Source organism: Muscardinus avellanarius (assembly GCF_963383645.1).
Source record: "Muscardinus avellanarius genome assembly, chromosome: 16".
Lineage (NCBI taxonomy): Eukaryota > Metazoa > Chordata > Mammalia > Rodentia > Gliridae > Muscardinus > Muscardinus avellanarius.
The window spans coordinates 4,179,924-4,316,740 of NC_137802.1; the positions used below are offsets into that span (position 1 = coordinate 4,179,924).

A 136,817-nucleotide genomic window follows, 5' to 3' on the forward strand; every position below is an offset into this window, starting at 1 on the left:
TCGAATGCCCCCGGGTTCCATCCCCAGACCCGCAAAAGAAAGAAAAAAAAAAGAAAAATAGGGTTGGGGTGTAGCTGGGAGGTACAATGCCCTGGGTCTATCCCTAGTACAATTAATATAATAATAATAATAATAATAATAATAATAATAATAATAATAATTAACAAGCCATGCACCTGCTCTATCAGCCGGCGAGGCGCGGGGTCCGGCGGGGCCGTGCTGGCGCTGGCCCTGTTACCTCCCATCCCACTCCATCCGAGGACGCGAGGGCGGATCTGCAGGCCGCGGACCGCGGGGAGGCCTGGGCGGGCTCCGGGCGCCCCCTGGCGGCGGCGCGGGGAGCGGCGGGCCGGAGAGCACGGAGAGGACAGAGAGAGAGGACGGAGAGGACGGAGAGGACGGAGAGGACGGAGAGGGAGAGGACGGAGAGGACGGAGAGGACGGAGGGAGAGGACGGAGGGAGAGGACGGAGAGGAGGGAGAGGACGGAGAGGACGGAGAGGAGGGAGAGGACGGAGGGAGAGGACGGAGAGGACGGAGAGGCCGGAGAGGACGGAGGGAGAGGACGGAGGGAGAGGACGGAGAGGACGGAGAGGACGGAGAGGACGGAGAGGACGGAGAGGGAGAGGACGGAGAGGAGGGAGAGGACAGAGAGGACGGAGAGGACGGAGAGGAGGGAGAGGACGGAGAGGACGGAGAGGAGGGAGAGGACGGAGGGAGAGGACGGAGAGGACGGAGAGGCCGGAGAGGACGGAGGGAGAGGACGGAGGGAGAGGACGGAGAGGACGGAGAGGACGGAGAGGACGGAGAGGACGGAGAGGACGGAGAGGGAGAGGACGGAGAGGAGGGAGAGGACAGAGAGGACGGAGAGGACGGAGAGGAGGGAGAGGACGGAGAGGACGGAGAGGAGGGAGAGGACGGAGGGAGAGGACGGAGAGGACGGAGAGGCCGGAGAGGACGGAGGGAGAGGACGGAGGGAGAGGACGGAGAGGACGGAGAGGACGGAGAGGACGGAGAGGACGGAGAGGACGGAGAGGGAGAGGACGGAGAGGACGGAGAGAACGGAGAGGACGGAGAGGACAGAGAGGGAGAGGACGGAGAGGACGGAGGGAGAGGACGGAGGGAGAGGACGGAGAGGACGGAGAGGACGGAGAGGACGGAGAGGACGGAGAGGGAGAGGACGGAGAGGACGGAGAGAACGGAGAGGATGGAGAGGACAGAGAGGGAGAGGACGGAGAGGACGGAGGGAGAGGACGGAGGGAGAGGACGGAGAGGACGGAGAGGATGGAGAGGACGGAGAGGACAGAGAGGGAGAGGACGGAGAGGACGGAGGGAGAGGACGGAGGGAGAGGACGGAGAGGACGGAGAGGACGGAGAGGACGGAGAGGACGGAGAGGGAGAGGACGGAGAGGACGGAGAGGCCGGAGAGGACGGAGGGAGAGGACGGAGGGAGAGGACGGAGAGGACGGAGAGGACGGAGAGGACGGAGAGGACGGAGAGGGAGAGGACGGAGAGGACGGAGAGGACGGAGAGGACGGAGAGGCTGGAGAGGACGGAGAGGACGGAGAGGGAGAGGACGGAGAGGACGGAGAGGACGGAGAGGACGGAGAGGACGGAGAGGGAGAGGACGGAGAGGACGGAGAGGACGGAGAGGACGGAGAGGACGGAGAGGGAGAGGACGGAGAGGACGGAGAGGACGGAGAGGACGGAGAGGACGGAGAGGACGGAGAGGACGGAGAGGGAGAGGACGGAGAGGACGGAGAGAACGGAGAGGATGGAGAGGACAGAGAGGACGGAGAGGACGGAGAGGACGGAGAGGGAGAGGACGGAGAGGACAGAGAGGACGGAGAGGACGGAGAGGACGGAGAGGACGGAGAGGGAGAGGACGGAGAGGACAGAGAGGACGGAGAGGACGGAGAGGCCGGAGAGGACGGAGAGGACGGAGAGGGAGAGGACGGAGAGGACAGAGAGGACGGAGAGGACGGAGAGGCCGGAGAGGACGGAGAGGGAGAGGACGGAGAGGGAGAGGACGGAGAGGACGGAGAGGACGGAGAGGACAGAGAGGACGGAGAGGGAGAGGACGGAGAGGACGGAGAGGACGGAGAGGCCGGAGAGGACGGAGAGGACGGAGAGGACAGAGAGGATGGAGAGGGAGAGGACGGAGAGGGAGAGGACGGAGAGAACGGAGAGGATGGAGAGGACAGAGAGGACGGAGAGGACGGAGAGGACGGAGAGGGAGAGGACGGAGAGGACAGAGAGGACGGAGAGGACGGAGAGGCCGGAGAGGACGGAGAGGCCGGAGAGGCCGGAGAGGACAGAGAGGACGGAGAGGACAGAGAGGGAGAGGCCAGAGAGGATGGAGAGGCCGGAGAGGACAGAGAGGGAGAGGACAGAGAGGATGGAGAGGACGGAGAGAGAGGCCGGAGAGGCCGGAGAGGATGGAGAGGCCGGCGCTGGGGCGGCGGGGTGCCCGCGGGCCGAGGGTGTCCGTCCCAGGGGACGGGCCGGGGCTTGGGGCGCCCCTGGCTGGACCCCCTGGCCGCCGCGGCCCCACTTCCCCCGGAGCTGTCCGGCCCGGCGCTGACGTCGCGGGTGGACACCGCCCGCGGGCCCCTCCTGCAGCCGAGGGCCGGGCCGCGTTCTCCATCTTGCCCCCTGCAGAGGTGACCCCAGGACCTGGGAGGCCGAGGCAGGAGGCCCACGGGCTGGAGGCCAGCCTCGGCACCCCAGCGAGACCCTGCTTCTAAATAAAAACTCCTGGGTTCAATCCCCAGTACCCCCCCCCAAAATCATTTTAGGAGACACTGCTGACGTCAGAAACGACCTCGTCTGGAGGTCGCCCTGGGACCCCGCTCCAGACTCGGCCCCAAGTGCTGGGATTGCAGGTGGCCCCCCAGGCCAGCTCCCGGCCCCCTATTATTATTATTATTATTATTATTATTATTATTATTATTATTATCTGGGAGCAGCTCAGACTGGCCGAGTCTCAGGCCTCTGGCGCCCCCTGCTGGCGGCCCGGGCGGAGCGGGAGAGCGACTTCTGCAAAGGTGGTTTCCTGGGTTCTAGTGGACCCAGAAGGCGGGGCGTGCGTGCGTGTGCGTGTGCGTGTGCGCGTGCGTGCGTGTGCGCGTGTGCGTGTGCATTCTATACTGAGGATTGAACCAGGGTCATTATACCTCTGAGCTACACTGCCAGCCCTTTTGATTATTTATTTATTTATTATATATATTTATATATGCCACCAAAAATATAAATATATAAAAATAAAAATAAAAAAATATATATGAGTGTGTGTGTGTGTGTGTGTGTGTATATATTTTTTTTTTCTTTTTTTTTTTTTTTTTTTGGTACTGGGGTGGAACCCAGGGGCCTTCTACCTCCGGGCTCCACCCCAGACCTATTTTCTATTTTATTTGGAAACAGGGTCTCACTGAGTTGCTGAGAGCCTCACTAAGTAGCTGAGGCTGGCCTCGAACTCGTGCGATCCTCCCGTCTCAGCCTCCCAGGCGCGGGGATGACGAGCGTGCCCACCACGCCCGGCTCCTGGCCCTCTTATTTTGTCTGGAAACAGGGTCTCCCTGGGTTGCTGAGAGCAGCCTCGAAACTGGCAGTCCTTCTGTCTGAGCCTCCCGAGTACTAGAAACAGGCGCGCACCGCCACGCCTGGAGGGGGTTCGCTCTTTTTTTTAATTTTTTTAATTTTTTTTTTTGTGGTACTGGGGTTCCTGGAAGCCCTTCTACCTCCGGGCTACACTCCCAGACCTATTTTTACATTTTTATTTGGAAACAGGGTCTCCTAAGCCAGCGCGCGCGGCTGGCTTCGAACCTGCGCGATCCTCCCGTCTCTGCCTCCCGAGCGCAGGGATGACAAGCGTGCGCCGCCACGCCCGGCGGGGCTCGCTCTTTTAACAGGTGCGTACTATTCCCCGGCAGGACTGCGCCCTGTGGCCTCCACGTCCTGACGCCGCCGAATCCCACTCCCCTGCGGTGAGCTGGATAAGGCCTCCCTTCTAGCAGACACACGTGGCTGGCGTGTCACTGGGAGGCGTGACGAGAAGCGCCATGGTCTCTGTCTTCCTCTCTGCCATGCGGGGGCCGGCAGCGGCTCCTCCAGCCCCAGGTGGCCTGAGCCCGGGCAGCGCTGGCCGACAGCTGACCGTCCTCACGAGGGACCCCGAGCCGCTCCAGGATTAGTGACCCCCAAACAGGTGCAGACCAGACCCTCAGTGTGCGCCGTGTGCAGCTGTTAAATCTGGAGGGGCTCTTTGTTACGCGGCAGCAGCTAACTGATACACGCTGTGCGTCGGGCCTCTTTTCTCGTGGACTCTCATATTGGCCACTGCACGCTGTCCCAGGCGCACACCTGTTCATGTTTCTTCTCCCCCCCCCACAAATTAGTTTTAACCTCTCGGCGTTTCAGGTGCAATCGCCCACGTGAGAGCGACGGGGGGGGGTATTTTCTAGCCCTTTTCACATAAACTCGAGTTTTACGTTCCTCTTTGCAGTAAAACAGGGTCATCACTGTTTCTGAGGTTATTTTTGAGTGGCAATAAAATTTCTTGGTTGGGCCGGGCGTGGCGGCGCACGCTCGTCATCCCCGCGCTTGGGAGGCGGAGACAGGGGGATCGCGCAGGTTCGAAGCCAGCCGCGCGCGCTGGCTTAGGAGACCCTGTTTCCAAAAAAAAAAAAGATGTAAAAATGGGTCTGGGAGTGTAGCCTGGAGGTAGAAGGGCTTCCAGGAACCCCAGCGCCACCAAAATATATATGTATTTTTAATAAATATATATTTATATAAATTTAAATATAAATATATATATATATTTTTGGTTTATATATTGGAGTATATATATATATTCTTGGTTTGTCCCTGGATTTCTTCAATGGCGCTGAGGCTGCCACAACCAGACAGAAGGCACGAGGCGGCTTTTCTCCTGCGTCTAGAGGAGACTGGGAGCCTTCTTCATTCTTACAGAGAAACCCAGGAAGCCTGGCTGTGTACGACGGGCGCACGTCCTTTTGCGTGTGTGCGTGGCGCTGGGGATGGAACCCGGGGGCATTCTACCGCCAAGCGACACCCCCAGCCCTATTTTTTTTTTATTTTGAAACGGGGTCTCACTAGGTCGGCGAGAGTCTCAGTATGGCCGAGGCTGGCCTCGAACCTGCGATCCTCCCGTCTCGGCCTCCCGAGTCCTCCACCCGCTCTTCATCCAGGAGAAAGACCACAAGCCGAGAGCCAGCCCTTTAGCAAGTAAAACTTTTATTAAATAAATTCTCGGTTTTTCTTTTTTTTCCCTCAGACCAAAGAGAGGTGTTTTGGACCTGAACGCGGCGCTGGCCGCTTCTCGTCCAAGCCACGGGACAGGAACGAGGACCCTCTCCAGGCGCAGGAAAATCTGCTTTGACACGAAATTCAAACCAGGTCAACCCAAGACTCTTTGTCCTTTTTTTTCCCTTTTTTCTTTCTTTTCTCTGTATGTGTGTGTGTGTGTTTCTAAAAGTCAGTTTGCAAGTCGAAACGTCATGAAATTACTCGTAGCAGAAATAAAATACGTCGTACAAATCACGCGGGTCTTCGATGTTGCGTATAAAAATGTTATTTACAGCTGGTAAACGTAGACGAGAGAGAAAAAACTCAGAACGGCGCTCCCGGCGGGCCGGGCGGGGGCCCCGGGGGCCCTTGGCACACGTTTGCACACGTTTGCACACGCAGACGGACAGGACGGGGGGCACAGGCACGGATCGGGAGAGTGTCTCAGAACAACCCGAAAACTCCGGAACACGGCAACAAGTTGGCCAGAAGATTTTTTTTTCTTTTCCTTTTTTTTTTTTTTTTTTTTTGCTATTTTTCTTTTTTTAAAACCAGGTCAGTCAACACGTTTCGGTAGAAACAGAAGGGAAGTTGCTTTTCTTTTTTTTGTTGGTTTTTTTTTTTCTTTTTAAATTTTTGTGGGTTTTTTTTTTTCGTGTGTGTGTTTTATTTTCTGTTTGAGCTTATAAAGTTATCTGGAGCCCGGCGGGGACATCCCGACGGGCTTGAGCTGAGTGTGCTTCGACTAGGTGCGGCGGCGGCTGTACAGGACTTGTCCGCGCCCCCCAGGCCCTCCCTCCCCACCCCAGCTAGGAAAGAAACTCCATCAGCATTTGATTAACCCCCCTCCTTTTTTTTTTTCCTTCTCTTTTCTTCTCTGTACCTGCTCAGAAAGACAAAAAACAAATCTCTGTAGAGGTATGAAGGTCACAATCAAGGTCGCGGGCTCTGCAGGGCGCGTCCAACACGTTTGGCGATCTTGAATTCAAGACCTTAAATTGAGGCTGGTGATTCGACGGCAGGAGGAATGGCTGCCTGCCCTTGGGGGGCAGCGGCCGCCCCGACGGGAAGGTAAGGGCTACTGGTCACGCAGATAAGGCTATGACTGAGGGCGCGGGCGGCCGGGTCGGGAGCCGGGGTCTCCTTGCCCCCACCTGGGCGGCCGGCCCTGGGGTGCCGGGAGAGGGCCCGGCCGCGGGGGCCCCAGGGCCTGTGAGCATCGTCCGTGGGGCGTCGGGGAGCGCGGAGTCCTGGAGGTATTTTGTGTCGGCCCTTCCTGGTCTGATGTTCCCACCGGGAGGGGGACGGACACGGGGAGGGGGCAGCCCCTCCTGCCTCGGCCCTCGCCACGGCCCCCGCGGGTGACCCCGATCGGGGCCACCTCCCCCCGATGGGAAGGAGTCGGAAGAGCTTGGCCCCATGATCTATACTCAAAAAATATATATACTGTCTATAGGCTTTCTCTCTATACGCATGTGTATATATATAATATATATATATATCTTATATATATAGGAAAAGTTGTGATTTCCGCTCCGGGAAGCCGCTAAGTTGGGGGGAGAGGGGCGGGGGGCAAGAAAATTTCCCAAAAGTGGGGGCAGTGTGCAAGCCCCTCGGCCCCCAACTCAGGACCTTCCCACACACACACACACACACGCGCGCGCGCGCACGCACACACGCACCCGGGCCAAAGCCCAGACCCCGCTCCCCTCTTCCTCGTTCCGTGTGGCTTTTGGTAGCAATTCACATTTTGGGACAGGGGTGGCGGTGGGCAGGGCGTGGCGCGGGGAGAAAGGGCCGGGGCGGAGGCTCCAAAGGCCGTGGGAATTTAGTCCTGGTTTGTCTGGGAGCAGGAAGCCCTCAGGGGGAGCGATGGCTCGGATGGCTCGCTCGATGGCGGGCACGCCGGGACCTCCTTCCCACATTTTAGTTCCCAGGAGGCCGTCCCCGCCGGCCTGGGATTCCAGTCGCCGTGTCGATGGCGAATCCGCTCCCGGCTCCGACCCGGCACCCGCCTGCCCGCCGCGCACCCCGGCCGAGGCCTCGGATGGCCGGGATGGCCGCGGAGACCACCGCCACCGCCAAAAACATCCAAACGAAGTCTCCGGAGCCGCCGGCCCGGGCCTCCCGACGACGGGGTCAGAGTCGGGGGCCAGCCGTGTGCTCCTCTAGGGGTGCTCAGGTTTCCCGGTCAGTCCCCCACCCCCAGGAGGGTGATGAGGGCGTCTGGGGGCTTTCTGCTGGGGGCGCGCGTGTGTGCGTGTGTGTGTGTGTGTGTGTGTGTGCGTGTGTGTGCGCGTGTGTGTGCGCGCGTGTGTGTGCGTGTGCGTGTGGTATCTTCGGGGATTGGGGGGTAGACACTTTTTCACTAACCACAAGGTATGAATTATGGGGGAGTCGCGGCGGGGCAGGAAGGCCGCGGACTTCACCTCCTCCCGCGCCCGCCCGGCTCCGGCTGAGCTGGGCTGGGGTCTGAGCAGGGGGCTGGGGGCCGGGACGTGCGTTTGGCGCTTTCTCTGGTGTAGGGTTTCCCAGCGGGGGCACAGGTTCACAGGACAGGACAGGAGCCCCTTCCCCTCCCCAGACCAAAGCCGGCTTCTCCGCGAGCGCATCCTCAAAACCTCCTCCAGGAAGGTTCTCCCTAGGTGGCGTCTCCCCGCCGCCCCAGCCCACCCCGCCCTGCCTCCAGCCCCGGCTGGGTCGGTGGGCACGGCGCCGGCCCTGTGCCCGCCGGTCCCCGGGAGGGCCCGGAGCGAGCGAGGGAGGGGGCGAGGGGCTGACAGGACGGGGCCGCCTGGCGGCTCACCTGGGCCAGGCCTCAGCCTCGGGGCGGCCGCGGCGTGGTCAGTAGGGGTGTCCGGGGTCTTTGGGCCGCTTCAACTGCACCTTGAGTCTCTTTGTGCCGATCTGGAAACCGTTCATGGCCTGGATGGCGGTCTGCGCGCTGGCCGGGTGGTCAAAGCTCACGAAGCCTGCGGTGAGGGAGGCGAGGGTGAGACGGGCGGCGGCGGCGCGGGCGGGGGCTGCCCAGGGCACCGGGACGCCCCGGGTGGGGAATGTTGTTATTGTTGTTATTATTATTGTACTGGGGATTATTATTATTATTATTATTATTATTATTATTATTATTATTATACTGGGGATGGAACCCAGGGTCACTTACCTCCGAGCCACACCCCCAGCCCTCTTTTCTTTATTCTTTTTTTCTTTTTTTTTTGTGGTACTGGGGATGGAACCCAGGGGCATGCGACCTCCAAGCTACACCCCCAGCCCTATTTTTTATTCTTTATTTTGAAACCGGGTCTCGCTGAGTTGCCGAGGGCCTCGCTAAGTAGCCGAGGCTGTCCGCGAACCGCGATCCTCCGGCCTCAGCCTCCCGAGTGATGGGATGACGGGTGCGCCCCGCGCCCGGCTCTGGGTGAACTTTTGAAAGGTTGCTTGGAAAGCGTCTGGCACACAGTGGGGGCGCGCTTGGGGTCGCAAACGCGCCTACCTGGGCCCCGACGGCCCGGGCCTCCCCGCGGCTCCACTCACCGAAACACTTGCTCTGGTTGGTAACTCGGTCCATAAACACCTTGGAGGAGAGGATATTGCCGAAGGGGAGAAACATCTGGGTCAGCTCCGAGTCGCCAAACTCCTGGGGGAGGTGGTAGATAAACAGGTTACAGCCTTCGGGACCTGCGGGCGGGGAGAGAAAGACATAAAGCCCCAAAGGCAGGAGACGCCCCGGGGAGGGCCTGGGACCGGGAGCCCTCGAACCCCAACACCAGGAAACTCAGCCGATCTCCCCAGCCGCTCCCGACCCCAGCTGAAGCTTTCCTCCCTCACCCTGGGTAATCCAGAGGCCTCCCCCCCAAAAAAAATCCCCTCAAGACCCGCCATCCTTAAACCTCAACTCCACACCATTTATAAAAGTCAGATGGCCGGGCGTGGCGGCGCACGCTTGTCATCCCAGCACTTGGGAGGCTGAGACAGGAGGGTCGCGGGTTCAAAGCCAGCCTCAGCAGCTTAGTGAGGCTCTCGGCAACTTAGTGAGACCCTGTTTCCAAATAAAATATGAAATAGGGTTGGGGGTGTAGCTCGGAGGTAGAAGGCCCCTGGGTTCCATCCCCGGTACCGCACACACACAAAAAGTCAGAGGAACTATTTGCAGGGACATAGGGCAGTATCTTTGCTATTCTTTAAGTCTAAAAGTGTTGCAAAATGGAACTGTCAACTGTCAGCCAGGCGTGGTGGCTCACGCCTTGTCAGTCCAGTAATTTGGGAGGCTGAGACGGGAGGTTTGCAGGTTCGCGGCCAGCCTCAGCTACGTAGGGGGCCCTCTGTGACTTAGTGAGACTCTGCTTCAAAATAAAGTATAAAAAAATAGGGCTGGGGGTGTAGCTCGGAGGTAGAATGCCCCTGGGTTCCATCCCATCCCCAGTACTGAAAAAAAAAAAAGAAGAAGAAAAGAAAAGAAAGGAAGGAAGGAAGGAAGAAAGAAAGAAAGAAAAAAGAAATGGTCATTTAAGCCAGTAAGCTGGGGGGCATAGCTTGGTGGTAGAGCTTGCATTTAGGATGTGCAAAGGCCCTGTTCCATCCCCAGCACCCTCCTCCAGTACGATAAAAGTCAATCGATCATAAGGTAAAATAAAACAAATACATTCAAGCCGGGCGTGGTGGCGCAGCTCGTCATCCCAGCATGCAGGAGGCTCAGGGTTCGCGGACAGCCCCAGCCTCAGTGAGGCCTCTGCAACTCAGTGAGACCCTGTTTCAAAATAAAGAATAAAAACTAGGGCTGGGGGTGTCGCTTGGAGGTCGAATGCCCCTGGGTTCCATCCCCAGTACCGAAAAAATAAATAAATAAATAAAGTTTCCAGGCCCAAATTCCAGACAGAAATAATCACTCACACCTTGGGTAATTAAAAACAAAAATTTGCAAAAACAAAAACCCAGAGCCGGGCATGGAGGCGCACGCTTGTCATCCCCGCGCTTGGGAGGCTGAGACAGGAGGATCGCGCGGGTTCGAAGCCAGCCTCAGCTACTGAGTGAGGCCCTCGGCAACTCAGTGAGACCCTGTTTCCAAATAAAGTACAAAATAGGTCTGGGAGTGTAGCCTGGAGGGAGAAAAGCCCCTGGGTTCCACCCTTAACACCACATAAAAAAAAAAAAAGAAAAAAAAACCCGGATGGAATAAAAACATAAATTTCCAGTCCCAAATCCCAGACACTCTGAAACCACAGATATTTAAAACAGTGACTTACTAACCGGAAATCATTTTTGTTTAGAAAAATCAGTCTTTCTCAATAGTCCCCCGCCCAAATAATCCCCAATATGTGGCTGGTATAAAACACTATAAATAAAGCCGTAATAGCGCTTTAAAACCCTGAGTATCCCAAGCCGTATAAGCAGCCCCCCGAAACCCGCCACCAACCTAACGCCCTGCGGCGACCACTCTCGGGCTCCCCACATGGCGCTGGCCTCCTCCCGCCCAACACAGAAGGCAAAGCGGGGCGCACGGGGCCCCCCTTACCTGCCTAGTCGGCCTCTGCCTCTGAGAGTAGCGCTTGTTGGGAAAGCGACACCCGCCTCGAAGCAACTCGGGCAACCTCAAGTCTGCGTTGGCTTAAGTATACCTGCCCCTCCCGGCCCCCACCCACCACCGGGCGGAAAATGTCACCCCGCAGGAGGGAACTCGGACACAGTGCACGCACACACACTCACACACACACTCACACACACACACACTCTCACTCACACACACTCACACACACTCACACTCAAACACACTCACTCTCACTCATACACACACACTCCCTCTCACACACAGTCACACCCACTCACGCACACACTCACACACACTCTCACACACTCACACTCTCACACACTCAAACACACACACACCCACACACACACTCTCACACACTCACTCACTCACATACTCACACACGCACACACTCACACACTCCCTCTCACATACACACACTCCCTCTCACACACAGTCACACCCACTCACGCACACTCACACACTCTCACACATACACTCGCTCACACACACGCTTACACGCACACTCACACACTCACATACTCACACACATTCATACACACACTCCCTCTCACACAGTCACACCCACTCACGCACACACGCACACACGCACACACTCACACTCACACCCACACTCACAGTCACACCCACTGACGCACACACTCTCACACTCTCACACTCACATACACTCACTCGCACACTCACGCACACTCTCACACTCACACTCATACACTCTCACACTCACTCACACACACTCACACTTACACTCACACACTCTCTCACACACTCACACACACTCATACACTCACACACACACACACCTCGACATCCACCGCCGTGAGCCGGCAGGCACGCCCGCCCCTCTGGGGTGACCTCTCCCCTCGATTTCGGACACCCCCTTATTTTCCACGATTTCCCGATAACTCACATGCCGCGACCCTGGAAGCTTCAAACCCACGCGCAAAGGACACGTCTTTTCCAAGATACAGCGCGGTGTCTACGTAGCTGCCATTTTTTTCTTTCTTTTAACATGTTGCAATGGTTTGGTGAGATCAAAACCCCCGATTCTCCTCCCCCGCCCCCACAAGCCCCCTAAGTTTAGAGTTTGAGATCCGTGCACGCCCGTGGCCAGTGTCTGGCACACACTGCCGTGGAGGCCCCGCCTGCGAGCGCAGCCCTGGGGACGGCAGGAGGGAGGGTCGCAGGTTCAGAGCCGCTCGGCAACTCAGCAAGACCCTGTTGCAAAATAACAATTATTTTAAAAAGGGGGCTGGGAGTGTCGCTCCGAGGTAGAATGCCCCTGGGTTTAATCGCCAGTGTCAAAAATAAAACAAACAAACAAAAAAAGACAGCGTTCTAACACTAACCGCACCAGCATCCTCAGGGGCTGTGCAGGCCTCCCACGGATCCGGAACTCCGAGGACGCCCACGTGTCTTAGATAATGGTATAGTGTTTGTATAGGACCTACGCGAATCCCAGGGACTTTATTTATTTCCTTTTTTTTTTTTTTTCAGTACTGGGGATTGAACCCAGGGGCATTCTACCTCCGAGCTACACTCCCAGCCAGACTCTTTTTCTTTCTTTCTTTCTTTCTTTCTTTCTTTCTTTCTTTCTTTCTTTCTTTCTTTCTTTCTTTCTTTCTTTCAGTGGTACTGGGGTTCCTGGAAGCCCTTCTACCTCCAGGCTACACTCCCAGACCTATTTTATTCTTTTTTATTTTTGGACACAGGGTCTCTTAAGCCAGCGCGGCTGGCTTCGAACCTGCGCGATCCTCCTGTCTCCGCCTCCCAAGCGCGGGGATGACAAGCGTGCGCCACCGCGCCCGGCCTCTTTTATTCTTTATTTTGAAACTGTCTCATTACATCGTGAAGGGCCTCAGCAGGTGAGGCTGGCCGTGAATCCTGACCCTCCTGTCCCAGCCTCCTAAGTGCCAGGACAGCCAGAGCCGCCACCACCCCGGCTCCCCACACACAGTTTAGAGCAGGTGCCATCATTTCCTTCTATTTCGCATCAGAGGTTGGTCGAGGGATCGATGCAGTAGGATCCTGTATTACAACTGTATTACAATGTAATACAATCCTGTATTGAACATGTCTACCCACCGGCTCGGATCAAGGGTGGAGTTTGAAGATGGGCTGGGAGGGGGGCACCCAGGCCAGAGCCGTCCAAAAAGAGACAGGGGGGGCTCCAGAGACCCCCGTGAGATCCCAAGAAACACTGCCAACATCTACAGCTGCCGGAGCCACTCTGGCAAAACACTTATTTTTTTCTGTCCTGGGGATGGGACCCAGGTGCATTCGACCTCCGAGCTCCACCCCCAGCCCTATTATTTATTCTTTATTTTTTGAAACCGGGTCTCACCGAGTTGCCGAGGGCCTCGCTAAGTGGCTGAGGCTGGCCGCGAACCGCGATCCCCGGTCTCAGCCCCCCCCCCTCCCCGATGCCGGGATGACCAGCGCGCAAACACCTTTCACCGAGGGTGCCCTTCCGCGCGGGCTCGGGCACCCCCAGCCCGGGTGCCCCCGCGGCTCCTGCACCTTCCCGGTGTCTCCCATCCAGGGAGGGGTAAGGGCGAAATTAGAAAGAGCTTCAGAGAACTCAGGGTAGGAGCCCGGGCCACCATGGAGGTCCCTGGCCGGGGGTGGCGAGGGCCCGGGCTTTTCTGGCTGGTCACTCTCCCTAGGACCCACCCCCACCACAGATGGACGACAGGGAGGCCTCCCCAGGGTGCTGTTGGGAACAGCTGTCACCCCGGCTGACCGCCTGACCAGGCGGCCGCTCTCACTGCGGGGAAGGAAACTCAGGCATGTTTCTTTTTTCTTTTTGGGGAGCCGGGGGTGGAACTCGGGGGCATTCTAGCTACGCGCCACGCCCCCAGCTCTATCGCTCCGCTTCGTATTTTCAGACAGGGCCTCCCTAAGTGGCCGAGGCTGGCCGCGAACCCGCGACCCTCCTGCCTCCGCCTCCCAAGGGCTGGATGACGCGCGCCCAGGTCCAGCGCGAGACGCTTCAGGGCGCGGGTCGGGAGCTGCTGGGCGTGGACTCCTCCGGGCGGGCGGCCTCAGTTTACCCCAGGGTCCCCAGCGCGCTGCCCGCTGCCCGTGGCGAGGGGCTCCGCGGGCGGGAGCGTCCGGCCGCCTCACCTTCTCGCTGCTGCTGCTGCAGGAGGGGCGGCGGCTGGGGCACGCTGTGCGCGATGGGCGCGATGGCCGCGGCGGGGTACATGGCTGCGGAGACCGAGCAGACACGGCGGAGGCGGGGCGTGAGCGAGAAGGGGCGGGGCCGCGAGGGGGCGGGGCCGGGCGAGAAAAGGGAGGGGCGGGGCCCAGCCCTCAAGAAAGGTGGGTGGGGCCCCAAACCAAGGGGTGGAGCTCAGGCAACAAGAAAGGTGGGCGGAGCCACAACTCAAGGGGTGGAGCTCAGGCAACAAGGTGGGTGGGGCCACAAACCAAGGGGCGGGGCCCAGCCCAACAAGAAAGGTGGGCGGAGCCACAACTCAAGGGGAGGAGCTCAGGCAACAAGGTGGGTGGGGCCACAAACCAAGGGGCGGGGCCCAGCCCAACAAGAAAGGTGGGCGGAGCCACAACCCAAGGGGAGGAGCTCAGGCAACAAGGTGGGTGGGGCCACAAACCAAGGGGCGGGGCCCAGCCCAACAAGAAAGGTGGGCGGAGCCATAACCCAAAGGGCATAGCTACAACTTAAGGGGTGTGGCCCAGGCAACAAGAAAGGGGGTGGGGCCATAACCCAAGGGGCGGAGCCCAGGCAGGCAGCAAGAAAGGTGGGCGGAGCCACACCCCAAAGAGTGGGCTGAAACGTCCCAGACCACAGGTGGGTGGGGCCATAAACTAAGGGGCGGAGCCCAGCCAACAAGAAAGGTGGGCGGAGCCACAACCCAAGGGGAGGAGCTCAGGCAACAAGGTGGGTGGGGCCACAAACCAAGGGGCGGAGCCCAGCCAACAAGAAAGGTGGGCGGAGCCACACCCCAAAGAGTGGGCTGAAACATCCCAGACCACAGGTGGGTGGGGTCATAACCCAAGGGGCGGAGCCCAGGCAACAAGAAAAGTGGGTGGAGCCACACCCCAAAGGGTAGGTTGGGACGGCCCTGACCACAAGAGGTGGGTGGGGCACAATGCAAGGGGCGGGGCCAAAGGCTATGGGCGGGGCAGGGATGGGGCCAAGGCCCAGTGGACTAGGGAGTGGGCGGGGCTGCAACTCAAGGGTGCACAGGGCAGTGGGGATGGAGCAGGGCAGCCATGACAGTGGGCGGGGCCACGGCTAGGGGCGGGGCCCTAGGGGAAGAGCGGAGGGTCCACAGCTCCAGGGGTGCACCGCAGGGGTGGGGTCACAGCAGAAGGCCAGGTCTGGGGAAGGGGATCCAGAGGTGGGGTCTGGGCTCTGTCAGGACAGCCCTGAGGGGCGGGGCCGGATGCTCCAGGAGGGGGAGGGGCGGGCCAAAAGCTGGGTTTGGGCAGGGCTGGGAGCGGAGAGGGGACCCCACCCCACAAGCCCCGTCCCCAGAAAGGTGGGGTTACGATGAAGGAATGGAGCCGGGCACAGGGCCCGGGTGCCCGAGTGGGCGTGGCCGCCCGGGGCGGGGCCAGCGGTGGGCGTGGCCGGCCGCAGGACCCGCCTCCGAGGGGCGTGGCCGGCCCTCATACCTGTGTACTGCTGGACTCCGGAGAAGGCGGGGTGGAGGGTCTCGGCCACCGTGGGGCTTTGCGCTGCGGACAGACGGACAGACGGAGGTCCTGGGTGGGGCGGGGCGGCGGGAGCCTTCCGCCCGTCCAGCCTGATCCCAGGAGCCAGGGGGCGCCGCCCAACTCCACTTCTGCGCTGGCCCTTCTACAGGTCCGCCCATTTTACAGAAGGGGCCACTGAGGCCGGGGGCGGCAGAGCCCAGGCGAGATCCGCTCGTCCCCACCTGCTCCGCGGCCCCTCGTCCTCCGAGGCGCCCACCCCCGGCCACGTCCCGATGCGTCCCGCGTCCCGCCGGGCCCTTCCAGGAGTAAGGGGAGGGCAGGGGTGGTCCTGGCACCGGGGCGGGCGAGTCTGGGGGGGGTCCTGCCCGAAGAGTCCGCTCCCAGAGGCTGCCGCGGTGAGTTCGTGGTGTGAGGAGCTGGCGGACGCTACTTTGTGGAGATGGAAGGGTTTTGTGAGTTGGCCGTGGTGTTCTTGCACATGACAAATGCACAGAAACGCGCGCGCACACGCTCGCACACGCTCGCCATCAATGTCTTTTTTTTTTTTTTTTTTTTGCGGGTCTGGGGGTGGAACCCACCGGCATTCTACCTCCAAGCGACACCCACCCCCAGCCCTATTTTTTATTCTTTATTTTCAAACAGGGTCTCACTGAGTTGCAAAGGGCCTCGCTAAGAAGCTGAGGCCGGCCTCGAACCGCGAGCCCCCTGTCTCGGCCTCCCAAGTGCTGGGATGACAAGCGTGCGCCACCCCCCCCCCCCAGCTAACAAATATATCTCAAAAGTGGCAAAATGCCAGGCATGGTGGCACACGCTTGTAGACACAGTCTTTGGGAGGCTGAGACAGGGGGATTGCAAGTTTGAAAACAGCCTCTGCAAGTGGTGAGGCGCTCATCAACCTAGCAAGACCCTGTTTCAGAAGTAAAATAAAGCCGGGCGTGGTGGTACTTGCGATCCCAGTACCTGGGAGGCAGAGACAGGAGGATTGCAGGTTTGCAGCGAGCCCCGGGTACTTAGTGAGGCCCTCCACAACTTAGACCCCGTTTCAAAAATCAAAATAAAAAATAAGGCTGGGAGGGAGGCGTGGCGGCGCACGCCAGTCATCCCAGCACTCGGGAGGCTGAGACAGGAGGATCAGGGTTCGCGGACAGCCTCAGCTACTCAGCGAGGCCCTCTGCAACTCAGGGAGACCCTGTTTCAAAATAAAGAATAAAAAATACGAAGCCGGGCGTGGTGGCGCACGCTTGTAATCCCAGCATTCGGGAGGCTGAGACAGGAGGATCGCGGTTCGCGGACAGCCTCAGCTACTTAGCGAGGCCCTCTGCAACTCAGTGAGACCCGGTTTCAAAATAAAGAATAAAAAATAGGGCAGGGGGTGTAGCCCGGAGGTCAAATGCCCCTGGTTCCATCCCCAGACCCGCAAAAAAAAAAAAAAAAATACGGCTGGGTATGCAGCTCGGCGGTAGAACGGCCTCGGGTTCAATCCTGGTACCATCAATAAATGAGGCGGGCACAGAGGCGCACGCCTGTAATCACAGGATTTGGGAGCCTGAGACAGAAGGATCGCAGGTTCTGGGACAATCTCACCAAGCAGCGAGATTCTCAACAACCTAGCAAGACTCTATTTTAAAATAAAAATAAAATTGGCCGGGCGTGGTGGCGCACGCTTGTCATCCCCGCGCTTGGGAGGCGGAGACAGGAGGATCGCGCAGGTTCGAAGCCAGCTGCGCGCGCTGGCTTAGGAGACCCTGTTTCAAATAAAAATGTAAAAATAGGTCTGGGAGTGTAGCCCGGAGGTAGAAGGGCTTCCAGGAACCCCAGTACAATAATAGTAGTAGTAATAATAATAATAATAATAATAATAATAATAAATTTGGATTAGGGGTGTAGCTCAGCTGTAGAATACCCCTGGGTTCAATCCCCAGGATCAAAATAAATAGATAGATAGATAGATAGATAGATAGATAGATAAAGAAATAAATGGCCTGGGGGTGTAGCTCAGAGGTTGAATGCCTCTGGGATCAATTCCCAGTACCACACACACACACACACACACACACACACACACACTCACTCACACTCACACACACACATTGATGAAATCCATAAATAAAATCCATAAATATTCTTGTTTTGACAACACACAATGGTTATGGAAAATGTGGGTTCATACAGATAGATGTTTGTGTCAATATAAAGGGACACAGGACTGCCCTGCACTATATTTATTTGTTTGTTTGTTTGTTTGTTTGTTTTTGTGGTACTGGGGTTGGAATCCAGGGGCTTTCTACCTCCGGGCTATACTCCCAGACCTATTTTAATATTTTATTAGAAACAGGGTCTCACTGAGTTGCCGAGAGCCTCACTAAGTAGCTGAGGCTGGCTTCGAACCTGCGCGATCCTCCTGTCTCAGCCTCCCAAGCGCGGGGATGACAAGCGTGCCCACCACGGCCGGCCTCCCGGCCCTATTTGCACAATTTCCTGAACCTGCAATCATCGTGCCATAGAAAACCAACACAAACGCCTCGAGGGTAAAGCTGACTTAATTTACGGAAGGTTCTGGGAGAGATTTGTCCTAAAATCATGGGTCGAGGGGAGAGAAAAGCGGGACTGACTTGGCTTTGTGGGGGCAGCGTGCGCCCCAAGTCAATGCCTGGTCAGTGTTTACTGAATGAACCCGGCCAGTCGAGGTGTCCAGACCTTCCCAAGCGGTAACAAGTCACAATTAAGATTTGTGTGTCATCCCAGCATGCAGGAGGCTGAGACCTGAGGATCGCGGTTCGCGGACAGCCTCAGCTACTTAGGGAGGCCCTCGGCAACTCAGTGAGACCCTGCTTCCAAATAAAGAATAAAAAATAGGGCTGGGCTGTAGCTCGGAGGTAGAATGGCCCTGGGTTCCGTCCCCAGTACCGCAAACAAACAAACAAACAAAAAAACCCTACAAAACCTCAGGACGTAGAGAAGGCAAATCCGGACCACAGACATGGAATTCGAACCCAGAACCATCGGCTGCACAAGTCCTCTGCTATCCTGGGACCACCGCTCGCATCTGCCCAGCAGCTTCCTCTCTCTTGCCCTCCGTTTTTCTGGGCACCGGGGCGCACGGACCCGCCCCTGGCCCTCAGACCCCGCGCCCGCCTCCGCCACTCTCCTCCCGTCCTGGGGCCCACGCTGAGTTACCTGGGTAGGGCACGAGGCCATTGGCGTACACGGTCTCCAGGGCAGGGTGCGCGCCAGGGAAGGGCATGACACCCGCAAAGCCATTGGCGATGGGGGCCATGAGGCCGGGGACCGCGGCGGTGCCGAGCAGCGGCGGGGAGTGCAGGCCTGCGGAGCGGAGCGAGCGGAGAGGTCACTGGAGCCGGGCCGCGAGCCCGGGCCCGCCCGCCCGTCCTCAGGCCCCCGGCGGGCACTCACCGGAGGCAGGAGCGATGGGGGTGGCCGGCAGCCCGTTCAGGCTGACGGCGCCGATCTGCTGGATATGACAGGGTGAGAAGGCCACGCCGGGGCTCAGGTAGCTGCCGGAGGTGGACAGGACCGTGGTCTGCTGCTGCATGAGCTGGGGGTGGACGGAGGCGTCAGTGGACACGGCCTGCCCTGGGGTCACGGCCAGAGGGGGAGGCCTGGTCTAGCCAAGCGGGGAGGAGGAGGTGTCGTGCCGGGCTGGTCAGAAACCTGGGATCAGCCTGGGATCAGGGGCTCAGTTTAGGTTCAGGGCCGGGCGTGGCGGTGCACGCTTGTCATCCAGCATTCGGGAGGCTGAGACTGGAGGATCGCGGTTCGCGGACAGCCTCAGCTACTTAGTGAGGCCCTCCGCAACTCAGTGAGACCCGGTTTCCAAATAAAGAATAAAAAATAGGACAGGGGGTGTAGCTCGGAGGTCTAATGCCCCTGGGCTCCATCCCTAGACCCACACACAAAAAAAATTGAGACTTAAACTGGGCGTGGTGGTGCACACTTGTAATCCCCGCGCTTGGGAGGCTGAGACAGGAGGATCACGCAGGTTCGAGGCCAGCCTCAGCTACTTAGTGAGGCTCTCAGCAACTCAGTGAGACCCTGTTTCCAAATAAAGTATAAAATAGGTCTGGGAGTATAGCCCGGAGGTAGAAAAGCCTCTGGGTTCCACCACCAGAAAAATAAAATAAAATAAAAAATAGGGCTGGGGGTGGAGCTCGGAGTCAGAATGCCCCTGCGTTCCATGCCCAGTAATTTGTGACTAGGCTCTCACGCAAGGCCAGCACGCAGCCCGGGTGAGGGGCTCAGCCTCATTCTGGTCTCGGGTTGGCCGTGGGGCTTAGCCTGGGATTGTGATCTGGCCCAGCGTTGGGGGTTCATGGGTCAGGGCTCTGCTGGGGTTGAGGCCCCAGGGATGGAGCCCCCAGCCCAGCGTGGTAAGCGGGGTCCTACTGGACGCGACCCTCTGCCGGGGGACTCACAGCCTGGGCATAGGCGCTGTACGGACTGAAGGGCAGGGTGAGGGAGGGCGTCAGGATGCCCAGCTGGCCCACCATCTGCTGCATGCGCCGGAGGGTACGCTCCTTGTCTGTGTCGGCGAACTTGACCACCAGGCTGGACGAGGCACCCTGCGGGGTAGTGGTGAGGAGAGGGGGAAAAAAAAAGAAAGAAAGAAAAGCCAGGCATGGTTGTCATCCCAGCATTCGGGAGGCTGAGACCGGAGGATCGCGGTTTGCCGACAGCCTCAGCTACTTAGTGGGGCCCTTTGCAACTCAGTGAGACCCGGTTTCAAAATAAAGAATAGGGGCCGGGCGTGGTGGCGCACGCTTGTAATCCCCGCGCTTGGGAGGCAGAGACAGGAGGATTGCGCAGGTTCGAAGCCAGCCGTGCTGGCTTAGGAGACCCTGTTTCCAAAAATAAAATAGGTCTGGGAGTGTAGTCCGGAGATAGATGGGCTTCCAGGAACCCCAGTACCACCAAAAAAAAAAAAAAAAAAAGAAAGAAAGAAAAAATAAAGAATAAAAAATAGGGCAGGGGGATTATTTCGGAGGTAGAATGCCCCTGGGTTCCATCCCCAGTGTCACAAAAAAGAATAAAAAAAGAAAGTTAGGTGGCGGGCTCGGCCCCCTGGGTGAGGAGCGCAGCCGGGCCCACACTGGGCACAGTGGGGTCATCGTGTCCTGGCCGGCCTGCCAGGGTGGCACTGGAGCCCGTCTGTGCGAACGGGCAGGCCTGTGTTCACCCTCCCCGTGGCCCCGTGGTGCAGGACGTGGGTGAGGAGGCTGGGGGCCCAGGAGGCAGCTCCCCACCCCTAAAACTCAGCCCACGCCGACTGAATTGAAAACCAAGATCCTTCTGGTTAAACCAGCCCCTGCGCCCTGCAGCCTGTCTCCACTGCCATGGTCTCCTTTGGCGGACAGCTCGCTCCCCGCGATGCCCACCAGCTCCAGCCGCAGGCAGCTGCCCAGAGAGCGAGGCGGGTGGCCCAAGCCCCTGCCCTCGGGTCCGGAGAGCAGCTGGGGCGGGGCGGGGGCGCCCGCAAGACTCTGCACATGGCAGATTTTGACACTTACGTGTGCAATGGTGGCTCCCGGGACCCCTGTGCTGGGGGGCAATGTTGTGGCTAGCCCCTGACCTCTGCCGACCCCCGAGACCTGTTCCCTGCCCCCTCCCCTGGCCAGCAGGTCAACAGGACCCGGTCGCCCTCAGCTTGCGTCCCTGCCCACCCAGCCTTCGTCCTGCCCCCAGCCCCAGCCGAGGCCTCGTCCCTCCCTGCCTGGACCCTGACTCCAGGCTCCCCCTTGCTCAGCCCCAGCTCTGGCTCAAAGGAAACTGACCTGGACACCCCCCCCCTAAATTTCTCTGTGACTCCTTGTTGCCTTAAGAGAAAACCCAGCGGCCTCAACCTCACCCCGCGGGCCCTGCGGCCCCAGCTCCCTATTTTTTTTTTTTTTTTTTTTTTGCGGTCTGGGGATGGAGCCCAGGGGCATTCGACCTCCGAGCTACGCCCCCAGCCCTATTTTTTATTTTTATTTTGAAACAGGCTCTCACTGAGTTGCCAAGGGCCTCACTAAGCAGCTGAGGCTGTCCGCAAACCACGATCCTCCGGCCTCAGCCTCCCGAATGCTGGGATTACAAGCGTGCGCCCCCACACCCGGCTCCTCCTTTCTCCTAAGCTGTCGCTCCAACCTCCCAGCCTTTATTCTGGTCACACCCCCAACCCTGGCGCCCTCTGGGGCACCCCTGTGCACACACAGGCATGCACACGCATGTACACACACACCTGTGCATACACACGCAAGACCACGTGTCCACAACCCCCATTTACACACACACTGACCCATATGAACTCACGGGTGTCTACACACCATCACCCACACCCACACTGGTGTGCACACTCACACGTGTGCACACACATCCACACTCACCCTCGCACACGCCTGCAGAAGTGCCCACAGGCACGGGCCCCGTCACCTGGGCTGCCTGCGTGTGCGTGCACATGGACACATGAGCAGATGTGCATTCACCAGCACACGCGTGTGTGTGGTCTGCACACATTTGCCCACAGGTGCGGACACGCATGCGTCTGCACACGCCCGTTCAGGTTCCCCTTTCTGCACTGCGCCCTCCGCAGAAGGGTCAGGAGCTGCCAGCCAGCGGTGCAGGCCGGACACACTTTGTTCTCGCCCCCAGACCCCCGCCGCGGCCCGGGTGGCTGGCACTCACCGGCATGGTCTGGCTGCCGTGGAGAGCGTGGATGGCCGCCTGCGCCTCCGTGTGCGACGAGAACTTCACGAAGGCGCAGCCTGCCCCAAGAGAAGGAGGAGAGGTGAGGGAGAAGGAGTCAGAGGACCAGGAGGGCGGGGGCCGCAGGAGCCCCAGACACAGCCAGAGAGAAGGCGGCCAGCCATTGTTAGACAGACAGCTAGACGACAGACAGACCCGGGGTCAAGACAGGAGGGCGGTTGTCCAGCCGGCCGGAGAGGAAGACGGTCAAGCCTCGGCCCCCGCACAGCCAGCCGTCAGCAATCCGCCCCAAGGTCAACCAAAAGCCAGCCAGGCAGCCAGAGAGCCAGCGAGACAGACGATCGGGGTTTCTACGCGCTCCGAGGTCCCGTCCCTTACAAGAGGTGACGGGCCGGCCCGGCGCACGACCACAGCCACCGAGCGAGGCCCGCAAGGTCCGCGAGCCGGGATCAGCGCAGAATAGAGCCACGGGCGCAGATGAGTCCTGTGGGCAAAGCCAGGCAGACGCGCACACCCGGGCGGACACGCATGCGGCCGGAAGCGTGCAGACGGGGCTAAGCCACATGCCGAGGCAGGCAGGCAGGCAGCCAGAGACCACCAGACAGGCAGATCCGGCCAGACAGGGACCACCGCCCTGGCTCCAGACGGACGGATGGACGGACGAGGACTGCGGGAGGGCCGGACGGCTTTGGGGCGTGGGGGAAACGCTCTGAAATTACACAGCAGTCAGATTTGCACAGCTTTGTGGCCGCACTAAACAAAAACAACTTTATTGTATGCTTTAAAAGGGTGAATGTAAGCTGGCGTGGTGGTGCACGCCTGTCATCCCAGGACCTGGGAGGCTGAGACAGGAAGATCGCAGGTTCGAGGCCAGCCTCGGCAACTTAGTGACCCTGTTTCCAAACAAAAAGTGAGTTTGGGGTGAGGGGTGTAGCTCAGAGGTAGAATGCCCCCGGGTTCAGTCCCCAGCACCGTGCCCGCAAAAAGGAGGGGTGAATTTTATGAGGTACGGCTTATGGCTCAGTTTCAAAACCTAAGAACCAGGCAAACAGACTAGGGAGAGACCACCAACACAGAAGACCCCGGCAGGCTCTTCATTCGGACACGCAGACAGAAAGACGGAAGACAGGGACAGACTCCTGCAGCTCCTGACCAAGATGGCTGCAGTCGGCCAAGTAGACCCACCACACGGACCAGCCCCCACCCCACCCCGGCCCCCTCGGCCCCCTCGCTGCCCGCCCCGCCCGCCACTGCCCGTCCCCAGGTCTCCCTCTCCTGCCTGCCCAGCCCTCACCTCAGGGCACCCAGGGCCAGCCTCCCCTGGCCCGCCACACTCACAGAGGGACCTCCACCTCAAGAACCCCGCCCTTGAAGCAGCCCCCACAGGCCACGCCCTCGACGTGGGGCTCCCGACCCCGCCCTTCACACCTGCCCCTGGAGCAGCCCGCCTTACCTGCAGGCCCCGCCCACCGCCCTGCCCTCCCCAGCCCTGCCCCACCCCGCAGCCTCCCCAGACAGGCCCACCCAGGCTCCGCCTTGCCACGCCCATGGGAGGCCACGCCCACCACACAGCAGCCTCTCTAGACAGACCCTCTGCCAAGCTCCGCCCTTGCCACGCCCACCACCCTGCAGCCTCTCCAGACAGGCCCAGGGCCAGGCTCCGTCCTTGCCACGCCCACGTGATGCTCCGCCCAGCATTCCAAGCCTCTCCAGAAGGGCCCACTGCCAGGCTCCGCCCACCGGAGGCCCCGCCCTCCATTCCACAGCCTCTTTAGACAGGCCCGCCTGAGGCCCCGCCCGCCTGAGGCCCCCCCAAAACCCCAGAGCCTCTTTAGACAGGCCCGCCTGAGGCCCCGCCCGCCTGAGGCTCCGCCCACCACTCCACAGCCTCTTTAGACAGGCCCGCCTGAGGCCCCGCCCACCTGAGGCCCCGCCCACCACTCCACAGCCTCTTTAGACAGGCCCGCTGAGGCCCCGCCCGCCACACAGCAGCCTCTCCAGACAGGCCTCCCACCAGGCTCCGCCCACCACGCCCCGCCCCGGGCCCCGCCCCCAGGCCCGCCCGTCACCTTTGCTGCTGCCGTCGGGCCCGCGCAGCACGGTGCACTCGTCGATGACCCCGAAGGGCTGGAAGAGCCGCAGCACGTCCTCCTCCGACTGCTGCTTGTTGAGCATCCCCACGAACAGCTTGCGGTCCCCTGCGGGAGGCGCCACCTCAGCCGAGTCCTGGGGGCGGGGGCCTGCTTCGCCCCGCCCCGCCCGCGCTGCCAGGCGCTCGCCTCCTCCCTGCGCCAGCAGAGCAGGCCCTCCACCTCGCGGATGCGAGCTGGGTTACTATGGAAACAGGCCCCCTCCGCAGCTGTCACTCACGGGGCGGAAGGGAGAGGGAGAGGAACGGAAACGGACAAGGGATGGGGAAGAGGGCGAGGAGAGGGCAGGGGGGGCGGGACAGGAGGCCCCCGCGCTGTCTGCACCCGCAGCAGGATGGAGCGTACTACGGCGGCCGCAGGGGTCTCGCCGGGCTCCACACAAGCGCTGACGCCCTGACAGCCCTGACCCGGACTCCTCTCCCCCCAGTCTGGCTTCCATCCAAGACGGAATTGTACGGGAACGGCGAGCTCTGGATCCTGGCCGCGCGCCCGCCCCGCGGCACGCCCCACGCACATGGGCCCCCATGTCGGTCCACACGTGTGCCCAGCTCCAGGGTGTACAGCGTGTGAACACGGACACCCGTGCACGAGCCGGGCACACACAGGCCCAGGCGAAGGAGACACAGCCCAGAGGGGCCAGGCACACGCCCAGACACAGGCGCACGCACACGTGTATACGCAGACACGCGTCCGTCCCTGCCGGCCGCCACCGAGGCCTGAGCAGGCCGGGAACCCAGGGGCCCTCCTCCCGGCCCTGCGGCCACGGGGAGATAACAACTACCTCCGCGGCTCTCGCTGTCTGCCGGCTTCACCTGGATCGGCCGCGCCATCTGTGGAGAGAGGAGACGGCGGTCAAGGCGGGCAGCGTGGGGAACACGGCCGAAGCTTTGGCGGAGATCTGCCAGGGCCCCCCGCCTCCTCCCGTGCCTCAGTGCCCAGCAGCCCTCAGCACCCCGTCAGCACCCCGGGTAAGCCGAGGGACGTGGTCCCATCCGCAGAGTGGGACCTGCCTGGCAAACTTCTACTCAGCCTTCAAAACCCAGCGGTCATCATCCTCCCTTGTTTGCAAAGATGGCCCGATTCCTCTGGCGCCCTGTATGTGATGTCACTGCAAGCCCTAACCTCAACAACTGGGGTCTATTTCTCCGGACCTGAACTTGGCCAGGTGACTTATTCTGACCAATGGGATGGCTTATTCTGACCAACGGCAGGCAGAATGATAGAAGTTCGGATCCTGCAACCCGCAGAATCCCCGACACAGGAAGCGCCTGGGGTCTCCTGTTACTCAGCGGTCGCTGACCGACACATCCAGGCCTGTCTCCTGACGGGGCCGCCCGCCGTCTGGACTCCCGTCCCCTTGTTCGGGGTCCCTCTGACCCCGCCCAGGCGCTGTACACGCTGCTGACGGGAGGCCCCTCTCGCAGCCTGCGTGGTCCCCAGGCCCGGACCTCCTGTGCCTCTCTGTGCTCAGAGGAGGATGGGGTTGCCACGGCAACGCTGACCCGGGGTCAGGCCCTCCTCCCAACTGGAAGCCTTGGCCGGATCCCTGCCCTTGTCCCCAAGCCCAGCCCCGAAGCCCCAGCAGGCACCCCCAGCCCTGCCCTGGGCCCAGGGGCCCAGCACCCGGAGAGACCAGAGGAGCCCACGGCCAGAGGGGGCGGCCATCGCCCGCCGTGGGCGGCACCGAGGCTGGAGCACCCGCCGCTCCCGGGCCAGGCGAGTCAACCCTGGAACAGGTACCTCGTCCCCTCTGCCCTGCGGCTGCGTGCATGCGTGTGTGCACGTGTGTGCGCGTGTGTGCACGTGTGCGTGTGTGTGTTACTGGGGATTGAACCCAGGGTGGGCATTCTACCTCTGAGCCATGCCCCAGCCCTATTTTCTAAGGCTCTTATTTTGTTTTAAATTTATTTTTATTATATTTGTTTATTTATTTATTTTGCAGTACTGGGGATGGGACCCAGGGGCATTCTACCGCCGAGCTACACCCCCAGCCCTATTTTTTATTCTTTATTTGGAAACAGGTTGCAACTCACTGAGTTGCAGAGGGCCTCACTCGGTTGCCGAGGCTGGCCCCGAACCTGCGATCCTCCTGGCTCAGCCTCCCAAGCGCTGGGGTCACAGGCGCGTGCCCCACGCCCCGCTGACCCTCCCCTTTTGAGCACGTGTCCCGGGCACAGGGGGGCTGCCGCAATCTGAACTCGGCGGTAGGCACCCCAGGACCAGAGACGCCTCTGCCCCCCACTAGTTCCCCCAAATCCCAGCACAGCCTCCTGCTCCACGGCCCTCAGAGGGACCCGACCTGCGGAGCGCCCCTCCCTCCCCCAGCACACACGCCCGGCCCCCACCTGGGTACCACACCCAGCTGCCAGGGTGCAGACAGAGGGGAGATCCCGGACACCTGCCGGGCCCAGCTTCTGGGGGGGCAGCCGGGGGAGAATGGGGGGCCGGGAGGGGGCACCCGAGCCTCAGCCCCGCCCCCACCCCCTCCGCTGGCCCTCACCTCCTCCCCCTCCCAGCACCTTGGGCAGATGAGGATGGGGTTGCCAGGGCAACGCTGATTCACCACACGGAAGCTAGCAATTGTTGCCATGGAAACCGCCTCTTAGGGGCGAGCCCGGCTCCTGCCTCGCACAAAAGAAATATTTAAATATAATCTTAAGAGAGATGGATGGGCCCGGGGAGGGAGGGGCGGCCGCCCCCACCACCAGCCCCGCGCCCCCGCCCATCTCAGGGCCCGGGTACCGTTCCCCTCCCCCTCCCGCCATCCGCCCTGCCTGCTCCGGAGCCCCAGGCCCTGCTGGGGGTCCTGGTCCAGCCCCAGCGGCCGGCCGCGGCCCCTTCCCCGACCCCGCCGAGCCCGCCCGCCGAGCCCGCCTTACCCACCAGCCCCAGGCCGCCGGGTTGGCATCGGCGAGCTGCCCCCGCCCGGCCGGCCGCCCCGGGGGGCCCCGGCGCACACTCGCCGCCCCTCCGGGCGCCCCTGCCCGCCCATCTGGATCTGCGCACCTCCTTCCGGCTCCCCGGCTCCATCTGTCCCGCCGCGTCTCTGCAGAGCCGGCCTCCCTCCTCCTCCTCCTCCTCCTCCTCCCTCCTCCCTCCTCCTCCTCCCTCCTCCCGCCTCCCTTCTCCCTCCTCCCCACATTTATTCCACATTTCCGGTGAGCCCCTCCCGCTGTTCTGGCGGGAGGGGGCCCAGGGGCAGACAGGACCCTCCCGCCGGCCAGGGATGGGGTCCGGGGAGCAGTTAGGAGACCCCAAGTCCCCCCAGGGCTGCTCCGAGGAGGGACGCCCGCGGCGGGTTCTGCAGTTGGAGTAGGAGCTCGGTGCCCGGGGCGTCAAGGACGGTGGAGCAGTAGCCCCGGCAGCGGCCCTTTTACCCTCCAAGCAATACTCCAAAATGGAAACGTTCATTTGCATTTCGCGGGGCCGGGACCCCCCTCCCCGGCTCTGTGGTCTGGGGCTGGGGGGGCGTCTTGAGTCTTGGGGGGCGCCAGTGGCTGGGGAGCGGGGCTCTCCTCTGTCCCTAGCTTGCCGCCTTCATGCCTGGCCTGGATATGTTACAGATGGGGAAACTGAGGCTCCGGGACAGAGCCCGGGGCAGCCACGGATCCTACTGCATGTGCCAAGTTATGCTTTCAGGAGATTTGGGGCTGGGGGCGGGGAGACCCTCCCCGGGCAGCACCGGGCCCGCAGCCGGCCTCCACCGACACCGGAGCAAGCGCCCGCCCTGCTCCGGCCGCCATGGCTGCCCCGGGGGCCCTGCGACGGCTCCCACTCCGGGCCGTTGCTCAGTTCAGGGACTTATTCGCGGGCGCCGAGGTTTGATTAAACTGCGATCTCCACGGACGGACGCTGCCACGACCACGGAGAAAACTGGGGGGGGCAGAGGCTCTGAGAGGCTGAGCCCCGCGGCAGTGCTCCCGGGGAGGACGGCCGCTCCCAAAGCCGCCCCATCCTTTGCTAATCAGACAGGTGCCGGCTGCGGATACCCCTCGGGTGCTGGGGCCTGAATCCCTGGGTCCCCAGGGCAGAAACGGACACGCGCCCACCGAACCACCGTCACAGCGTCTCTGTGGCCGAAAACGCCGCAGACGGCGCCAATGTAGGAATGGCTGCCAAACTTTGTACAGTCGTGTCGTGGAGTATTAGGCAGCGATGAAAACAGACAAAGTAAGCCAGGCGTGGAGGCGCAGGCTCGCCACCCCGGCATTCAGGAGGCTGACAGGAGGATTGCGGTTCGCGGCCAGCCTCAGCTACTTAGGCCCTCCGCAACTCAGTGAGACCCCGTTTCCAAATAAAAAATAAAAAACAGGGCAGCAGGGGGTGTAGCTCGGAGGTCGAATGCCCCTGGGTTCCATCCCCAGACCCACACACACAAAAAGGTCCTACTAGGTTGTCGAGGGTCTTGCCAAGTTGCTGAGGCTGGCCTCGAACCTGCAATCCTGTCTCAGTCTCCCAGTCCCTGGGATTACAGGCATGCGTCACCACACCCGGCTAGTGCAGAGTTTTTGTTTTGTTTTGTTTTGTTTTCAGGTCTGGAGATGGAACCCAGGGGCATTCGGCCTCCGAGCTACACCCCCTGCCCTATTTTTTATTCTTTCTTTATTTTTTTTACTTTTTAAATTTTTGGGTGGTACTGGGGTTCCTGGAAGCCCTTCTACATCCGGGCTACACTCCCAGACCTATTTTATATTTGGAAACAGGGTCTCTTAAGCCAGCGCGGCTGGCTCCGAACCTGCGCCATCCTCCTGGGCGTGGGGGATCCTCCCAAGCACGGGGATTACAAGCGTGCGCCACCACGCCCGGCCTTTTTATTCTTTATTTTGAAACTGAGTTGCCGAGGGCCTCACTAAGTGGCTGAGGCTGTCCGTGAACCGCGATCCTCCGGTCTCAGCCTCCCGAGTGCTGGGAGGACAAGCTGCCCAGGCGCCCGCTCACTCTCGCTCCAGCCCGGCTCCTGCACCGCATCCACCGCTCAGTAGATGTTGACTGACCGAAGGGCCCCCCCCCCCGTGCCCCTCGAGGCCGGCGGCGCCCAGGGCTGGGGGGGCTTCGCGACAGGTGAGGCCGCCCAGGGAGCAGGCGGCGCCCGGCGTCCCGGCTGCTTCAGGGCCCGGAACCGCGGGCTTCCAGGAGCCACGATGGCCGGGCACCCACACAAGGGCGCTACCCCGAAAAACAGTGTGTGATCGCTGCTCAGAGTGTCTCCATTGGACCAGACGGGGATGGGTGGGTGGGTGGATAGATGGATAGATAGGTGAATGGATGGGTAGATGGATGGGTGGATGGGTGGATGGGTGGATGGATGGGTGGATGGATGGATGGGTGGATGGTAGGATGGGTGGATGGATAGATGGATGGATGGATGGGTGGATGGATGGGTGGATGGATGGGTGGATGGATGGATGGATGGGTGGATGATGGGTGGATGGATGGATGGACGGGTGGATGGATGGATGGATGGATGGGTGGATGATGGATGGATGGGTGGGTGGATGGATGGGTGGGTGGATGGATGGGTGGATGGGTGGATGGATAGGTGAATGGATGGGTAGATGGATGGGTGGATGGGTGGATGGATGGGTGGATGGATGGATGGGTGGATGGTAGGATGGGTGGATGGATAGATGGATGGGTGAATGGGTGGATGGATGGGTGGATGGATGGATGGATGGGTGGATGGGTGGATGGTTGGACTGGTGGATGGATGGATGGGTGGGTGGGTGGATGGATGGGTGGATGGATAGATGGATGGATGGGTGGGTGGGTGGGTGGATGGATGGATGGGTAGGTGGATGGGTGGATGGATGGGTGGATGGACGGGTGGATGGATAGATGGATGGATGGGTGGGTGGGTGGGTGGGTGGATGGATGGATGGGTAGGTGGGTGGGTGGATGGATGGGTGGATGGATGGATGGATGGATGGGTGGATGGATGGGTGGATGGATGGATGGATGGATGGGTGGATGGGTGGGTGGATGGGTGAGTGGATGGGTGGGTGGATGGGTGGATGGATGGGTGGATGGATGGATGGGTGGATGGATGGGTGGATGGATGGGTGGATGGATGGATGGATGGATGGGTGGATGGGTGAGTGGATGGGTGGGTGGATGGATGGATGGATGGGTGGATGGATGGATGGGTGGATGGATGGGTGGATGGATGGGTGGATGGATGGATGGATGGATGGGTGGATGGGTGAGTGGATGGGTGGGTGGATGGATGGATGGATGGGTGGATGGATGGATGGGTGGATGGATGGGTGGATGGATGGGTGGATGGATGGATGGATGGATGGGTGGATGGGTGGGTGGATGGGTGGATGGATGGATGGCTGGATGGGTGGATGGGTGGATGGTTGGACTGGTGGATGGATGGATAGATGGGTGGGTGGGTGGGTAGGTGGATGGGTGAATGGATGGGTGGATTGATGGATGGATGGATGGATGGATGGGTGGGTGGGTGGATGGATGGGTTGATGGGTGGGTGGATGGGTGGATGGATGGGTGGGTGGATGTATGGACGGGTGAATGGATGGGTGGATGGACGGGTGGGAGGATGGGTGGGTGGGTGGTGGGTTGATGGGTTGGTGGGTGGACAGGCTGATGGAAAGAGTGAACTGGACTATTGACCGCACAGCCTCCAGGTCACGTTCCCAGGTGCCTTCTCTGATGCAGGGCGCCCTCCCTGTCATCTGCTCCGTTCCTGCGCCTCCACGCCCGGCTTCCTTCACCGCTCTGACTGAAGGGTCCCCAAGTCCTTCCGAGGGCAGGGACTCTGGAGGTGGGGTGCCCAGCTCACAGCCTGGGCGCCTGGATCGGTCGGTTCACGGGGACCCCTGTCCTTGGCTGGGGGCAGGGACCTCCCGCCACGCAGAGAGAACAGGACGGCAGGAAGACCTGCAGTGAGGGCGCGCAGGCAGCCTCCCCTGCAAGCGGGCCTCGGCTCCTCCCTGTGACCACGGAGCCCGCTCCTGCCTCCTTTCTCCTCTCTCCCTTCGCTCTCTCCACTTTAAACACACGGGCCTCCTCGCTGAGCCTCCAACACACCGGGCTCATGCCTGCCCAAGGGCCTCTGCGCGAGCGGCCTGCGGATTCTTCCCAGCCTGCAGGTCTCAGCCCCGGTTCACTCGGACGCTGGGCCACGCACACTTACTTGTGTAACAAAGAGCTATTTTACACAACCCACAGAACCCTCCACTGCGACAGAGAACCCAGCATTCAAGAGGCACTCCATCGTGCTCCCCGTCCTGCTAGCCCCGGCCCCAGAGGCACAGGGTCATCACGCCGACCCCGGGGCCTCGCCCGCCAGGCCCAGGCCACGCAGGACTCACCCCGGGTAAGGTCTTCTGTTCGTGCAAGGCCGTCTGCGCTTTGATGGCGGAGTCCCTGGCGCAGTAGGTAAGAAAGGCACAGCCTGGGGAGAGATGAGCGCGGCGTTAGGAGCCCGCGAGGGAACGCGTGGAAACACCCAGCCCCCTCCAGGCGAGCGGGTGCACGCGTCGTGGTCCGGCCGCACGCCGAAATATTACTCGGCCCTGAAAAGGGAGGAAACTCTCACACCTGGTACAATGTGGATGGATGCGTGAAATGAACCCTGCACAAAAGCCTCAATCCTGCGAGAATCCGCGTCTCCCTCTCTGTGCCCTTGGGCCGGACGCTGCCTCTTTCCGGGCCTCAGTTTCCCCCTTTGGAGAGGATGGCCAGGGAGGGCTACAGCGCCGCCCAGCGAGGGACGCGAGCGCAGCCAGACGGCAGAGCCAATCAGGAGGGGCGAGGGGCGGGGCCAGCCCGGGAGTGGGCCAGAGCTTGGCTGTGATTGGGCGACATCCTGGGGGCGTGGGCGGTACAGAGACAAGAGAGGCTGAGAGGGGTGAACGCAGGCCCTTATACATCCTTTTTCTCTTTCTTCTTTCTTTCTTTCTTTCTTTTTTCTTTCTTTTTTATTTTTTTGCAGTCCTGGGGTTAGACACCCACCCTGCCTCCTAGCGACACCCCCAGCCCTATATTTTATTCTTTATTTTGAAACCGGGCCTCGCTGAGTTGCCGAGGGCCTCGCTAAGTGGCTGAGGCTGTCCGCGAACCGCGGTCCTCCGGCCTCAGCCTCCCGATGCTGGGATGACGAGCGCGCCCGCCGCGCCCGGCTCTGATATTTCTATTTTCCAAATCTGATTCCCTAAACCCTTTAGCGGGATCTGCGCGGAGATAACTAGTCTTGAGGCCTGAGAGGAGTCGGCCCGACCGCCATGAGCGGGGCGCAGGCGGAGCCGGCAGAGACCCTCGCTGGTGATAAGTCGGCGAGGCCGCTGTCCGCGGTGCTGAAGCCCTGCCCGGCCCGTCCGTCCGTCCTTCCTTCCCTCCCTCCCTCCCTCCCTCTCTCTTTCCTTTTTTCTCCGGGTCTGGGGATGGAACCCAGGGCATTCTACCTCTGAGCTGCACCCCCTGCCCTATTTTTTATTCTTTGAAACCGGGCCTCGCTGAGTTGCCGAGGGCCTCGCTAAGTGGCTGAGGCCGTCCGCGAACCGCGATCCTCCGGTCTCAGCCTCCGGAATGCCGGGATGACAGGCGTGCGCCGCCACGCCCGGCTTCTTTTTTTATTTTTATTTATTTATTTTTGAGGTACTGGGGACGGAACCCAGGGGCATTCGACCTCCGAGCTCCACCCCCGGCCCTGTTTTTCATTCTTTATTTTGAAGCAGGGTCTCACTGCGTTGCAGAGGGCCTCGCTAGCTGAGGCCGGCCTCCTGGCCTCCAACCTGCCAGAGCCTCCAGCATACCCGTGTCCGGCTCCGGCCCCGGATCTGGACGCCGGTTCTGGGTTTTGTGGGGTCTGTTGTTGCTGCTCTAGACTCGACACCCCAGAGTCTAGAACAGGACCCGGGACGGAGCGAACACCCCGTCTGCGTGTCGGTCCCGAGGGCAGACGGAGTGACAGCCAGCGCGCTCCCTTCCGAGCCCCACAGGGAATTTCCTGCTCTCCAGCGCCCCGTCCGAGCTGGCACGCGGTCCAGCTGACCCGGCAGACGTGGCGCCGTCCACTGACTGACTGACTGACAGATGGCGGCCCCGGGGACCTCCTGCAAGACAGCCGGTGAAACTGAGGCCGGGGAAGAGGCTCGACACCTGCCTGGAAACGCCGCCATCGCAGGGAGGGGCCCTTCCGCGCGGCCCAGCCCCACGGGCCCGGGGGGGTCTCTCCCTGGGGCGAGCCTCGGCCTCCCCCCTCCCCGGCATCTGGGGCTCCACGGACACCGAGGCCCCTGCCCGGCGCCAGCCCCCCTGCGCCCCGCCACCTCGGCCTCAAGACAGATATTGTCATTAACATGCAAATGGCCACGCGATTACCATAAACGGGCTGAGAAAGGAGATGGGAGCCTCCCCGGGCAGGGGCGGCCATGCAGCCGGGCACCTGGCTCCGTCCCGGGGAGGGGCTGGGCCGGCTGCCCCCCTTTGCCCAGGCAGAGCCCCGGGGGGGACGTAGGGACCCAGCCCCAGCCTCCACCTCGCCCTGCCCCCCAAGTCTCCTCGGTCTCCATGTCTGGCATTATTATTATTATTATTATTATTATTATTATTATTATTATTATTTTGTGCTGGGGATCAAACCCAGAGCGTCCCACCTCTGAGCCGCACACCCAGCCCCTTTTATTTTTTATTTTGAAACGGGGTCTGGCTAAGTTGCCGAGGCTGGCCTCAAACCTGCGATCCTCCCGCCTTGGCCTCCTAAATACTGGGGGGCCACCATAGCCCCCGGCGCCCCCGGCCCTGCGCTCTCCCAAGGGGGCGCCGGGGCCTCCGTGGGACCTCCCGCCTCCCTCTCCAGCCTCTGGGACTTGGGGGCACCCCGCCATTCTGGCCTGCTGCTGTTTGACTTTCGGGGGACCCACAGATACCTCTGCCTCCCTCGCCTGGGCCGGAGGCCGGCCGCGACAGCAGAACCTGGCTCCTGCCAGCCTTGGGACCCAGCACGCGCCGCTTTCTGCCTCAGTTTCCCTGAAATGTGCCAGCGCTCTAAGCCTGTCTCCGGGGAGCCCCCCAGAGTGCAGCGACCCTTCCCCGCCCCGGGGTCCGGGTTCGGGGTGTGACCCACCAGGGGCTGCCGGCCGCACCCAGGGGACCCCAGCATCCGGGACCCCAGGGTTTGCCGCCTGGGCAGGGGCTTCTCCCCCCCAGGTCGCCCGCCCCCGGCTCTGAGCCTCCCCCGGCCGGCAGGTGCGCACGGCGGCCCCCCAGGTAAACCCGCGGGCCAGCAGGTGCCGGCCCTCGCTCCCCCCACCCCGCGTCCGCCTCCCACCCTCACCCCACTTGGCCGTGGCCGAGGCCAGAGACGGACAGACACCGGCCAGAGCCACACAGCGGCCCCAGGCGGGCCTGGACGCCAGCCCGCGCCGCCCTGCTGCCCCCCTCTCTGGGTGCCCAGCGGCCGGCCTGGCGGGGGGGGGGGCGGCTGGAGCCATTTTGAGGCTTAACTAAGCCCCTTCCCCACCACCGCCGGCCCAGAGGCGGGACCGACCCGACGCCCCTAAGAAGCGGACGCTGCGGATGATTCTCTATTTTACCTCCCAAGGAGGGACCCCCCATGAGCGCACAGGACCCCGAGATGCCGCCGCCTCCCAGCACCCGCCAACCAGAAAACGGTGACTCCGCTCCCCAGGCCCGGCTGCAGGGGAAACTGAGGCCCCCCCCCCCGCCCTCCCCTGCCAGGATTCGGGGGGGGGGGCAGAAATGGGGGGAAGAGGGCAGGAGGGCCACAGGCGCCCCACCCCAGCGCCCATCTGTCTTCGTGATTCCCGCCCCCTCGCAAGGCAAGGCTGGGGGGCCGTGCACGCCCCCACCCCCATCTGAACTGTCTGGAAATGGGGGCTCCGGACATGCCGGGGTGGGGGGAGCCCTCGAACCGCCGCAGATCCCAGGGAGGGCCCGAGGGGGTTTACCCCCCCTTTCTGGGGGGGGGATGGTTGGTTTGAAAAGAGGTGGGGGATGGGAGGGGCGCCCCTCCCCCTCGCAGCCCAGCGGGGCTGGGGCTGAAGGGGGTCCCCTCCCCCTCCCTTCCCGCCCCCCCATTCACTCCAGGACGTGCCCGCCCCAGTGAGGGGGTCTGGAATGGCTCCGCCCAGGTCCAGCCGGGGTCCTCCCGAGGATGGCCGCCTCCCGAGGATGGGGTCCGCACCTGGCGGGTGGAGGGTGGGGTCCCTCCCGTCCAGGTCCTTTGTGCGGCCGCGCCCACCTTTGTGCACGCCCGTGTGCGGGTCCTTGAGCACCGTCAGCTCGTAGATGCGGCCGAACTGCTCGAACAGCGGCTTCAGGTCCTTCTCGTCCAGGTTGCGCGGGATCTGGCCCACGAACAGCTTGATGGCGTCCAGGTCCTTCATGCCGTCGGGCGCCCCGGGGCGCTCGGGCCCGCTGCCGCCCACGGGCGAGGGCCGCGGCTGCAGGAGCTGCTGGGGCTGCGGCGGGCGCGCCTCGCTCTGGGTCAGGCGGGCCATGGCGGGCGGGATGAGGAGGGAGGGAGGAGGGAGGGGAGGAGGAGGGAGGAGGGCGAGGAGGGGAGGAGGGAGGGGAGGAGGGCGAGGAGGGAGGCGCCCCGCCCGCCGCCTCCGAGTGAGCGCAGCGCCCCCAGCGGCAGGCCCAGGAACTGCAGCCCCGCCCGGGAAACTGAGGCCGGGATGGGGGAACTGAGGCCGGGATGGGGGAAACTGAGGCCGGGATGGGGGGAACTGAGGCCGGGATGGGGGAACTGAGGCCGGGATGGGGGGAAACTGAGGCCGGGATGGGGGGAACTGAGGCCGGGATGGGGGGAACTGAGGCCGGGATGGGGGGAACTGAGGCCGGGATGGGGAAACTGAGGCCGGGATGGGGGAAACTGAGGCCGGGATGGGGGAACTGAGGCCGGGATGGGGGGAAACTGAGGCCGGGATGGAGGAACTGAGGCCGGGATGGGGGGAATTGAGGCCGGGATGGGGGGAAACTGAGGCCGGGATGGGGGAAACTGAGGCCGGGATGGGAGAACTGAGGCCGGGATGGGGGAAACTGAGGCCGGGATGGGGGAACTGAGGCCGGGATGGGGGGAAACTGAGGCCGGGATGGGGGGAACTGAGGCCGGGATGGGGGGAAACTGAGGCCGGGATGGGGGAACTGAGGCCGGGATGGGGGGAAACTGAGGCCGGGATGGGGGAAACTGAGGCCGGGATGGGAGAACTGAGGCCGGGATGGGGGAAACTGAGGCCGGGATGTGGGGAAACTGAGGCCGGGATGGGGGAACTGAGGCCGGGATGGGGGGAAACTGAGGCCGGGATGGGGGAACTGAGGCCGGGATGGGGGGAAACTGAGGCCGGGATGGGGGAACTGAGGCCGGGATGGGGGGAAACTGAGGTCGGGATGGGGGAACTGAGGCCGGGATGGGGAAACTGAGGCTGGGAGGTTGCTGGGGAAACCGAGGCGGAGGCTCAAGGGGGAAAGAGAGGCCAGGCGGTTGGGAGGAACAGGCCCAGGGGCACGTGGGGAAACTGAGGCAGGGTAGGGCGGGGTCAGACCGGCGGGCGCCAGGGAGAGGTGGCAGGATTGGGAGTAGCCGCCTCTGGGAAGGGCCCAGGGGGCCGCCTGCCCAGCGCTCATTGGTAATAACGAGGAGGAGGAGGAGGAGCCAGGCAGGCTGGGGGAGGCTGACAGAGGAGGATCGCGGTTCGCGGCCAGCCTCAGCTACTTAGTGAGGCCCTCTGCAACTCAGTGAGACCCGGTTTCAAAATAAAGAATAAAAAATAGGGCAGGGGGGTAGCTCAGAGGTCTAATGCCTCTGGGTTCCATCCCCAGACCCGCAAAAAAAAAAAAAAAAAAAAAGTACCCCAGAGTTAGAAAGCCCCTGGGTTCCATTTCTAGTACCTCTATCTATAATATTTAATATATCACTTAAATATATACTAAATATATTTAATACAGAAATATATAATTGAGTAATATATAGTAAATCTATAAAATATATATTTATCTCTATTTTTTGCAGCACTGGGATGGAACCCAGGGGCATTCCACCTCTGAGCTACACCCCCTGCCCTTTTTTATTATTATTATTCTTTATTTTGAAACAGGGTCTCACTGAGTTGCAGAGGACCTCACTAAGTAGCTGAGGCTGTCCGCGAACCGCGATCCTCCGGTCTCAGCCTCCCAAACACCTAAGTGTGCGCCACCATGTCCGGCTGTATATACTTTTTTTTTTTTTTTGGTGGTACTGGGGATGGAACCCTTCTACCTCCAGGCTACACTCCAGACCTATTTATATATATATATATATATATATATATATATATATATATATATATATATATATTTTTTTTTTTTTAATTTGGAAACAAGGTCTCCTAAGCCAGCGCGGCTGGCTTCGACCCTGCGCGATCCTGCCGTCTCCGCCAAGCGCCCCCACGCCCTGCTGTATACACCTGCCTTGATGACTGGGTTTGGGGCCCTTTGCTCTCTGCTCCCCAGCCCAGCCCACCCTGCCATTTCTCACGTGGATCTTAAGGGCTGCGTACTAGTCTACGCGTGGTGTAGAGCGGCCCAGAGAGGTTGCGTTGTGGGTTCGAGCCCACTCAGCACACGACGGCTGGGATGGGAACGGGAGCCCGGCCCCTCGACCACATGGCACCTTTATTACCGAGGGGCTCTAAGAGCAGGTGGGTGTGGATTCAACAAGAGGGAATGCAGGCTGAGCATGGCGCCGGGCCCCCCTAGCGCTGGGCTCTGCAGCCCCCCCAGGGCCGGACGCCAAGGTCAGGGGAGCAGAGCGGGGGGGGGGGGGGGGGGGGGGGGGGCAGGAGCCCTCCCAGCCCCGCCCGGCGCCATCGCTCCGGGAGGCAGGACCCGTCTCCATGGAGACCGAGCAGGATGCTGGAGCCGTGGGCCTGGGCGGGGCCTGCCATGGGCTTCAAGGTGGCGTCTCCCCGCGCCCTCTGCCCAGCCGACGCTGACCGCCGGGGTGGGCGCCGAGGAGCTCGGAGCCTGAGCGCAACGTGTGTACGTGTGTGTGTGTGTGCGTGTTACTGGGGCTTGAACCCAGGAGCCTTCTACCTGCAAGCTACACCCCAGCCCTAGTGTGTGTGTGTGTGTGTGTGTGTGTGTGTGTGTGCGCGCGCGTGGTGTTGGGGATGGAAACCAGGGGAGGGGTTCCATCTCTGAGCTACACCTCTAGCCCTATTTTTCAGTCTTTTTATTTTTATTTATTTATTTATTTATTTATTTATTTATTTTTGCGGGTCTGGGGATGGAACCCAGGGGCATTCGACCTCTGAGCTACACCCCCTGCCCTATTTTTTATTCTTTATTTTGAAACAGGGTCTCACTGAGTTGCAGAGGGCCTCGCTAAGTAGCTGAGGCTGTCCGCGAACCGCGATCCTCCAGGTCTCAGCCTCCCGGATGCTGGGATGACAAGTGTGCACCACCACGCCGGGCCCAGTCTTTTTATTTCTGAAAAAAGGTCTCATTGAGCTGCTAAGGGCCTCGCTCCGTAGCTGAGCTTGTCTGAAAACCATGATCCTCCTATGTCAGCCTCCCAAATGCTGGGATTACAAGCATGTGCCACCATGCCTGGGTTTTTTTGGGGTTTTTTGTTTGTTTTTTAACAGTACTGGGGATAAAACCCAGGGGCATTCAACCTCTGAGCTGCACCTCCAGCCCTAGTTTTTATTCTTTATTTTGAAACAGGGTCTCACTGAGTTGCAGAGGCCTCCCTAAGTAGCTGGGGCTGTCCGTGAACCGCGGTCCTCCAGTCTCAGCCTCCCGAATGCTGGGACTACAAGTGTGCGCCCCACGCCCGGCCTTGAGCCCAGCATCCCCATCCTCAACACAGCGCATCCCTGGGGCTTACTTTCTGGCCTCATGATGGCCCTCAGCCATATCAGCTTCAGGGCTAAGAACCGAGGGGCTGGGCGTCTGGCGGCCTTGGGAGTCCAGGAGGCTGATTCTCCAATTGATCTTGGCCGCAAGAGATCTGGGCATTGTTGGTCATGTCCCGGGAAGGAGACCGGCGAGGGCAGGGCCTGCGGGAGCCGGGCACGGAGGCTCCAGTTTGGGCCCTGCTCTCTGGATGGCTCTCTCTCCGTCAACCTGCCCCAGGGCCTTGTCACCTGCTCAGGTCCCCTCTCCTCGGCTGGATTTCTCAGGACACTGGCTGGGTCATCTCTGGGCATTGCAGGTGCTGGGGGTTGCAGCCCCAGCTGTGACCACCCAGATGTCCCGAGACCTCCCACAGGGTCCCCTGGGCACAGCTTTAGAGATGGGGCCAGTGCTGGCCGCCTCCCCCGAGTCCATCTGCCCAGGCCAGCACATGCTCGTGAACGCCGGTGACTGACCAGTGAGGCATCCGTGGCCCGCGCCTGGAAACCCGGCACTCGGGAGGCTGAGGCAGGAGGACCGCAGGTCGGAGGCCAGTCTCAGCAACTTAGTGAGCCCCTCGGCAACCGCGTGAGACCCTGTCTCAAAATACAAATAAAATAGGGCTGAGGGGTGGAGCGCGGAGGGAGAAAAGCCCCGGGCTTCCATCCCTAGCACCGCAAAAACAGACAGAACAGACGAGAGAGACAGAGACGAGCAGAAAGCCACCGTGCTAAGAGGTTGGCATCTGCAGATTACGCGAAGCATGTTGGGAGCTTGTTGTCCTGTTCTTAGGACATTTCTATAAATCTGAAATTATGTCAAAATTAAGATGAGATAGTAAGCGGCTGGTATCCGTGAGGGCCTGGGACGCGCGCTCAGCCCCTTCCTGAAGCCCGCAGGCAGGTGGGTGCCCCGCCGCCCGCTGCGCCCACTGGTCCTCCATGGGTGACGGAGCCGCGTGCCCAGCCCCGCGGACCCGGGCACCCGGAGGTCCTCGCCCACTGCCCACGACCAGTTCTCTCCAGACCTGCGGATGACGAGGGGGCGGTTAAAGTCATTGGGAACGCAGCCGGTTCGCGGACAGCCTCAGCTGCTTAGTGAGGCCCTTCGCAGCTCTTTGAGACCCTGTTTCAAAATAAAGAATAAAAAATAGGGCTGGGGGTGTAGCTGGGAGGTAGATGCCCCTGGGCTCCATCTTCAGTACCACGAAAATACATATATACATACATACATACAGTAAAAAGGGCGATTTTCCTGGAGAGAAGCAAATGGCATTAAGCGACTGCCGTTCACTTCTTACTGACCTAAAAATCCCCCGTAAGGAAGTGAAGCAGCGAGGCCGAGCCGCCCTGGGTCTAGGGCAGCCGCGACAGGCTTGTGGGAGGCCCCAGGGTGGACGGGACACCCAAGGCCCAGGGAGAAGCCGCCCTGCGTGCAGGCGCGGGCGGCCGGCTCGCGTTCGTGCCAGCTCCTCGGGCTGCCCGTGACCTTTCCAGACTCAAAGGAGGCCAGCGCGGCGCCCGCTCCTTCCCGCGGCCGCTCACGGCACCGTGTCACAGACAGACGGTCCCTCCACGCCAGCTCCCGCGTGCCCCAGGGCCTTTGCCTGAGCTGTCTGCGGCCCGAGTCGCTGTGCTCTGATTTCTACTTTACAAATCTCGAGTCCCCTCCTTGTGCCCGAGACCCTCCTTGTGCCCGAGACCCTCCCCCTGCAGAGAGCCATCCCGGCCTGGCACGTGCCTGGAAATGTGCTGTCCACTGATGGCGTCCACCGCCCGTCCCTGCCTGTGGGCGCCTGGGGCAGCCGGCACCTCTCCTGCACGCTGGGTCCTGGGGCCAGCGCTGGGCCCACGCCACAGAGCGCAGAGTGGACTGAATCTTTTTTTTTGTGTGTGTGTGGGGGTCTGGGGATGGAACCCAGGGGCATTCGACCTCCGAGCTCCACCCCTTGCCCTATTTTTTATTCTTTATTTTGAAACCGGGTCTCTCTGAGTCGCAGAGGGCCTCACTAAGTAGCTGAGGCTGGCCACGAACTAAGTAGCTGAGGCTGGCCATGAACCGCGATCCTCCGTCTCAGCCTCCCGAATGCTGGGATTACAAGCGTGCGCCACCACGCCCAGATATATAAATATATCTATTTTAAATTTTGAAACAGGGACTCCCGAGGTGGCTCAAGTTTCGGCAAGGCACTGAGCCTGCCCCGAGCCTGCGATCCTCGTTTCAGCCTCCCAAGACCTGGGATTACAGGGGTGCGCCACCCACCACGCTAGCCGCTCGTTCACCACCCTGAGCCCTGGTGGCGGCCAGCGTACGGGCGTCATTCCACTCGGGGACCCCTTAAAATACTGCCACTTCAGCCAGGCGGGGTGGCACTCGCTCGTAACCCCAGCGCTGGGGAGGCTAAGATAGGAGGATCGCAGGTTCACGGCCAGCCTCAGCTACTTAGGCCCTCGGCAACTTAGACCCCGTTTCAAAATAAAGAATAAAAAACAGGGCAGGGGGTGTAGCTCGGAGGTCAAATGCCCCTGGGTTCCATGCCCAGACCCGGGGAAAAAAAAAAAAAAAGGGCCCTGTTACCAAGTCTTCAGGGTAAGGTCCCACGTATGCGCGCCCTAGAAGACGCAGAGAAATGGCGCACCGGCATGGTGCTCCTGGCCGGCTCGGCTCGCTGACGACCTTCAACGTCTTGGTTACAATTCATAAAAAAAAAAAAATCATTTTTTGCACAAAAAGAATGTGTGAAGAGGAGGCAGGGTCTTTCCTCTAAACACGAGGGGCTTTGGTGGGGTCTGCACTGTGTCCCGACATCTCCCCACCGGCGCTGGGCAGGGCAGGGAGCGAGGCCACCGCCGTCCCCTCGGCCTCCTGGCCGCACGGCTTCACAGCTGTCCTGAGGGCAAGATGGCCGCAGAGCGGGGCAGACCCTACGCCCACGGTGGGTCCCAGGAGATTGCAGCCCGGGGGTGCGGCCCAGGACCCGCGGGGACGCCCCGCTCCTGGTTCTTTGGTGGCTCTAAGAATTAAACACCCCTCAACCTCACCGGGCGGGCCTTTCTTTTGGTGCTGAAAACGGAACCCAGTGGTGTTCTACCCCTGACAGTCGTCATCCCAGCACGCGGGAGGCTGAGGCCGGAGGACCGCGGTTCGCGGACAGCCCCAGCTACTTAGCGAGCCCTCTGCGACTCAGTGAGACCCGGTTTGAAAATAAAGAATAAAAAACAGGGCTGGGGGTGGAGCACGGAGGTCGAATGCCCGTGGGTTCCAGCCTCAGTACAGAAAAAAAATAAGTAAATAAACGTTTCTGGGCCTTTAACCTGCGTCCTCCTGTCTCCGCCTCCACAGCTGGGAGGACAGCTGCGCACACCGCTGCCCACCAAGCCCCGGAGCTGGGAACAGGCTGCGCGGTACACTGCAGACCTGACCCCGGCTCTACTTTCCCGTTTTCAGTACTGGGGATGCGACCCAGGGCATTCTACCTGTGAACGACACCCCCCCCTTTATCTTTTATTCTTTATCTAGAAACAGGGTCTAAGTCGCTGAGAGCCTAAGTCGCTGAGGCTGGCTTCGAACCTGCGCGATCCTCCTGTCTCCGCCTCCCAAACGCGGGGATGACGAGCGTGCGCCACCACGCCCGGCTATTCTTTATGTTAAAACAGGGTCTCACTGAGCTACAAAGGGCGTGTTAGCTGAGGCTGCCCGCGAACCGCGATCCTCCCGTCCCAGCCTCCCGAATGCAGGGATGACAAGCCTGCGCCACCGCGCCCGGCCCTACGTTATTTATTTTGAAACAGGGTCTAAGTCACGGGGCCTCGGAGAGTAGCGGAGGCTGGCCGCCACCCTCTGGTCCTCCCATCTCAGCCTCCCAAATCCTGGGATCAAAGCGGGCGCCACGCACTGCCGACACAGGCTCTCGCGGTGCCCCAGACACCACACAGGTGAACATTCAATATGGCTTTATTTTCTGCCCAGGCGCCTGCGTCCCTCGGCCCACCTGAAGCCCGGCTGGTCAGCGGGGCCCTGCGGCCGGGGTGGGGCAGCTCGGAGGCCCGCGCGGGGGCGCCGGCCTTCCTGACAGCGGCCCGGGCCTCGGGAAGGGTGCCGGGAGGCGGCCCCAGGGAGCTGGCCGCCGGAGCGTATTGCTGATGAATCCACGCGCCGTGGTCTCCCTGAGGTCGCGCCCCGTCCCCGGTGAGGGGCTCCAGCCACGGCGCCTGCCCTGGGTTCAGGACCCGCCAACGGGACCCGGGGGCTGGACCCCACCTGCGGGTCTCAGCGGGGCGGCCCTGGGCCCCCGCCTGCGTGCCCCTCCTGGGCGGGCCTAGTCCCCAGGGCACGGCCCCCTCTTTCCGGATGAGCTAGGCGGGAAGTGACCGGAAGCTTGGGTGCCCCGGGGGACAGATGGGGCCGGGAAAACCAGGGGGCGCAGGAGACTGCGGGGCGGGCGGTGGGGCCGGGGCGCCACTGGCCCCGGCGGTGAGCCCCGCGGGATGCCAACGGAGCCCGCGCCTGGGGAGGGGTCGCTGCGAGAGGGTGGAGGACATAAATAACTGCGCCAGCGTCCGTGGCGCGGGGCCGGGCACGGAGGAGCCGCGCGGGCGCCAGCGCCGGCCTGGCCCGCGAGGTCCCGGTGTCCCCTCCCCGTGGACGTCCAAGCCAAAGGAAGGAAGCCCGTCCGGGGTGCTCACGGCGTCTTGGCCTTCACCAGCAGCCTCTGCACCGTCTTGTAGAGGAGGCGGAAGTGCTGGGGGGCGGGGGGCGGCCGGGGTCAGCGCGGAGGCGCCTCCGGCCGGACCCCACGCCCCGGGCATCTGCTCACCTGGACCGCCGTGTAGGCCATCCCGAGGTAGGCGCCGATGCACACGGCCAGGAGCAGGTCAAATATGGCCGGCTTGACCCTGGAGGAGGAGAGGGCTGCGGCCATGAGCCCGGGCCTCGCCGGAGCCCGGGGTGCCGGCCCCCGCTGCTCACCTGTACGCGTTCATAACCTGCTTGAGCTGGTCGTAGAAGACGAACTCGGGGTCCCTGGGGAGACAGCACGGGCTCTACCTCTGCGCCACGCACCCCAGCACTACTTTAATGTTTGACTTGAAACAGGGTCTTGCTGGGTTGAAGAGACGCTCACTACTCGCTGAGGCCTAGAGTGAGGCCGCCCGCTCCGGCCGCGACTCCCGAGAGGCAGCAGGGAGGGCCTGGCTGGGCTGGGCCGCGGAGGTCACCGCCCGCGCCCGCGTACAGAAGGAGGTCACCGCCCCTGCGTTCCTCAGCCAGCCGGGGAGGAGCTCCGGGCACAAGAGCACGCGTGTATGGAGACTGAGCGCGTCCCAAACTGCAGGACACGCTTACGCTGAAAATGGATTTTAGACTTTTGGTGCTGGGGGCGGGACCCAGGGGCGCTCTACCTTCAAGGTTCACCTGCAACCCACTTTTTTCTCTTTTTATTTTTTTGTGGTCCTGGGGACGGAACCCAGGGGCATTCGACCTCCGAGCTGCACCCCCTGCCCTACTTTTTAGTCTTTATTTTGAAACCGGGTCTCACTGAGTTGCCAAGGGCCTCACTAAGTAGCTGAGGCTGTCCCCGAACCGCGATCCTCCTGCCTCAGCCTCCCGAAAGCTGGGATGACAAGCGCGTGCCCCATGCCTGGCTCCATTATTTCTCTTGAAACAAGGCCTCGCTGCGTTGCTGCGCCCGGCCTCCAACCCGCGGTCCTCCTGCCTTGGCCTCCCCGGCCCCGGCCGCGGCTCACCGCTTGTCGGCCTTGACATGGTGCTGCCGCACGTCCTTCAGGTAGCGGCCCAGGAAGTGCTCGAGCGTGCTCAGGAATGTGCTGTCTTTGCTCAGCAGCTGCGCGGCCCGCGGCTGGTTGGTAAGCCAGTCCATCACCGAGTCCAGCTGCTCCTGCTGCACCTGCTGGGGCCCGGGTCACATGGCCGCCGCGCCAGCCGCTGCCCCCCGCCCGCCCGCCCGCCGGCCCTTACCATCTGCTCGGTGAACACGGGCATGTCCGGGGGCGTCCCCTGCGGAGAGAGGAGGCCGCGGCGCTGAGCCCAGGCCGGCGGGCGGGCGGGCGGGACAGGGGCGCGGCGGGGGCCTCACCTTCTCTGTCAGGTTGTAGATGACCCGGGTCAGCGCCTCCGCGATGATCCTCGTGTTCCGCGTCAGGGTCTTTGAATCCACCCGGGATCTTGGGGAGACAGGGACAGGGCTTTGATCACGGAGGCGCGAGGGGCCGGCTGCCCCGACGGGGTGGAGACGTCTCCCTCTCCCGATGCCGGCGGCCGAGAGTCTGCCAGGCTCCCCCTCCCAAGCCTGGCCCCCGCCTTCCCATCTGGAAAGCGGGGTGGCCCCGGCATCCGCCCTGGGTGCCAAAGGGCGGACCTGGCCTGACCTCTCTGCAGCGGGGCGGACGCAGTCCCCCGCACTCAGGCCCACTTGGGAGCTCGGGGTGGGCTCTGCTGGTGAGCGGGGCTGCTGTGGGTGGACTCAAGTCAGATGAGGTCCCCTGGGAGGGTGGACCCTAAACCCAGTGACTGCCCTCGTGACAAAACGCAGAGGGGCCGGCCCCGCCGTGGAGGCAGAGCTGGGGACGTGGCACAAGCCAAGGGGCGCTGGAGAAGCGAGAAGGATCCCCAGCGCCGTGGAGGAGCGCGGCCCTGCGGAAGCCCGGCCCTCGCGCTAAAACAGAGGGGCAGGTGCCTGCGGCTTGGGGCCTGGGTCTGGCACTCTATCCCCGCGGCCCCAGGAATTAAGCTCATGGCCAGCCGGCCAAGGCTGTGCTTCCGGGCCCTCAGAGCCAGTGGCGGGCCACTGCCCCTGACCGCAGGGGCACCAGGCTGCAGGAGCCAGCGGCTACCTTGATGGCCCCACCACGACGGCCTCACCGCGGGCTATGGAGACAGGGCAGCAGGCACCACTGCTGGGCAGGGCGCACCTGTCCTGAGCCACGTTGTTACGGGCCGCTAACGAGCTGAGGGCTCGTACCAGGGCGGAGCATGTGACCGGTCTCTGAGAGCCGGGGGCCAGGCTGCGGAGGCGGGCGGCTCGGGAGTCATGGGTCCAGCTGTGATGGGCGGGGCCCTGCCCGGGACGAGCCATGGGTGCCGGGAGGCCGCACGGCCACTGTGGCCTGGTGCCTGGGACATCACCTTGACCTCTGCCCCTTGTGCCCCGTGAGCAGCGACGGGGCGGCCCCCCGGGAGTCGAGCCAGCGCTGCGGGGCCCTGGCTGCAGGACGGGTGGAAGTGGAGACCCCACGGGGCCGTCGAAGTGCCCAGCACCAAGGCTTCTCCCCAAGGCCCGGGAGGAGCTGACACCCAACAGCAGGCACCCGCCGCCCTGCGCAAGCGTCAGGCCCTACCTGGCCACGCTGCAGGGTTTGCTGACCGTCAGGGGCGGTGGAGGGGCAGAGGACAGCTCCAACCGTGGCCACCGCCCAGCGGCTGCGGTCAGGACAGTGCCCACTCCGCACCGGGGCGCAGGGCGCTCCAGAGCAGCGGCCATCTGGCTGCACTTGGCCGAGGGCTTGGAGGCCGGAGCCTGGCCTGGACCCCGGCCGCTCCCGCCCGCGCCTCGCCACGCTCACCGCACATCCATGATACTGCTGCGCTGGCCGTCGCGGTGGCTCTCCAGGTGCGACAGGGTGAAGGCAGGCAGCCGGCGGATAGCGAAGCGCTCGTGCTCCCAGGCCAGCACGTCGTCCGCCAGGTTGATCTTCTTGTGGACCATGGAGAAGCGGACCTCGGGGAACTGGTGGGCGGCCACCTGAGTGCGAGGCGGGGTCAGGCGGGCAGCCTCGGGCGGGTGAGCGGGCGGGGCGCGGGGCCACCCGGCCGGCACCCACCGTCTCCAGCTCCCGCAGGAAGGCGTGCTGCGGCGTCCCCTCCCGCGGCGGCTTGGACACATGCAGGTGCAGGCTGCGGCCCCGGCCCACGGTGTCCAGGCACAGCACGAAGGCCACGTTGTCCTGCAGCAGGCTGGAGTCTGCAGGGGGCGGGCGGGGGCGGTGGGTGGGCTGCGGGCGCCGCCTGACCCCAGCCCGCCCGCCCGCCGCTCACCTGTGTGGTCCAGGTTGTCCTCCAGCCAGCGCTTGGTGCCCTGGTAGTTGAACTTGCCTCCTCCAGAAGCGAAGAACAGCAGGTTGTACCTGGGGACGGGAGGCGGCGTTGACCGTGACGCCGGGTGCAGGGCATCAGCTCCCGGGGCTGGGCAGTGGCTGGGCCTTTCCCAGATGGGCTGACCCGGGCACTGCAGGGCGCTCAGCAGTGTCCCTGGGCCCCGCCATCCCCGACTGGGAGCCCCCAGGCCCGAGGGCCCCACATCTCAGACGCTGCAGCGTCTACAGACACGGGGGCCATAGGCCAGGACAGACAGGGCCTGTCCCCATGGCAACCAGGGGCCCAGCTCCGCATCCCGACGCAGGATGGACTCCACACCCCCACACGCCCCGCGGCCCAGCAGCCTGGCGCTCTCCCGGGGAGGCCGAGATGTGCAGGCCCCACGCCGGCCACAGCTGGGTACATGGTCCCCAGCACCCACGCCATCCTGGGCCCTCCAAGGGGAAGTGGCACTTGCTAACGTCGTCCCTGGCAAGCCGGGCCCTAAACCCGGTGACTGGATCCTCGTGAGAGGCAGAGACCCGAGGGGCACAGAGGAGCCCAGGAGCTGCCTCCGCCTGGGCTGCGATCCAGCACCCGGGGACGTCGAGGGCAGCAGCACGAGGCCCCAGCCACCCGGGCGCACGCCGCCCGTCCTCCGCCGTTATCCCCTCGAGGTCTGGCACGCCGTGGACTCACGCAGGAATTAACAGGTCAGGACGCACCATGCTAGATGCGAATCCCTGCCTGTGAGAGGGGCTCTGCAGCCCCCAAGAATACCAGGGCGCCAGCACACCCACGGCACCTGGGACTCAGGCCCCGGGGTCTAGCCCAGCCTCGCACCACTGCCCATCACGGCTGCGGACGCTGCAGCGGGCGGCAAGCATGGCCGCGCCCGCCCCTCTGGCAGCCCACTACCACGGGTGCCGGGCGAGGCGGCCCTTCGGAGGGGCGCCCCCCTCTGTCCTGCCTGAATTCGCACGTGACGGCCAGCGCGCGGCCGTCCCCTTGTAAGCACAAGGTCCGCAGAAATCTCAAGCGCCACGGCCCTGACCGCTCAGTGCTGCTGACCCGGGGCCGTGGCCACCCTGCCCGAGGATGGGACGGCAAACTGGTTAACCCCGGTCTCAGCCAGGCGACCCGGCCCCTGGGGAGCTTCTAGCCCGGAGCGGGTGGAGGACGCGCTCAGCGCCCCGCCCCAGGGCTGCGTCCGGCGGCGGGCACTCACGCGGCGTGTGTGCGCTTGTAGGTGTAGAGCCGGGAGAAGAGGCGCGCCAGCTCCAGCAGCACCGAGACGCCGCTCCCGTTGGAGTCCGCACCGAGCGACAGCCACTGGGGGCGAGAGAGACACGGGGCGGTCAGTCCCGGCCCCCACCAGCCGCAGGAGCCTGCTCTGCTCAGCCCCACTAGCCCGGGGGCGAAAAGCTCTGGCCCCCATGCCAGGAGGCGCTCCGGAGCCCTGGCGGGGCCCCGAAGGCCGCCACTCCCCGCCGAGGGCTCGTGCGCCCTTGTGCCCTGCCACAGGGACAGGTGGAGACCCCACCTTTTTTTTTTTTGTAATACCGGGAACTGAACCCAGGAACGTTCTGATACTCAGCTACACCCCAGTACTTTTTTTTTGGCACTAGAGATGGAACTCGGGCATTCTACATCCAAGCTACACCCTAGCCCTGTTTGTAATTTTTAAATATTTATTTATTTATTTTGTCTTTTGCCAGTCTGGGAATAGAACCCAGGGGAATTCTACCTCCAAGCTACACCCCCTGCCCTATTTTTTTATTATTTTTAATTTGAAACAGGCTCTCACTGAGTTGCAGAGGGCCTAAGTAGCTGAGGCTGGCCGCAAACCGCGATCCTCCCGTCTCAGCCTCCCGAATGCTGGGATGACAGGCGTGCGCCACCGCGCCCGGCCGCCCTTTTAAATTTTACTGTGCCATAGGGTCCCACTAAACACCTGCGACCCTCCTAGCTCAGTCTCCCAAGTACCGGGTGACAGGTGGGCACCGCCACGGCCAGCTGTCCACCGCCTCACGCCCCAGGGCAGCGTCGCCAACAGAGCAAGAACGGCCAGAACACAGGCACGCGATGCTGTTCGCGGCCCGGGGCCTCCTGGGGGCAGTGGAATGTTCTGAGTGCGGCTCTCAGCAACTTAGTGAGACCCTGTTTCCAAATTAAATATAAAAAAGATCTGGGAGTATAGCCCAGAGGTAGAAAGCCTCTGGGTTCCACCCCCAGTACCAAACACACACACAAAAATCATCATGGAGCCGGGCGCACGCTTGTCATCCCAGCATTCGGGAGGCTGAGACGGGAGGATCGTGGTTCGCGGCCAGCCTCAGCTACTTAGGCCCTTTGCAACTCAGTGAGACCCTGATTCAAAATAAAGAACAAAACAGGGCAGGGGGTGCAGCTCGGTGGTAGAACGCCCCTGGGTTCCGTCCCCAGACCCGCACACCAAATGGCGGGAGGTGGGTAAGAGCAACATCTCAATCGCCCCTGCCGCCCAGCGACCGGGAACGGAGGGGACGGTGGCTACTCCGGGCCCGCTGGACGGGTCACCGTGCCGTGCACCTGCCTCCCGGGCACTAGGAGTGATGGGGGGGGCACACGTACCGGGGCCACCCCGAAGGCGTCGTAGTGGGCCACGATGACAATGGTGGGCAGGTCCTCTCCGCCCAGCCCGGTCAGCCGGCCCTGCAGAGAGACCGTGAACTCCTGGAGCAGCCGCCATGGCGCCATCACGGCGCGGGCTGAGGCACCGGGCGGGCCGGCGCCTCACTCACTGCTGCGCCCGGCAGGCCCCTCCTCAGGGGCGGCGGGCGGGGTCTCACCTCCACGCTGGTGATGAGCCAGTCGCTCACGGCCTTGCTCTGGACGCCGCTGGTGACCATCTGGAAGCCGTTGGCGGTGGCCGTGTGCAGCAGCACTGTGGGCAGGAGGGACAGGGCGTGAGCCCACGGCGCCCGCGGGCCCACTGAGGCACGCGCCAGCCCAACACCCCTCGCGCCACCCGGCCCTTCCGCCTGGACGTTATCTTCCTCCCCCTTCTCCTCCAGGTATTTAAGCAAACAAAACAAAAAGAACTCGCTCTTCAGTAGAAAAGCCGAGTGAAAGCGGCCATCGTCCGGGCTGGAGCCGAGACCCAGGGCCAGCTACGCGCAACACGGAACTCCCAACGGCCACATTTCCTTTTTTCTCAGCGCTGGGGATTTTGGGGACTCGGGGGTTCTCTACCCCTGAGCGACATCCAGCCCTTTTTGTTTTACTCTGAGGGGGGCCTCACGAAGTGGCCCAGGCTGGCCGCAAACTCGCAGCCCTCCTGCCCCAGCCCCTGAAGCGGCCGGGACGACAGGCGCGGCCCGGCGTCCGCCGTCTGCTGCGCTCCGGGTCCCATTGGCGCGGCCCGCTCCTCATTTTCCCCTTGGCGGGGCAGGTGACAGGGCCCCGCCATCACTGGATGGGCACGGTGCCTCCCACCCAAGGATGCCAACCGCGCCTCGTCACTGAAGCCAGATGGCCACAGGAGGGATTTGCCGGCCACAGAACAGGGAGGGCGGCACACGGCACCGCCTCACGAACCGCACGAGAAGTGGAGGCCGGGGCTGCGTCCTCTGGACCAGCGGCCCCGCTCTCTGTGCGCCGGCACAGCCAGGATGAGGCCCCGCGCCCCCCACGCCCACCTTCAGCGGCAGAGGCGGAGCCCTGGGACGCGGAGGCCGCCTGGGTCTGCTCGTAGATGGACAGCAGGGCCTCGTCCTCCACGGCAAAGTACACAGGGACGATGGTCTCCATGGCCAGCATCTCCGGCTCGATCTCCATGAACTGCTGCGGAGGAGGCAGGCGGGCAGGGCTCAGGCCCGGGGCTGTCCCTGGAGGCAGCAGACCCCTCAGCTGGGCGCGCCACGGGACCAAGCCCCTCCCCACAACCCTCTCTGCCCGCAGAACGTCCTCATGGGGACCCCTCCGGGGCGCCGCTAGATCCTAGGCGCTGAAGCCAGATCCCCCGCCACCACGGAGACCAGGCCGAGGCGTCCCCTGACGGGTGTCCTGGGCCCTGCAGGACGCCGCCCCCAAGTCTCGCTAGACAGCAGCTGGCGTGTGGGCACAGAAACGCCAGGACACCGAGCCGGGCGCCCCTCTGGGGGAAATCCTGGCCCTGCAGGTGCCGAGCACATCCCTGGATCCCGGGCTCCAGGCCCCTCCGCCCCAACCCCAGCAACCACTGCTCAGCATTTCTTGGGCCCCGGCGGGGTCGGCGTCGGGGGTGGAGGGGCGGCCTCACCCGCACCACGTCCTGGGGCACGGCTGCCATGGCCCGCGGCAGGATGATGACCACGGCGCCCGCCGACTGCCGCAGCGCTTTCTGGTACTGCTCGTAGGAGAAGTCCGCCAGCCGCATGAGCACGCAGCGGCGACTCAGCACGTCCGCGTCGGTGGTGCGCGCCTCCGTGTTGAGCACGGCGTTCCGTGTGCCTGCGGGAGAGAGGCCGTCGGCCGGCGTCCCTGCACGGGCACCGCCGACGTGGAGCCCGCAGGCCGCGCGGCAGCCCCGCCGCCCAGAGCACAGGTGCCAGCAGCCCTGGCCGGTGGCTGAGGGTCCACCCTGAGGTGCAGGCGCTGTAACCCAAGGGTGTGCCTGTGTGCCAATAAAACTTCACCTATGCAGCCGGCGGTGGGCCGGACGTTGCTAAACCCCCCGGGCCCTGAAGGCCTGCGCCGCCCACCGCGCTGGCTCCTTGGGTCTCTGTCTGGTGCCGCTCCCTGGCCGGCCGGGCCTTACAGTCATGTACCTCGGCGCCAGCCCTGACTCTCCATAAACACCAGCCGCCAAGTGAGCAGACGCCAGGGCCCGCTGTTGGCCCCATTAGGGCTCTGCGGGCACCGAGACACCAAGCCGGGCCTTGCCTGGGTGGCTTCTGCCCGCTCCACGCCAGGGGCGCCCCTGCCAACAACAGATGTCCGGGCCTCACTAAGGCCCCGGGGGCGGGTCACCCCCAGGAGGGACTGGGTCGGCGATGCACAGGCCCCTGCAGGCCGGCAGGTGGAGGGGCCTCCGCAGGGCTTCTCTCCAGCACAGGGCGCTGAGCCTGCGCCCCGGCAGACGCGTCTCGGGACAGAGGGAGGGTGCTCGGCCGGCAGGGGAAGGTGTCTGTCCCGAGGACGCGGCAGCATTGAGTGCGGCGAGGCCTGGGGAATAGGGAGAGACCTCAGACAGCCCCGTCCCTCCCCAGCAACATGGGAGTCGGGCTCGCTACCCCGTGATGGGGATTAGAGCTGGCTCAGCCCAGCAACTCTGGCTCTGGAAAGGACAGCCAAGGCCGGGCATGGAGGCGCACGCTTGTAATCCCCGCGCTTGGGAGGCCGAGGCAGGAGGATCGCGCAGGTTCGAAGCCAGCCTCAGCTACTTAGTGAGGCTCTCAGCAACTCAGTGAGACCGTTTCCAAATAAAACATAAACTAGGTCTGGGAGTATAGCCTGGAGGTAGAAAAGTCCCTGGGTTCCATCCCCAGTACCACCAAGAAAATTATAAAAATAAAATAATAAAAAAAAAAGGGAGAGACCCAGAACATGCCTGCACCTGTGTGGCGAGGGCTGCGCCAGGGTTCAAGCCAGGCATCTGCTCCCAGGCTCCCTTCAGGGGCTGACTGGCCCTGCCCCTCAGAAGCCCGCTGTCCTCCTCCCCTTACCCTCCCCGGGACAGGATGGCCCTCCCAGCAGGCACTGGATAAGCTGACTCCATCTGGAGAGACCGACCAAGGCCTGGCCACGCTGGGGACCCTGGAGCGCACAGGGCCCCCAACCAGGCCACCATGTTTGGCTGGGCTGCCAAACGGGAAGCCAGAAACATTAACTCTCATGTGAAGTTGGTCAGTGCCAAAAAGACACAAGTGACGGGTCTAAGGAAGCTCAAACACTGCGGCCTCCAGAGGCCCCGAGCTGGGCCGGGCCACGGGGCCGCGACCCTGCAGGGGCAGCTGGGAAGGAGGGCGCGGAGCTGGCCGGGGGTCACCTGTCCACGAGCCCTGCCACGCCAAGGCTGGGCCGCGCTGCAGGGCGGAGGCAGGCAGGGCCCTCCCCACAGAGCACCCTGCGAGCCGGCCTCGGAAGGGGCCGCCCCTCCACCTTGCCCCTCTCAGGAGGCAGGCGAGGCCACAGGCGGGGAGCGGGTGAACCTGTGGGCACCAGGGCGCACATGCAGGCATGCTGCAGGGGAGAAGGCTTGTCCCCTAGGAGGGACAGAGTCCACCTGGGGGGGCGTGGGCCCCCCTCCTGTACCTGGCACTGGCCTTGGGCACGCCCGGGGCTTCCCCTTCCCGACAGCCCAGCCCCACGTTTCTCAACTGGGCCCAAGGAAGTTGGGCAAGGAGCCCAGCCCGAGGCTGGGGCTGGCGGGGAGCAGCTGGGGCGGGGCGGGGAGCCCGGGGCAGGCAGGGGAGGGGCTGGGGCCAGGCTTCCCCCACCCGTGCCCTGCCCCCAGATCTCTGCAGAGGCAGGCGGCCCCCCAACAGGCCCCTGCGTCCACCCTCCAAACCCAGTCCCTGTGGACGGGCGTGCTGCTGGGGCCGGGGGCGCCCGAGGTCCCTCCCTGTTCCCCATGCCGGTGCTTGTGTTCACAGCGGAGATGGGGAGGCCGGGAAGGAGGTTGGAGTGGACGAGGTCCTGAGTCAGGAAAAAGGACAATCAATCGGGGAAGGGGCCCAGGGCCAGGGCAGAGGACCTGAGGGGTGAGGGGAAGCGGAGAAACGGGGCGCAGGAAGAGCGGGCGAATGCCGTGGGGCTGGGGAGAAAGCGCGGGCGTCTCTGGGGCGGCGAGGAGGGGCAGCGTGATACCCACCAGGGGCACCGGCTCCCCCGAGGGGCCGGGACAGGCTGGTGTGTGGGGAGGTTCACGGGGCTAGAGGCGGCCACCGCAGCCGCAGGAGCTTGTGGTGCGGACGGCCGACAGACGGTTCCAGAAAAGCCTCACAAGCCCCAGAGCCGAGCTGCCCCGTTTGGCGGCCACTGGCCACACGTGGCTGCTTGGGTTTGGCATTTAAGCTGCCACCTGTGGCCGGCAGCTCCCCATCCCAGAGCAAAGCCCCGGGCGAAGCCGCGAACGGTTCTACCAGGTGGCGGCGCCCCTAAAGACCCTCCTCTGGGCCAGACAGCTCACAGAAAATAAATCCCTGACTTGGGGAGCTCTGGGCCGCGTCCGCTCACCCCTAGGAGGCGTGGGGCAGGGGTTCCCACCACCGCGGCACCCCAGGGGCTCCCCTCAGTCCGGTGGACGCCGGGCAGCGCTGGGGCATGTGTCCTGGGCGCTGGGCGCTGGGCTGTGACCCTGGCCTCCCTCCACGCCGGGCGGGAGCTTCTGGTCACAGCAACCAAAAATGTCCCCGGGCATTGTCCGGGGTCCCCAGGGTTGGAAAAAAAACAACAACCCACTACTCTAAAAGAAAACGACGCGACTTTGGGGTGTCACAGGGCCCGTCTGGCTCCATGTCCAGAGGAGGGGCTCCCGGGGGCCGCCGGGGGCGCGGGGGGCCTGGACGCGTCGATGGCAGCCCGGCGGAGGAGCCCGCGCAGGGCACCGCTTCTTCAGGAGGTCAGGCCTCGCCATTCCTCTGGGCCTGAAGATTCCGGAATCCGAGCTCCAGGCCAGGCCTTCAATGGCTCGGCGGCTCGGACCGGCGGGGCCGGGGTCCGGGCCGGGGCGGGGACCGCCGGGACCCGAGGGGGAGGAGCAGGCGGGGGCCGGGGGGCCGGCGGGCCGGGGTCCCGCGCACGCACCGTAGGGCTGGCCCTGCAGGTCGTACTGCTGCATGCGGTACACCGTGAACTCGTGCGCGGCGTCGGCGGCGGGCAGCGGCGGCGCCACGAGCAGCAGCACGGCGGGCAGGAAGACGATGAAGCCGAGCGGCAGGCAGGACGCCTTCAGCACGTTCTCCAGCACCTCCCCCGCTTCCTCCAGCATCCTGGCCGGCGGCGGCGGGCACGGGGCGAGGACGGGACGGCGGCCGCGGCTCCTGCGGACTCACCTCGGCATGGGCAGCCGCCGGGGTCCTGCAGGCGCTCCGCGGGGCAGCCCGTCTCCGCGCGGGGTCCTGCGGGCAGCGCCGCGGACGGCTGTTTTGCGCGCGCTGCCTCTCGGGAGTGGTAGTCCGCCCCGGCGCGCGCGCGGAGCCACCTGGGAGTCGTAGGCACAGTCTGGGTCTCTCCCAGAAGGAAGCTACGGGGGGCAGTTTGGCCGACGCTACGTGTACGCTCCAAGTTGGAAAATACAGATGTTTGAGAAACTATCTGTAGAACTTAAGTCCCGCCTATGGCACGGGACGACGGGGTTAGGGGCAAAAACGGGGGACCGGATGTCACCTTCTGACCTAGAAGAAAGTACTGTGGGAAGGGAACCGGAAGTGTCCGCGCTAGGTCTCCTGGGAATTGTAGTCCGGCGGAGCAAAACGCACAGGATCATGGGAATTGTTGTCTTCGAGTTTCTGAGGTTATGGGGCGGGGAATAAAGATTCCTCCTGGAAAAGAGAGATGTTTCGCTCCACGAAGGCCCAGACCTTAGTCTGACTCTTGAATTTGTGTATCCCCAGAACTCTAAGCGCAGCGCCTGTTCACCCCCTGGGTGGGTGATCTGTAGGATTTGGGGACGAATGAATGAAAAAAGGATATAAAAATCAAGACAGGCGGTTGCTAATGAATGACGCAGTGGGTCATGGGATTTGTAGTCTCCAGCCTGGATTTTGTGATAGGAGTTCGTCACGGACTTGTGTTTCTCTTTATTCATATTTCAGGCATATTTGTGCTAACAAATTATTTGTTGTTTACTAGAAATTTGAATATAATTTCGAGGTATCAAATACTGCTATTTTCCTAAATCTGCCAATCCTAAGAACCCAGTGTCATCAATAACACACCCCCTTGAACGGGAAGGGGAGACTAAGGTCAAGGGTCCAGAAGCCAATGGCCCTGGCTGAGCAGCCAGCTGGCGTCCCAGGCTCCAGCGCCGGGGCCTCCCTTCTGTCTCCCTTGAGAAGCAGCCTTTGTGCCCACAGAGAACACACACCCACAATCCCAGTACTTGGGAGGCTGAGGCAGGAGAATTGCAGATTCAAGGCCGGTCTCAGCAATTTAGGGAGACCCTTGGCAACGTAGCAAAACACTGTTTCAAATTAAAAAAAAAATAGGGCTGGGGGTGCAGCTCAGAGGTAAAAAGCTCCTGAGTTCCATCCCCAGCACCGCGAGGAGGAGGAGGAGGAGGAGGAGGAGGAGAAATAGGGTCCTGCTAAGTTGCTGAGGCTGGCCTCCAGGTCGCTATCCTCCTGTCTCAGCCTCCTGAATACTGGGTTATGGTTGTGTGTCACCACACCCAGCACAAAGGTCTTCCTAGGCCTCCCCCGTGTCTCATGTTGCATATGGGGGGATTGAGGTTTGCGGTCCATGGCAGAACTGGGGAACACGAACAGATTGCAGACCCAGGCAAAGGGGTCCCCATGAACCCCGAGCCGTCCTGGGGAAGTTCTGCCCCTCGAGGAGCTGGAGGAGGAGGGAGAGGGGAAGAGGACCCGGGCTCAGCAGGAGGCACGCCACGGTCCGGCCTCCTGGAGGTCACAGCCTGTCTTTGGCGCTGGAGACGCAGCCAGGGCCCCCGCAGAACTCCACGGAGGTGTGACCCGGAGGAGACCAAGGAGCGAAGAGAAGTCCAGGGAGGCTTCCTGGCAGCGGTGGTAAAGCGGAAGTCAAAGGCTGGGTCTCAGAATGGGGTGTTATTTGGAAAACGGGGTCACTGCGGATGGAATTCACGAGACCGCGGCTATCGTGAAGCGGGGTGGCTCTAACTGACGGCCAGCGGACCGGGACGGTCTCCCTCCCGGTCGCAAAGGGAGCCGGCCCCCGCCCACACCGGCCCCTGGATTTCCCACCTGTATAAATCACGTCCTTTAAGCCGGACGCGGTGGCGCACGCTCGTCATCCCAGCACTCGGGAGGCTGAGACCTGGAGGATCGCGGTTCGCGGACAGCCTCGGCTATTTAGCGAGGCCCTCTGCAACTCAGTGAGACCCGGTTTCAAAAAATAAAAAATAAAAAATAGGGCTGGGGGTGTAGCTCAGAGGCCGAATGCCCCTGGTTTCTATCCCCAGATCCGTAATAATAATAATAATAATAATAATAATAATGAAGCTAAACAGGCCGGGCGTGGCGGCGCACGCTTGTCATCCCGGCATTTGGGAGGCTGAGACCTGGAGGATCGCGGTTCGCGGACAGCCTCGTCTACTTAGCGAGGCCCTCTGCCACTCAGTGAGACCCTGTTTCAAAATAAAGAATAAAAAATAGAGCAGGGGGTGTAGCTCGGAGTTCGAATGCCCCTGGGTTCCTTCCCCAGTACCTCAAAAATAAAATAAAATAAATAAATAAATAAATAAATAAATAAATAAATAAATAAATAAAAAAGCCCTTTATTAACGCAGCCAGCCCGGTGATAGTACCTCCAGGAAGCCAATACACCGAGAAACTGCACGTTTAGATTTCCTGAGTTTTAATGAATGCCCAGAGCCACACGTGGCCCGGGGCTAGGCGCCATTGGCGCGGCTGAGAAACCAGCTCCCAGCCCCAAGCCCTCCAGTATGTGGTGGGGACGGGGAGGGCGGCCGGGGGCCCCGGCTTCCTGCTGAGAAGATGGACGGACGGACGGACGGACGGACAGAGCCGCTCTCTACCCCTCCGGGGCCGCGGCTGACAATCCGCACCAGCTACGCGTGTTGGTCACCAGCCCGCGGTGCCACTTAATGTAAACAAATTCGGATAAAAGTCAGTCTACGGTGGAAACGTCTGGTCCTCGCTTGCGAGCGAGCCCGTGGGGACCGGCGTCTCCACTCCAGGAGCCGAGGCAGGGGGCGTCTTCCATCTGTCTGTCCGTCCATCGGTGGTCCGGCCATCTGGTTGCGGGCACTGGCGGCCAGTGACCAACGACCTCCGGCCCCTTGGATTCTGTGATGAGTCCGTTGTACAGAGAGAGGCAGCGAGCCCTGAAGGAGACGCCAGGCGGGTTCCCGGTCGGCCAGGAGGGCCTCTTCCTCTGTTTTAGCCCTTCTTCCATGGGGGACCCCAAAAGATGCAAGACAGGGGCTAGGGAATGAGGCGGGGTGCCTTCTCCCAAGGGGAAGTAGACCAGAAGAGACGGGTATAAAAGTCATGGGGGGCCAGGCGTGGGGGCCCACGCTTGTCATCCCAGCATTCGGGAGGCCGAGACCGGAGGATCGCGATTAGAGGACAGCCTCGGCTACTTAGCGAGGCCCTCTGCAACTCAGTGAGGCCCTGTTTCAAAATAAAGAATAAAAAATAGGGCAGGGGGTGTAGCTCGGAGGTCGAAAGCCCCTGGGTTCCATCCCTGACCCGAAAAAGAAAAGAGCGGGGTGTAGCTCAGAGGCCTCTAAGAGTCAACCCCCAGTACCAAATAGGCCATGGAGGTCCCTACCTGCTTTCCCTGTGACGCACGGAGGTGATGACTCTATCTTCACACACAGAGACACCCCAAAACTCACAGCCACGTCTCCCCAAAGCACGCACACGTGGCCCTAACGGCAGCACACGTAGCCCCCGCTGGCTGGCAACCCTCGGTCCTCAGTAAACGCCGACGTCACCAGGGCCGGGCCCCTCGCAGCCTGGGGGCCCCACTTACGCCCAGAGACGGGCCAAGGCTCCCCCAGAGTCGCACAGGAGCGGCCAGGGGGGACCTGGCGAGCCCCCGTCCCCGGTGCGGCTGGCGTGGGGGGGGCGCGCTCCGCCCCATGCCCAGCCGCCTTCCGGTCCCAGGTTCCCATGGAAACCAGCCTGGCATCAGCAGACCCAGGGGGCTGCGGCGGGAAAACCACCCGGCTCCCGGGGCCCGGGCTCCGGCTCTCCGTCCCGAGGGCGCCCCGGGGCGCAGCCTCAGCCGCTCCGCACGCTGGACACGCTGGACAGGGGCTCCCGCATCCGAAAGCTGAGCGAGCGGGAGCCCCGAAAGCTGTCCCGGGGCCTCAGCGAGCTGTCGGTGGTGGACGCGCCCGAGGGGGCCTCGACGGCGCGGGCCAGGCAGCCCCCGGGGCCCCGCAGCCCCAGCCGCAGACACCCGCAGCAGAGGAAGGCCAGCACGGCGCGGCGCACCTCCAGGCTGCGGAAGGAGTAGATGAGGGGGTTCACCGCGGAGTTGAGCACGGCCAGGGCCAGGATCCAGTCCATGCCCCGCAGGTACTCCTGCGCCCAGACGTTGGAGCCGAAGACGTCGGCCAGCAGCAGGCCGAAGAGCGGGCCCCAGCACACCACGAAGGCCGCCAGGATCATGAGCACCGTCTGCAGCAGGCGGCGGGCCTTGCGGCGGGCCGGGGGGCGCAGGGCCTGCCGCCCGTTGGCCCGCACCACCCTGAAGATGGCCCCGTAGAGGGCCAGGATGGCGGCCAGGATGGCGGCGAAGAGGACCACGCAGAAGAGGACGTAGCGCTTGGAGTAGAGCGGCAGCAGGCTGGAGCAGAGGTGGAAGGCGCACACGCAGTTCCAGCCCAGCAGCGGCAGCAGCCCCAGCAGCCCGGCCAGCAGCCAGCAGAGCCCGATGAGGCCGCACACGCGGCCCGTCTTGGTGGCGCCGCGCTCGGCCACCGGCCGCACCATGGTGGCGAAGCGCTCGCCCGCCGTGAACAGCAGGCTGAAGGTGGAGGCCGCCAGCGCCGAGAACAGGAGGCCCTCGCGCAGGAACCAGTGGGCCGGGGCCAGGCGCAGGGTGCGCGCCCCCGACAGCAGCACGTTGGCCAGGTAGGCCAGGCCGGCCAGCAGGTCGCTCAGCGCCAGGTTGAGCAGGCACAGGTGCACCCAGCGCCACCAGCGCGCGCGGGCCACGATGGCCGCCAGCACCAGCGCGTTCTCCAGCACCACCAGGCCGCCCGCCGCCGCCGCCAGCCCGCGCAGCGCCCCCGGGGCCCCCTCGCCCGGGCCCCCGCGCCCGGCCAGCCGGCCCGAGAGGTTGTAGTGCAGCACGATGAGCCGGCTGTGCCCCGCCGCCGCCAGCTGGTAGCAGGACTCCGGGGCCGGGGCCGGGGCCGCCACCGACGGGGCCCCCGAGGCGTTCATGGCTCCCCGGCCGACTGAGGCCGCGCGGGCTGGGGCGCCGCCGCCCAGCTCGGTTTCCTGTTGTTTGAAATTTCCTGTGATGTGTGAGGTGCCCCTGGGGTGGGGGCCAGGCCCCAGGGAGGGGCCTCCCAACCGTCCTGCTGGGGATCCTGGAGGGGGAGGGGGAGGAGGGGGAGGAGGGGGAGGAGGTGGTGGAGGAGGGAGACCTGGAGGAGAAGGGGGATGGGAGGAGGGGAGGGGGGAGGGAGGAGGAGGTAGGAGAAGGGGGAGGAGGGGGAGGAGGGGGTGGAGGAGGGAGATGTGGAGGAGGGGGAGAGGAGGGGAGGAGGGAGACCTGGAGGAGAAGGGGGAAGGGGAGGAGGAGGAGGGGAAGGAGGTTTGAGGAGGAGGTGGGGAGGAGGGAGAGGAGGAGGAGGAGGTGGAAGAGGACGGGAGGAGGGAGAGGAGGAGGAGGAGGTGGAAGAGGACGGGAGGAGGGAGAGGAGGAGGAGGAGGTGGAGGAGGACGAGGGGGAGGACAAGGACTAGGAGGAGGCGGCGGCTGCGGCTGGGGCGCCCTCTGCCCTGACCCCCACCCCACCCGGCCCCTGCCAGCCAGTCCCTCTAAAGCAGAAGAGGGGAGGGGGCCGCGGCTGCCTTGGGGTGGGGCGTGGGTGGACGCCTGCTGCCGCCCCTCCCATCCCGCAGGGGCCTAATAGACACCAGAGCCCCTCCTGACACCTGTTGAGAGGGCTGAATGGTCCCACTTTATGCCCCCGCCCAGGGGTCAGCCAGCCCACACCCTGCTCTGCTGTAGAAGGGGAAACTGAGTCCCGTGGCCTCCCACCTGCGACCCTCCTGTCTCAGCCCCCCCCCCATACTGGGGTTACAGGCACGTGCCACCCCGCTCCGTTGGACACGGGCCAAGAGAGGCCACGCAGGGGGCTCCCCTGACCCTGTGCACAGGGATGCGCACCCCTGAAGCTGGACACCCACGGGCTGGTGGCTGGGTCCCTGCCTGCCCAGCGGCCGCCCAGCAGGAGCCTGCAGGGGCCCCCACCCTGAGAAGGGTGTCCATGGCCGAGGGCGGCGGCCACACCAGGCGTCCTGTGAGGGGCACAGCTGAGTGCCCCAGGCCGGGCAGGGTGGGGGTGGGAGGCCAGGCCCCCCACCCTGTTTACTGTGCCCTCAGGCACCCCCCCCCCAGGAGCCAGCCTCCTGTCACTCCAGGTGACCAAGCAGAAAGAGGGTGGGCAGGATGTGGTGAGGAGGTGCCGGGCAGGGGTGTCGCCCCACCCAGGAGGCCGCTGCTGCACACCCAGCCCCAGCAGGACCCCAAGAGCCACGCTGAGGGCCGGGCGACCCTCATCCCAGGCTCAGCCCCTTACCCTAGACTGAGCCCTCGTCCCGGGCGCCACCTGTCACTCATGACTGAGCCCTCATCCCAGACCCCACCTGTCACTCATGACGGAGCCTCCATCCCGGGCCCCACATGAACCCAGACTCTAGCTGAGCCCAGGACTGAAAGCACCCCTCGGTGCTGACCCTGACCCTGGTCAAGACCCAGCCTATACTGACCCCTGCTCCCAAGCTGAACCCCGATTCTGGCTGGACCCCAACCCAGACTGAACCTGGCCCCAGCTGAGCCCCTGGCCCCAGGTGCAGGCGTCTGTGGGACAGCAGGCCCTGCCAATGCGAGGCCACAGCGACCTTCTGACCTGCACCCCGCCTCCTGGTGAAGGGCTGTCTGTGCCGTCCACATTATTTGATCTAAAAATGACCTCCAGCCGGGCGTGGTGGCGCACCCGGTAATCCCCGCGCTCGGGAGGCTGAGACAGGAGGTTCGCGCAGGTTCGAAGCCAGCCTCAGCTACTTAGCGAGGCTCTCGGCAACTTAGTGAGACCCTGTTTCCAAATAAAGTATAAAACAGGTCTGGGAGTATAGCCTGGAGGTAGAAAGCCCCTGGGTTCCACCCCTAGTACCACCAAATAATAATAATAATAATAATAATAATAATAATAATAATAATAAATAAAAAGACTAAAAAATAGAACTGGGGGTGGAGCTCAGGACTCATCCCAGCAACATAAAACAAAGTGCAAGGCTGTGTTTTGAGTGAGCGCCCCAGCACGGCCCGCATCATGGTCACGGACCAGTGGGGTGCACCTCTGGAATTTGGGGTTCAGCAGCCATGGAGGAATCAGCTCGAATGTGCCCCCCCCAGCCAGGAAGAGGGAGGTGAGAGGGCGGAGCCGGGGCCCACAGACGTGGGCGGACGCGCAGAGCTTTTCTGTTGTTTGGTGCTGGGGATGGAACCCAGGGGCAGTCCACCTCCGAGCGACACCCCAGCCCTATTTTACTATTTTAATTATTTATTTATTTGCAGTACTGGGGAATGGAACCCAGGGCATTCTACCTCTGAACCAGACCCCTAGCCCTATTTTTTATTATTTATTTTGAAACAAGGTCTCAAAGGACCTCGCTAAGTAGCTGAGGCTGTCCTCGAACCGTGATCCTCCGGTCTCAGCCCCCCGAATGCTGGGATGACAAGCGTGCGCCACCACGCCCGGCTCTGATATTTTTTTTTTCTTTCTTTTCTTTCTTTCTTTTCTATTTTTTGTGGTACTGGGGATGGAACCCAAGGGCATTCTACCTCCAAGCTATGCCCCCAGCCCTATTTTTTATTCTTTATTTTGATACAGGGTCTCACTGAGTTGCAAAGGGCCTCACTAAGTAGCTGAGGCTGTCCGCGAACCGTGATCCTCAGGTCTCAGCCTCCCAATGCTGGGATGACAAGCGTGCGCCACCACACCTGACTCTTATTTTTATTTTTGAAACAGGGTCTCTCTAGGTTGCTGAGTGCCTGACAACTCGCTGAGGCTGTCCTCGAACCTACGACCCTCGTGTCTCAGCCTCGCCTCCCGAGTGCTGGGATGACAGGCGTGCACCACCGCGCCGGGCTGAAGTACAGCTTATTCCCTTCCTTTTTCCGTGGTCGTTATGGCAACCGTAACTGGGAAGGGAACTGGATGTGCTGGGGTTGGGAAGAGGAGGCTGGTGACCCGGGTCCCTAAGAAGCCACAAAGTTCCTGAGTGTCACTTTTTTAATGTCTACCCCCAAAAGGGGTCCCCGCAGACAGTAAGGGAATAAATACAGAGGGTTGTCCGGATGCAGGAGGAAGACGCCTGTGGGCCTCCATTTCTGCAAAGCGGGGGCTGGACATTGGCCTCCAGGGACAGCGGACCCGAGGCCTGCTGCACGCACGCCGACTGTCCACCAGGGGGCGCCGGAACCCGCTCGGCTGGCTGGGGACCCTGGCAACCCCATCCGTCCATCCTTGGTCCCCCGGCAGCCCCATCCGTCCATCCTTGGTCCCCCGGCAACCCCATCCGTCCATCCTTGGTTCCCCGGCAACCCCATCCGTCCATCCTTGGTCCCCCGGCAACCCCATCCGTCCATCCTTGGTCCCCCGGCAACCCCATCCGTCCATCCTTGGTCCCCCGGCAACCCCATCCGTCCATCCTTGGTCCCCCGGCAACCCCATCCGTCCATCCTTGGTCCCCCGGCAACCCCATCCGTCCATCCTTGGTTCCCTGGCAACCCCATCCGTCCATCCTTGGTCCCCCGGCAACCCCATCCGTCCATCCTTGGTTCCCTGGCAACCCCATCCGTCCATCCTTGGTCCCCCGGCAACCCCATCCGCCCATCCCTGGTCCCCCTTTCCTCCACCCTGGCATCCCAAGTGTTCATCGTGCTTCCTGCCCTGGTCGGAGGAGGTAAACTGAGTCCAGGCGCGTGCAGGGGCGGGCGGCCCCGGGTCACAGCAGGTTGATCTCGTCCAGGTAGCGGGCGAGCACCGAGTCCCGCACGTCCTTGAAGACCGTGCGGATGTTCTGCGTGTCGGTGGCGCAGGTGTAGTGGCTGAAGAGGCGGCGGGAGCGCGGGCCCCGCCGGCCGTCGGCGCAGCCCGCGTACACGCGCGTGTACATGTCCAGGATGAAGCCCTTGGCCGCCTCGGCGTCCTGCTTGGGGCCTGCGGGGCGAGCGGGCGAGGGGCGTCGGGGCCTCCTTCTCGGAACTCGAGGGGCCCCGAGGACCCTTCCCCAGAGCCTGGGCGGGATGGAGGGCCCCCCGCCGCTCCTCCCACCTTTAATAAGGGCTTGGCGCTATCTTTATAACCATCGCTAGTCACATGGCCCGCGCCCAGCCAATCAGAACAGGAGAAATTGGCGGACACCAGTCATGTGACCCGAAACGGGCCAATGAGCCTCGGCTCTGGGACTTTGGGTAGAACTTAGACCGACCTTCTTTTCAGTTGGCCTTTTCTTTTGGTACAAGGAATTAAACCCAGAGGCATTCTACACCCCCACCCCGTACACCCACCCACCCCCAGCCCTATTTTATTTAATTTGGAAACAGAGTCTTACTAGGTTGATGAAAGTCTCACTACTTGCTGAGGCTGTCCTTGAACCTGCGATCCTCCTGTCTCAGCCTCCCAAGTACTGGGAATACGAGCGTGCGCCACCATGTCCAGCGGTTTTTTTGTTTGTTTGTTTGTTTGTTTGTTTTGGTACTGAGCAATGAACTCAGGGAGGGGCATTCTACCTCTAAGCTACATTCCTAGCTTATTTTACTATTTATTTATTTATTTGTTTATTTGTTTGTTTATTTGAGGTACTGAGGATGGAACCCAGGGGCATTCTACCTCCAAGCTACACCCCCAGCCCTAGTCCTTTTTTTCTTTTTCATTTCTTTTCTTTCTTTCTTTCTTTTTTTTCTTTCTTTTCTTTTTTTTTTTTTTTTTGGTGGTACTGGGGTTCCTGGAAACCCTTCTACCTCCGGGCTACACTCCCAGACCTATTTTATATTTTTATTTGGAAACAGGGTCTCTTACGCCAGCAAGGCTGGCTTCGAACCTGCGCCATCCTCCTGTCTCTGTCTCCTAAGCGCGGGGATGACAAGCGTGTGCCACCACGCCCGGCTTATTTATTATTATTATTATTATTATTATTATTATTATTATTATTATTTTGGTAGTACAGGGGTGGAACTCAGGGGCTTTCTACCTCCCGGGCTACACTCCCAGGCCTATTTTATATTTTTATTTGGAAACAGGGTCTCTTACGCCAGCGAGGCTGGCTTCGAAGCTGCGCCATCCTCCTGTCTCCGCCTCCCAAGCGCCTGGCACTTCTTATTTTGAAACGGGCCCTTGCTGAGTTGTTACGGAAGGACGGCCTCCAAACTGCCATCCTCCCGTGGGCCTCTGAAGTACTGGGGTGACAGGGAGGCCTTCCCTCTGAGCTGGGCCGGGGGCTGGGAGGTCGGGCGCCTGGAGCTGCGGGGACAGACCTCGGGAGAGCGCAGAGCCGGCATGGCGGCGCGGGCTCGTCATCCCAGCACTCGGGAGGCGGAGACAGGAGGACCACGCAGGTCTGACCCAGCCTCAGCTACTTAGTGGGACTGTTTCCAAATAAAATATAAAGTAGGTCTGGGAGTGTAGCCCAGAGGTAGAAGGCCCCTGGGTTCCATCCCCAGTACCACAAAGAAAAAAGAAAAGAAAAGAAAAGAAAAGAAAAGAAAAGAAAAGAAAAGAAAGGGGGAGGAAGGGAAGGAGGAGGCAGAGCGGGAGAGTCCCAGCCGTCCATCCACGGGGGAAGATGACATCTTGGAAGTGAATCTCCAATACCAGCCACACCCAGATACCACATGGATCAGACTTACCCAGCTCAACGCTCCCCAGATCCCTTTTTAAAAAAGATTTCTGTAGTCCTGGGGATTGAACCCAGGAGTCTTCTATCTCTGAGCTGATCCCATAGTCTTCCCCACCCCCTTTGTTTTTTTCTTTTTCTTTTTGTGATACCGGGGATTGAACCCAGGGACATTCTACCTCTAAGCTACATCCCCAGCCCTATTTTATTTTTTTCTTTATTTTGAAACACATTCTCGCTAGGTCGAAGAGACTCTCACTAACTTGCTGAGGCTGTCCTCGAACCTGTAATCCTCCTGTCTCAGCCTCCCAAGTACTGGGATTACAGGCAGGTGCCATCATGCCCGGCCAAATACATTTTTTTTAAATTTTTTGGTTCTGGGGATTGAAACTAGGGACACTCTATCTCCGAGCTACCCCCTCCCAACCCTATTTTATTCTTTTTTCTTTTTTTTTTTTTTTTTTTTTGAGCAGTCTACCTTCAAGCTACACTCCCAGCCCTATTTTTAAGTTTTTATTTTGAAACAGGGTCTCACTAAGTTGCTGAGGGCCTCACTAAGTAGCTGAGGCTGGCCACGAACCTGCGATCCTCCTGTCTCAGCCTCCCAAGTACTGGGATGACGAGCGTGCGCCACCGTGCCCGGCTTGGGGTGACCCTTCTATAAGCCAGGAACACCAGGATCCCCGGCCACCGCTGGACGCTGCGGACGGCCTCAGCCCTGCCCACCTTGGCCTTGAAATTCTGGCCTCCAGAGCTCCAGGGGGGAAACTGAGGTCTGTCTGTCTGTGTGTCTGTCCCTCGCTGCTTTGGCGAGGAAAGGGTCCAGAACGCTCCGGAATCACTCACCCTGGAAACTGGGGAAGTAGGTGGCCAGGTGGGAGGTGGGGATCTTCTCCTCCAGGATGTCGGTCTTGTTGAGGAAGAGGATGACGGAGGTGTTCTTGAACCAGGGGAGTTCCAGGATGGTGCCGAACAGGGCCAGGCTCTCCTCCATGCGGTTCTGGTGGGGGAGAGCGGGTGTGGCGGGGCCAGGAGGCCGCAGGTGGGGCTGCGGACACCTGTCGCCCACCGCCGGGTGACCAGGGCTGTTCTGCGCTTGGTCTGGCCGGCTTCCCGGGCGTGTGTGCACGCGGGTGTGTGGCTGGGGACTGTGTTTTGTTTTGGTGGTGCTAGGAATTGAACCCAGGGACCTTCTACCTCTGAGGTGCACCCCCAGCCCTATTTTTTTTTTTTTTTTTGCAGTATTGGGGCTGGAACCCAGGGGCATTCTACCTCCGAGCTACACCCCCGGCCCTATTTTTGTATTCATTATTTTGAAACAGGATCTCATTAAGTTTGTGTAGGGCCTCACTAAGTAGCTGAGGCTGGCCTCGAACCTGCGATCCTCCTGTTTCAGGCTCCTAAGCACGGGGATTACAAGCGTACATCACTACTCCCAGCATAACTAGGGACTGAATCCAGAGGGTTTCTACCTCCAAGCTATACCCCCAATGCTTTTTTTTTTTTTTTTTTTGCAGGTCTGGGGATGGAACCCAGGGGCATTTGACCTCCGAGCTACACCCCCTGCCCTATTTTTTATTCTTTATTTTGAAACAGGGTTGCAAAGGGCCTCACTAGTGGCTGAGGCCGTCTGTGAACCGAGATCCTCCGGTCTCAGCCTCCCAGAGGCTGGGATGACCAGCGCGCCACCGGACACTTAAGGGGAGGTTCCCGCTCACGGGTGTGGCCCGGCCTGGCTGCTGACGGGCCTGCCCTGCTGGAGATGGACTGTCCGGCCGCTGTTCTCGTGGCTGTGCAGGGGAAGGAGTCTCGGTTTGGCCTGACCTGCGGGGCTGGGCGTGCTGTATCTAGGGATCTGAAGACGCCCGCCCGAGGCTGAGTGCGCGTGGGGTTGGCGGCAGCCCCGGAGTTCTTCGGAGTGGCCAGCAGGGGCAGGGGTTTCCGCGTGTGCCTGCGTGCAAGCCTGGGGGCCGGCCACACAGCGTGTTTGGGTCAGTGTCGCCTTGAAGGGCGGAGGGTCAAGGTCAGAGCCACTCCGGGCGCACACGGCGACGCCCAGGCGCAAGGATGCCATCCTGTCTGCTAGGATAAGGGTCCCTGGGTCCCCGGGGAGAAGAAAAAGAAGGTGGGTTGATGGATGGACGGACGGACGGATGGACAGACGGGTGGATGGATGGATGGATGGATGGATGGATGGATGGATGGATGGATGGACGGGTGGATGGACGGGTGGATAGATGGATGGATGGATGGACAGATGGACGGACGGACGGGTGGATGGATGGATGGATGGATGGACGGATGGATAAACGAATGGATGGGTGGATAGATGGACGAGTGGATGGGTGGATGGATGGACGGATAGATGGACAGATGAGTGGGTGGATGGATGGATGGACGGATAGATGGACGGATGGGTGGGTAGATGGATGGGTGGATGGACGGATAGATGGACGGATGGGTGGGTAGATGGATGGGTGGATGGATGGATGGGTGGGTAGATGGATGGATGGGTGGATGGATGGATAGATGGACAGATGGGTGGGTAGGTGGATGGATGGGTGGGTGGATGGATGGATGGATGGATAAATGAATGGATGGTGGCTGGCTGGATGGACGGATAGATGGACGGATGGGTGGGTAGATGGATGGGTGGATGGATGGATAGATGGGTGGGTGGGTGGATGGATGGATAGATGGACAGATGGGTGGGTAGATGGATGGATGGATGGACGGATGGGTGGGTGGATGGGTCGATAGATGGATGGGTGACAGATGGTGAACGGAGGTGGCTGATGGTAGATGGAGGGTGGCGGAGGCTGGCAGGCGGTTGCGGTGTGGGTGCGGGCGCGCCGGCCTCACCTCCTGGTTGTTCTCCTCGAGGCGCTGGTCGTACTCGCTGAGCGAGGCCAGGTAGATGAGGGCGATCACGTTCTCAAAGCAATGGATCCACTTCTTACGCTCTGATTTCTGGCCGCCGACGTCCACGATCCTACGGGACACCGGGCCGCTGCCGTCAGAGCCCTGGTCTAACGGGGACCCTGCCGCGCACCCCCCCAGCCCCGCAGGTCAGGGAAAAGTCCAACCACCACGGGAGCTGCGGAACGTGCTGCCGCAACCCCCGGCCCCTGGCCCCGGCTCGTGCTGGGCCTACAGGGGACAAGAATGAGCCCCGGGGGGCAGAAGGGACTTCTCCAACCCCGTGGCCGGTGTCGCCTGTCCCTCCCACCCGCAGAGAGATCAAGGGTTTGCCTGGTTCTGGCGGGGAGACACACGGGGGAAGATGGCCACCCATCCCCAGAAGCCAGGTGTCCCCGCCGACAGAACAGGGCTGCCAGGTTCCGGCTGGCCACACAAGGGTCAGAGCTGTCCCCAGAGCAGACGCTGGCCCGGGAGGGCTTGGCCTCCGCCCGCAAACACCGCAACAAAAGCCCGGCCCTCCCCCCTTTCCTGTTCTGGCCCCAGAAAGTGGGTCGCTGATAGCCATCTGAAAGTCATTTCCCCGGGCCGCAGCGTCACGCAGGAAATGCCGCGGTGCCGGCTGTGGACAGGCGGCCAGGGGCCCGAGGAGCCGAGGGCCTCCCGCTGGAGGAGAGGGGAGGCTGAGCCCGGCCACACGGTGCTCGGGCCCCGGCACAGGCCCGGGGTGCCCTGGCTCCCGGCACCGACCCCTCCTGTGCACCTGTGGGTCTTGTAAACCCGCTTTTCCAGAGCACGGTGGGGGAAGTGGTTGAAAGGGGTCGTGGAGACAGGCGAGGGGCCGGCGACGTGGGGCTGGGGTGTCGCCTCCCCCCGCGGAGGCTCGGTCTCCTCTCAGCCCAGGTCCCACTCGTCAGCTGGTCTCCTGCGCCCAAGAACATTCTCGAGTCTCCCCACATGCAGCCCAGGCCCCCCGGGGGCTTCCCAATGCCCCTCGCTGCAAAACAGGTACCCACCAACCACCTACCACCGCCCAGTCGCCCACCCACCACCCACCCACCACCCTGCCAGTAAACTACCACCCACCCATTTGTCTATCTACCACCCACCCATTTACCTTCCACCCATTCACCCACCCATCCACCCATGTGTCCATCCGTCCGTCCATCCATCCATCCATCCGTCCGTCCATCCGTCCATCCACCCGTCCGTCCATCCGTCCGTCCATCCAACCATCCACACACCCACCCGTCTGTCCGTCCGTCTGTCCGTCCGTCCGTCTGTCCATCCATCCGTCCATCCACCCGTCCGTCCGTCCGTCCATCCATCCATCCATCCGTCCATCCACCCGTCCATCCATCCATCCATCCACCCATCTATCTATCCATCCGTCCGTCCATCCATCCATCCATCCATCCATCCATCCATCCATCCATCTATCCATCCGTCCGTCCATCCGTCCATCCATCCCGGATGCCTTTTTGTTAACAGGGTCTCTGAGTACAGAAGCCTCGGTGAGTAGCCGAGCCTGGCCGCAAACCGCGATCCTCCTGTCTCAGCCAATCCAGTGGCGGCCTTCCGGGCGCGCGCCCCACGCCCCGCTGTTTCCCCTGAACCCCCCCTGGACTTTCGCCATCACAGGCCCTCGCTCTGCGCCCGACCCGGGCTGACCTGGCCGGGTCACCGGTCCCTTCCCAGAGGCCCCGCTTTGCATCCAATCTCTCCACCGCGTCCCCAACTCCGCGGCCCCCCGCGGCCAGCGTGCCGCCTGCAGCTCCACCCCGCGGCATCTTCTCCTAGGGCTCCGGCGCCTCGTTCTCGCGGCCCCCCGTCTGCGGGGAGCCGGGGGCATCTCTGCCCAGCTCTGCGTCCTCCGGCCGGGCAGCCCCTCAGAGACCGGGACCAGGACACTCCTCCCCGCCCCTCGCCGACCTCGGGCGGCGGCCGGGCGCTCACCGCAGCTTGGTCTTCTGCACCGAGAAGCAGTACTCGTTGATGCCGGTGGTGGGCATGCGGCTGCGCAGCACGTCCTGGGCGCTGGGCACGTAGCCGTCCTGGGCGATGCGCTCCAGCTGGGACAGGTAGCTGCGGGGACAGGGGCCTGAGGCCGGGCTCGGCGGCCAGCCGCCCCGCCGCTCAGACTCCACGCGGGGCGCGGGAGGACGAGCCCCCGAGGAGGGACCCCCGGGGGTGGCAAGTGGCCCCCAAGAACCCCCGGGAGCCGTGGGCTCACCGGGCCCTGCAGGCGAGGTACCCACGGGACACTGGGATCGGGGTCGCCCCGGAGCGTCCGGTCTGCGCTGGGGACCCCCCGCCCCGACTCACTACACGGCCGAATCCAGCAGGTGGAACTCGCGCCGACGCTCGTAGCAGGCCCGGATGCCCGCGTCCAGCCACAGGCTCTGCACCGCCACGGCGAGGCGCTCCTCGAAGGCGGTCACTTTGTAGGGGTCGCAGCTCGTGACCAGGCTCGCGTGGTGCTGGGGGGCGACCGGCGGGCCGTGGGGCACCTCCGCGCGCCCTCAGGCCTCCGCCCTCCCTCCTTCTGTCTTGCTTTCTCCCCCAGAACACGCCCCACCCCTGACTGGCCCCCTGTCTATAAATACAGACCCGCAGGGGGAAAGGCAGCCTGTTGAGAGTCGGAACCCTTGAACTCCTATTCACCCTTCAGAACCCCAGCGCCAGTGTCCCTCCTGCAGCTCCGTGCTCCCTCTGGGCCCCTGCAGGTGCCATTCCTGACTACGCAAGGCCTGGAGGTGTCTGCGTCCTGCCACAGCAAGGGGAGGGCGCGCCGGCGTCACCGGAGGAGGAGGAGACGGGAGAAATAAGCCGCTGGCTCCTTCAAGTCAAGCCACCCTGCTTGTCCCCATTTTATAGACAGGGTCATTGCCCTGGCCGGGCTCCCTGCAGGTCAGAGACCCCGCGGAGCCCGAGATGCCGCCCACCACAACTTCTACCCCCAACTTTATTTATTTATTATTATTTATTTATTTTTGTGGTGCCTGCCTGGGTGGAAACCAGGGGCTTGCCACCTCTGGGCTATACTCCCAGACCTATTTTATTTATTTTTTGCGGATCTGGGGATGGAACCCAGGGGCATTCGACCTCCGAGCGACACCCCCTGCCCTATTTTTCATTCTTTATTTGGAAGCAGGGTCTCACCGAGTTGTGGAGGGCCTCACTGAGTAGCTGAGGCTGGCCTCCAACCGCGAGCCTCCCGTCTCAGCCTCCCGAGTGCCGGGTCGCCGCCGCACCGCCACCCCCGGCTCCCAGCCCCTCTTCTGAAGTCCTCGGGCCACACGGGGCGCAAAGTGTGGTCACCTCTGGGGCGGGAGGTGTCTCCGGACGCCGCTCCGGGCAGCACCTCTGTCCGGCTGTCAGAGATTCACAGCCCAGCGCGGCGGCTCGGGCCCAGGCCTGGCGTCGAGGGGCCCCGGCTCACCTCGCTGTCGGGCCTGCTGAAGGGGATGTGCAGGCGCGCCATGGCCTCCACCAGGGCCTGCATGGACACCAGGACGTTCTGGTAGATGAGCGGCCGGAAGCCCCTGCGGTCCTCCTCCGAGAAGCCGGCGCCGTGGATGATCCGCATCTGCTTGATGAACGTGCTCTTCCCGCTCTCGCCGGGCCCTGGGGGCGCGCGCGGGTCAGCCCAGCCCGGCCTCGTCTCCCCGTGACACCCGGATGCGCTCCAGGGCCGCCAGTGGTCTGCTGCGGGGGCCCCTCAACCTGCCGCCCGGGCGGGACCCGACCTGGCCAGCGTGATCCTCCTGTCCCCGCAGGGATTGCAAGCTCGAATCCACTCTCAAAAAGTAGGGAAACAGCCGGGCGTGGCGGCGCACGCTGGTCATCCCAGCGCTCGGGAGGCCGAGACGGGAGGATCGCGGTTCGCGGCCAGCCTCGGCTGCTTAGCGAGGCCCTCGGCAACTCAGTGAGACCCGGTTTCAAAATAAAGAATTATGCCGGGCGTGGTGGCGCACGCTGGTCATCCCCGCGCTCGGGAGGCGGAGACAGGAGGATCGCGCAGGTTCGAAGCCAGCCCCGCGCGCTGGCTTAGGAGACCCTGTTTCCAAATAAAAATGTAAAAATAGGTCTGGGAGTGTAGCCCGGAGGTAGAAGGGCTTCCAGGAACCCCAGTACCACCAAAAAACAAACAAACAAACAAATAAATAAATAAATATTTTAAAAAATAGGAAAATAAGCCACTCCCGGGCCGCAGTGAAACAGCAGTTTCCAGTAAGCCACACGGGCACCTCGCTCCGTCCAACACCTGCTGGAAACGCAGAAGTCGCCCGTGGTTTCCAGGAGGCTTCTCAGACGGAGCGGCCCTGGGCTCCCGCTCAGCCTCCGACCCCGTCTTAGCCAGCTGCGGGGAGACCGAGGAAAAGCCAGACGCCCTTCCTCCCGGCCTGCTGAACTGCCTCCTAACCGTGCTTCTGAAAGTGACTTATACCCGCTGTGCCCCTTCCTTGCAGGAGGCCGAGGCCGGAGGATCGCGGTTCGCGGACAGCCTCAGCTACTTAGCGAGGCCCTCGGCACCTCAGCGAGACCCGGTTTCAAAATAAAGAATAACAAATAGGGCCGGGGGTGCAGCTCGGAGGGAGAATGCCCCTGGGTTCCATCCCCAGACCCGCAAAAATATTATTTATACTCCGTTATATGCGGCTTAGAATAATATCTAGAAGTGATGGAGCTCCTGTCTGTCAACAAATAATGTCATATCCGATCATTCAAGGTCCTAATTCGAATAATCCACAACAGAGTTTAAGAACCCATGTCCCTATTGATTTTAAATTGTTAAAAAGCCCTCACTCAACTTTTTTTTTCTTTTTTTTTGCAGGTCTGGGGATGGAGCCCAGGGGCATTCGACCTCCGAGCTACACCCCCTGCCCAATTTTTTATTCTTTATTTTGAAACCGGGTCTCGCTGAGGTGCCGAGGGCCTCGCTAAGTAGCTGAGGCCGGCCGCAAACCGCGATCCTCCGGTCTCGGCCTCCCGAATGCTAGGATGACGAGCATGCGCCACCACGCCCGGCCACCTCACTCACCTTTTATTGACCCTTGATTAAAATAAGATATGGCTTTTAAGCACGTCTAGTAAGGGATGCATATATTAGGCTTAAAAATTTTTTTTAAGCTGAGCTCACACTTGTAATTTTAGTACTTGGGAGGCTGAGACAGGAGGATCGCAGGTTCGAGGACAGCCTCAGCTACTTAGTGAGGCCCTGGGCACCTCAGTGGGACCCTGTTTCAAAATAAAGAATAAAAAATAGGGCTGGGGGTGGAGCTTGGAGGTAGAATGCCCCTGGGTTCATTCCACGGAACCGCAAAAAAAAAAAAAAAAAAAAAAAAAAATTTAATCTCTTTCTGTAAGGTTGTTTGTTCTCTTACACTCTAAAAGTTTCTAAAGATCTACCTGCATCTTAACCACTTCCCCCACTCCCCGGCAAACAAAAGAACCAGAAAAATTTACAATAAAACGTGGCTTTTTGCTACAGAGACCAGGGCCTTTCATTTCTGAGCTTAGGAAATTTTTTTTTTTTTTGGTACTGGGGATGGAGCGCCGGGGCATTCTACCTCCGAGCGACACCCCCAGCCCTATTTTATTTTAATTTTGAAACAAAGTCTCACTGAGTTGCAGAGGACCTCCCTAAGTAACCCCGAACCCTATTGTTTATTTATTTATTTATTTATTTATTTATTTATTTATTTAGTGGGTCTGGGGATGGAACCCAGGGGCATTCGACCTCCGAGCTACAGCCCCAGCCCTATTTTTTATTCTTTATTTTGAAGCCGGGCCTCACTGAGTTGCCGAGGGCCTCGCTAAGTAGCCGAGGCCGGCCGCGAACCGCGATCCTCCGGTCTCAGCCTCCGAGTACTGGGATTGTAAGCCTGCGCCCCCACGCCCGGCTTTACCGTCTCTATTTATTTATGGGCTGGTTTTGCAAATGGCGGCCTTGCTCTCAGAACCTCAGGGTTTGTCTGGGGTGGACCAGGCTTTAATAAATCATAGGAAGGGAGAGAGGGAGAGAGGGAGGGCGGGCTGCCATGTTTACTCCCAGGCTGCGAACGATGCCCCTGCCCCAGACATGGCGGCCGCTCAGATGTGCCGTTCTCCGGGCCGGGCCGTCCAGAGCCCACGGGAGCAGCGGCCAGGCGTGCTGAGCGCCATCGTGCCCCCAGAGCCCCGCAGCCCTGCACGCGGCGGGCGGCCAGAGGCACTTGTGCCGTGAGTGGATCTGCAAGACCACAGCCCCGCACCCCGACATCACAGCCGGCGGGGGGCGCGTGCCTGCGCTTGGGAGGCTGAGACCGGAGGATCGCGGTTCGCGGCCGGCCTCAGCTGCTCAGTGAGGCCCTCGGCACCTCAGTGAGACCCGGTTTCAAAATAAAGAATAAAAAATAGGGCAGGGGGTGTGGCTCGGAGGTCGAATGGCCCCGCCGCTAACGGGGTTTCTGCGGCGGGAAGTCACTTTAGGGGACAGGGTGGGGGGGCCTGGGCTGGGAAGACAGACCCCGCAGCGCCCGGGGTACACCCCAGGCAGCGGTGACGCGCCCCGGCTGTGGCGGGGACCCGGGACCCTTGCAAAGCCCCCACGGCCTCCGCGGAGTGGGCCGGAGGCCGGGTGTGCAGGGCAGGAGGCCGGCGGCCTCGGCTTCCTCATCTGCGAACCCCGCCTGCTCTGCGGGGGCCCTGGGCGCCGGGACGGGAAGTGGGGATGGCGCCCGGTCTCCCCGGGATCAGGGACGGGGCTGCTGCCGGAGGAAGAGGAAGGGGAGCGAAAGCGGAAGGGGTGGCCCGGCTGGAGCCCAGAAAGAGGAACCGGGATTGGAGGTGGGGAGGCCGCAGGGGCGAGGACGGCGGCCGGGCACCGCCATCGCCCCCCGGGCTGCTGTCTCGGAGCAGAGGCGCAAGTGAGGGCCTCGTGGCGGGTCCGGGCACAGCCCCCCCCCCACCCGCTCTCTGAGCCTCAGTTTACCCGCGGGTTGTTTCACGCCGTAAAGGAGGCCTGGGCCGGGGACGGTGGCGCACGCCTGCCCTCCCAGGACTTGGGAGGCCGAGACGGGGGAGGCGCAGGTTCAAAACACGGGACGTGGGAGGCCGAGACCGGAGGATCGCGGTTCGCGGCCGGCCTCAGCTGCTTAGCGAGGCCCTCGGCAACTCAGTGAGACCCTGTTTCAAAATAAAAAAAAAAAGGGCCGGGCGTGGCGGCGCACGCTTGTCATCCCCGCGCTTGGGAGGCGGAGACAGGAGGATCGCGCAGGTTCGAAGCCAGCCGCGCTGGCTTAAGAGACCCTGTTTCCAAATAAAAAAATATATTAAAAAATTAGGTCTGGGAGTGCAGCCCGGAGGTAGAAGGGCTTCCAGGAACCCCAGTACCACCAAAAAAAAAAAAAAAAAAAAGATTAAAAACTCGGGCTGGGGGTGTAGCTCGGAGGTAGAACGCCCTGGGTTCCATCAATATATATATATATATATTTTTTTTTCATGAAATAATGGAGTGCAACGTCATACACCTGTAATCCCAGTAGTCAGGAGGCTAAAAGAGGAAGAAGACTACAGGTTTGAGGTTAGCCTTGACAACTTACTTATTTGTTTATATTTTGTGGTACTGGGGATGGAACCCAGGGGCATTTGACCTCCGAGCTCCACCCCCAGCCCTATTTTTTATTCTTTATTTCGAAACAGGGTCTCACTAGGTTGTGGAGGGCCTCGCTAAGTAGCTGAGGCTGGCCTCAAACCTGCCATCCCCCTGTCTCAGCCTCCCAAGTCCTGGGATGACAGTCACATGACACCACCTCTGGCCTCCCAGTGCCCTTAATCGCTCGGATTTTGCCCCCCCACACAAAAAAAGGCAGAGAGCAAGTCCCTCCCGGCTACTATTCTGTATTTTGTTGGAGAGCTCTGATTTTTTTTTCTCTCTTTCGCTTAATTGCAAATATAACAATAAGTAATCCCAGCACTCGGGAGGCTGAGACCCGAGGATCGCGGTTCGCGGACAGCCTCGGCTACTTGGCGAGGCCCTCGGCAACTCAGCGAGACCCGGTTTCAAAATAAAGAATAAAAAATAGGGCTGGGGGTGTAGCTCGGAGGTCGAATGCCCCTGGGTTCCCTCCCCAGTAACCCCCCAAAAATGACATAAGCCCCGGCTGCCACCCAGAACACGGATTCCGCCGTCGGGGGCGGGCTGCCTCTAACCCGTGGTTGACAGCACCAGGGTCCTGCGGCCGCCGCGTCCTGAGGCCCGGGCGGCTGAGCGACCTCTCGGGCTCTCGGGGGGCCCCTGGCGGGGTGCGGTCGCCCCAGAAGCCCCCAGGGCGCCGGGGCTGCGGGCGGCCGCTCCGCTTCCTCCTGGGGATGGGGAGGAAGTGGAACCAGCCCGATGCCAGGAAGGATGGGCAGTGGTGCCAGCCGGCGTCACGGGGCGTCCTGGCGGGAGCGGGGCGCCGTGTCCTGACCCGCCATTAGGTCCCTGTGGCCGTGGACGGGGCGAGGGGGCCGCGGCCTCGCGCTGTGTGACCTCGGGCGAGTGTCCGCGCCTCTCTGGGCCCCAGCTGGGGACGGCGATGGGGCTGAGCTCCCGGCCCGGGGTGGAGCTGGCCTCCTCCGCGCTCTGTCCCTCCCGCCGTGGCCGGGACAGACGCCCCCCGCCCCGGGCTCCCCCGGTCGGCTTCCCCTAAAGGGCCACTGCCGGCGGCCGGGGATGGCTTGGATTCGGTTCCTGTTTTGGGGGTGCAGAGGGCCTGGGGCGGGGGGTCTGGGAACCACGTGAGGCCCACGCACGGACGGCGCAGAGAAGATGGGCAGGTTCTTGGAAAGACACAGAACCACCAAGCCTGGCTCAAGAAGTAGATACCCTGGATATCTATATTTATTATTATTAAATCTATTTATTATTATCATTTATTTTTGATGGTACCGGGGGTGGAACCCAGGGGCTTTCTACCTCCAGGCTACACTCCCAGACCTATTTTATATTTTTATTTGGAAACAGGGCCTCACTCAGTAGCTGAGGCTGGCTTCGAACCTGCGCGATCCTCCTGTCTCAGCCTCCCGAGCACGGGGATGACAAGCGTGCGCCACCACGCCCGGATTTAAATCTATTTATTATTATTATATCTACTTGTATATTATTATTTATTATTATTATTATCTTTTTTTTGCAGAACTGGCAATTGAACCCAGGGGGATTCTACCTCCAAGCTATACCCCCAGCCCTATTTTTTATTCTTTCTTTCTTTCTTTCCTTATTTTTGTGGTACTGGGGGTGGAACCCAGGGGCTTTTCTCCCTCCGGGCTACACTCCCAGACCTATTTTATATTTTTATTAGGAAACAGGGCCTCACTAAGTAGCTGAGGCTGGCTTCGAACCCGCGCGGTCTCCGCCTCCCGAGCGCTGGGATGACGAGCGCGCGCCACCGCGCCCGGCTCGTGTTCAGAAACATTTAAGGAAAAAATTTAAAAAGAGGGCGCGCTGAGCGAGGAGGCCGATGTCTCCTCATACACCCAAAGGCTGACGAGGGGCCGGCGGCGACCCGCCTTCCACATCGGCGGCGGCAGCGGACGAGAGCGTTTTATCTGGTTCGGCCAGGCGGCCGGGCTGGACCCCGACGGAGGCCCCCGGCCCTATTTCCTCTCCCTTCCCGCCCCGGGGAGCACGGTGGCGACCACATCCGGCGCCCGGCCTTTCTAGAAGATCCGGCACCTTGTCCGCCCCGGCCGGGGGCCCCGGAGACCCCCGAGGCGGCGGGGACAGCGATTCCACAGCCTTAAACCCCCCATCGGCGCCCCCATGTCACCCCTGGGCTCCGAGCCGGGGCGTCTTACTTCCCAGCTATACGACCCCCCACCCCCGGCCCTTCTTATTTTGAAACAGGGTCTCCCGGCGAGGCTGAGGGTCAAGCCGGCCGCGGTGGCGCAGGCCTGCTGGTAATCCCAGCATTCCGGAGGCTGAGACGGGAGGACCGCGGGAGGAGGCCAGCCTCAGCTACTTAGCGAGGCCCTTTGCAGCTCAGTGAGACCCTGTTTCAAAAAATAAAAACACCGCCGCCGGGCGTGGTGGGCACGCTTGCGATCCCCGTGCTGGGGAGGCGGAGACGGGAGGACCGCGCGGGTTCAAAGCCAGCCTCAGCTACTTAGTGAGGCTCTCAGCAACTTAGTGAGACCCTGTTTCCAAATAAAATATAAAATAGGTCTGGGAGTATAGCCCGGAGGGAGAAGGCCCCCGGGTTCCACCCCCAGGACCACCAAAAAAATAAAAAAAAGACTAAAAAAAGTAGGGCTGGGGGCGTAGCCCGGAGGTAGAGGGTTTCCAGGAACCCCAGTACCACACGCGCACACACTCAAATAAATAAATTATATATAAAAGTTAGGGCTGGGGGTGTAGCTCGGAGGTGAAATGCCCCCGGGCTCCATCCCCAGCACCACAATAAAGATGAAATTAAAAATAAAAAGTCGCCAAGGGCATCTCGAGGTTGCCGAGGGGCTCTCCTCACCGCCGAGGCTGGCCTCGAACCCGCGGGGCCTCCGGTCTCAGCCTCCCGAAGGCAGCAACACCCGGGCGCGCCTTCCCGCTCCTGGCCCGGCAGGCTTCCCGGGCGGGTCGGGTCGGCGAGCCGGCCCGGCAGGTTGCGCCCGGGCGGCCTCATTCCCCCGGCATGACACGGCCGGGCGTGTGTCCCGCGCGTGCGCGCTGCGCCCCCGGACGAGACCCTCGGCCCCTCACTGCTCACCCAGCAGCAGCAGCTTGAGCTCGGCGCGGTCCTGCCGCTTCTGCTCCAGCAGCAGCCTGTTGATCTCCTGGTCCACGCGCGCCGCCGCCTTCTGCTCGTCGCTCAGGCACCAGGGGCAGCAGGTCCAGGCCCGCGGGCCGGCCATGGCCGCCCAGCTCAGAGCCCAGCGGGCGGCCGGCGGCATCCCCGCGCGGGCGCCGACCGGGACCAGGGGGCCGGCGGGCGGGGCGGGGCGGGAGGGGCGGGCGGGGCGGGAGGGGCGGCGCCCACCGCCAGGCCCGCCCTCCGGGCCAGCAGGCTGGGCTGGCCTTTCCTTTTTCTTTTTTTTTTTTTCTTTCTTTCTTTCTTTCTTTCTTTCTTTCTTTCTTTCTTTCTTTCTTTTTTTTTTTGCGGGTCTGGGGCTGGAGCCCAGGGGCATCGACCTCCGAGCTGCACCCCCTGCCCTGTTTTTTATTCTTTATTTTGAAACCGGTCTCACTGCGTTGCCGAGGGCCTCGCTAAGTAGCCGAGGCCGGCCGCGAACCGCGGTCCTCCGGTCGCAGCCTCCCGCCCGCCCGGCTTCGCTGCTTTCATTTAGAAGCCGCTGAGGCCGAGTGGGGTGGGCGCTCGGCGCTCCGGCACCTGCGGCCCTGGTCCAGTCCCCGGCCCTGGTCCAGTCCCCGGCCCTGGTCCAGTCCCCCGGCCCTGGTCCAGTCCGTCTCGCGGCGCAGACGCGGGCGGGGGCTTCCTGGGCCCGCGCCCACCCCGCCTGTGAGACTGAGCCTAAGGGCACCTGATCCCAGCACCCGAGAGGCCGGGACGGGGGAGCGCGGTTCGAGGCCGGCCTCGGCTACTTAGCGAGGCCCTCGGCAACGCAGTGAGACCGGTTTCAAAATAAAGAATAAAAAACAGGGCTGGGGGCGCAGGTCGGAGGTCGATGCCCCTGGGCTCCAGCCCCAGACCCGCAAAAATAATAATAATAATAATAATAGTAATATGGGGTGTGGGTGAGGTGGCGCTGGGCAGCTGGAGACCGGGCTCTCGGTCACCAGGGGCTCGGGTCCGGGAGGAGGCCGCCCCTCCCCAGCCCAGGCCACAGAAGCGGCCGGCCCGGCGGAGGAGTCATGGCTGCTCCTAGTTCACGGTAAGAGGGACGCCATCTGCAGTCTCCCGTGAACCAACGTCTCCTCTCCCGAGAGTCACTGGGATGGGCGCCGGGGCGCTCCACCTCCGCGCCACACCCCACCCCACAGTACACGGTTTGCTTTGACACGGCGAGGACCAGAGGGAGCACGGCGAGGACCAGAGGGAGCGCGGCGAGGACCAGAGGGAGCGCGGCGAGGACCGGAGGGAGGACGGTGAGGACCAGAAGGAGCATGGTAAGGACCGGAGGGAGCACGGCGAGGACCGGAGGGAGCGTGGTGAGGACCAGAGGGAGCACGGCGAGGACTGGAGAGCGCCGGAGAGGACCCTGCCCGGGCCACACAGCCACCAGCACTGAGCCGACGTGCCCTGCAGTCCTCCCTATCGCAGATGGGGGGCGGATGGGGCCCCGGGCACCCCCCCCCACCCGGGCAGGTGAAGAAACAGAACCCGAAGGTCTCCGGGGCAGGAACCGGGGCTGAGTCACAGGCAGACGGACGCAGTGCGCCAGGGCCCAGCTTGGCTTCTTCACTTATATATTATTATTATTATTTATTATTATTATTATTATTATTATTATTATTATTATTATTATTTGGTACTGGGGATGGGACCCAGGGGCATTCTGCCTCCAAGCTACAGCCCCCGCCCTACTTTTTTTTATTTTATTTTTTGTTTTTTTGGTGGTACTGGGGTTCCTGGAAGCCCTTGTACCTCGGGCTACACTCCCAGACCTATTTTTGCATTTTTATTTGGAAACAGGGTCTCCTAAGCCAGCGCGCGCGGCTGGCTTCGAACCTGCGCGATCCTCCTGTCTCCGCCTCCCGAGCGCGGGGATTACAAGCGCGCGCCGCCACGCCCGGCTTAAATTTATTTATTTACTTTTCGGTACTGGGTTAGAGCCCAGGGGCTTTTCTACCTCCGGGCTACATCCAGCCCTATTTTATACTTTGTTTGGAAACGGTCTCCTAAGTAGCTGAGGCTGGCTTCGAACCTGCGCGATCCTCCCGTCTCAGGCCCTTTTATCTTTAATTTTGAGACGGGGTTTTCAGTTGCTGGGAGCCTCTCAGCTGCCAGGGCTGGCCTCGGATCTGCAGTCCTCCCATCCCAGCCTCCCTCCTCCCTCCATGGGTCCCCAGTGGAATTAAGACACCCTCAAAGGTTTCTTTCTTAACAATCCCACTGCGGGGTGCGTACCTAAAAGAGCGGAAAGCGGACTCGTGACAGCCGAGTGGGGGAACGACTCGCGTGTCCCCCGACCCAGGAACGGAGACACCGGGAGGCTGCGTATGAGGGCGCCCCCGTGCCTCAGTTTCCCCTTGAAGCAAGGTTAATGAGTCTGTCCCTCCACCTCGGGGCATCAGACAGGCTCGGGGCGCCACCTGCTGGACACCGCGGGAACAGCCAGCACCCTGCAGCACCTGCAGCGCCCGCCGTGGGGACCCCTCCCAGCACCCCACCCCCAGCTCGCTCCCCTCGCCGGGCCTGGGACGTGGGCTCGGTCCTGCCTCAGGGCCTTTGCACGGGCCGCTACGTCTACCTGGACATTTCCTTAGGCAACGGTCCGGCTCGTTCCCGTCCCACGCCCCAGGCCCCTGTGGTTGGGGCCTGTCCTGCCACGGGGGCCTGAGCAGTAAGCGATGAGATGCCCGGGCGTGGGGGCGCACGCTTGTCCTCCCAGCCCCCCCGGAGGCCGAGACAGGAGGATCGCAGGTCCACGGGCGGCCGCAGCTGCTCAGTGAGGCCCTGTTTGTTGAAAAATAAATTCCTACCCCGCCCTGCTGGCTGGCGGGGTGTAGACAGGAGAGAGCGCGGCGGCTCCTCAACTCCGGACGCGCCCAGAGGGGCTGAAAGCTGGACGCGCCCCCCGAGGAGAAACAGCCCCCGCGTCCTCCGTGGGCGCAGAGGACGGCACTGTGACCACCGCTCGCGGGGGAGTATTATTTACCCAGGAAAAGGAAGGCAATTTCGATACTGCCCCAGCGCGGATGGACAGGGGCTGCTGGACTCCGCTCCCGGCGTGCCCAGCCCACGGAGGCCGGCGCGGGGCGGCGGTGCCAGGGGCTGCGAGTGCGGTGTTTAACGCAGAGTTTCGGGTCGGGAAGATGAAAGTGTGGACGTGCGCGCTCTGCGCTCCTGGACTGTGCGTGCGTTTATTTTTCGTGTGGGTCTGGGGAGGAACCCAGGGGCATTCGACCTCCGAGCTTCACGCCAGCCGGGTTTTATTCTCTATTTTTAACCCGGGTCCCACTGAGTTGCAGAGGGCCTAAGTAGCTGAGGTGTCCGCGAACCGTGGCCAGGAAACGCGCGGCCTCGAGCTGGGGGGCGCGCCCCCTCCCAGCCCGGCCCCAGCTGCCCCCAGGCGGCGGCCGAGCTGAGGTCAGGCCCGCAGGGCGGTGGCCCGGGTTCCCCCACAGCGGGCAACCGGACAAACCAGGAGGGGCCTCGGCGTTTAGGAACAAAATTTATTCCAATTTAAAACAAGATTCATTTCAGGAGAAAGATATGAAAAGTCGATTTCCAACGGGAACCTCTGGATTAGGGGGTCAGGGCCCCAACCTGCCGCGCCCGGAGCCTGGCCCCCGGCCGGCCGCCGCGCCCGCCGACATGCACTCCAGAGGACGGGGTTTAAAAACAGCGTCGTATAGAATACTCTTTAAATAGGTTAGGGCTCAACGCCGTCTGAAATCAGGACTGTAATGTACACGCTCGCCGGGGCGGGGAGCGGCGCAGCCCGGCGGCCCCCTTGGCACTGGCCCGGGGTGGCCCGGGCTCCGGGGCTCACACGGCGCTGCGCCCGGTTCCCTTCTGAGGCTGAGCCCCGGCGGGGTTTATGGCACGAACCCGGGCGGGGTGGCGGCGGCCGGACGCGGCGTCCCACCTGCGGGTCCTCCTCCAGGCGCGGACACTGGCCGTGAGGTCCATCTGCGCGATCCCGGGGCCTCTGCCGGGCCGGACACCGCCGCCCTCCGTGTGTGCAGGACACACGAGCCCCGACACCGACGCCGCGGCCCTCGCAGCCCGCAGGGGCTCCTCTTCCTCTCTGCCTGGGGACAGACCTGAGAATATTCTGGAAAAGTCCCCACGCCCCCTCCTTGCTGCCTCCACGCTGGTTACAACAATAATAATAAAAACAGCCGACACCGAGTCCCTCCTGGCCCGCGGACCTGCGCGCGGCCCGCGACGCTGCGGCCCAGGCGGCGCCGGCAGAGGGACCCGCCGGGCGCCTCTGCCACCGGGAGCTGGGCAAAGTGGGGTGTTTTTCCTCAAAAAAGAAAAAAAAAGTAGGCACTTCCCAGGGTGGGCAGCCGGGGTGCCGCCCACCCCCACTTCTTGGGGTCTGGGAGCGAAGCCGGCGCGGGCAGCGCACGCAGGCTGCGCGGGACGCAATAACTTAGGAAAGGCGTCCCCCGGGCCCGGCCTCCGGCCTCGGCCTCCAGCCCCGGCCTCCGACCTCAGGGGCCAAGACAGAGGGCCGGGGAGGGGGCGCGCGGCCCCGCGCACGGCGGTTCCATCGGATTCGGTTTTGTGTTTGGTGGTGGATTTTTTTTCTTTTCCTTTTTTAAGAAAACAGCGACGCCGCAAGTCCCGGCGGAGGCGGCGCCCGGCGCGGCCTCAGACCAGGTTGTACTCCTTCAGGTTGAGCTGCAGGATGGTGTCCTTGACGGCCGCGAACACGAAGCGGATGTTCTCCGTGTCGGTGGCGCAGGTGAAGTGCGAGTAGATGATCTTGTCGCTGTCGGGGTTCAGGTCCACGAACATCTTGAGGATGAACTCGCGGGCGGCCTGCGCGTCCCGCTGCGGCCCTGGGGCGGCGCGCGCGTCAGGGCGGTTCCGCCAGCCGGGGCCCTTCTGCCCCCCGCCCGCCTGTGTCCGGAAGAACCCCACTCCCCAGCCTCGGCAGGACCGCGCCCCAGGCCTCTGGAGCAGGGGCCGCCGCCTCCGCCGCGCAGGGCTGCAGGGAGAGGGTGGGTCCCGCGCGGCAGCCGCGCTTACCGTCGAACTCGGGGAAGTAGTCCACCAGGTGCGAGCAGAGGATCTTGTCCTCCAGCAGGTCCTTCTTGTTGAGGAAGAGGATGACGGAGGAGTTCTGGAACCAGGGGTAGGTGATGATGGTCCGGAACAGGGCCTTGCTCTCCTCCATGCGGTTCTGCGGGCGGAGGCGGCTCGTGGACGGGCGCTCGGCACAGGCCCACCCCCCCCCGCCCCCCGCGGCCGGCCCGCGCCGCCCACCTCGTTGTCGGACTCCACCAGGACCTGGTCGTACTCGCTCAGGGCCACCAGGAACATGATGGACGTCACGTTCTCGAAGCAGTGGATCCACTTCCTCCGCTCCGACCGCTGCCCGCCCACGTCCACCATCCTGCGGAGCGGCCCCGCGGCGCTCAGCGGCCTCCCCGGGCTGACCCCGGCACGGGCCCGGCGTGGACGCACGGGGCCGAGTGTGCCGGGCGCAGGCACGCGCGGCACGCGGGCTCCACACACCACACCGCCTCCGGTGACCTCGGCAGCCGGGGTCGGGGCGCCGCGCACCCGCACGGTCCGCCAAGGCCTCCTGGCGTGGACACCAGGGCAGAGACACCGCTCCCAGCCGAGAGCACGCGGTGCAGGCCAGCACGGGCCGGGAGACGGCCCCTGCGCCGCCCCGAGGCCGCCCCGTCCACACTGCGGCCCCAGGACCACTCGCCTGGCCTGCCGCCCCGACAGCCTGGCCGGGCGCCCCCGCGGTGCCCACCCAGGCCCCGTGGAGAGCCGCTCCATCCTCCCGCAGCCCGCCCGTGGGACCCCGCGGGGACGGCACGGGCGGCACGCCCACCTGAAGATGATGTTCTCCAGGTCGAAGGGGTACTCGATGATGCCCGTGGTGGGCACACGGACCCGCAGCACGTCCTGCTGGGTGGGCAGGTAGCCCGAGGTGGCGATGCGGTCGACGTCCGTCAGGTAGCTGCGACACAGACAGAGAGGTCACGCAGGCCGCCTCCGGCGACGGGAGTCAGGGCGCCGGGCAGCCCAGACTGGGCAGAGGCTCCCCTCCCTGCCCCGGGGTCGCAGAGGGGCCGGTCCTGGGGTCTCGGGACGGAGGTGCCAGGGCAGGAGATGCTCCTGCGGACACAGCTCCGTGCGCGCCGCGGCCCTGCAAGTGGCGTGGAGGGAGGGCGCGGCCAGGACCTGCGGCCACCACGGGACACTGGTCCCGTCCCCTCAGGCCCCGCTGGCCGTGACTGCCGCTCCTGTCGCTGCCGCCTGGACGGCCCTGAGCTCTGTTCAGGGGCTGCACGTGCCACCCCGCCGGGGTTCTCGGGGTGCCCGCCCCCAGATGGGCTGGGGGGCGAGTGGGGGACCAGGAGGACAGGAAGGATCTCAGCGCCACCGGCAACCCGAGAGGCCTCGGCCTGTGAGCTCAGGTCTGCAAGTCGGGCTCTCCGCGGCCTCCTGGACGTGGGCAGGCAGGCAGGGGAGGCAGGCGGCCCAGAGTGGAGCCCACTGCCAGAAGGAGCCCGGCCCACCAGACCGGGAGGAGAGAGCGCAGGCCTCGGCAGCGCCTGGGTCCCAGGACGCACCAGCGTGCGGTCCCAGGCCAGCAGCCACGAAAGGCGCCATCGTCCTGGTGGGCGCGATTGGCCAGCGGGCTCCAGCCAGGCCGCGGTGGGTCTGCTGTGTCCGCGGCGCCGAGCCGGGTGCGCGTGGGCCTGGCCGAGGGCCCCGGGCACTCACTACTTGGCGGAGTCCGAGAGCTGGTACTCGCGCCGGCGGTCGTAGCACTCCTGGATGCCCGGGTCGTTCCACAGCGTCTTGATGGCGGTCACGTACTGGTGTTCAAACGTGGTCACCTTCTCCACGTCCACCTCCCGGATCAGGAGCGCGTTGGCCTGTGGGGCGGGAGGGGCAGCCGTGAGCTCACGGGGGGCCACCCGTGCGTACGGCCAGGGGCAGACTGCACGGTGCCACCGCGGGGGGCGCCACTCCCTCCTTCCCAGAGACGCACGTTGAACTCACACCAGGATGGCGCAGCCCTGACCGCGGCCCCCAACGGTGTGCACAGTGCCCCTTGGACCCTCGCGAACGCCCGCAGGGAGGCCTGGGAGCACAGGCCTGCAGAGCGGGCTGCCCAGCCCCCAGGCACCGCCCTGTGCACACCTACAGCGCATGCACGCACACGACCCCAGGGGACCGGCCTAACCCGCGGCAGCCGACCCCGGGCGCGGCCTCTGCACCTAGTGGCCTCCCGTGAGATCAGGCTGACCTGGCTCCCGCTGGGCATGGGGAGCAAGGGAGCCCGCAGCAGGACCTACATGCTGGGCCAGGACTGGCCCTGTGGGCGCCTGGGCCATCGGCACCAGAAACCCCGCCAGCCCGGCGCTGCTCCACCAGACACCAACAGCCTTTTTTGTGTGTGTGGAACTAGGGATGGAGCCCAGGGGCGCTCTACCTCCCAGCTACACCCCCAGTCCTTTTCTTTATTCTGAAACAGGGTCTCACTGAGCTGCAGAGGCCTCACGAGGCCGCTGAGGCTGCGCCATCTTCTTGCCAGCCTCCCAAGGACTGGGACCACCCGCGTGCGCCACCGCCACACCCCACTCTCTGCGTGTGAATTACAAGCCCCTGAACAGACGTCCAGAAGCAGGTCAGGAGCACCTCGTCCAGGAGGGCCGAGAGGTCCCCAGCAGAAGCCCCCCGGAGCCCGGCTGGTGGCCACGGCCTACGGGGCAGCCACTGCAGAACGTTCGGGCAGTTCCTTCAAAGCTCCCCACGAAGCCGGGCGCGGTGGCGCACGCTTGTCATCCCCGCGCTGGGGAGGCTGAGGCGGGAGGATCGCGCAGGTTCGAAGCCAGCCTCAGCTACTGAGTGAGGCTCCCAGCAACTCAGTGAGACCCTGTTTCCAAATAGAGTATAAAATGGGTCTGGGAGCACAGCCCGGAGGTAGAAAGCCTCTGGGTTCCACCCCCAGTGCCGCACACACACAAAAGTAGAATCCCCTGGATTCAATCCCTAGTACCAAAAAGAAAAGAAAAGGCTGGAGGAGAACGGGGTGCGGCGCCGCACCCCAGCGCTCGGGAGGCTGGGACGGAGCAGCACGGCCGAGGCGGCCTCAGCTGCCGGGGCTTTCGGCGACCTAGGAAGACCCTGTGTGCGACTCAACTGCGGCTCGAGGCCGAGCCCTCCAGGAACGTCCCGCCGGCGGCTCACCTTGTTCTGCTCGTACTTGTAGAGGATCTTGAGGGTGTCCATGGCGCGGATCATGGCCTGCATGGCGGTGAAGATGTTCTGGTACACCAGCTTGGTGAAGCCGCGCTTGTCCTCCTCCGAGTAGCCGGCGCCGTGGATGATCCGCATCTGCTTGATGAACGTGCTCTTTCCGCTCTCGCCCGTGCCTGGGGGGGGGGGGGTCGGCTCAGCTCCGCCCAGGCCCCGCCCCTGCCCCGCCCAGGACACCACACGCGCCCCGCCAGCCTGGCCTCGGCGGGCTTCGCCAGCACCGGCTCCAGCGCCCTTGGGCCGGAGTGAGGCTCTTTGGAGTGAGGCTGGAAGAGCGCCGCCCCAGGCAAGCCCAGCTCCGCCCTCGCGCCCACTTGCAGGCGGCGTCCCCCGCACCCACTCATGGCCAGGACTGGAGCCTGGCGCCCTCCCCTTGATGACGCTCAACTGAGATCAGGCTCGGCCCCCTCGCCCTCCCCTGGCCCTCGGTGGGCCCGCTCGCAGGTCAGCATGGGAACCCCAAGGGCTTGGGGCAGCAGCCTCTGGGCTCCTCAGGGTGGGGATGTGTGCACAGGCTCTCTACCCGGCGAACATTCCCGATCCAGAGCTGAAACCCAAAGCGCTCGGAACCCAGAACCTCTGGTGCGCTGTGGGCACGCAGCAGGAAGGCCCAGGCTGCCCAGTGCGGAGGGAGGGCTCCGGGTGGGGCGCAGCCTGGACGCTGGCACCCTGCAAGGCCTCCTGGGGAGGGTGGGGCTCAGCAAGGCCTCCTCCAGGGTCTGCACAAGGCCAACCCACCAAGGTGTGTGGCGCCCCAGCAGGGCCAGCAACGGGTCTCTAGAGCCCATGGGCAGCGCACGTGCCCAGAGCCACCGGTGGGCACACTGCTCATCTGCAAGACCGCGGTGCGTGTGCGTCAGGGCGCGACACCCAGGTGTGCGGGAGCCACACAGGTCAAGGCTGTGTGCTGAGTGTGTGTGAACACCAGGCACCGGGCACCACCAGGCTGAGCGCTGGGCACCGGGCACCGCCGGGCTGAGCACTGGGCACCAGGCATCGCTGGGCTGAGCACTGGGCACCGGGCACCGCCGGGCTGAGCACTGGACACCGGGCACTGCCGGGCTGAGCACTGGGCACCAGGCATCGCTGGGCTGAGTGCTGGGCACCACCAGGCTGAGTGCTGGGCATCGGGCGCCACTGGGGTGAGCACTGGGCACCGGGTACCACTGGGCCGTGGCCTCCCAGAGCCTCATTCGGGAGCCATGGCACTCACACAGCTGCGAGGCCAGCCCCGGCGGAATCGCCTTTTCCTGCGCTTTCTTTCCTGCGCTTTCTTTCTCGGGGACCAGGCCCTTCCCTGCCAGCTCCTGGGCAGCCCAGCCTGACCAGGTTGGCACATGTGGGGTCCCCGCACCCGAGCAGCAGAAGCAGAAGGGCCGCCGGAAGCCAGGGCAGCGGCGGCCCCCTGCAGCTGTGCCCGTGAGGACAGGCTGATGGTGGGCACAGAGCAGTGGAACCCGGCGCGGCGTGGGGCGGCCATGGCGGGTGGCAGGAGGCTGCGGAGCCCCCAGGCCCCACTGGCCGGGGCTCCGGCGCCTAGGCGAGGGCCGCCAGGGCGGGCACCCAGCAGGTTGTCTTTCCAGGAACTCTGGCCCTGACCTTCTGCCCGCCTCCTGGGCCGACTCCCACCCGCACGCCCTGGCTCCCAGCACCTCAAGCTGGGATACAGGGCCAGGATCCCTGTGTGCGGGTCCTGCCGTGGACCTCACCCCAGGATGCTATCAGCGGGGGCTCCCACGCGGCCACCCAGCCCTGCCTCAGAGCCCGGTGCCCACCGCCCACCGCGACGCAGGCTGGCTGTGAAGCCACCCCTGCTGCCCACAGGGGAGGGGCCGCTGCCCCGGGACACAAGCGGCTGAGGACGGCCCCCCACCCACGCACAGTGGCCCCCTGGACTGCGGGTGGTGGCGCTGCCTGCACCCGGGTGGTCCTCAAACGCCCACCAGATGGACGGTCACGTTCCCATATGCCAACCACAGCGGGCCCGGCGGCTCTATTCCGAGTCGCCAATGAGTGGAGCCGGCCAAGGTTGCTCTGCAGGCGACAGCTCGGGACGGTGCGCCATCACGGGAGAGTGCCCCGCAGAGGCGGCTGGGTCTCCGGGGACCCCGCCACCTGATCTGGGTCACTTGAGGCCCCTGAAGTGGCCGCAGGGGCCGGGTGTCTGCGCACCCCCAGACGTGTGCGCGGAAGCCTCTGCCCCCAGGCTGCAGCATGGGCAGGCGGGCTCTGGACCGAGCCAGGAGGGAGGAGCCCCCTGGAAGAATGAGCACCCCATCAAAGGCGCCAGGAGCCGGCGGGCGGACAGGCTTATCTCAGCACTTGGGAGGTGGAGACGGGAGGGCCGCAGGTGGAAAGACCCTCGGGGACTTAGAAAGGCCCTGCTCCAAAATAAGAAGTTCAGAGCCAGGGCTTCGCGCAGACAAACGCGCCCGCCCGGGGCCAGTCCCCCGAGGGCGGGTGTCTGAGGCGCTGCTCCTGCCAAGGGCCTCGCGCCCGCCACTCGGGCAGCAGGACCGCGCGCTGGCTCACCGCTGCCTCCCCACCCGCCCGGGGGCTGTGCCGGGCAGGTGCTGTAGGGGAATGGGTGCCAGGCAGACGGGCGGCCCTGCGGCCCTAGAGCGCCCCAAACGGCCGTCTAGAACCAGCAGCACCCCGAACCAGCTGTCCCCCTCCAGGGAGGAGGTGTGGCCTCCTCTGTGGCCCTCCCCTCACAGACCAGCAGGGAGACGCCGCCCCAGCCTCGCCCCAGCAGGGGCGCGCCGAGGCCCCAGCAGCTTAGAAGACAAGCGGCTGGCTGGCTGGCTGGGCAGAGCCAGAAGGAGCCGCGGGGCAGCCTCAGCCAGGTGAGGGGGGAGGGAGCCCACCAGGGGGCGCACCAGCAACAGGCCGCCCGACAGAGGGACTAGGGCCCGGAGGGTCGCGGCTGTGGGCCGGGGCTGGGCTTTCCCTGTCCACAGCTGGGATGGTGGCTCCTGCAGGCGGGTCCTCCGTGAGCTTGGCCCAAGGGCCCCGGCCCTGAAATCAGTGACCCTGATGGAAGGGACAAGGCCACATAGGGCCCGGGAACGCAGCCCCCCCACCCCCTGCCCAGCCCCACTTGATTAGCAGAACAGGTTGTGTGTGCACACACGTGTGTGTGTGCGCGAGCGTGCGTGTGTGTGTGTGTGTGTGTGTGTGTGTGCAGCCCCTGCTGACGAGTGGGGAGACCGAGGCAGAGGCAGCGGGCGCTCACGGCCTGTCCCAGACACGTGTCTGCCTCTCCTGTCCCCGCACGCCCTCTCGGGATGCCATGGGGGCCCACGCAGGTGGGCGGTGGCCTCTGGACCCGCTCCGTCTCATTTCCACAGGGCAGCCAGGTCCGCCAGCCGGGTGCCGCCAGGGTGGCCTCGGCGGGCTCTGGGGCGTGGTTACAGGGAACCCCATGCGGGCTTTCTCCACCCAAGCCTGCAGGCCCGACCCAGCTTAGCTTCCTAGACCAGCGCACGGGCAGCGCTCAGGGGGTATGGCCGCGACGTCTAATCTGGGCCCTTTCTAAGCCCCAAGAGCCAGGGAGCCTGGTGAGCCCAGTCCCCACCTACCGGCTGGGGCAGGACGCGGGCCAGCATCCGCCGTGGCTTCCTGAGACTCCCACTAATGAAAAGGAAAGGCCCCGGCTCTTTGTCTGGAGCTGCAGTCCGGGGTCTGGTGGTAGAGCGGCTCCTCCAGCCAGCACACACAGGAAAGGAAGAGGGGCTGGTCCACCCTCCCTCCAGCCACACCCCAAAGACCTAGACACCTCTCTCCAAGCCCCACCTCGTCAAGGCTCCCCGCCTGCCAACGGCACCCGCCTAGGGCCCGGCCTTCAACACAGGGGCCTTGGGGTACGCTGGGAATGCAAGCCACAGCACCTCCCGAGGCATGGGACGGAGCCCACCCGCCCGCTGTCCCGCTGTCACTGCTGGGGCTGAGGAAGCGCAGACCACCCCTCAGTGGAGCCGCCCCGGCCGCCCCGTCTCTCCCAGCGCCAGCCCTCAGAGCCCCATCACAAGGACCCCGGCAGGAGGCCCTGGTCACTAGCGCACGCGGGGCTCCTGCACCCCACACCACAACGCCGCTCCAGGCCCGCAGGGCCAGGCAGCTCTCCCGCCCCACGAGCCAGGCTCCAGACCCTGGGCGCCCATGTGGCTGCGGCGACTGGGGGGCTCCCAGAGGGGTCGGGAGGCTGGACACTGCACAGCGGGGCTTTGACAGCTGCGGGAGGCAGGATGGGCCAAAAACCACCCGAGGGGGCGAGACCAGGCAGGGTGGGAGCCAGGGACCAATGGACACCTGGGCAGGGGCCACAGACAGGCTGTGGAGCAGCCAGAGCTGGCGCCAGGCGGCTGGACACCCAGCAGGTAGTCTTCGGGGACAGATGCGGGGGCTGCGGAGCCAGCGCAGGCCGGAGGGCAGAGCCAGGCGCCTGTGTCGGAGCCGGCCGGACTCAAACGCACCAACGCGCGGTCCCGTACCTGGGCATCCTCGGAACCCTGGTGCCCAAGGTACCTGCTGCTGACGACCATCGACTGCACAGGGAAGCCGGGGCCAACGCTGGGGACCCAGCCAGCCAGACCCGCACCCCACCTGGTTGCAGGAAGGCCCGCCTGGCGTGGTCGCACACCCACGCCCCACACCCTGGGCCCGCACACCTTTGCCCATGGTGCTGCCGGCGTCTCCGGCCCCAGCAGAGCAGGGCTGCGCCGCAAGGCTCAGGAGTTAAAAGCCTGCGGCCAGGACGAGGACGAGCACGTCCTGGGTCGCCCTCTGCCCACACAGCCTGGCCCAGGCAGAAGGGACACCACTGTGCCCGGCCCTGCGTCCTCTGAGGTGCCCCTGTGCGTGGGGGGCCCTGGGGGGGCCCTGGGGCACACTACCTCTGAGCTACACACACAACTTCTATTTTTCATTTTGAAACAGGGAAGGTTGCTGAGGCTGGCCTTGAACTTCTCGTCCTCCGGCCTCCGGCCTCAGCCTCCCTCCTACTGAGACTGCGGCCTGCACCACCGCCCAGCGCCCAGGACCTCAGTGCTCAGCCTCAAGGCTCTGTGCGGGAGGGGAGACAAGCCCCAGGCGGGCAGGGACACTGAGGTCCCAGCGGGGCCAGGGCGGGTGTCTGAGGACTTGGGGAACCGCCCGGGCGAGGCGGACCCTTGGGCGAATCACAACTGCGCGGGGTTCTAAATGGGAGGATGTGAGCCAGGCATCCTGGGGCGAGCCCAGCCCGGCGGCCAGGGTGCAGGAGGCCATATCCAAGGTGCTTCCTGCTCAGCCGAGGACCCGGCAGTCCGCTAGGGAGGCACGCCCAGCCTCCCTCCCCGCCCCCCACACCGGATCCCAGGCCTCTGGCTGCCTGGCCCGGCCGGCGCAGGGCGCGGGGCGGACAGGAAGCCTCCGGAACTAACCACCCTGCTTTATTTAGAAGAGGGAGCGAGCGAGGAGCCGCCGGGCTCAGCCCGGCGCTCGGGCTCCACGTCTGCTGCTCCCGGAGGGGCCTGCAGCCGAGGCTGCTGCGGGGCTCTGGAGGGCAGGGCCCAGGGCACACACATCTGGGCAGCGCCCGCCCGCCTGCCCGGCACTCTCGGGAACACAAGTGAGCGCCCTGGCCACGGTCAGCACACACGCGCTCACGCACGCGTGCACACACACACACACACACACACACACACACACGGCACTGGGCTACGCAAACAAATCGCTCTGCGGCAATCACACAAGCTTCTGGCAAAACCATCTCTGCTGGCCCCGCTGGACTCCGCCACCCTGCTGTGACACGGGGTTCTTCTGAGGGCCTGGGGGGCTCCTGGCCCCGAGCGGGGGCCCAGGCGAGGCTGGCCCTGCGGTCCACAGTGCGGGCCCCTCTGGCCGGCCAGGGGACGGCAGGGCCCAGCGTGCGGGCGCCTTCCCGCCAGGTGCCAGCGCAGTGCTCATGGCGCCTGCTTCCCCAGACCCCAAGGGGAGGCCGGAGCCAGGCCAGAAAGGAGCCTCTGGGCTGTGGGGTCCACAGGGTGAGGGGGCCACGTCCTTGGGAAGTGTCTTCCCTCTGCGGCAAGCTGCTGGGAGAGAGGTGTCCTAGGAGGCTGTCAGATCCCCAGGGGGGTCCCTGGCCCCCACATCCGTGGGTCCGGCCAATGTCACGGCCTGTGATGCCCTCCTGGCCCCTGGCACGGCACATCGGGCCCCAGTGTGACACCCAGGGCACTTATACCTGTCCTTCTACCCTGCCTGCCTGGAACCTGGCGCCGAGCCCAGACCCAGGTGCCGCAGAGGGCCCCTCTGCGGGCTGGGAAGGGGCTGCTGGGGTCCCCCGGTGTGGAGGGACCGAGACACAGGTACACCGCACCCACAGGCTCTGCCAGGCCACGGGGCTTTGGGGCTCGCTCCAAGCCTTTCAGCCCAAGGCGGGGCTCACCGAGGCCTCAGACAGGGGCACTGACTGCGACCTTGAACCCTGCCAACCTGACCTTGAATCCAGAGCCAGGTCTGCAGGAGGCCACTCAGCCAGAGGGCGAGGCACCTGGCACTGTCCCTTGGCCCAGTCATATCCAACTCTCCCCCAGCTCCGAAAGAAGGTCTCTGCCAGGCATGGTGGTGCACACCTGTAAGCCCAGAACTCTGAGGACTGAGACAGGACGCCAGTCTCGGCAGTCTGGGGAGTGTCTCCGCAACTTGGCAAGACACTGTTTCAAAAATTAAAAAAAGCCGGGTGTGGTGGTGCACGCTTGTAATCCCAGCATTCGGGAGGCTGAGACAGGAGGATGGCGGTTTGCAGGCAGCCTCAGCTCCTTAGTGAGGCTCTGCAACTCAGTGAGACCCGTTTTCAAAATAAAAGAATAAAAAATAGGGCAGGGGGTGTAGCTTGGAGGTCTAATGACCCTGGGTTCCATCCCCAGACCCGCAGAATGAAAGAAAGAAAGAAAGAAAGAAAGAAAGAAAGAAAGAAAGAAAGAATAGGACTAACGCCGGACGTAGTGGCGCGTGCTTGGGAGGCGGGGACAGGAGGATCGCGCAGGTTTGAAGCCAGCCGCGCTGGCGTAAGAGACCCTGTTTCAAAAATATAAAATAGGCCGGGCGTGGTGGCGCATGCTTGTCATCCCCGCGCTTGGGAGGCGGAGACAGGAGGATCGTGCAGGTTCGAAGCCAGCCGCGCGCGCTGGCTTAGGAGACCCTATTTCCAAAATGAAAATGTAAAAATAGGTCTGGGAGTGTAGCCCGGAGGTAGAAGGGCTTCCAGGAACCCCAGTACCACCAAAAAAAATAAAAATAAAAAAAATAGGACTAATATCTCTGGGTTCAATTCCTAGTACAGCAAGTACAGCAATATATATATATATATATATATATATATGTATATGTGTATATATGTTTACATATATATATATATATATATATATATATATATATATATATATATATATATATAGGGTTGGGGTATAGCTTGGTGGTAGAATGCCCCTGGGTTCAATGCCTAATATTGCAAAAAATAATAAGTAAAATATAAAATAAATGAAAAGTAAATGAAAGGGCTTGAGGCTGGATAGGAGGTACATACTTGCAATCCTAGTGCTTGGGAGGCTGAGACAGGAGGATCACGGGTTCAAGGACAGCCTCAGCAAGTAGTGAGACTTGCATCAACCTAGTGAGACCCTATTTCAAGATAAGAATAAAAAAAAAAAGGGGGCCACGGGCATAGCTCAGAGGTAGAATGCCCCTGGGTTCCACCGCAGTATCACACACACCAAAAAGAGAAGACAAAGAAAAGGGTTGGGGGTATAGCTTAGAGACAGAGTGCATCTGGGTTCAACCCTCGGTACCAAAAAAGAAAAAAGGAAAAGAAAAAGGCAGTCTCCCAGGCGGTGCAGAAGCCGGCGGAGGCCATCCCCCCGGCCCCGCAAAACCCTGCAGGCATCGGTCACGCAGGTGGGTCCCGACACGTTTGGAGGAAGGCGGGTGGGCAGTCCCCTGCCCGGCCTCTCCCGCCTGACTGGGGCACAGGATGCTGGCGCCAGGCGGGGGAGCACACGCCGCCTCCAGCACCAGCCGCAGCCGGGCTCCGCTCCCCTAACCAGGCGGCCCCCTCTCCCTCTGGGCGCAGGACGCCCCCAACCTGCCGCCTTCCCGGGGCCGCCAGCCCGGGAGCTCCGGAGGCAGCCGGGGAAGGGGGGCAGGGCGCCTGTTTTGTACACAACTGCAGAGCCCCCCCTACTAGGGCCCTTATTTGGGGTGACAACAGCCGACAGCTGGGCCTCTGGCTCCCGGCAACAGGTGCGCCTGGAGGAGATGGGGACCCACACAACCTTCCCCACGACAGGCAGGAGGGCGGGCTGCCAAGGGGGACCCTGACCCCGAGGCTAGACAAGAGCCAAGAGGAGGAGCCTCTCCCCGGGCGGGTGCACCCCTCCGGAGGGCCCTGGTGGGCCTGCAGAGGGAGGGCGGGGACAGGCTGTCAGTAGTGACCAGGACTCCACCTGGCGGGAGGCGTCCAGGCAGGGCCTGGGGTGAAGGGTACAGAGATCCCCCAGCCCCAGGTGGGGAGGGGGACATCCCGTCAGAGGGCACAGAAGACAGATCCCAGAGGGTCCTGGGGGAGGCCCACGCGGACAGCAGGGGCAGGACGCTGGCCCAGGGAAACCCGGGGTCTGGGCCGGCACCGCACACTAGGGGCTGACCCCCAAGGACCCCCAAGGACCCGGGCCCGGCCCACGGAGGAACAGGAAGCCGTACTTCTCTACCCAGCACCCAGAAGCGGACCACCAAGAACTCCAGAAGCCCCGGCCTGGACCACACAGGTGGGGGCGGGCCCCCACGAATCCAGAGCGGACCCAGACATGACAAGCAGGCGCTGACCACACGAGGCTGACCCTGCGAGGCGCGGGCCACCACGCGCACCATGGACACCACGGCGGGGGCTGCCCAAGGGGCGACCCCGTGGGCAGGGGCTGGCCGGGGCGGACTGCAGGCCGGGCTGCCCACTACCGCCAGGGCCGGAGCCTCCGGGATGGGGCTGCCCCCCGCGGGCAGAGGCTGGCGGCCGGGCTCACCTGCACCGCCGGGGCAGGGGGGAGGCTCCAGGCCACAGGGCGGCTGCCCCCCGCGGGCTGCAGGGCAGCTGCCCACCGCCGGGGCAGGGGTGCCTGGGGCAGCTGCCCCCCGCGGGCTGCCAGGCGGGCTGCCCACCACTGCCAGGGCCGGAGCCTCGGGGATGGGGCTGCCCGCCGCGGGCAGGGGCAGGCTCCGGGCGTGGACGGCGGCCGCCGCTCGGGCGGGGTCGTGGACGGCGGCTCCGGCCCCGGCGGCCCCGCACTCACCGAGCAGCAGCAGCTTGAGCTCGCGCCGCGCGTCGCGCTTGTCCCTCCGCAGCTGCTTCTCGATCTCGGCGTTGATGCGCTTCGACTCCTTCACCTCGTCGCTCAGGCAGCACGCCATCATGGACTCCAGGGTCATCGTCGCGGCGCCGGCCGCCCCCGGCCCGCCCGCCGCCCCCGGCCGCGCCCTCGGGCCCGGGCCGCGCGATGGCCGCCCCGCGCCGCAGCCGCCGCGACCGAGCGCCGGCGCCCGACGACCCCGCGCGCTGCGCCGCGACGGGCGGGCGGCGCGGCCAATGGGAGCGCGGCGGGGGCGGGGCCTGCGCGGGGGCGGGGCCTGCGCGGGGCGGGGCCGCGCTGGGTCGCGCCGACGTGGGCCGGGCGGCGCCGCGCGGCCTTGTGGGAACGCGGCGGACCGGCCCGCTCGGCCCCGCCGCCGGGAGCGCGCGCGCGAGCTCGTGGGGCCTGCCGCACGCCGCGCCGCGGGAAGCAGGGCGGGGGCGCCGCGCAGAGGGGTCGCATCCCCAGCACTGCAGAGGTTAAAATTAAAATTTAAACTAAAACTAAAACGTAGCCGGGCGCGGTGGGCACGCATTCGGGAGGCTGAGACCTGGAGGATCGCGGTTCGCGGACAGCCTCGGCTACTTAGTGAGGCCCTCGGCAACTCAGTGAGACCCGGTTTCAAAATAAAGAATAAAAAATTGGGCAGGGGGTGCAGCTCGGAGGTCAAATGCCCCTGGGTTCCATCCCCAGACCCGCAAAAAAAATAAATAAATAAAGCAATACTCGTGTCATATCAGACAGGGCCGAGGCACTATGGAGGATCTACCGCAAACCAGGAGGCTCGTGGGTTCGAGGCCAGCCTCAGCAACTAAGCAAGACCCTTTTTCAAATAAAAAATGAAAAACACTGGAGCTTTGGCTCCATGCTAGAGTGTGCCCTGGATCTTTTATTATTTATTTTTAGATTTTTTTTTTTTTGGTTTGTGTGGGGGGGGGTCTGGGGATGGGACCCAGGGGCATGCGACCTCCAAGCTCCACCCCCTGCCCTATTTTTTATTCTTTATTTTGAAACCGGGTCTCACTGAGTTGCCGAGGGCCTCACTAAGTAGCCGAGGCTGTCCGCGAACCGCGATCCTCCAGTCCCAGCCTCCCGAATGCTGGGATGACGAGCGTGCGCCACCCAGCTTTTATTTTTCTTATGAAACGAGGTCTCACTAGGTAGCTGAGAGTCTCAATACTTGCGGAGGCCGTCTTCGCACCTGAGATCCTCCCATTTCAGCCTCCCGAGGACTGATTTTATATTAAGACGGGGCCTGAGTTGCCCAAGCTGGCCTCGAAATTGTGACCCTCCTGCCTGGGCCTCCCGAGCAGCTGAGCTGACGGGTGTGTGTCACCCCCGGACCTCAGTTGGCGTATTCTGAGTGGTCAGAAGAGTCCCAAAGCCTGGGGTCGCCTTGGGACTGGAGACCCACTTTGCAGAGGAGGAAACTGAGGCCCTGTTGCACACGACACGTGCCACACAGGCATGCCCCAGCCTGCCCCCAGCCTGCCCGGGGCGGCACCTTGGCACCCGCTGTCCCCGTCTTGAGATAAGGGGGTAAGAAGCGGACCAAAGTCCCCGTTTATTAGTTAGTTCATTGGGTTGGCTGGGGTGTGGGATTATCTGCCTGAATTCTCATCTCGGGGCCTCTGTCCACAACTCAGCTGAGCACAGACGAGTCGGGGGCCCCTGGGACCCCCACAAACGGGCCCAAGCTCCCCTGGAACCCGCACCCAGGGCACGACGGAGCAGTAACAGGAGCTCTGGGGCCTCCCCGCCCCGGCCGGGCGTAACCCAGGACCTGGGAGGCTGAGACAGGAGGGCCCGGGTTCGAGGCCAGCCTCGGCTACTTAGCGAGGCCCTCGCACCTCAGTGAGACCCGGTTTCAAAATAAAAAAATAAAATATAGGGCAGGGGGTGGAGCTCGGAGGTCGAAGGCCCCCGGGCTCCATCCCCAGTAACTGCGAAAACAGCCCCTCCTGCTTCCTCATCCCACCCCAGCGGCTCCGAGCCCCCCCGAGCCCCCCAAGCCCTTTATATGCATACATATATACACATATATACATACATATATACCTATATATACATGTGTGTGTGTGTGTATATATATATATATATATATATATATATATATATATTTTTTTTTTTTTTTTTTTTTTTTGGTGGTACTGGGGTTCCTGGAAGCCCTTCTACCTCCGGGCTACACTCCCAGACCTATTTTATATTTTTATTTGGAAACAGGGTCTCCTAAGCCAGCGCGCGGCTGGCTTCGAACCTGCGCGATCCTCCTGTCTCCGCCTCCCGAGCGCGGGGATGACCAGCGCGCGCCACCACGCCCGGCTATATTTTTTTTAATTTATTTTTTTTGTGGTACTGGGGTTCCTGGGAACCTTTCTGCCTCCGGGATACACTCCCAGACATATATATGTATATGTATATTTTATATATTATATATATATATATATTTTTTTTTTTTAAATTTGGAAACAGGCTCTCCTAAACCAGCTGAGGCTGGCTTCGAACCTGTGCCATCCCCCTGTCTCCGCCTCCCAAGCGCGGGGGTGACAAGCGTGCCCGCCGCGCCCGGCTCTCTTTTTATTTGAAAACGGGGTCCTCCGGGCTGCCGGTGTCGCCCACGCCGCGGAGGCCTCTCCGCCTGACCCTCGGGGGCGCCTGGCTTCACGCGGGTCCGCGCTCAATTCCTGACGCGCAGAAAACCGCGCGCTCGGCGGCCGAGGTGGGAGCGCCGGGTCCGGCCAGCCCCAGCCGCCCGGGCGGCCCTTAAGATCCTCCAGATGGCCGCCGACAGGTGTAGGGATGCATAGATGACGATCGAGCCGCACGACGGAATATTATGCAGCAATGAAAAGGGGCCGTGTGTGCACACGCCTGCGAACTAGCGGGGTTACTTTTCTTTCTTTACAGCGCGGGGGTGGAAGCCGGAACCCCATGCGCGCTAAACAAATATTCTAACACGGGCCACACGCTTGAGCGGATCTTAAAGGCCTTAAGCCGAGTGAAAGACGGAAAGAATGGGTGTGAATGAATGATTCCGTTTATATAAAATTCTGGGAAGAACCAATATAGAAATCTACACGTGCCCGTCATTCCAGCCACTTGGGAGGCTGAGGCAGAGGGTGGCAGTGTGCGTGTGTGTGTGTGTGTGTGCACGCGTGTGCATGTGTGTGCGTGCGTGTGCGTGTGTGTGTGGTACCGGGGACGGGACCCAGGGGCATTCGACCTCCGAGCTCCACCCCCTGCCCTATTTTTTATCCTTTATTTTGAAGCCGGGTCTCCCTGACTTGCAGGGGCCTCACTAAGTAGCCGGGGCCGTCCTCGAACCTGCGACCCTCCCGTCTCTGCCTCCCGAGTACCAGGATCACGGCCGCCCCAGCGCCTGGCTCCTTTTTTTTTTTCCAATTTTCAAACAAAGCCTTCCTAAGTTTCTGAGGCTAGCCTCCCCCGTGATCCTCCTGTCTGAGCTTTCAAAATACCAGGATGACAGGCGTGGGCCTCCGGGCCCAGTCCAGAGGGTCACAGTTCTGGGGCCACCCGGTGAGATCCTGTCTCAAAATTTAAAGAAAAGGCAGGAGAGACCCGGGGCCCGGTTCGGGCACGGCGGCCACACTCGTAATCCCGGGACTTGGGAGGCTGCGACGGGAGGGACACAAGAGACCCTCGGCAACTTAGCGAGACTCTGCTTCAGAACGAAAAACACTTATAGAATAAAGCTGGGGTGTAGATTGGAAGCAGAAGGCCTCTGTGCTCAAGCCCCAGGATCATGGAAAAAAGACACACGGGCGGCCAGGGCCACGGATGGCGGCCGCTGCACCCCGGGGCCCTGGGCGCAGAGGTGGACTCCGGCCTCCCCACCCGGCCCGGGAGACAGAGTCCAAGCCGGGCGCCGCTCCCCCTTCCTCCGGCCTCGGCCGCGGCCCTGGAGGAGCCCGGCCAGGCTTTACGAGGGTCGGCGGGCGAGGCCATTTCCTGGCCGGGAGCAGGGAGCGAAGGTGACCCGGCTCCACCGGGCGGGAGGGGGAAGTGAGCCAGGCAAAGGGTGCAGTCATTTTTTATTTTATTTATTTATTTTTGCGGTACTGGGGTTGGAACCCAGGGGCTTTCTACCTCCAAGCTACACCCTCTCCAGCCCTATATTATTATTATTATTATTATTATTATTATTATTATTATTTAGAAACCGGGTCTCAACCGCGATCCTCCTGTCTCGGCCTCGAGAACGCCGGGTTGACAAGCGCACACCACGCACCGCGCCGGCTTCTAGTATTTATTTATTCATTTATTTATTTATTTATTCCCTTAGTACTGAGGATAGAACCCAGGGTCATTCCACCTCCGAGCTACAGCCCCAGGCCCATTTTACTTTTTACTTGAAAACAGTCCAAGTTGCAGAGGGCCTCGCTAAGGAGCTGAGGCTGGCCGCGAACCGCGATCCTCCGGTCTCAGCCTCCTGAATATAAGGATTACGGGCATGTGTCACCGCACCGAGCTGCACCACCTTTCCGAGTCCTGGTAAATATAGATGAAATAAAATTTGCTATTCTGGCCGCGTTTACACGCGTAGTTCAGCTGGGTGTGGTGACCCCCGGCTACCATCCCGGTACCTGAGAGACGGAGACGGGAGGATTGCAGGTTCACAGCCAGCCTCGGCACGGTGGAGGCTCTCAGCAATTTAGCAAGACCCTGCTTCCAAATACAAAATAAAATCACAGCCAGGCATAGTGGGGCTGGCTTCTAATCTGGCATCCGGGAGGCTGAGACCGGAGGACCGCGGTTCAGGGCCAGCCTCAGCTCCTTAGCGAGGCCCTCGGCAACTCGGCGGGACCCGGTTTCTAAATAAAGAATAAAAAATCGGGCTGGGGGTGGAGCTCGGAGGTCGAATGCCCCTGGGTTCCATCCCCAGGACTGAGAAAGAGAAAAGATAGAAAGAGAAAAGAAAAGAGAAAGAAAGAAAAGAAAAGAAAAGAAAGACATATCTAAAAAAAAAAAAAATAGGTCTGGGAGTGTAGCCCGGAGGTAGAATACCCTGGGTTCCATCCCCAGTACTGCAAATAAAAACCAAATGTTTTTAGTAACTATTCCAGGGGGTCGTGGGGAGCAGGTGAGGGACCCCAGGCTGCGGTCCCGGCCCGCCACGGCCGCGCCGGCGCGGTGCTGCCCCCGTGTGGCCGCCCGCGGAACCGCAGCCGCGGCCGCCCGAGGGTCTGGCGGACCCGCCGGGCACCTGCAGGACGCCAGCCTGGCACGCCTGCCCCGGGGCGGCTGTGAGCCCGGGAGCAGGCCAGGGCAACTTCCTTCCGGTTATTTTTATTTTTATTTATTTTTTTTAGTTGTTTGCAATACTGGGGATGGAACCCAGGGGCATTCTACCTCCAAGCTACACCCCCAGCCCTATTTTATTTTTATTTTTTTTGTGTGTGGGTCTGGGGATGAGACCCAGGGGCATTTGACCTCCGAGCTGCACCCCCTGCCCTATTTTTTATTCTTTATTTTGAAACCGGGTCTCACTGAGTCGCAGAGGCCTCACTGAGTAGCTGAGGCCGTCCGCGAACCGCGATCCTCCCGTCTCAACCTCCAAAAGCTGGGATTACAAGTGTGTGCACAACCACACCTGACTCCCCGGCCCCTTTTTATTTTATTTTGTGGTACTGGAGATTGAACCCAGGGGGCACTCTACCTTCAAGCCACACCCCCCAGCTCGGTTTTATTTATTGTTTTTTTTGTTTTGTTTTGTTTTGTTTTTGGGTCTGGGGTTGGAACCCAGGGGCATTTGACCTCCGAGCTACATCCCCTGCCCTATTTTTTATTCTTTATTTTGAAACCGGGTCTCACTGAGTTGCAGAGGGCCTCGCTGAGTAGCTGAGGCTGTCTGTGAACCGCGATCCTCCCCTCTCAGCCTCCCAATGCTGGGATGACGAGCGTGCGCCACCACGACCGGCTCCAGCTCTATTTTTTTTTTTTTTTTTTTTTTTTTTTTTTTGGAAACAGGGTCTCACTGAGTTGCCGAGGGCCTCCCTAAGTAGCTGAGGCTGGCCTCGAACCGCAATCCTCCTGTCTCTGCCTCCTGAATGTTGGGATTACAAGCGTGCGCCACTGAGCCCGACTCCCAGCCCTACCTATTTTTTCTTTATTTTTAAACAGGGTCTCACTGAGTGGCAAAGGGCCTCGCTAAGTAGCTGAGGCTGGCCGCGAACCGCGATCCTCCTGCCTCAGCCTCCCAGATGCTGGGATGACGAGCCTGTGCCAAGTCTGACTCTTTTAATCCTTTTTAGCATAAAAATAACTGTGTGTGGTTAGAGGCCACTGGAGCTTAGGAGCGGGGGTTTCTCCCCCTGTACTGTGGACAAACACTGCCATCCCGGACCTCACCCAGGACCCCCGGCGAGGGCAGAACCATCCTCCCTGGGCCGCTGGGCGGGGTCCCCGGGATCCTAATGACTGTTTCATACCCTGATTTGCAATTTCTGCCCTTCGAGGCCGTGTCTGACTCGTGACCAGGGGGAGCCGGGATCAGACTCAAATGTGCACCCCGGGCAGGCCGACCTCCGCAGCCTGAAGTCCCCCCGCTCCACGCGGGGTCCTGACAACACGTGTCACTGACCGGAACCTCGGCCTCAAAGTTCAGGGCCGGCCGGGCTGGTGGGCACGCCTGGCACCCCAGGACGTGGAGGCTGAGAAGGGAGGATCGCGCGGGTTCGAAGCCAGCCGCGCGCGCTGGCTTAGGAGACCCTGTTTCCAAATAAAAATGTAAAAATAAGTCCGGGAGTATAGCCCGGAGGTAGAAGGGCTTCCAGGAACCCCAGTACCACCAAAAAATAAAAAAACCCAAAAAGAATAATGCAAAATAAAGACTAGAAAATAGGGCTGGAGGTGTAGCTTGGGGGTGGAATGCCCCTGGGTTCCATCCCTAGTGCCATAAATAAATAAATAAACAAACAAATATAATAATAATTAAAAGGGCGTGGTGGCGCACGCTTGTGATCCCAGCATTCGGGAGGCTGAGACCTGGAGGATCGCGGTTCGCGGACAGCCTCAGCTACTTAGTGAGGCCCTCTGCAACTCAGTGAGACCCGGTTTCAAAATAAAGAATAAAAAATAGGGCAGGGGGTGTAGCTTAGAGGTCAAATGCCCCTAGGTTCCATCCCTAGACCTGCAAAAAAAATAAATAAATAAAATAAAATAGGGCTGGAGGTGTAGCTCAGAGGTAGAATATCCCTGGGTTCCATCCCCAATACTGCAAAATAATAATAATAATAATAAATAATAAAAATAATAATAATAATAATAATAATAATAAATATAATAATAATAGAGGGCTGGGGGTACCTCAGAGGTAGAATGCCTTTGGATTCAATCCCTAGAGCTAGGGGGAAAAAAAGGAAAAAATAAAATATTTACCGAGGGCATGAGTGACTGGTCCCTCCCTCCAGCAGATCCCCCATTTTGGCGTGGACACCTCAGTGCCCAGCAAGGAACTCCAGCCACGGGGCCCCCTGCCAGGGCCCAGCGGGCCGGGGGCTGTCAGCGGCGGCCACAGCTCCGCCAGCCCCAGGGAGGCCCCGGCCCGGGCCCAGCATGGACGGCCACCCGTCCGGGCCTCTGATCAATGGCCGCCAGCCCCATCCATCAGCGGCGCCGGGGAGGCAGCGCTCACCTGTAACCAGGCCAGAGGCTGCCCCAAGTGTCGGATCCAGAGCCCGGTCTCCACCCCCGCTACGCCCCATCTATGGCCGTGGGGACCCCGGGAAGAGGAAGGCTAACCCCACCTCACAAGTTACGGACTCAGGACTGCTCAGCGAGGGGTGCAGGGAGGTGCCGGCCATCCCCGTCCTTGGGACCCGAAGATCGCAGGTTCAAGGCCAGCCTCAGCAACTTGGCAAGATTTTGTTTCCAAATAAAAAAATAAAAAAGGGAGGGCCGGGGAGGGAGTGTAGGCCGGAGATAGAGGCCTCTGGGTTTGAGCCCCAATACCAAAAAAAAAACCCTCCAAACAACTGGAACTCTGGGTTCCATCCCCAGGAAGAAAGAAAACCCGCTGGGGGTGTAGCGCAATGTAGAATATCTCTGAGTTCAACCCCCAATTTCTACAAAACAAAGCCAGCAGCAAAGAAAAGAAAATTTTTTAATGATAACAGCTGCCTCCTGGCCCTCTGCATTACACCTCTGAGCTATACCCCAAGCCCTGTATATATTTATATATTTATTTTTATTTTTATTTTTTTTGCGGATGGAACCCAGGGGCATTCTACCTCCGGGCTACACCCCCAGCCCTATTATTTTTTATTCTTTATTTTTGAAACAGGGCCTCACTCAGTAGCTGAGGCTGTCCGCGAACCACGATCCTCCGGTCTCGGCCTCCCGAGTGCTGGGATGACCAGCGTGCGCCACCGCGCCGGCCGTTTTTAAATTTTTATTTCTAACGGGGCTGTCACTAAGTTGCCCAGGCTGGCCTCAAACCTGCGACCCTCCCGCCTCTGCCCCGGAGGTCGCCGGGCTGACCTGCGGGCAAACCCCCTAAGCACTTGTCGGCTGTGTCCGCGTTCAGGCCGAGAGTTGGGGGGCTGGGGGGGGGGTCTGGGAATTCCAGAGCAGGACAGGAAGAACGGTACCCAAGAGACGTGATGTCACTGTTTTGTTTTTCTGTTTTGTTTTTTTGGTACTGGAGTTTGAACGCAGGGGCCTTCTACCCGAGTTACACCCCAGCCCTATTTTACTTTTTACTTAGAAATAGGGCCTTAAGGCCCCGTTCTTTTATTCTTTGACCCGGCCAGAGTTACTCTGCACAGAAAGGCCAACCGCCGCGGCCCCTGCCTTTATTTAACGTGCTGATGCTGCAATTTCTTTCTTCTTTCTCTTTTTGTTTTGAGATGGGGGAGTGCGAGGGGGTGTCACGAAGTTGCCCAGGCTGGCCTTGAACTCCTGGGTTCAAGGGATCCTCCTGCCTCCGCCCCCTAAAGCCGCTGCGACCACACAGGAGCGCCGTGCCTGGCTTCCACACTAATTTTTATTTTTAGGGCACAGTGGCACACGCCTGTCGAGCTCAGGACTTGGAGGCGAAGACAAGAGGATCGCGGGTTTAAGAAGAGAGACCCTCGGCAACTTAGCAAGACCCCGTTTCAAAATAAAATAAAGGCTGGGCGTGGTGGTGCAGGCTTAGAAGCCCAGGGTTTGGGAGGCTGAGACCGGAGGCTCAAAGATTGCGGGCGGGCCTCAACTATTCAGTGAGACCCTGTTTCAAAATAAAGAATAAAAATAGGGCTAGGGGTGTAGAATGACCCTGGGTTCCATCCCCAGTACTGATAATAAGAAAAGGAATAAAATAAAATAAAAAAACAAAAATAGCCGGGCGTGGCGGCGCAAGCTTGTCATCCCCGCGCTTGGGAGGCAGAGACAGGAGGATCGCACAGGTTCGAAGCCAGCCTCAGCTACTTAGTGAGACCCTGTTTCCAAATAAAATATGAAATAGGGCTGGGTGAGGTGGCGCACGCTTGTAATCCCAGCATTCGGGAGGCTGAGACCAGAGGATCACAGTTCGCGGACAGCCTCAGCTACTTAGTGAGAACCCTGTTTCAAAATAATAAAAAATAGGGCAGGGGGTGTAGCTCAGAGGTCAAATGCCCCTGGGTTCCATCCCTAGACCCGCAAAAAATAAATAAATAAATAAAATATGAAATAGGTCTGAGGGTATAGCCCAGAGGTAGAAGGCCCCTGGGTTTTTATCTCTGGGACCACAACAAAATAAAACATTAAAGAAAAAATAAAGCCGGGCGTGGTGGCGCACACTTGTAATCCCCGCGCTTGGGAGTCTGAGACAGGAGGATCGCGCAGGTTCGAAGCCAGCCTCAGCTACTGAGCGAGACCCTGTTTCCAAATAAAATATAAAATAGGTCTGGGAGTATAGCCCGGAGGTAGAAAAGCCCCTGGGTTCCACCTCCAGTACCACCAAAAAAAAAAAAAAAAAAAAAAAAAGAAAAGAAAAGAAAAAGAAAAAAGAAAGCCAGGTGTGGCGCAGAGAGTGACCCCAGTACCTGGGAGGCTGAGGCAGGACCACCGCAGGTTCAAGGACAGCTTCAGCAACTTGGCCAGACTCTTAGCAACCCAGTGAGACCCGGCTTCAAAATGAGAAGAAAATCGGGCTGGGGTGTACAAGCTCAGAGGTAGGACATCCCTGGGGTCAATTTTCAAATATCAAAACAGGTAGGAGTTTGGTGCTATACCTCAGAGACAAGACATACCCTGGATTCGATCCCCAGTACCCAAAATAAAGAAAGAGATAGAGCAATGGAACCTTTTCTGGGCTTGGTGGGCCACACGTGATCACAGTACTAAGGCTAAGACAGGAAGATGGCGGGCATGAGGCCGGCACACAGGAATTTAGCAGCAACGTGTTTCAGAATTAAATAGGGGCTATAGCTCAGAGGTAGAATATCCCCGGGTTAGATCCCCTGTACCTCAAAAAGAATTTTTAATGAATTTATTTAGTGCTTTAAGGCTAGGCAGGGTGGTATGCTCCTGTAATGCCTGTACTTTGGAGGGTGGCAGGGTCAAGGCCAGCATCAGTCATTTAGTGAGACCTCAGCAAGATAAATAAATAGCCGGGCGTAGTGGTGCACACACTAGTGATCCCAGCGTTCGGGAGGCTGAGACAGGAGGATCGCGGTTCGAGGCCAGCCTCGGCCACTTAGTGAGGGCCTCCGCAACTCAGCGAGAGCCTGTTTCAAAATAAAGACTAAAAAATAGGGCTGGGGGTGTAGCTCGAAGGTCGAACGCCCCTGGGCTCCATCCCCAGTACCGCAAAAAAAAAAAATACAAAATAAAAATTAAAAAATTAGGGCTGAGGGTATAGCTCGGAGATAAAACGCCCCCCCCCCCGGGCTCCATCCCCAGTATTGCAAAAATAAAATAAATAAATAAACACACAAATAAAGGGCTGGGGGTGTAGCTCAGAGGCAAAACAGCTCTGGTTCAATCCCCGGTACCAAGGAAGCCTAGGAGGGGGCATCAGGATTTTTTTTTTTTTGAGGTACCAGGGATTGAACCCAGGGGCCTTCCATCTCTGGGCTCCCCTCCCGGCCCCATTTTTATCCTTTATTTTGAAGCAGGCTCTTGCTAAGTTGCAGAGGGCCTCACTAACCCGGCTAAAAACCTCAGCAATTTAACAAGATCCAGTCTCAAAATAAAAAATGCAAAGGGCTGGGTGCAGCTCAGAGGTACTGGCCATGGAAAAAGCTTGCGGTAGCACCTGTTTAGACCGCGGGGGCTCGGGGGCTTCGTGGCTCGCCCTCGCCGGGCTCCCGGTCCCCCGGCTGGGCGGCTGGTTGCTTTAACTCCATTTTATACCCGAGAACATTCCAGGCCCCAAGGAGGTGCCATGTTTTGCAGGAGCAGCCGGCAGTTGCCAGGAGACGCAGGTGTACCTTCACTTCAGCAGTGTTTTGGGTTCTGCATCCCGGAGGGAGAATTCTTTCAAAGCCAGAGGCCGGCGCGGTGGCGCTCGCCCGTCATCCCCGGGCTCGGGAGGCGGAGACGGGAGGGTGGCGCGGGTTCGAAGCCAGCCTCGGCTACTTAGTGAGGCTCTCGGCAACTCAGTGAGACCCTGTTTCTAATAAAATATAAAATGGTCTGGGAGTGTAGCCCGGAGGTAGAAAGCCTCTGGGTTCCATCCCCAGTACTATCAAAAATAAATAAATAAAAAATAGGGCAGGGGGTGTAGTTCGGAGGTCAAATGCCCCTGGGTTACATCCCCATAACTCCAAAAATTAAAAATAAAAATAAGCCAGGTGTGGTGGCGCACGCTTGTCATCCCCGCGCTTGGGAGGCGGAGACGGGAGGATCGCGCAGGTTCAAAGCCAGCCTTGCTGGTTTAGGAGACCCTGTTTCCAAAATAAAAAAGTAGAGTTCAGTGTGGCGGCGCACGCTCGCCATCCCAGCGTCCGGGAGGCCGAGACGGGAGCATCGCACTTCGCGACAGCCTCAGCTCCTGAGCGAGGCCCTCTGCAAGTCAGTGAGGCCCGGCTTCAAAATGAAGAATAAAAAGCTGGGCAGGGGTGCCGCTCGGAGGTCGAACGCCCCTGCGCTCTGTCCCCAGACCCGCAAAAAATAAAAAAGTGTAAGATAGGTCTGGGAGTGAAGCCCGGAGGCAGAAGGGCTGCCAGGAACCCCGTCCCAACAATAAATTAAATGAATAATAAAAATAATAAAACTTGAAAATATAAGTAGGGGTGGAGCTGGGAGGCCAAAGGCCTGAGGCCTGCACCTCCACCTCCAGAGCCAAACAAGAGAAATAAATGACAGGGGGTTGGAGACCCCGCCCCAGAGCTGGCAGGCCTGCAGGGGACCGCTACTCCTCGGGGTGGGGGGGTGGGGGCCGCTCTTCCTTAAGGTGGGGGCCCTCTCCTCCTCGGGGTGGGGGCCGTCTCCTCCTCGGGGTGGGGGCCCTCTCCTCCTTAAGGTGGGGGCCCCTCTCCTCCTTGGGGTGGGGGCCTGCTCCTCCTTGGGGTGGGGGCCCTCTCCTCCTTGGGGTGGGGGCCTGCTCCTCCTTGGGGTGGGGGCCCTCTCCTCCTTGGGGTGGGGGCCTCTCCTCCTTGGGGTGGGGGCCTGCTCCTCCTTGGGGTGGGGGCCCTCTCCTCCTTGGGGTGGGGGCCTGCTCCTCCTTGGGGTGGGGGCCCTCTCCTCCTTGGGGTGGGGGCCCTCTCCTCCTTGGGGTGGGGGCCTGCTCCTCCTCGGGGTGGGGGCCCTCTCCTCCTTGGGGTGGGGGCCTCTCCTCCTTGGGGTAGGGGCCCTCTCCTCCTTGGGGTGGGGGCCTGCTCCTCCTTGGGGTGGGGGCCCTCTCCTCCTTGGGGGGGCCTCTCCTCCTTGGGGTGGGGGCCCTCTCCTCCTTGGGGGGGGCCTCTCCTCCTTGGGGTGGGGGCCCTCTCCTCCTTGGGGTGGGGGCCTCTCCTCCTTGGGGGGGGCCTCTCCTCTTTGGGGTGGGGGCCCCTCTCCTCCTTAAGGTGGGGGCCCCTCTCCTCCTTGGGGTGGGGGCCCTCTCCTCCTCGGGGTGGGGGGTCTCCTCTTTGGGGTGGGGGCCCTCTCCTCCTCGGGGTGGGGGGTCTCCTCTTTGGGGTGGGGGCCGTCTCCTCCTCGGGGTGGGGGCCCTCTCCTCTTTGGGGTGGGGGCCCTCTCCCCCCCCGCCCCTCCCCCGCCGGCCGGGCCTGGGGGGCCGCGCGCCCCGCAGGGAGGAAACTGAGGCCGGCGGGCGCGCGCGGCCGGGTCGGGCGCGCGGGCGCGGGCGCGCGCTCTGGCGGCGGCGCGCACGGGGCTCGGCGGCGGCGGCAGGTGGAGCCGGAGCCTCCGCAGCAGCGAGCCGCGGCCGCCGGCGTCGCCGCCATTAGACAATAGAGCGGGCCGGGCGGCGGGAGGCCCCGGGACAAAGGCGCGGCCGCCCGAGCCGGGGCGCAGCCCCCCGCCGCGACTGCCATGATGTTTCCACAAAGCAGGCATTCGGTAAGCGGGCCCGGTCCCCGCGCCCCCGCCCTGGGCCTGCTCCCTGCACCCCCCCAGCTCCCCGCACCCCCCCAGCTCCCTGCACCCCCCCCGAGCTCCCTGCACCCCCCGAGCTCCCTGCACCCCCCGAGCTCCCTGCACCCCCATCCAGCTCCCTGCACCCCCCACCAGCTCCCTGCACCCCCCCCAGCGCCAGGCCTTGCAGCTTCCGGACCCAGGGCCCCCCCAGCTCCCAGGCCCCGGCCTCTCCGCGCCCCCCCGTGCCCAGCGGGCCCTGCCGGCCTAGGGTTGGGGGCGCCCCAGCGCGGGGGAAGGGGGACCCGCACGGGGGGCGACCCCAGGCGCAGCGGCCCGGGCCCAGGGCGCTGGGAATCCGGAGCGCCCCCCCCAGGAAGAGCCTGAGAGGCCCCCGCGCCGAGGGCCCGGGCAGAAAGGCTTCAGTGCCCCCCAACTTGGGGAGAAGGCGCCCCCAGGCCCCCCGCTAGAGTCAGCCGGGGCTCTCCGAGGTGCATGCCCCCCCAGGCGTTTGGAGGGCCGGTAGAGGGCGCACCCGGCCCCCCCAGCGCGGGCCGGCCGCCAGACGCACCCCCGCGGCGGCCGGGGGGGGGGGGCGGCAGGAAGCGGGGGCGGGGGGGGGGCGCGCTGACCCCGCCGCCCCCCAGGGCTCCTCGCACCTACCCCAGCAGCTCAAATTCACCACCTCGGACTCCTGCGACCGCATCAAAGACGAGTTCCAGCTGCTGCAGGCGCAGTACCACAGGTGAGCGCGGGCGGCCCCCCAGCCCCGCCGAGGCCAGGCCGGGGGCACGAGGCGCCCGCCCCGCCATGCCCTTGGCCGAAGCCCGCAGAGACGGAGGGTCATCGGTACTGGGGCTCGGTACTGGGACTCGGTACTGGGACTCAGTACTGGGACTCAGTACTGCCCCCTTTCCCAGCCTGATGGCCCCGGGTGGTTTCAGGGCCTTCTCACCCTCTCCGGAAAAAGCCAGCGACCTGGGCCCTGTCTGCCCAGCCCCCCGAGGGCTCCTGGCCCCCAGCAGCCTGTCCAGGTTGGGTCCGCCCCCCACCCCCCAGCACTAAAGTCCTCTTACCAGAGGCCCCGTGGGCAGGATTCCAGAAGGCTCGCTCCCTACCGACCCTGTGCCCAGGGAGGCTGGAAATTAGCAGCAGCCATAACAGCAAGACCCAGGCCCTCCTGACTTTATTTATTTACGTATTTATTTGCGGGTCTGCCTCCCAGCTACACCCCCTGCCCTATTTTTTATTCTTTATTTTGAAACCGGGTCTCACTGAGTCGCAGAGGCCTCACTAAGTGGCTGAGGCTGTCCGCGAACCGCGATCCTCGGGTCTCAGCCTCCCGAGTGCTGGGATGACAGTGTGCGCCCGACGCCCGGCTTAGTGTCCAGCTTTTTGAGGTATCCCCGTGGCCCTTCAATACTGAATGTCGTTCCTCTGGCTTCTTTCTACCCGTTTACTCCGCCCCTGCGCCTGTCTCAAAGATGAAGGAAGGAGCCGGGCGAGGTGGCGCATGCTGGTAATCCCAGTACTTGGGCCACTGAGGCAGGAGGGTCGCAGGTTCGAGGACAGCCTTGGCAATTTATTGGGCTCCTGTTTCCAAATAAAATCAGGCTGAGGTTGTAGCTGGGAGGTAAAAAGCTTCTGGGTTCAGTTCTCTAGTACAATAACAACAACAACAACAACAACAACAAAACAACAACAATAATATGAAACAGAAGGTTCAAAGGTTAAAGCCTTCGGGCTGGCCCAGGATCTCGGTTCCAGCCCCACAGTGGAGGCGCAGGGGCTCTGTCCACAGGCTCCAGGGTCCTGAGCCTGGTGGTCGGTCTCCAGTGAGCCAGACCCCCTCCTCGAGCTCTCCTCTCCGCTCGCTGAGCCGCTTCCAGGGTGCTGTGTGTGTCAGAGGCACAGAGGACCTGCTGGCGAGCCCGGCGGGGCCACACCTGCCTGTCATCCCCGAGCTTGGGAGGCTGAGACCGGAGGCTCAAGGCTTCAAGGCCAGTCGCGGCAATTTACTGAGGCTGCCGGCAATTTAATGAGACCCTGTTTCCCATCAAAAAAATAAATAGCTGAGCCGGGCGCGGTGGCGCATTCTGAGAGAGACCGGAGGATCGCGGTTCGCGGCCAGCCGCAGCTACTTAGTGAGGCCCTCTGCAACTCAGTGAGACCCTGCTTCAAAATAAAGAATAAAAAATCAGGCTGGGGGTGTAGCTCAGAGGTAGAATGCCCCTGGGTTATATCTCTAGTACCACTAAATAAATAAATAAATAAAATAGGGCTGGGGGTTTAGCTCAGAGGTAGGTAGAATGCCCCTGGTGCCCAGCAACACACACACACACACACACACACACACACAGACACACACACACCCCGGCCAGATGTCCAGGATTTGGGTAAAATTGATTTTTTTTTTGGGGGGGTACTGGGGATGGAACCCAGGGGCATTCTACCCCTGAGCTACACCCACAGCCCTGTTTTTTTTTTTTTAAGTCTTTATTTGGAAACGGTCTCACTGAGCTGCACAGGGCCTCGCTACGTAGCTGAGGCTGGCCCCGAACCACAGTCGTCCTGTCTCAGCCTCCCGAACGCTGGGATGACAAGTGTGTGCCACCGCGCTCAGCTGAATTATTATTTTTTTGTTGTTGTTGTTGTCTCTTTACTGGAGAAATGAACCGGGGGTGTTCTACCTCCAACCTCCACCCCCAGCTCTTCTCACTACTTGCTGAGGCTGTCCTCAAACCCGCGATCCTCCTGTCTCAGCCTCCCAAGCGCAGGGATTACAAGCGTGCGCCACCATACCTGGCCCGCCCATCTTTTAGTACTAGTTGAACCCAGGAGGCCTCTACCACAGAGCCATACCTACCTCATCCCTTTTTAATAATTATTTATTTATTTATTTATTTTTGGTGGTACTGGGGTTCCCGGAAGCCCTTCTACCTCCGGCTACACTCCCAGACCTATTTTATATTTTTATTCGGAAACAGGGTCTCCTAAGCCAGCGCGGCTGGCTTCGAACCTGCGCGATCCTCCTGTCTCCGCCTCCCAAGCGTGGGGATTACAGGCGTGCGCCACCACGCCCGGCCCTTTATTTTTACTTTTGTGGTACAGGGGATTGAACCCAGGGACATTCTACCTCCAAGCTGCAGCCCATCTCTTTATTTTTTGAAACAGGTCTCACTGAGTTGCAGAGGGCCCCACTTCAGTAGCTGAGGCTGCCCACGAACCGCGATCCTCCTGTCTCAGCCTCCGGAATGCTGCGATTATAAACGCGCACCACCACGCCCACCCCTATCTGATCTTTTTGTTTGATTCAGAGACAGGGGGTCTCACCAAATCGCCCAGGCTGGCCTCCACCTTGCAATCCTCCTGCCTCAGCCTCCCAAGTAGCTGGGATGACCGGCGCGCGCGGCCTTCTCCAGCCCTTATTCCCAGGGAGGCCAGGCCTCCTTGGCCGGCGCTGTGCGGCAGCCCCGGGCCTCTCTGCCGCTCCTGGTTTCTGTTTGTGTCCGGAGGCCTCTCAGCAGCTTGAGGCCTCCTCGCTGTGACCTCGAGCGAGTTGCTGACCCTCTCCGGGCCAAAAAGGACAGAGAGACAGACACATATACACACTCACCCAGCACCTGGGGTCACCCGCCCCATCGCCACGCCTGCGGCCGGCCTGACCATCCATCGGAAGGGGTCCGGCTTGGTTTTTCTTGGGAGCCTCCACTTCCTCCCGGGGGCCCGGCCTCCCTGCCTCCGCCGACCTGTTCCCCCCCGCCCCGTGTTTCCACAGCCTCAAACTCGAGTGTGACAAGCTCGCCAGCGAGAAGTCCGAGATGCAGCGTCACTACGTGATGGTGAGTCCGCGACGGGGACGACGGGGACAGGGCGGGGGAGCCCCGAGCCCTGGCCGGCCCGCCGGGCGCGCTGGGCCACTGTCTCCGCGGCCCGCTGGCCTGGCCGGCCGCCCAGGCGGTGGCCAAGGTGCCAAACCGCCGGGTGCAGCCGGGCCTGCCAGGTCCCCTGGCCGTCCTTGGCTGTGGCCAGAGGAGGCGGGGCAGCCGCCAGAGCCAGCGAGCAGCAGGTCCCTGGCGCCGACCATTTAACCCCTCCGTGCCCAAACCCCGGCAGGATGGGGGGCGACGGGTCCCGCGGGGGTGGCGGACCCCCTTGCGCATCCCCTGGGGGAGCGGGGAAGTGTGACGCTGCATTCTCGGGCCTGAAGCTTGCAAGCATTTAGAAGCAGGTGGCAATTTCTTTTTCTTTTTTCCCATTACTGGGGATGGAATCCGGGGCATTCTACAACTCTGAGCTACAGCCCCAGCTCTATTTTTTATTCTTTTTATTTTTATTTTGGCGGGTCTGGGGATGGAACCCAGGGGCATTCGACCTCCGGGCTACACCCCCTGCCCTATTTTTTATTCTTTATTTTGAAACCGGGTCCCACTGAGTTGCAGAGGGCCTCGCTAAGTAGCTGAGGCTGGCCGCGAACCGCGATCCTCTGGCCTCAGCCTCCCAAGTACTGGGATTGACCAGCGTGCGTCACCACGCCCGGCTAACCAGGTAGCAATTTCTGTAGCAAAACCCCTCCACCCTTCTTAACCTGGCGGGGCTAGGGTCTGAAAGCTCTCTTCCGACCTTGCCAGCCATCGGGCAGCGCAGCTAGGGCCCTGAAGAGTGCCTAGGAGCCCGCTGCACAGAACCGGGGAAGCCCAGCACATGGGCTTTCTCCCCCTGTGGGGCTGGGGGAGTCTGGGAGCCAGGGAGGGACGGGGTGAGAGCTGGGGCTTGACCAGGGGGAGGGGCTGCTGGCTCCAGAACCTAGAAGGCTTTGTTTATCCTGGATTATTTATCCGCAGGGAGGCGGACTTCCCTGGAGTCCCGGCCCACCCACAGACACAACAGATAAAAGATTAGAAAACTGGGCTTTAGTGGCCCCGGCCTGGGATCCAGTACTTGGGAGACAGGCAGCAGGTTTGCAGGTTTGCAGGCCCGGGCCCGGCCTCCGTACTTTCGCAAGACCTTGCTTCAGAATCTTAAGAATGGAGCTGGACCAGGCCCGCGCATGTCTGCCATCCCACCCACCACTTGGGAGGCTGAGATAGGAGGATCACAGGGTTGAGGCCGGCCTCAGCGACTTAGAGTGTTTCAAAAAGGGCTGGAGGCGCAGGTGCAGCCCCAGCCCCGCCCCTGACCCCGGGGTCCACCTCTGTCCACCTGTCTCCACAGTACTACGAGATGTCCTACGGCTTGAACATTGAGATGCATAAGCAGGTAGGCCTGAGCCCCCGCCCGCGGGACCCTCTGGTGGGCCCCCCCATGCCCCAGTGGGGGGGCCTTGCTGGGGGAGGGCGGGCCTGGGGGGGCCGCGAGCCCCGCACAGCGGCCTGAGCCGTGTGTCCTAGGCCGAGATCGTCAAGAGGCTCAACGGGATCTGCGCCCAGGTCCTGCCCTACCTGTCCCAGGAGGTAAGGGCGCGAGGGGGCGGGGCCTGGGAAGGAGGAGCCCGGGGGCGGGGCCTGTGCATCAGAGCTCGGGGGCGGGGCCTGGGAAGGAGGAGCCCGGGGCGGGGCCTGTGCACGTTAACCCGGAGGCGTGGCCCTCGCAGCAGAGCCGGGGGGCGTGGCCTTGCAGCAGAGCCCCAGGGGGCGGGGCCTGCATCAGAGCTGGGGGCGTGGTCTGCGGCGCAGGGCCCCCTGGGGGCGGGGCCTGTGCAGCAGAGCCCCAGGGGGCGGGGCCTGCAGCAGAGCCGGGGGGCGTGGTCTGCGCCGCAGGCCCCCCCGGGGGCGGGGCCTGTGCAGCAGAGCCCCAGGGGGCGGGGCCTGCGCCCTGGGCAGCCACACAGTTGCGCGGGGCTCTCCTCGGTCCGGGCCCGCCCCACATGCCCCTCACCTGTCCCCAGCCCATGGAGGTAGTCGGCCCCTTCCCCCCACCGAAGTCCCCCTCCCTCCCGTCGCAGGATCCTGCTCTGCACGCGCCTGGGGCCGGTTCTAGAAGGAAGCAGGGGCTGGGATCGGGGATCCGGGAGGCTGAGACTGGAGGATCGCAGGGCCCAGGCCGGCCGCAAAGCCTAGCGAAATCGTATTGCCAAAAAATGAAATAAGCCAGGGCTAGGGGCGTAGCTCGGAGGCAGAAGGCGCTGGGCGGGAGGGAGGGAGGGGCTTCCCGACAGGGCTGCGAGGAAGCCCGAATCCAGTCTCCCGTCCTGGCCTTTCCCAGGGTCCAGCTGAGTGAGGACAGGGGCTCAGACCGCAGAGCCCGGAGCCCAGACTGCGTAGCTGAGTGGGTCGGGAGCTGCGCAAAGGCCCGCTATTTTGGGGATGGGTCCTGGGATTGCGCGCAGGGGCATTCTACCTTAGAGAGATACCCCCAGCCCTTTTTTTAAATTATTATTATTATTTTTTTTTTTTTGGTGGTGTTACTGGAACCCAAGGGCATTCTATCCGGGCTACACTCCCAGCCCTATTTTATATATATTTTTTATTTGGAAACAGGGTCTCACTAAGTTGCCGAGAGCCTCCCTAAGTAGCTGAGGCTGGCCTCGAACCCGTGCGATCCTCCTGTCTCAGCCTCTCCAGCCCTAGGATGCCAGCGTGCACCGCCGCCGCGCCCGGCTTTGGCGAGGACACTTTATAGTGACCGCCATGGCACGGGGACACATCCCTGACCGCCTCTCCCGCCCCCCCACCCAGCACCAACAGCAGGTCCTGGGCGCCATCGAGAGGGCCAAGCAGGTCACCGCCCCGGAGCTGAATTCCATCATCAGGGTAAGTCGGGGCGGGGGCCGGGGGCGCGGGGCGCGGCGGCTGCGGCTCACGCGCCCCTCTCCCCCCTCCCCCCGCAGCAGCAGCTCCAGGCGCACCAGCTGTCCCAGCTGCAGGCCCTGGCGCTGCCCCTGACGCCCCTGCCCGTGGGGCTGCAGCCGCCATCGCTGCCAGCCGTCAGCGCGGGCACCGGGCTGCTGTCGCTGTCCGCCCTGGGCTCCCAGGCGCACCTCTCCAAGGAAGACAAGAACGGGCACGACGGGGACACGCACCAGGACGACGACGGCGAGAAGTCCGACTAGCGGGCGGCCGGGGAGGGTGGGAGGGACAGCCGGGGAAACTGAGGCACCCAGAGAGAGAGAGAGAGAGAGAAAGGTGGAGGGCCAGCCGCGCGGGGCTCTGATTGGCCGGGCTCTGGTAGTATTTAGGGGCCCCCCGACCTGCTTCCCGCCGCTAGCTTCCCCCCCAAACCCGGCCCGGCCCCCCTCTCCTTACCCCGCAGCCCGAGTAGATGGATACCTGCCCAGGAGGGCAGGCCGAGGTCAGGAGGAGACCGGGCCCCCTCGGGGAGCAAGACCGAGAAATCCCAGCACTTCCCAGACCCGCGCTCACACACACGCGCCCCCCACAGTGGGCAGGGGGCGCAGCCATGGCCGCCCACCCCGCATGCATGCTAACAATGCCACCACCCGGCCTCCCGGATCCGCCCGGCACCCCCAGCCTCTGCCTGGTCCTCGGCAGCCGCCGCCGCCATCAGTGGGGGGGCGAGCGGCCGGGGCGAGTGGGGTGGGGGTGGGCGGCCCAGATTCCCCTTCCCCAAATAAAAAAGGTCGAGGGTACTCGAATCGTCTTGGTTTTCTGTCTTTTTCTTTTGTTTCAGCATACTAGTTTTGTCTTCGAAGAAAGGGGATGTAAGAAAAAAAATAAGGAGACGGAAAAACGTTTAAAAGAAAAAGAACACCCACACCTGTGTGTGCGCGCGTGCGTGCGTGTGTAGTCGGCGTTCCGTGTTCCGTGGGACCCTGTGTGGAGGGTGGTCTTAGTTGTGCCTTTCAAATAAAGAAGTGCGAAGGTTGGTCGCCGTGTCCTGCCTCTGTGTCGGGGAGGGGGCTGCCCGGGTCACCGCCACGCAGGGCCCCCGGGCTCACACAGGCCCGAAAGGGGTCACTCGGCCCGGACAAGCGCGGGTCTGAGTTTCAGGCCATGGGGCTGCCGAATGGCCCGTGTGCACCTGACGGAGGGGATTCGACCCCTTTTGTTTATTTTTGTGGTACTGGGGACGGAAACCAGGGCCGTTCTACCTCCGAGCTCCAACCCCCAGCCCGATTTTTTTATTATTTATTTTTGGTGGTGCTGGGGGTGGAACCCAGGGGCTTTTCTACCTCTGGGCTATACTCCCAGACCTTTTTTTTTTTTTTAAACATACTTTACTTGGAAACAGGGTCTCACTGAGTTGCCGAGAGCCTCACTAAGTAGCCGAGGCTGGCTTCAAACATGCGCGATCCTCCTGTCTCAGCCTCCCAAACCCCAGCCCTATTTTTTATTCTTTATTTTGAAACAGGGTCCCACCGAGTTGCAAAGGGCCTTGCTAAGTAGCTGAGGCTGGCCGCGAACCGCGATCCTCGGGTCTCGGCCTCCTAAAATCTGGGATTACAAGCGTGCGCCATCACGCCCGGCTTACCTCTTTTATTTTTTATTTTTGAAACAGGGTCTGGGTTACCTAAGACCTCACTAGACTGCTGAGGCCAGCCTGGAGCCTGCCATCTTTCTGTCTCAGCCTCCCAAGTGCTAGAATTACAGCTGTTCTGTACCACCATGTCTGGCTAAGTGGCATCCTTCAGACACCTTGGCCGGGCACAGTGGTATCCGGAGGCCGAGTCAGGAGGATCCCAGGTTTGAAGCCAGCCTCAGCAACACCCTGTCCCAAAATAAAAAGGGCTGCCGGGCACGGTGGCCAGGCCTATAATCAAGTACTCGGGAGGTGGAAGCAGAAGGGTCACAGGTTCGAGACCAGCCTCAGCAATTTAGCGTGTAAGGCTTGAAGTCAATTAGCAGGAGGGGCTGAGCGGCCCGTGTGGTGGCCGCGCTCGTCATCCCAGCACTCGGGAGGCTGAGACCCAGGGGAGGGAGGAGGACCGCGGTTCGCGGCCAGCCTCAGCTACTTACTGAGGCCCTCTGCAACTCAGTGAGACCCGGTTTCAAGAAAAAAAAAAAATAATAATAATAAAAAAATAGGGCAGGGGTGTAGCTCGGAGGTTGAATGCCCCTGGGTTCCACCCCCCAGACCCGCAAAAAAAAAAAAAAAAAGAATAAAAGCCGGGCGTGTTGGGCTCGGCTCGTCACCCCAGCATTGGGGAGGCTGAGACAGGAGGATCGCGGTTCGCGGCCAGCCTCGGCTGCTTAGTGAGGCCCTCTCTGCAATTTGGACCCTATTTCAAAAATTAAAAAAATAAAAAAAGAAGCCGGGTGCTGGCGCACAGCGCTCGGGAGGCCAAGACAGGGGGGTCTCCGGTTAGACACAGCCCCGGAGTCGCCTCCATCGACCCCCTGAGCCGCTCTTTCAAAAATAAAACCAGAGCGGGCGCGGTGGCCACGCTCGCGATCCCGCGACCCTGTCTGGGAGTGTAGCCTGGAGGGGTAGAAGGGTTTCCAGGAACCCCAGTACCACCAAATAAATAAATAAATAAATAAATAAATAAATAAATAAATAAATAAACAAACAAACAAACAAACAAACAAACAGATAAATAAAAGCTGGGGGTGTACAGCTGAGGTCCCAGTATTTCTGGGTTCAATTCCCAGAACCCAAAACTTAAAAGAAGGCGGGTCGCGGGGGGGGGGGGGGTCGCGGGCGCCCTGGGGACCCCGAACCCGCCCGCGGCCGGCGCTGGGGGAGGGCGGCGGGGCCGCGAGCCCCTCCCCCGCCCGCCACGACCTGGGCTAATTGATCCGCTAATGGGCCCGAAAGATGGAGGGAGGAGGGGAGGGAGGAGGGGGAGGGGAGAGCCGGCGGGAGGGAGGAGGGAGGGCGGAGGAGGGGTGTGGGGACGGCTGGGGGAGGGGAGGATGCTGGAGCAGAGGGGAGGGCGGGATGGAGGAGGGAGGGGAGGAGGGAAGGCGGGAGAGGGAGGAGGGCGGGGAGGAGGCGCGGCGGGGGCCCCCCTCTCCATCGCGGTGGCCCACACCCGTCATGCCCGGACTGGGGGGGCTGAGACAGGAGGGTCGCAGGTTCGAGGCCAGCCTCAGCAAGTAGTGAGGCGCTCGGCGGCCCAGGGAGACTCCGTTTCAAAACTGAGAAAGGTAAAGAACCGGGGTGGGGTGGGCTCCTTTCTCCTGGTGCCCAAGTAGGGAGACTGGGGCTGGGCTGGCAGGGGCTGTGCCTGGGGGCTCTGGCGAGGCCCAGCGGACCCAGGCCGACCCCCCCACAGCGGGGCAGCCCGCTGTCTTTGAGGGTTCCAGCTCAATGCTGCCATGCTTCCCAGGGTCTCCGGGTGCCGAAAATGTCCTTGAAAGACAGACACATCTACAGATAAAGGAAGACAGGGCCGTCAAAGGTCACAGGAGACCGTGTTTTGAAATGGAAAGGGCTGGGGGTGGGCCTCCAAGGTTGCACACACACACACACACAAAGTGGTTGCGTACATCTGCAATCTCAGTACTGGGGAGGCTGAGGCAGGAGGACCACAGGTTTGAGGCTAGCCTCAGCCATTCTGCAAGACCCTGTTACAAAATAAAAAGTAAAATAGGGATGGAGGAGAAGCTCGGAGGTAGAATAATCCTGGGGTTCAAGCCTAGTTCCAAAAAACAAATTAATTCAAATGAAAAGGCTGAGGGTGTGGTCCAGAGTAGAATACCCCTCGGTCAAATCCCTGGCACAGGGAGGAAGAAAAACAAAGCAAAAGGTCTGGGCGTGGGACGTGCACAACTGTTATCCTAATACTTGGGAGGCTGGGACAGGAGGACGCGGGTTCGAGGCCAGCCCCGGCTACTTAGCGAGGCCCTCGGCACCTCAGTGAGACCCCGTTTCAAAATAAAGAATAAAAGATAGGGCTGGGGTAGAATGCAGGAGGCGGCTGCCCCTGGCGGGTGTTGGGGGAAAGAGAGAGAGAGAGAGAGAAATATGGGAGACTGAACCCAGGGCCACTCTCCCTCTGAGCTACACCTAACCCTATTTTATTTAATTAATTAATGTCTGTATTTATTTACTTATTTATTTATTGGTGCTGGGGGACTGTGCCCCTAGCTCTATTTTTTTTGTTTTTACTTTGAAACTGGGCCTCGCTAGGTTGATGAGAGTCACACTACTTGCTGCGGCTGTCCTCGAACCCGCGATCCTCCGGTCTCAGCCTCCCAGCACTGGGATTACGGGTGTGCGTCACCGCACCCGACTTTATTTTTATTTGTTATGTTTTGTGCGTGCTGGGGACTGACCCCAGGGGCATTCTACTCCGGGTTACAGCCCCAGCCCCATTTTATTACTTGATTTGGAAACAGGGTCTCACTAAGTAGCTGAGGCTGGACACGGACCTGCGATCCTCCTGTCTCGGACTCCCAAGTACGGGGATCAAAAGTGTATGCCACTACATCGGGCTTTTATTTATTTATTTTTATTTACTTATGTACTGGAATAGAACCCAGGGGCATCCTACCTCCGAGCTACACCCCCAGCCCCGTTTTTTAATTATTTTGAAACAGGTTTTCACTAAGTCACAGAGGGCCTCACTAAGTAGCCGAGGCTGGCTGCGAACCTGCGATCCTCCAGTCTCAGCCTCCCGAGTACTTCCGAGTCCTGGGATTACAAGCCTGGCTTATTATTACTCATTTATTATTTTTATTATTATTTGTTTTTGTAGTACTGGGGCTGGAACCCAGGGGCATTCGACCTCCGAGCTCCACCCCCGGCCCTAATTTTTATTCTTTATTTGGAAACGGGGTCTCACTGGGTTGCAGTAGCTGAGGCTGACCTCCGACCCGCGATCCTCCCGTCTCAGCCTCCCGAATGCTGGGATTGCAAGCCTGCGCCACCACGCCTGGCTCTTAGTATTTTTTATTTTGAAACAGGGTCTTGCGAACCTGCTGAGGCTGACCTCGAATCTTGGATCCTCCCGTCCCTGCCTCCCAGGCCCTGGGCTTGCAGGCGTGTGCCGCCATGCCCCGCCAGGCCCAGCTCTGTCCTTTCATTCCGCTCCTTGTCGGGCAAGCCTTGGGAGGATTTCAGCTCCTCCGTGAGGCCTCCGACTCAGTGAGACCGGGTTTCAAAACAGAGACTAAAAAATAGGGCTGCGGGAGGTGGAACGCCCCTGGGTTCCATCCCTAGTACCAAAAATAAATAAACAAATAAATAAACAAATAAACAAATAAATAAAAATAAAACAAGGGCTGGGGGTGGAGCTCAGAGGTAGGCCGCCCCCAGGTTCACACCCTAGCATCAAAAACAAAGAAATAAAGAATGGCTGGCGCTCTGTGGGGCCTCATCAGACAATACCCACAAAAGCAAATAAATCCTGAGAGCTGGGGACCCAGGGGCCTCGGGGAGAGGCCGCAGGTCAGGTCGAGGCCGAGCTAAGGGCCCCCGGAGGCGGGGGCGGCCATGGGGAGGCCAGAGGGTTCCCACGCGCGGGCAAAGCCCCGCGGGTCTCCTGGAAGGCGCGGGGTTCGGGTGGCTTGGAGGAGGCGCTCAGATTTAGTCTGGGGGCAGCAGGGAGCGGCTGGGGGTCCCAGAGCCGGGCTGGGGCGGGCAGCCATGGGGGTCGCATGACACTGGCGCCCACAGATGTGGGAGCAGGATGAGGTCAAGGCGGGCGGCGCGGCCAGCGGCCGAGGGCTGGCCTCGAACCCCAGATCCTCCTGTCCCGGCCTCCTAGGTGCCGAGATGGCTGGTGTGACCGGCCGTCCTTGGGGGGCCCGGGCAGCAGGGGGCGTCCCCACCTCCCGGGGGCAGCTGCCGCCCTGGCCCTTCCCCGGCGGCGACCACGGGGCGCGGCCAGTGCTCGGCGGCGCGTCCCCCTCCCCAGACGTGGGGCCCCCCCCGGGCCCCCCCCCGGGCCCCCCCCGAGGGCCGGGGCTTCACGAGGGGGTCTGGTCCCGCCACCTCGCCGCCCCGGGGGGTAAACCGAGGCAGGCCAGCCCGACCCCGGGCGGGGGCGGGGGGCGTCGGAAGCCGGAGCCCGGCCCCCCGGGAGCCGCTCCCGGCCCGGGTCGGATCAATGGGCTGTAATTACTCCGCGCCGGCCGAGCCGCGGGAGGAGCGGGAGGAGCGGGAGGAGCGGGAGGAGCGGGAGGAGCGGGAGGAGCGGGAGCGGGCGGCGCGGGAGGCTCGGCGCCCACGTTACTTTGATTGACAGCCCGGGCGGCGCCGCGCGCGGGCTTCTGGGACTTGTAGTCTTTTCCCCGCCGACAGCTCCGGCGCCCGACTCTCCCGCGGTCTGCGCTCGGGGAAACTGAGGCACCGCGTCCATGTGAGCCCCCCAGCCCTCCTATCCTCCCTCCCTGGAGGCACCTCCCTGATTTTTCTGGAGAAAATAATAATAATAATAAAAAAGCCGAGCATCCCTGATGGGGTCAGAGGCCTCGTGGTCGCCCAGCGTGACTTCTCTGAGCCTCAGTTTACCCAGCTGTGAAGTAGAGCGCCTGCCCCGGGGGCTGGCCGGGTAGCGAGCCGCGAGGGGGACTCTTGCTTTGAAAGGGAGACCCGCCAGGCCTCTGGGGCGAGGAGGAGGCCGGGCCGCCCCTCCGCCCGGGCCGCGCGGCGGTCCACGAGGGTCTCCGCGTCTACCAGGGAGGCGGGGCGGCGCGGCCGGGGCCGGGAGCGTCCGCCGTCTGCCCATTGGTCTAGCGCAGCCTACGGCCTCCTGCCATTGGCGGCCAGCATCCCGGTGCCTATTGGCTCGCGCCCCTTGTGACGTCACGAGCCCATGTGGGAGCGCCGCGGGCGGATTGGCTGGCGCGCCCGGCCAACCACCGCGGAGAAAGCCATCTCCACAGTAGCTGGGGCGGCGAGGCTGATTTAAGGTGGTCTGAGCAATCGCGGGTCCCGGAGCTGCTTTTCTTTTTTTTCTTTTTTTCTTTTTTCAAAACCCACATGCACATCATAAAATCGCAGCCAGGGACCAGGGCTGAGTCTGTCTAGCGAGGGGAGAGAGGCTTAGCCAAAGCCCCGCTTTGCCCGCTTCGCGACTCCTTCCCGCCCTGGATTTTGCAGGAGGAGAAACAGGCGAGCGAAGCCCTGGGCCGGGGAGCGCCCCGGGTCGGATGAACAGACCCTGCCGTAAATCTGCCCGGCCCTGGCTCGGTCCCCAGTCTCCTGCCCCGGCCGGGTGTGCATCTGTGAAGTTTGGCAGTCCTGGGGGGTCCCGGGGTCCCCCCTGCGCCCCACAGGCCGCTCTGAGCTGGGCCCCCCACCCCGGCCCTGCTCCCGGGGAGGGGCGCTGCTGCTTCCAATATGCAGACCAGCTGCGGTCCTGCGGCAAATCTGTACTGACCCCCCCTGCGGCGTGTGCCTGGGTGAGGCCCCCAAACTGCCGGCGCAGCCCCCCTCCTCCGGGCGGCCTCCCCGTGCCCCCCGGGGCCTTTTCAGCCCCCAGCTTCTCAGTGTAGCCCGGCGCTGGCTCGGTTGGTTGGGCCAGTCTCCTTGGAAGCCCCTTTCTGGCAAGGTGTGGGGCTGGGTCCCCTCTGGGGGCCGTAACCTGTAGCTGAAGAGGGGGTTATGGAAAAAATATCCAATTATAGCCGGGCGTGGGGGCGCACGCTCGTCATCCCAGCATTGGGGAGGCTGGGGGGGGGGGTCGCGGTTCGAGGCCAGCCTCAGCTGCTACTGAGTGAGGCCCTTTGCAACTCACTTTGACCCTGTTTCCAAATAATAAAAAAATGGAGCTGGGAGTGTGGCTCAGAGGTAGAAAGCCCCTGGGTTCCCTCCTCAATACAAAAAATAAAAAATAAAAAAAATAAAAATAACTATCCATTTACAAATATACGGATATTGGCAGTCTGCTTTTAGTGTGTGTGTGTGTGTGTGTGTGTGTGTGTGTGTGTGTGTGTGTGTGTGGAGGGAGACAGGAAGCAGGAAGGCAGGGCTTTTAGACAATATACCTGGAGATGGTGGCTTTTGGTCTGGATTTGAAAAGGTGAGCTGTATCCAGGCAAAAAAAAAAAAAAAAAGAAAAAGAAAAAAAGAAGGGGGAGAAAATTCCCGGAAGAAATAACAGCCCAAGAGCCGGGCGTGGGGGCGCAGGCTTGCAATCCCAGCATTGGGGAGGCTGAGACAGGAGGCTCGCGGTTCGCGGACAGCCTCCGCTGCCTAGTGAGGCCTCCGTAACGCAGGGAGACCCGGTTTCAAAATAAAGAATAAAAAATGGGGCAGGGGGTGTAGCTTGGAGGTCGAATGCCTCCGGGTTCCATCCCCAGACCCACAATAATAACAATAATAATAAAATTATTATTTATCAAGTGTGTGTGTGTGCCTTTTCTAGCTAAAGGCTCTGCTCAAACTGGAAGTAACCTGCAATCCTCCTGTCTCAGCCTCCCAAGAACGGGGATGACAAGCGTCCGCCACCATGTCTGGCTCCTAAATTGGATTTTTTTTTTTTTTTTTTTTTTTTTTGCGGGTCTAGGGCCGGAACCCAGGGGCATTCGATCTCCGGGCTACACCCCCTGCTGTATTTTTTTTTTTTTTTTTGGAAACTGGGTCTCACCGAGTTGCAGAGGGCCTAAGTAGCTGAGGCTGTCTGCGAACCGCGATCCTCCTGTCAGCCTCCCAAATGCTGGGATGACGAGCGTGCGCCGCCACGGCCGGCTTCCTAAATTGGATTTTGGTGGCAATAGGGAGCCATTGAATACTCCCCACTCGGGCACACCCTCCCATCCTCGCCCCCCCGTGGATTTCCCTCCCTTTCCCAGGGCTGCCTGACTTTATCCTCCCGGCAGATCTCCATGTCAAAGGGCCTCTTCCAGACCCCACACACACACAGTGGGTCCCTTCCTGCCAATCTCCAGGACAGCTCCTGGGGTCTTCCTCTGTAGGACCCATCCTCCAGCTCCACCCGGCTGCCATCCTGCCCGCCTCTCCCCGCCTGACCTGACCAGGCTGGGATTCCCCTCTGTCTATCCTCATGGCCCTGGGAGAGGGGTACCCTGGGATGACCTGGGTGCCTGGGAGCTTCACGATGGATGGATGGGTGGGTGGATGGGTGGATGATGGGTGGATGGATGGATGATGGGTGGATGGATGGATGGGTGGGTGGGTGGATGGATGGATGGGTGGGTGGATGAATGGATGGATGATGGGTGGATGGATGGATGGATGGATGGATGGGTGAATGGATGGATGGGTGGGTGGATGGATGGGTGGATGGATGGGTGGATGGGTGGATGGATGGATGGATGGATGGGTGGGTGGATGGATGGATGGGTGGGTGGATGGATGGATGGATGGGTGGATGGGTGGGTGGATGAATGGATGGATGATGGGTGGATGGATGGGTGGATGGGTGGATGGATGGATGGATGGGTGGATGGATGGATGGGTGGATGGATGGATGGATGGGTGGATGGATGGGTGGATGGATGGATGGATGGATGATGGGTGGATGGATGGATGGGTGGATGGATGGGTGGATGGATGGATGGACGGGTGGATGGATGGATGGGTGAATGGATGGATGATGGGTGGATGGATGGATGGATGGATGGATTGATGGATGGACGGACGTCTCTTGGTCCTTCCATGACGGCTCACCTACCTACCGAGGTCCACGCAGAACACAGGGTAGCACCCACCTAGGCTTTGTCCCCCACTCTACCCCGGTGACCCGGGCTGACCCCCACACAGTGCGCCATCAGTGTGTGTTTGCTGATTGACTTAAGAAGAACTCTGAGGTTCTCAAACTGCAAGATGGGAAAGAGAAACCCCCGCTCCCCGGTGCTGGGTGTCAGAAGGGGCTGAAGCCTCAGCCTGGGTGGGGGGCGGGGGGGACTTCAGTCTCTCTTGATGGCCCGGAGGCTGAGAGGGACGGGCCTGGGCTAGGAGCCCGTCCTGGGAGAGGGGCGTCTGCGGGGCCTGGTCCCCACTCCCGGCGGCGAGCGCAGGGCCTCTGGCCTGGCTCTGTCCCCTGGCCGCCTCCCTGGCCGCCTGGCCCTGGGCAGCCGCTCCCTCCGACCCTCAGTGGGAGCCCAAAGTCACACAGCCCGGACAGCCCCCGCCGCCCCACCCGCGGCTGCCCCCCAGCTCCCGGGCGCTGCGTCTCTGCGGCGGGCGCCTGGCCTCAGTTTCCCCGGGCGCGGAGGGGGCGGGGCGGGGAGGCCGGGCGCCCTTGGCGCGGGGCGGGCGCGGCGCCACCTTAAGGCGGCTCAGCCGGGCCGCCGGAGGGAGGAGGGAGGAGGGAGGAGGGAGGAGGGAGGAGGAGGAGGAGGAGGGAGGAGGGAGGCGGCGGCTCCGCGGGGCTGCAGCGACCCCGGCCCGCCCCCACCCTCGCCCCTCGCCGCCGGCGGCTCCCCGGCCCCATCTTGCCGAGCTCGGGGGCGCTGGGGCGGGGGGCGGCGCCGGCCGGGAGGATGTACCCCCAGGGGAGGCACCCGGTGAGTGGGGCCCGGGCGGGGGGAGGGTCGCCCCGCCGGCCGGCACTGAGACCCGCGCCCCCCGCCCAGACCCCGCTGCAGCCGGGCCAGCCCTTCAAGTTCTCCATCCTGGAGATCTGCGACCGCATCAAGGAGGAATTCCAGTTCCTGCAGGCGCAGTACCACAGGTGAGGGCGGGGGCCCCCACCCCGCCAGCCGCGCCGCGACCCTCACCCCCCACCTGCTCCTCCCTAGCCTCAAGCTGGAGTGCGAGAAGCTGGTCAGCGAGAAGACGGAGATGCAGCGACATTATGTCATGGTGAGGGGTCCCGGGTGCGGGCGGGGGGCCCTTCCCCTCCCCGGCCCACCCCGCCCTGCCCGAGCCTCGACCTCCCCTGCCTGCTCTCCGGCCGCCTGGGAGCCCCCCTCGCCACCCCGTACCTCCAGCCCTCCCCAGGGTCACCTCCTGTGGCCAGGGTCCTTTGGGTCCTACCTGGCCCCTCTGTGCAGGGGACCCCTCCAGGGAGACCCCCTGATTCTTCCTCCGGACTTTCCTTCTGGGCGCTCCTGAGGCTGGGGGCCTCCGCGGCTTGCTGGGATTCCCCATGTGGGGAGGGGGCGCTGCCAGAAGACCCCCGGTGTCCGGGCGTAGGGCGCAGGGCTGGCCGTCTCCAGGCGCCTAGACGTCCCCAGCAAGCGTTCCCTTTGCAGTACTACGAGATGTCCTACGGGCTCAACATTGAAATGCACAAGCAGGTCAGTGTGCCGGGTGGGGGTCAGGGATGCGGGGGCCTGGCAGCCGGAGAGAGCCCCACCGCCGGGGCACACTGGAGCAGAGCAGACCCGGGGACGGGGTCTTGTCCTGAAGCGTCTGTGGCGGTCCCGGGAGCCGGGCTTCTCCATCCGGAGTCTGAGGCAGGAGGATGGCGGTTCGAGGCCAGCCCTGGCTACTTAGCGAGGCCCTCCGCAACTCAGTGAGACCCCGTTTCAAAATAAAGAATAAAAATCGGGCTGGGGGTGGAGCTCGGAGGTAGAATGCCCCTGGGTTCCAGCCCCAGTACGGGAAAAAATAAATAAATAAATAAATAAATAAATAAATAAATAGAGCTAGGCGTGGTGGCGCAGGCTTGTAATCCCCGCGCTTGGGAGGCTGAGACAGGAGGCTCGCACGGGTTCGAAGCCAGCCTCAGCTACTTAGTGAGGCTCTCGGCAACTTAGTGAGACCCTGTTTCCAAATAAAATATGAAAAAAAAAAAAAGGTCTGGGAGTGTAGCCCGGAGGTAGAAAGCCTCAGGGTTCCACCCCCAGTACCACCAAAAATTTAAAAAAATAAAAATAAATGAATAAATAAATAAAAGCAACCCGGGTTTCAGCTTCTGGGGACAGCGGAGTCAGCAGGCGGCTGTCCCGCGGGGGAGGCCTCTGGGTCAGAGTCTGACGTTCTGAGCCAAAGCCCGAGGTGCTGGGTGCTGGGTCGGGGTATCGGCCGGGGCGTCCTGAGGTTGACTGATGGTTCCGACCACACCATCCCAAGAGGCTGGCGTCGGCTGAGGCTGCCCCGGGCTGGGGGCTGCGAGGCCGGTTCTGGGCTTCCGCGTGTGACCCAAGGTTCCCAGAGAGACCTCGGGGTCCCGCGAGCTCGAGGATCCCAGCGGTGTGACGGGAGGTGTAGGTCGAGAGGCCTTTTCCTTTCTTCTCTCTGTCTTTCCTTCCTCCCTTCCTTTCACTGAGAATTGAACCCAGGGCCATTCTACCTCTGAGCTCCGCCCCCAGCCCCCTTGCTTTTTTGTTTTAAGACAGGATCTCGCTAGGTTGTCCAGAGTCTCCTCTGCTGAGGCTGGTCTCAAACCTGCGATCCTCCTGTCTCAGCCTCCCTAGTCCTGGGATTATAGGAATGTGCCGCCACCATGCCCGGCTGGTGTGCGTCTTTCTGTGCTGCTGAGGTTTCTGAGCTGGACCTCAGTTCTGAGCTAGAACTCAAGGTTCTGAGATCGTCCTCTCGGTTCTGAGTCAGAACTCGGGTCTCTTCGACCTCAAGGTTCTGAGCTAGACCTCAGGTTCCTTAGACTTCAAGGTTCTGAGATAGCCCAGAAGGTTCTGAAATGGACTCCAGTGGTCCCAGGTTCACCCCTGGGCTGACCCCCGAGGCTCCCCTAAGGGGGAAGCCAGGGAGAACAGACCCTGAGATAGATTCTTAGATTTTTTTTTTTTTTGTGTGTGTGTATCTGGGGATGGAACCCAGGGGCATTCAACCTCCAAGCTACACCCCAGCCCTATTTTTTCTTTCTTTCTTTCTTTCTTTCTTTCTTTCTTTCTTTATTTTTTGTGGTACTGGGGTTCCTGGAAGCCCTTCTACCTCCGGGCTACACTCCCAGACCTATTTTTTATATTTTTATTTGGAAACAGGGTCTCTTAAGCCAGCGGGGCTGGCTTCGAACCTGCGCGATCCTCCTGTCTCCACCTCCCAAGCGCGGGGATGACAAGCGTGCGCCACCACGCCCGGCGGTTATTCTTTATTTTGAAACACGGGCTCACTGAGCTGCAGAGGGCCTCGCTAAGTAGCTGAGGCTGGCCGCGAACCGCGATCCTCCGGTCTCAGCCTCCCGCGTGCTGGGATGACAAGCGTGCCCACCATGCCCGGCTGATTCTTAGGTTTTGCCTAAGGATGTAATGTTAGAATCAGCCCGCAGAGCCTCGGGCAGGGCTGCAGGAGGGGTGGGCTGGGAGTGTGGGGGGCCCGGGGCTGGGGCCTGTGCCAGCCGCCCGGCTTGCAGTTGTGCAAATGACCGCGAGGTCGGGGCGGAGGGTCTCCGGCCGCCATCAAGCCTCAGCTCTGCTTCCAGGCTGAGATCGTGAAGCGGCTCAGTGGGATCTGCGCTCAGATCGTTCCCTTCCTGACCCAAGAGGTGAGCCGGCCTGGGGGGCGGAGGGAGGCCGGAGACGGCGGCGTGGCTTCCGGCCTGGGGGTGCGGGGTGCAGATGATGGCGTCCACCCTCCCTGAAGTCGGGCCGCCCGAGCCCAGACCCTGGCCGTGTGGCCCTAGGCAAGCGTGCGCCCCCGCCCGGCGTGTGCTGGCCGGTGTTAGGGACCCCCCCTCGCCCAGAGGCTCTGGCCTTGCATAGCGGCAGTGCAGAGGGCAGGACCCTGATTTGTAGTTATGAGTTGTACCTGCACCTACATGTTTATTTCTTTGTGTGTTTACTTAATCAATTAAAAATAAAAGGGAAAGCCGGGCGTGGTGGCGCACGCTTGTGATCCCAGCACTCGAGAGGCTGATACGGGAGGATCGCGGTTCGCGGCCAGCCTCAGCTACTTAGCGAGGCCCTCGGCAACTCAGTGAGACCCTGTTTCAAAGTAAAGGGTAAAAAATAGGCTGAGGTTGTAGCTCAGAAGTAGAAGGCCCCTGGGTTCCATCCCCAGTACCACACACTAAATAAATAAATAAGTAAATAAATAGAAGAAGGTGGGATTCGGGGAGAAGACGGGAGGGTGGATGGAGCTGGTCAGAGGCTGCTGTGAGGGCTCACGCCGCGCCCTGCGCCTCCAGCACCAGCAGCAAGTTCTCCAAGCGGTGGAGCGTGCCAAGCAGGTGACCGTCGGGGAGCTGAACAGCCTGATTGGGGTGAGTCCTCCCCTGATTGGGTGAGTCCTCCCCTGATTGGGTGGGTCCTCCCTGATTGGGGTGAGTCCTCCCCTGATTGGGTGGGTCCTCCCTGATTGGGGTGAGTCCTCCCCGATTGGGTGAGTCCTCCCCGGTTGGGGTGAGTCCTCCTGATAGGGGAGAATCCTCCCTATTTGGGTGAGCCCTCCGGATTGGGCGAGTCCTCCCCGTTTGGGTGGTCCTCCGGATTGAGTGGTTCTCCCTGATTGGTGGTCCTCCGGATTGGGCGAGTCCTCCTCGATTGATGGTCCTCCAGATTGGGCGAGTCCTCCCCGTTTGGGTGGACCTCAGGATTGGACGAGTCCTCCCCGGTTGGGATGCGCCCTCTGGATTGGGCTAGTCCTCCCCGATTGGTGGTCCTCCGGATTGGGCTAGTCCTCCCCGATTGGTGGTCCTCCGGATTGGTGGTCCTCCCCGATTGGGCGAGTCCTCCCCGTTTGGGTGGTCCTCCGGATTGGGTGGTTCTCCCCAATTGGTGGTCCTCCGGATTGGGGTGAGTCCTCCCCTGATTGGTTGGGTCCTCCCTGATTGGGGTGAGTCCTCCCCGATTGGGTGAGTCCTCCCCGGTTGGGGTGAGTCCTCCTGATAGGGGCGAATCCTCCCTGTTTGGGTGAGTCCTCCGGATTGGGCAAATCCTCTCCGGTTGGGGTGAGCCCTCCTGATTGGTTGAGTCCTCCCCTGATTGGGTGGGTCCTCCCTGATTGGGGTGAGTCCTCCCTTGTGAGTCTTCCTCAATTGGGTGAGTCCTCCCTGGTTGGGGTGAGTCCTCCTGATAGGGGCGAATCCTCCCTATTTGGGAAGTCCTCCCGGATTGGGGCAAATCCTCCCTGGTTGGGTGAGCCCTCCGGATTGGACGAGTCCTCCCCGTTTGGGTGGTCCTCCCTGTTTGGGTGGTCCTCTGGATTGGGTGATCCTCCCCGGTTGGTGGTCCTCCGGATTGGGCGAGTCCTCTCCCGTTGGTGGTCCTCCAGATTGGGTGGTCCTCCCCAGTTGGTGGTCCTCCCCAGTTGGTGGTCCTCCGGATTGGGCGAGTCCTCCCCGATTGGTGATCCTCCGGATTGGGTGGTCCTCCCCGGTTGGTGATCCTCCGGATTGGGCTAGTCCTCCCCGATTGGTGGTTCTCCAGATTGGGTGGTCCTCCCCGGTTGGTGGTCCTCCCCGGTTGGTGGTCCTCCGGATTGGGTGGTCCTCCCCGGTTGGTGGTCCTCCCGGGTTGGTGGTCCTCCCCGGTTGGTGGTCCTCCGGATTGGGTGGTCCTCCCCGGTTGGTGGTCCTCCCCGGTTGGTGGTCCTCCGGGGGTGAGCCCCGCCCGCCCGCCGCGCGCCCGGGCCTGGCCACGCTCTCGCTCCCGCAGCAGCAGCTCCAGCCGCTGTCCCACCACGCGCCGCCCGGGCCCCTCGCGCCGCGGCCGGCCGGGCTGCTGGGCGGGGGCGCCTCGGGGCTGCTGGCCCTGTCCGGAGCGCTGGCCGCGCAGGCCCAGCTGAGCGGCGCCAAGGAGGAGCGCGCGGAGGCCGAGGGAGGCGCAGGTGAGCGCGGGGAGGACGGGGAGCGGAGGCGGCAGCGCCAGGCCGCGTGCCCGGCGGGGTCAGCGGGGCAGTCGAGGGGGAGGAGGCTGGCCAGCGGGGTCATCGAGGCGGAGGAGGCTGGCCAGCGGGCTGACGCCGTTCTCTCTCCTGTGCTCGCGCGGCCGCCAGCGGACAGAGCTCCGAGCAGGGTAAGTTGCGGCCGGACTCGCGGGTCCACGGGCAGCGGCTCCCAGCCCAGGCCCCCTGCCCTGTCCTCTCTTTCTTTTTTTTTCTTTTTTTCTTTTTTTCTGTACTAGGGATGGGCCCCAGGGGCATTCGACCTCCCAGCTACACCCCCAGCCCTATTTTTTCTTCTTTATTTTGAAACAGGGTCTCAGTGAGTTGCCGAGGGCCTCACTAAGTAGCTGGGGCTGGCCTCGAACATGCGCGACCCTCCGGTCTCGCCTCCCAAGCGCCGGGATCCCAAGCGTGCGCCGCCACGCCCGGCTCTATTTTATTTTTTGAAACAGAGTCTAAGTCGCTGGGCTGGCTTCCAAGCCGCAGTCCTCCTGCCCCAGCCTCCCAAGTACTGGGATGGCCGGTATGGCCCAGGCCTTGAACTAGGGATCCTCCTGCCTCAGTCTCCCCAGTCACTGGACTGACAGGTGTGGCCGGCAGGTGGCTGCCGCATCGGTTGCCATGGTACCAGGGCGCCCGGTCCCCCGGCCCTCAGTGTCTGGGCCACGTGGGCCGGCTGTTCTGGGGTCCGCCACTCGGAGAAGCCCAGCTTTCCTGTGGGCCTCAGTCTCCCCATCTGCGGTGCAGGGCCGACCAGGACTCCTCCTCCCGGTGCTCCGGTGGACGGTCCCCTTTTTTCCAGAAGGGAACAGCCGTGGCCGGCCGGCCGGCCCTGACCCTCCCTCCCTCCCCGCCTGGCCCCGTCTCTCCGCAGAGTGCGTCCCCCTCGCCCCCCGAGAGTCTGGTGGAAGAGGAGCGACCCGGCGGCCCCGGGGGCAGCGGGAAGCAGACGGTGGAGGACAAGGACCTGTCGGGACCTTACGTGAGTCGGCTGGGGAGGACTGGGGAGGACTGGGGAGGACTGGGCTGGGCGGCGTGGCCCAGATCCGGCCCTGGGAGCCCGTCTGTGTCACGACCCTCACTCTGGAGCCGTCTGTAGCTCCCAGTGCTCAGGGAGCACTGCCCAATCAGAAGAGCTCTCGTGCTGCCAGGCATGACTGTGTGTGTCTGTGTGTAGTTTGAAAATAGGGCTCTGCTCTCAATCCCCAGTACAAGATGAATGAATAAATAAATAAATAAAAAGGAAGCCGAGCGTGGTGGCGCAGGCTCGTAATCCTAGCACTTAGGAGGCTGAGACTGGAGGATCGCGGGGAGCCATGGAGGCGACAGAGCGGAGGCGGCCTCCCTCTGGGGCTGGAGGCCGGCGAGGCTGTGGCGGGCTGGAGGCGGGGGAGGTGGGCAGCTCTGAGGCCGGAGCCGGCAAGGAGGCAGGGAGGCCGCACGGAGGGCCTGGGTGGGAGGGGCCACTACAGAAGCCCCCGTAGGGAGGGGCCACGACAGAAGCCCCCCGTAGGGAGGGGCCACGGAGAAGCCCCTCCCCTCTGGGAGGAGCCACAATGTAAGTTCTCCCGGTGGGGGAGGGGAGTCACAGGGTAAGCTCCTCCCAGTGGGAGGAGCCACGACAGAAAGCTCCTCCCCACCTGAGAGGAGCCACCGCGGAGCCCCTCCCATTGGGGGAGGGACCACAACACAAGCTCCTCCCTATCAGGGAGGGGCCAAGATGAAAGCTCCTCCCAGTGGGGGAGGGGCCACGATGGAAGCCCCTCCCATTGCGGGAGGGGTCACGGCGGAAGCTCCTCCCGCTGGGGGAGGAGTCATGGCAGAAGCCCCTCCCACTGGGGAGGAACCACAGTGGAAGCTTCTGCTGGGAGGGGTCATGACGGAAGCCCCTCCCACTGGGGAAGGAGTCATTGCCGAAGCTCCTCCCGCTGGGGGAGGAGTCACGGTGGAAGCTCCTCCCGCTGGGGGAGGAGTCACAACTGAAGCTCCTCCCTGGGGGGAGGAGCCACCAGACGCTCCTCCCATGGGGGAGGAGTCATGGTGGAAGATCCTCCCATGGGGGAGGAGTCACAACTGAAGCTCCTCCCTGGGGGAGGAGCCATCGCGGACGCTCCTCCTGCTGGGGAGGAGTCACAGTGGCAGCTCCTCCCATGGGGAGGAGTCATCACTGAAGCTCCTCCCTGGGGGAGGAGTCACGGTGGAAGCTCCTCCCTGGGGGAGGAGCCATCGCGGACGCTCCTCCCCTGGGGGTGCCTGACCCGGATGCCCCCCGCAGGAGAGCGAGGAGGAGAAGAGCGACTACAACCTGGTGGTGGACGAGGTGAGCCCGGGGCCCGGCTCCGCCCTTGGGCTGCCGGGCACCGCTGGGGAAACCGAGGCAGGCCGAGCCTGCGGATAGGCTGCGGTGCTGGGGGGGCGCCGGCCCTGGCCTCAGTTTCCCTGTCTGTCCACGGGGAAGGCCTGCCCTCGGTGGCCGTAGCTGTGACTGGCTGTGGCCCTCCTGCCTCAGTGTCCCCCCTCTGCCCAGGACCAGCCCTCAGAGCCCCCCAGTCCCGCCGCCACGCCCTGCGGGAGGGCGCCCCCCTGCGTGCCCGCCCGCCGCGACCTCGTGGACAGCCCGTCCTCCTTGGCCTCCAGCCTCGGCTCGCCGCTCCCCAGAAACAAGGAGCTCGTCCTGGTGAGGAATGGGGGGCCTAGAAACTCACTTCCCTCCTTCCGGGAGCCTGGAAACCGACTGGGGCGGCGGGAATCCGCCGGGCTTGCAGCTGCTAGGGAGGTTTCTGCCCCTAAATCCTGCAGTTAAGTATTAAAATGGCGATTTTGTGAGGCTAGCCTCAGCAACGTTTCAAGAAAAAAAAAAGCCTTCGGGAGGCTGTGACCTGGAGGATCGCGGTTCGCGGCCAGCCTCAGCTACTCAGCGAGGCCCTCTGCAGCTCAGTGAGGCCCTGCTTCAAAATAAAGAATAAAAATAGGGCAGGGGGCGTGGCTCGGAGGTCGAGTGCCGCAGGGTTCAGTACCCCCACCCCACACGCAGGTTTCCCATGGCTGCCTGAGGCCCTGGTGTTTTAGGGCCGGGTGTGTGGACCATCCCGCCCCCCCAGGACCCCCAATTAAGCTCTGTTTGTGACTCATCTGCCCCCCAAACCCTCCCCAGACGCCTGCCCTGCACTCACCCATGGAGATGTCGGTTTCCAGGCCTCCCTGCCCGGTGGGTTTCCATGGCAACTGCTGGAGGTTGGGGTTTTCGCGT

General features: G+C 62.2%; 7 protein-coding genes across 13 annotated transcripts in view; 2 read left to right on the forward strand and 5 right to left on the reverse strand.

The window, feature by feature from the left end:
- Positions 1-8,150: 8,150 nt before the first annotated feature.
- CELF5 (CUGBP Elav-like family member 5) lies at positions 8,151-35,866 on the reverse strand (the record flags this gene model as incomplete). 5 transcript variants are annotated; one of them, XM_080712652.1, is made up of 12 exons in its annotated part: positions 8,151-8,278; positions 8,841-8,984; positions 13,975-14,058; positions 15,490-15,552; positions 18,709-18,855; positions 18,946-19,087; positions 19,965-20,111; positions 22,210-22,289; positions 24,300-24,428; positions 25,159-25,210; positions 31,715-31,797; positions 35,608-35,866. In XM_080712652.1, the coding sequence occupies 12 exons, from the start codon at positions 35,864-35,866 to the stop codon at positions 8,151-8,153; spliced, it is 1,458 nt and encodes a 485-aa protein (XP_080568778.1). The 5 variants fall into 5 exon arrangements, with proteins under 5 accessions (XP_080568778.1, XP_080568777.1, XP_080568779.1 ...); XM_080712651.1 differs by having other exon boundaries at positions 8,151-8,329; XM_080712653.1 differs by lacking the exon at positions 8,151-8,278 and having other exon boundaries at positions 8,837-8,943; positions 18,709-18,776; positions 18,942-19,087.
- A 4,178-nt stretch (positions 35,867-40,044) lies between these two features.
- Positions 40,045-55,290, reverse strand: NCLN (nicalin; the record flags this gene model as incomplete). Its single annotated transcript, XM_080713917.1, has 22 exons — positions 40,045-40,272; positions 40,481-40,499; positions 40,651-40,771; positions 42,062-42,135; positions 42,180-42,258; positions 43,237-43,600; positions 43,708-43,765; positions 43,931-43,986; positions 44,062-44,140; positions 44,214-44,267; positions 44,990-45,150; positions 45,222-45,260; positions 45,340-45,427; positions 46,826-47,004; positions 47,084-47,223; positions 47,298-47,386; positions 48,565-48,668; positions 49,950-50,030; positions 50,168-50,262; positions 51,017-51,161; positions 51,619-51,809; positions 55,107-55,290. The coding sequence occupies 22 exons, from the start codon at positions 55,288-55,290 to the stop codon at positions 40,045-40,047; spliced, it is 2,628 nt and encodes an 875-aa protein (XP_080570043.1).
- Positions 55,291-59,251: 3,961 nt separating this feature from the next.
- On the reverse strand, positions 59,252-60,424 carry S1PR4 (sphingosine-1-phosphate receptor 4; the record flags this gene model as incomplete). Its single annotated transcript, XM_080713918.1, has 1 exon — positions 59,252-60,424. One exon carries the CDS (start codon positions 60,422-60,424, stop codon positions 59,252-59,254), a length of 1,173 nt encoding a protein of 390 aa, XP_080570044.1.
- Positions 60,425-64,221: 3,797 nt separating this feature from the next.
- On the reverse strand, positions 64,222-79,905 carry GNA15 (G protein subunit alpha 15; the record flags this gene model as incomplete). Its single annotated transcript, XM_080712181.1, has 7 exons — positions 64,222-64,436; positions 66,958-67,111; positions 68,974-69,103; positions 70,987-71,115; positions 71,356-71,510; positions 72,473-72,657; positions 79,761-79,905. The coding sequence occupies 7 exons, from the start codon at positions 79,903-79,905 to the stop codon at positions 64,222-64,224; spliced, it is 1,113 nt and encodes a 370-aa protein (XP_080568307.1).
- Positions 79,906-84,497: 4,592 nt separating this feature from the next.
- On the reverse strand, positions 84,498-97,601 carry GNA11 (G protein subunit alpha 11; the record flags this gene model as incomplete). The annotated part of the gene is made up of 7 exons (XM_080712564.1): positions 84,498-84,688; positions 84,879-85,032; positions 85,116-85,245; positions 85,699-85,827; positions 86,598-86,752; positions 88,071-88,255; positions 97,466-97,601. 7 exons carry the CDS (start codon positions 97,599-97,601, stop codon positions 84,498-84,500), a joined length of 1,080 nt encoding a protein of 359 aa, XP_080568690.1.
- A 13,379-nt stretch (positions 97,602-110,980) lies between these two features.
- TLE5 (TLE family member 5, transcriptional modulator) lies at positions 110,981-118,073 on the forward strand (the record flags this gene model as incomplete). Of its 2 annotated transcripts, none has more annotated exons than XM_080714194.1 (7): positions 110,981-111,007; positions 111,670-111,767; positions 114,801-114,864; positions 116,237-116,281; positions 116,413-116,475; positions 117,700-117,774; positions 117,852-118,073. In XM_080714194.1, 7 exons carry the CDS (start codon positions 110,981-110,983, stop codon positions 118,071-118,073), a joined length of 594 nt encoding a protein of 197 aa, XP_080570320.1. The 2 variants fall into 2 exon arrangements, with proteins under 2 accessions (XP_080570320.1, XP_080570321.1); XM_080714195.1 differs by having other exon boundaries at positions 117,855-118,073.
- A 10,246-nt stretch (positions 118,074-128,319) lies between these two features.
- The window catches only part of TLE2 (TLE family member 2, transcriptional corepressor), a gene marked incomplete at both ends in the record, with an annotated part of 16,550 nt that continues 8,052 nt past the window's right edge, over positions 128,320-136,817 (forward strand). Inside the window, 11 exons of one of the 2 annotated variants that reach the window (XM_080714192.1) lie at positions 128,320-128,343; positions 128,413-128,510; positions 128,578-128,641; positions 129,034-129,078; positions 131,166-131,228; positions 131,871-131,945; positions 133,339-133,510; positions 133,679-133,698; positions 134,442-134,549; positions 135,843-135,887; positions 136,095-136,244. In XM_080714192.1, coding sequence (XP_080570318.1) covers positions 128,320-128,343; positions 128,413-128,510; positions 128,578-128,641; positions 129,034-129,078; positions 131,166-131,228; positions 131,871-131,945; positions 133,339-133,510; positions 133,679-133,698; positions 134,442-134,549; positions 135,843-135,887; positions 136,095-136,244 — 864 coding nt within the window. The remainder of the gene's footprint in view (positions 128,344-128,412; positions 128,511-128,577; positions 128,642-129,033; positions 129,079-131,165; positions 131,229-131,870; positions 131,946-133,338; positions 133,511-133,678; positions 133,699-134,441; positions 134,550-135,842; positions 135,888-136,094; positions 136,245-136,817) is intronic. The other variant, XM_080714193.1, reaches the window with a different exon arrangement.